Genomic DNA, 135,638 nt, shown 5'->3' with positions numbered 1-135,638 from the left:
TCTCCGAAGCCAGGAGTTGAAGCTGACTACAGTTTCAATAAACGAAAATTTCGTTTTTTGGAGCTGCAGCAGCGTCACAGGGACCAGGGCAGCCAATGAAATCATTCTTCAGAATGTTTTCATGACTGCAACCTCGATACTTACCCTGCTGTGTGTAACCCTGCCCCCTCCCCAACGCTGAAAAGTCTGCTGGGGGATAAACACAGATCGCCCAGCAAACTGCAGCACTGCCTCCCTCACGCCCTCCCTCCGAGTCCTGCAGCTGGCACCCTGAACGAGGCCTTAGACTACGGCCCGTGTCACTCCGCAAGCGCTGGGGTCGGGGTGGGATTGGGGCATGTGCACCTTGTCAAGCAGTGATCTGTGGTCTTTAGCGTTCCACAGAGCGTTCCATACACAGGAAGTGCAGGAGGACCGCTGAAAGGCTGATTGCAGACCTGAAGACAACAGATCACTGGTTGACAAGGTGCACGTGCCGCCAGGTGCCCCAACCCCAGTGCTTGCGGAGTGACTTGGGCCGTAGGTATTGGTTTTGTCATATAACAAAATAGGGTTTGAATGAGAAGATCCTTTCATGTAAGGTTGGAAACCAACAGAAGCTGCTGAGCACGACCAAAATAATAGCAATATAGGAAGCGCTCTAACAAAATAAAGGTCCAAACTTTTGGAAGAAATTTGATATGGTGCAGCTTGAAAAGTCGAAATTGTTCCCAATTCCCAGCAGTTGTAAAATGTTCAAAATATTCAGCGCTCCTCGTTGAATGGAAAGAAAAGAGAAAAAGCACAATAGTGATGTACGTTCACAACATGCAATTCACATGTAGAAATGGTGAGATAGGCACTTACCTTTACATGCCTGGTACAGGCACTACAATGTATCTTGGAAGTTTTTCACCTCCGTACAGCCGTAACAGATTCAAGAGGGACTTCTTTTTAAAGCTCAGCTTTATGTAAAATCAGGAGTAAATTTACACACAAACAGTGTAAAAAAAACACAGGGACAGACCAGTTTGTGTACTTCCGTTGATTTCTCCGGTTTCTGCGACATCCGCCGCCGGTCCAGTCGGCGTTCTACGTCACTTCCGTTTTTTGGTGTTACAACGAAACTGGCCCTCCCGGCAACCCTACGCGTTTCAAAGGTAGTCCTTCGTGAGGGGTAAGTATCTATGGTGACATCAGTGCATGCGATGCTACGTCCTGTGAAAGAGGGTAAAAATATTACAATGCGGGTTCAGAATAATCAAATTAATTTTTATTGTATACAAGTGTACACAGGGAGACAATTGGAAAAAGCGGTCTGCCAGTATAATGACTGGCAGTACTTTTTATACTTTGCACCCCTAAAAATACACCCCTTAAAGGGGCCGGCCTAGTAAATGGAAAAATACAGAAATTATACAAATAATATTAAAAAAAAAAACTTATCCCAGCTAAATTCTATATGTTATGCAAGCTAACCTTTACTCTATATATTTCTGCTGATGTCGGGGGCCTTGTGGTTTCCTGATTACACAAAACACATTACAACCTTGGGTATGCCAGCTGTTAGATAAGGGAAGTGGCACTTACCTCAACCGTATCCTGAGGGCCAGCACAGACATCTATTACTGAGAATTCATGGGGGTTGATTTCTGCTGGGAGTGACTGCGCAAACATAATTCTTGCATGCAACTCACATACTCCTTTTACTCAAAATGTGGGAACAGACAAAATGGCTGCTGTGGTTCCTGTGCCTGACATGATCCTTGTGATTTGACACATGCATTGGGTGACCCCCCCCCCACCTTCCTCACATCCAATCTTCACAGTCCTGACGTAACGTGACTTCATCAGAAGTTGACCACATAGCGGGAGTGACTCCCCTAAATAGCCAATGTTGTTGAGCAATATTACAACAACTACAATCAGTGGATAATTGTGTATTAGTTACATGTGGTGATGGCGCTAAGGGAGCGTATCTGCCGCTAGTAGGTCTGAGTAGCGTATATATATATATATTAAAAAAAAACATACAAGGACACTGATGATTCCCAATATACAGATGTTCAGTGGTCTTACTTAATAGATAAGCCAAAATTAAGTTCAAATCAACACATATGTACTCAGTATGGTGCTCAAGGGTTAAATACCACAGTCAAAGCACTAGCCCTGGTACTCAGGGACTGGAGGAAAGTACGAGAGATATTATATATATATATTAGCGCTGCCATGGAGGTCTGTCTATATATATATATATATATATATATATATATATATATATATATATATATATATATATATATATATATATATAGACAGACCTCCATGGCAGCGCTAATCGGACCCTGCATGAAGCTCCTGATACATAAAGGACTACTTATGACACTTACCTTGCAGCACTGTCTCTCCGCTATTTTTTCCACAGCACCAACACTATCTACCCGTCCCTTCATGCTCCCCATCACATACACTTGTCTCTTGTGGGTTCCCTCGCGAACCATCACTGCATTCCTCACTGTTGACCAGGAAATAACGACGCACATGCGCATCGCTCTGTGTACACCTGACTGATCTCCATAGCAACCCTAGACGCCTTGGGATGGCCTCTGGCTATGAATTTATCCACAATTTGATTTAGTCTAGTGTCAACGTTCGCAGGTTCCCTCACAATCCTCTTCACCCTATACAGTTGGCTCTTAGGGAGGGAACATATGCTATGAGAGGGATGAAAACTTCCATGTAGTAACAGTGTGTTTCGGTCAGTACATTTGGAATACAGGTCCGTCTGTAAAGCAATACCTGATATGTAAACTCTAGTGTCCAAAAAGCAGACCTCTTTCGGGTCATGATACATAGTGAAGCCGATGGTATCAAAAGCGGTATTCAGTTGTTGATGGAACAAAAGAAGAGAATCCACACTGCCTGGCCACAACATGAGAATGTCATCAATGTAACGTAGCCAAGTGATGGCAAATTCTACAAACAACGAATTGGTGTACACATAAGGTTCCTCGAAAAAGTTCATGATTATATTCGCGTATGAGGGAGCCACGTTTGAACCCGTCACGGTCCCTCGTACCCAATTGAAAAATTGATCCTCAAACAAAAAATTATTCTCAAACAACACCAACTTGAGTAATGATAGCAGAAAATCCTGTTCCTGATCAGTAAATGATTGTGTCCGTGAAAGATAGAAATGGACATCCTCCACACCTTCACCGTGTGTGATGGAAGTGTAGAGGCTGTCCACATCCATGGTGACCAGAATCATGCCTGGTGTGTTGATGTTAAGCGTTCTGAGATGTAACAAGAACTTGGTGGTGTCCTGTATATAGGAAGGACCCATGGTGACGAGCGATCTTAACATCATATCCAAGCATGTAGCAATTGTTTCAAATATTGAAATGGTGCCCGCAACTATAGTGCGTCCCGGAGGGTCCTCAAGGCTGTTATGCACTTTAGGTAGTGTATATAATACCGGAATTATAAGATCAGCCACGGTCAGGTATGACTTTTAAGATTTTTGGGCACACCACTTAAGGGAACTTTTCCATGTCTTTCTTGTGCTCAGTGCGGGAACATCCAAAAGGGCCCTACGTTTACACATCCCCAAACAGGCCAACAGTACCACATGAAACATCACACCACATGCAATAAAGATTTTATGGTGTACTTGATTGTGGCATGGCTTATGTTGGCGGGACCATCCGTAAAGTCAAGGAGAGGGTGAGCCAACACAAATCTACAATCCGGTGCCATGTACAAGACCAGTCAGTGTCCGCCCATTTTTTGTCAGCAGGGCACAGTATCAGCCAGCTACAGGTGCAAGTCATAGACCATGTCTTGAAACCAAGACATGGGGGCAATAGCTTGAGGCCTTCTTGAAACCAAGACATGGGGGTTAAAAAGCTTGAGGCCTTCTGGATACACGAGTTGGGGATGGTCTTAATCGTGATTATGACTTGACGGGTTTCTGATTATTGGACTTTGAAAATTAAAGGATGCCTGTTTTGGTTGTTTGTGGTGTGATGCTCTTTGGGAGAGTGGCCTTTTATTACGTTGCTTCCCCATTTGTGTCAACCATTACAATTATGCTCCTCTTAGTCCATGCACGTGCTATGTGCACCCGCTCTATTTCAGCAATTTCACGTGACCAAATATTTGGGTTTCCCATCTATTTTCGTGTGTGTCTGATTGGCTCTTGTTCGAACCTCTTGTCTATGACTACACCCAGGCTACTGATGTGGTGTTTGTCTGTGTGATGTTATTGTTCCAGCTCTTCTGCTTTGGACTATTTAATATTGCCTTGGAGTTTTGGAATTTTTGACGGTTCACTCGTGCTTCTTTTATTTACCTTGTCCTGTTTATTCTCCCGCAATCACATCCCCTTTATTCCCTATGTTTACTTACTATTTATGTGTATTTATTGCCCTTTTTAATTTTGTTTTTACTGTTGGTTAGGGATGTTGTATTTTTGTATATATAAGGATTATGGCATTTTGTAAGGAACACAAATTTCGAGGGTTCTGCAAAAGGTACCCTTATACTTCTAATATTCTAGTTTAGAGTACAAGGGAGTTAATTAGTTCTTTCCTTGGGCAGCGTATGATCTGTATATTAAGGGCAGCTTATGCTAATTTGTGATCAATGCACATGCTCTGTAGTGCTGTTCAGACAAGCAGCATAGGTTACACAGCGGTTTTAGGTTTTGTGATTATGACTTTAATGCTTTTTGTATGTGTGTTCCACCCTATATATTCTGTCCCTGCTTCATTGACAACACAGAGCTTGAGTTTCAGACCTTGTGGTCTGAAACGTACGTCGCTCTAGAGTTTTGGTGATTGCCTGATGATTTATTGAGATTAAACAATCCTTTTTCTATTGAGTGTGCTGTGGACGTCATGTTTTTGGATATATATATATAGTCAATAGAGAGTAGTTAGCACTCACCTGTAGGCAATAGTAAGTAGGTGCATGTCCTTTAGAAGCAGTTACAGGTATGGTTGTTCCTCGCAGCAGTGGTGCAGCAGTGGTGCAGCAGCAGCAATGCAGGAAGAATAAGACAGCACACAGAGGTAAGTCAGGAAAAAACTGTATTGGGGTACGTGGCACAAATACCAACATTTCGGTCCTCACAGGGGGACCTTTCTCAAGGCAGTGCAACATACATAGTGAAATTGGCAACTATATATTCCCAGAATCCCACGTGAAAACAATTACAAAACAATTAACAAACAATCAACTACATCACAAGACGCGCGAAACAGAGTAGCTGTGTGTAACCAGCTGGTGAGTTCAGTCCTGCTGGGTAGAGAAAGCTAATACTAAGGTAAAGCTGGGGGTGAGGGAAGGGAAGGAAGGTACCCTCGCAGCAGCTATGAATAGATTCTGTGGTGCTTCTATCCGGGGTAAATATAAACTAATACTTGTGAGAGAAAGGGACCCCAATGGAGAGCACTCAAACAGATGCACAGAGTACACTAGTGTACTCTGTGCATCTGTTTGAGTGCTCTCCATTGGGGTCCCTTTCTCTCACAAGTACCTGCTGGGTAGAGACCCAGGTGTAGCCCGGTAGTCGGAGCCTAGTACTGAGGTTGCTGCAGCTTACCCACACCGGATTATTTACTGAAGTCACCCGACACCTGGTTCCTGCGTCTGGCTGGTGATTGAGTTGTACTCAAAATTGCTCTTTATTCTGTTATGTTTGTGAGTGTGTTTTTCATATCTTTTACTCCATAAATCATTTGTTATACTTTTTTACGCTATGAGTGTGCCTGTTTTTGTTCTGTTTTTGTAGATATCTTCAAGGAAGTGGTGTTCCCTTCATTCGGGCTGCAGAGACTCTTTAGGATACCATTTGGAGTATTTTTCGGATTTCTATTTTTTATATATTTTCTGGACTTTTATCTTTTATTATCATATAGAATTTTTATTCATGTATTCATTTTTATTTATCCATTTTGTATAGTATAGGTTTTTTTCATCATTTATTGTCTTTGTATATATAGTGGGTTTAGGTTGGCGCCATTTCCCCTTTTTTTTTTTTTTTCTTTTGTGTTTTTATCTATATTACCTACAGTTGGCTGCCTCTTAATTCTATATAATTACTATTTTAATTTAGATTGATTGTTTTATTATATCTATTTTATATATACAGTATATAGAAACCACCTTATTATCAATATGATGAAAAATTGTGAAGAAAGACTAGCTAGAAGACACAAAATTACACTTAATGTGGATATTATACCTGTTGCTGAGAAAGAAAATAATGTTGATTTAAAAAACAACTGTGATATTCTTGATAAATTAACCAAAGACGAAATGCGTCATTGGCTGGACTTACTTTCTCTACAAAATTATTTAGAGAAGAATATAATTCCGAGAGGGCTTAGAATTTCAAAAAAGCCCACTTTTGAAACAGATGATGACTTTTCTAAGAATTGGAATGGGGGCACTGGAGATTTGCTCGGTCTCTCTTATTAAAATGCTGATTACTTATAGGAAGGATAAGTTAAAGATATTGAAGAAAGAGATTGAGAAGATCCAGTGCACCATTAAACCTTTTGAAAATTTAGATGAATTTGTGGAACTTGATAAGGTTGTCAATAAAAGGGTCCTGAAATTTGAAGATGAAATAGCCACCTTCATTAGCTGTAGAAGTACGTATTGTTTCTACTTATTACAATGTCCCTGTGGTCTCCAATACGTGGGGAGAACAGGGAGACCCCTCAAACATAGGCTAGCCGAGCACGTGTACAATATTAAAAGAGGGTTTGAAAATCACAGTGTCTCTAACCATTTTAAAATAGTTCACGGCCAAAACCCTGAAGGATTAACATGTAAAGGGATAGAGTGCCCTAAAATTAACTGGAGGGGAGGTGACAGACTTAGGAATTTGTCCAGAAGGGAAAGCTTCTGGATATATACACTAAGGACACTGACACCTAAAGACTTAAATATAGAGTTTGATCTAGCCTCCTTCCTAAGGGATTAGAAATCACTCTTTATCCACTATGCATTTAATATCTTTATTAACTATCTGTTTCCATTATACAAGCCATTGAATCCCAGAGTTAATCTCTTTTGACATGTAGTAATGTATAGCGTCTGTATTAATGAATTTTATTGTGTTTTAATACGTTTCTGTCATATGTATATGCAATGTAATTTGACACCAAGGGGTTAATTACTTCTTGGAGTATAAATAGGGCTTATTGGCAGTAGCTCCTTATCCTTTGAAAAAGTGACGTCCCCACATCACGAAACGCGTCAGGTGGCAGGAGTTCTAGAGGCACCGTCTGCAGAGGAGGTTCCCAGTTGTTTGAACGGCGCTCAGGCAGTGACGTCAGTGGGACCAGCGCCGGAACACACCAGGGAGGGCGAAGAGAGTCCTGGGCACTGAGTTGCTGCTGAGAGGAGCCACACAGCTGTACAGGCAGTCCTCGTTTTACAACGCTTCGCTTTACAACAAATGGCTTATCTAACGCTATGCAATGCATACCTATATTCATTTTTACAACGCCAAAATGGCTTATCCAACGCTCTTACGACGCTTTGCAACATTGTGTATGTGTGTATATATGTATATATACACATTCACATAAACAGCGTTGCAAAGCATCCTAAGAGCGTATATACAGTATATAATATTATACTATATAATATTATATTATACTATATAATATATTATTTATTATGTTATATTATATATATAATACAGTATATACACTATATAATTTATGTGTGTGCTGCATATCTTATTGCCTGCGTAAAATATTTGGTGTATTTTAGTGTTAAAAATGCCTTCAGGAACGGAACCTTTCATTTAAACAGTGTTCCTATGGGAAAACGTGTTTCGCTTTACAACGTTTCGCTTTACAACGCCATTTTGAGTAACGCATTGTGTCGGATAACCGAGGACTACCTGTACTTGATTTGTAACAAGTAAAAGGGACACCTTAGCAAGCTGCGGACGGCATCCTAGTATTGCACGTGTTACTGCATCCATATGTGAGTTTACATTTGGCTGTTTTTATATATTTTAATAAATTGTGTTGTACTTTCCACACTATCTTGCTGTATTCTCTCCTTATCAATGCCTTCCGAATATCTACTTGGGAGAGGCTAAAGAAGAGGAGGATTGAGAAGATTCGCGTGGGATTCGTGATCACAGCAAGGAAGAGGTTAAAGCACAGATCCTCTCAACTGAAAGTTGCAAGATTTATCGTGTAAGTAGTTCACTGTGGTCGTACTGTCCTGTATGCACCTGTCCAGATATACTGCGCAATTTGTGTTTTTTCTTTAACCCTTTATTAGGGGGGACTAACGAATCCAACTGCAATCGTCATTATGGTTGGGAACATCATTTGGACATTTAAAGGACTGCACTGTATGGACACTTTCTACTGTATTAAGCGCCAGGTATCCCATATGGTTTTTGTACAACTGTCTTGAATGTTTTCCACTTTTGAATAATCTTTCTCACCGTAGAATGATGGCTTTTAAATTGTTTGGAAATGGCCTTATAACCCTTCCCAGATTGATGGGCAGCAACTGCTTTCCTAAGATCATTGCTGATGTCTTTCCTCCTTGGCATTGTATTAACACACACCTGAATGCTCCAGACCAGCAAACTGCTAAAACTTCGGCTTTTATAGAGGTGGTCACACTTGCTGATGATCAATTAATCAAGGGCATTTGATTAGCAGCTTAATTCCTATGGAAGCAGTAAGGGTGTACTTAGTTTTTCACACATAGCTTCTCCATTTTGACTTTATTTTTGTTAAATAAATCATGACACGATGTAATATGTCATGTGTTGTTGTTAATCTGAGGTTGTATTTACCCGATTTTTAGACCTGCTAAGGAACAGATGATTGTTATTATGTCCTGATATGTAAAACCATAGAATTCAAAGAGTGTGTGTGTGGTGTGTGGTGTGTGTGTGTTGTATACACACACGAAAAGATATCCAAAGAGGAGCACACAGGTATATCGACAAAATAATTTATTAATTATATAAAAACAGGGGAGAATGATAAAACGGAGGGGGGCTCCAACCAGACTTCTCAAATCACAGAGGGGACAGCAACAAACAGTACGTTCTTTCATGTGCAAACTCCACTCCCAGAAGACAGTTGTCAAAATGCGTTGGAGCGGGAGTTTTGGGGGACCCCTTTCTTCTCACCATGCTTCAGGGACCGTGCTTCTGTATCAATTGATCATTTTGGTGATGTATCAAGGACTGTGTTCTATGATGGACTGTGTTCTTCGCCTGAACTGACCTTTTTTTTTTTTTTGAGCTTTCATTTTTTTTTTTTTTTTTTTTTTTTTACACTGTCACGGTATTATTAGCTTCTAGTATTTTCAGTATATTTATACTGTGTTTCCTGTGTGTGTGTGCAGCTGTATGCTCTCCCTGTAACCTTGCTCTTTGTTCGAAATATGCATATGCATTTGATACTGTGGATCACCCTCTTCTCCTTCACATTCTCCATACTCTTGGTATTCGGGAACAAAGCTCTATCCTGGATCTCATCCTACCTCTCCCATCGTACTTTCAGTGTCTCTTCTGCTAACACCTCCTCCTCTATTGATCTCTCTGTGCGGGTACCCCAGGGCTCTGTCCTGGGACCTCTTCTCTTTTCTCTGTACACACTCTCTCTAGGTGACTTAATAACATCTTTTGGGTTTAAATATCACCTCTATGCTGACGACACACAAATATACTTTTCAGCACCCGACCTTACACCTGCTATACAGACCAAAGTTTCTGAATGTCTCTCTGCTATATCATCCTGGATGGCCCTCCGTCGCCTTAAACTCAACATGGCTAAAACAGAGCTCCTCATACTTCCTCCCAAACCTGGCCCTACTACCTCCTTCCACATTACTGTTGGAACTACGATCATTCACCCAGTAGCCCAAGCACGCTGCCTAGGGGTCACACTCGACTCCTCTCTCACATTCGCCCCTCATTCAAAACATTTCTAAAACTTGTCGCTTTTTCCTCCGCAATATAACAAAGATACGCCCTTTCCTGTTGCTTGACTGCTAAAACTCTGACTCAGGCCCTCATTCTCTCCCGTCTTGATTACTGTAACCTCCTGCTGTCCGGCCTTCCTGCCTCTCACCTGTCTCCCCTACAATCTATCCTAAATGCTGCTGCCAGAATCACTCTACTCTTTCCTAGATCTGTCTCAGCATCTCCCCTCCTGAAATCCCTCTCCTGGCTTCCAATAAAATCCCGCATCTCACACTCCATTCTTCTCCTCACTTTAAAAGCTTTACACTCTTCTGCCCCTCCTTACATCTCAGCCCTAATTTCTCGTTATGCACCATCCAGACTCTTGCGTTCTGCTCAATGATGTCTTCTTTCTACCCCCTTTTTATCTAAAGCCCTCTCCCGCCTTAAACCTTTTTCACTGACTGCCCCACACCTCTGGAATGCCCTTCCCCTCAGTACCCGACTAGCACCCTCTCTATCCACCTTTAAGACCCACTTGCTTAAAGAAGCATACGAATAGCACTGTGAACATTCTGAACACATGATACATAAAGCTTGGCCCCCTGCAGATGCACTTACCAGAAGTCCCTCCTACTGTCTCTGTACATTCTCCCTACCTACCAATTAGATTGTAAGCTCCTCGGGGCAGGGACTCCTCTTCCTTAATGTTATGTTTATGTCTAAAGCACTTATTCCCATGATCTGCTATTTATATTATCTGTTATTTATTCGATTACCACATGTATTACTACTGTAAAGCACTATGTACATTAATGGCGCTATATAAATAAAGACATACAATACAACATATATATGGCTGTGATATTATCATTTAATGGGGAGGTTACATTATATCATCTTTGGATATTGATTGCCCATTTGTGCTCGCTTTTGGTCATATTAACCTGTATGGTATGTCCAGTGCTCACCTTGTTGTCCCCTCAGCGATTTGAGGAGTCTGGTTGGAGTCCCCCTCCATTTTATCATTCTCCCGTTTTTATGTAATTAATAAATTATTATTTTTTCGATATACCTGTGTGCTCCTCTTTGGAAATCTTTTCCTGTTGTTCCCATATTATTTATATCCTTGGAGCACCACTGTCTATTGATACAATATCATATATCTGATAGCTTTGGGTAACCCTATTGTGTGTGTGATACATATATATATATATATTAGTGTGTATGTGTGTATGTGTGTTGGGTGTGGTGTATACATACGTATATACGTGTATGCACGCACGTTATAAACATATTAGTGGGTTTTGGGGTTCCGAGCTTGTTGAGATTGTGCGTTTAGTACTATGCAGGCCAATTTTCTGTTAAAGGCACCAAACCAGGCGTAAGAGAAACTTAAAATGGCGAAGCTGTATGAAGTGAAACATCTTTGAAGTTTCAGCTTATGAGGACACTTAAAAAAAAAAAATGATCATTACATTGTAATAAAAACGGTGTGACATTTGTTGCTCACATAGAAAAAGAACTCACTGAACAGGGCTCGCATTGCCTTTCACTAAAGCGTTTTCCAGTGGTTGTAGATTTTTATTTATATAGCACCCACGGTGTACTCCGCATTTTACAAACACAGTACAGGCGGTCCTCGTTTATCCGCCGGACTGCGTCCCGCAAACCGCCGTCGGATAACAGACCATTGGATTGTGGGGCCATGTTAATCCGCAGCAGCGAGTGTCGGATAATGCATTCAGTGGACTGCATTATCCATATGAATAATACAATAAGTGCAAAGTCACACAATAGGAAAGGAAATCCCTACCCCAGAGGTTTTACATAAAATGGGCATCACTGTTGGACAATCAGACTACATTAGAAGTATTTCTTTTTCAAGATGCAACATAACACAAAAGGCTCTCCAGGTCGGCTCACAAAATTGCCTGAGAAATTGGTGCTTAACGACATTGCAAACAGTCTTAAATCAAAGATATGCAACAGGGTTGACACTAGGCAGAAAGGGCACAGACAATAATTATGCAGGTAGATTAGAGGATTGGGCAACCCGAGCCTGGATCATTGTTGACATGATTTTCCTTGTAGCCATGTGTTGCAACTCACCAACATTTAATTCCCCACTACAACCACAGTTACACAAAATATTTTCCTCCGTAGTTTGTGGAGAAGTTCCAGGGAGAGAGATGTACAGTAAACTAACAATTTTACTAAACGGAAACCTTATACAAGTGTCATAAAACCAGGCAATGGCATAAAAACTTGTGGAACCAGGTGGATACTGTGATTGTTTTTGATGGATTCTAGGGGAGGTGAATCATTCCCTAGAACAATGATAATCAGAAACATTTTACTTTTGTATGATTTAGTTCCACAAGTTGTTATTGCAACATCAAGAAAATTAAAACTATTCAGTTTCAGCTCCTGCCACTTTATTCATTTAGAAAATGCACTCCTTTCACCTTTTTCGTCAGACTGACATTTTTATTTTTTTGTTCATGGGAAAGAAAAAAACATTAGGTAAAACGAGTGGGGGGGGGGGGAAGGCCTAGAACATCAAAGACCAAATGGTTGTACTTCAATACTAGACCCAGTACTGGTACCTTGGTTGCTGTTAAAGGGTGTTGTGGAAGCTTCAAATACAATGAGAACGTCGCTGGTTGCGGCACACAGGGATATTAACTAAGTAGGTACTCCGTTGGAAAGGCACTGATTTCATGTGGATGTAATCGTACCTTGCCCAGTTTTGCAATAACCAACAGATAAATCAAACCATTCTCACTAGATATGTCCTAATAGTAGATAAGAAAATGAAGCAGGTGCATGGAGATAAATAGTATATCAGAGTTGATCCAAGAAGGGTCAAAAGACTCTCCATATAAAATGCACTCAATGCTAGGACTGATAATGAAGACAACAGTGGTCTACCAGAATTATTACTGTACGTAGCCCGTTATGTCAGTATAGAGTGTTTAGAGTTTATTGTACCTATTGGAGGTAATACCACTACACACTGTCACTATTACTCACTCAACTATGAGGAATTTTAATATTGTACATATGTTTTTAACTATTGATTGTGTTTAATTATATCTGATGCAATACAGTTTTATTATTTTGTTCCAATTTTCCGGTCCTCATGGGTCAATTGACCGACTTACAGTAATAATTCTGGTAGACCACTGTTGTCTTCATTATCAGTCCCAGCATTGAATGCATTTATATGGAGTCTTTTGACCCTCCATGGATCAACTCTGATATACCAGTTTTGCATTACCCTGGATTTTATTCAAGAGACCAGAGATATAGACTATAAACTAATTATGCAAGGATTAATTGATCCTATGTGCGCTCAGGTACATGATGGTTTTTTCATCCTGTGCCATTTGTTGCGTTCCTGCACCTCACTTTTTCCTGTTCCTTGCATGTGTAATTCATAATGTGATAGTTGCAGGTAAATCGCACAGCTTCTACACACAGTCTATAAGTTTTCCATGGAGGTGGCACTTCCACGCGTACAGAATATAACCAAAGCTCATCAAACATAGGAAAAAGTATGCAGACTTTGGGCCTCATGCAGAGAGCAGCGAATTTAAAAATTGGAGAGTTTAATAAAAAGTAGCTTTTTTGGAGAGTTTTATTCTCCATATGCAGAAATGTGCGAATTCTGCAATGCTTTGCATTAATGCGTGTGGCGAGTTAGAATTGGAGAGATGCGCGCTGCAGAAATGTGTTAAAAAAAAATCGCGCATTTTTTTTCCCTTTCCTATAGGCGGCGAGCTCCATGTAATTGCCAACTTTTCTTGGCGAGGCAAATAGTAGCAAATCGCGCCATTTTCTTGGCGCGAACAGCCGCTAGATGCCGTTCGCGGCTCTCTGCATTAGGATATTTTTAAAACTGGAGAGATGTAGGTTCTCGCCAGGCGCGCGGCGAGATTTTGAAAAAGAAAAAAAAAATGGCGCGTTTTCCGTAACTCGCCATTTTCGGCAGTTTTCTGCGCGAGTTTCCCCAAAAAATGGCGAGATTTGAAATAGCGCTGCTCTCTGCATGAGGCCCTTTGTCCAAAATGGAATTTTACTTTTTTTCTTTTTCTTTCGTAGAGATTTGACACAAAGTTTGTACAACATTTAAAAGGAACTAGTTAAAATGTGCTGCATTGGGAAAATGTGATGTTGTGTTGAATTTGTACCTTGAGTTACATGCTGGAAAATAGCAGTGTCACCCATGTATCAGGACACAGGCAGAACTCGGAAGAAAGTCTTTTATGCATTAACGCATTTTAAAGTGGGCTTATATACTTGGCAGAACATATGTTGCATTTTCTTTAACCCAAGTCAATCAAAACGTCAATACGATGTAAAAAAAAAAAAAAAGTAGCAACCCCCTCCCCCCCAAACACATGGGACACAAAGACAGGAGTTAAACTCTTTATTCCATTCAGAGGCATCTGGCAAGTGGAGCTGCGTTGGGGGCACATTACAGATGAAAAATGATCCATGCTTTGCAAATATTAAACTCATTTACAGTATTACTTTTACTGTATCTATTGCCAAAATACTCCAAGTTACCAAGTCTCAATTGAAAATAACATGATTTACCACACTAACAGTCTAGAAATTTAAAGAGATATGACAGTATTTAAATCAGCAGATGTAAATGCAACACCTATCTGTAAAGTAAAAATTCATGGAAAATAATCAAGTTAGGTTTGCTTCAACATGTTAAGAAAAAACAAAGCTGGGCTTGTACTTAAGCCTCAACTAAAGTTCAATATGCTATTTTAATGACTTTTTCATAGTTCAGTATTTTTTTTTTTAATCAACGTAAGAAAAGAAGTTCTAAATACTAAATGAAGTCACTCTCGTCAAGAAGAAAAAAAATGTCATGTTTCTCTCTTAAAACTACAACGTAAGTTCTGAGTTCTTTTTATTTATTATAACCAATTAGTAAAGTATAGAGAAGTATATGGAAAAAAAAAATAAAGAAAACACTTCAGACCATTTAAAAAAAAAAAAAAAAAAAAAAAAAAAAAAAGCTCTAATCTGTACAACAATGATCTTTGGGAAAATTATCTATTCTATGCAGAAATGCCTCTATTTCAATATGAATCTAAGAGGTAGATCAACAAAATGATGAAACAAATGGTTTTTGCTAGTTGTGCCCCTCAAATCAGTGCAGCATGGTGATTGTGATCATCTCATGCACAAAAACATCACAAAAAAAAAAAAAAAAGAAAAAAGGATAAGAGGTAAAAATCGCATGGCTCTGTGAAGACCACACACACAGCAGTCTTTATGCACCATGTGTCGCCACATTTTCAAAACTGAGGTAGACTGAAGTTTATTGTAGAAACTTGAATGTGTAATATTACCACAATCATTCAAATTACATTCTGAAATTAAAAGAATTTGGTAGCTTTCCTTTTATCCCTGCCTTTTGACTTTTTTTTTCTTCTCTGTAGCCTTTTGTCTGCCAGAGGGGCAAACCACACATTGCATGACTTTGCATGACATTGCATGACTGCTTTGCATGAATTTGCTTTGCATGAATTTGCATGAATTTGCTTGCATGACTTTGCTTTGCATGACATTGCATGACTGCTTTGCATGACATTGCATGGCTGCTTTGCATGACTTTGCATGAATTTATTTTGCATGACTTTGCATGACTTTGCATGAATTTGCTTTGCATGAATTTGCATGAATTTGCTTTGCATGACTTTGCATGAATTTCCTTTGCATGACTTTGCATGAATTTGCTTGCATGACTTTGCTTTGCATGACATTGCATGACTGCTTTGCATGAATTTATTTTGCATGACTTTGCATGAATTTGCATGAATTTGCTTTGCATGACTTTGCATGACTTTGCTTGCATGACTTTGCATGAATTTGCTTTGCATGACATTGCATGACTTTGCTTTGCATGAATGTGCACGACTTTGCTTTGCATGAATTTGCATGACTTTGCTTTGCATGACTTGCCCCTTTGGCAGCCAACAAGCTAATAATGGTTGGTTGCAAAAAAAATAATAATAATAAAATGTGCATAAACCCTGCTGTAGCTATTTGAAGCCACAATAGACGGTTGTACTTGGCTTTTAAACCTTCCAAGTGGCTTTGTGTGGCCCTTTACTGCGGCTGGATATGTAAACGTAGCCTGTCACCTTCCGTATGACCAAACAAAACGTTTGACCCTCCCCAGGTTCCCTCTCCCAGTCACGGTAACTGAATGTAATATGCGGTGATCTGATGGGAAGCATAGGTTGATGGCCGTGAGGGGGGGGGGGGGGAAGGGGGGAGGAAGAAAAGGGAGGGGGGGAAAGGGTGGGAAACGAAAAACAAATGAAAATTAAAACAAAAATTAAAAAAAGAAATATATATAGATATCTATATCCATATATAGATATCTATATATAGATATCGATATCTATATATCATATATGGATATATAGATATCATATATAGATATATATATATATATATATATATATATATATATCACATATATAGATATCTATATATACATATAAAGACAGATATCTATACAGATATCTATCTATATATATATGCTCCCACAGATCAAGTGTTCTACCAAACTGACGATGAAGCTTGCTCTTTGAACAGAATGGCAAAGTCCAAACCGGCTGCAAATGTTTAAATGTAGCATTATTAGGTAGTGATGGTCAAAGGCACAAAGGGTTCATTGCATTCAACCAAGCAGCACAAAATAAAAAAAAATTAAAACAAATCCAGTCTTATAGCAATCTAAAAATATTTTTTTCCCCAAACCCAGTTGGCCTCTTTCCATCACTTCCTTGTGTCCTGTGCCCAGAAAAAGTACCGTCAAACTATTTTCATCATATAATAAAAGAAAATGAAACGGCATTGCTGCTATCAGTATGTTGGTGTCTTTCAGTATCTATTGTGAACATTCACTGAATTTTATAGCAAAAATGGTGTGGAAGGCCTCAGGAAAACCGAAGCATTATCTCCCCATCTCATACTCCCATCAGCCATCAGCGAGTAGCTGCATACTGCTCTCCCCGACTAAATTATATTTTAGCGCTTCTAGCTGCTGGCTGATATTTTATTTTTTTATTAAAAAAATAAAATGCTCACGAACTATTAGCTTTATAAAGTATACAAAATACCAAAAAAAAAAAAAAAAAAAAAAAAAAAAAAGCAAAAAGGAACAATTTCTCACTGAGGTACTAGATGCCTGAGGTAGTTTAGTAAAATGCATATTTATCTTTTTATGCCCTGGCCAACACCATTCTACACTTCCCTTAGGTTATTCATGGCAGTGTTAAGTAAAAATGCAACCAAATTTAAAAAAAAAAATGCCACTTGTTCAACACTGGGACTAACACTTAAACTCATGTCAGTACCCTTCATCAACACTAACCCCTCCAATAATCCCACCCTCTACTTTTTAATTTTAATATAACTGGACATATAAGAGCAATGCCTTTTCTTTTTGAACCAGAGAACTCATAAGAGAAAGCTTCATTAAACAAAGTTCTAAAATTGTTGGGGGGTATAAGAACAATAATAAAAAAAAAATACTAACAAGGTTTATGTTAACTTGTGAGAATAGATCAAAAGGGAAGTGAAGGGGTCCTTATTTTTTTCTCTTTTGTTTTTTTTCCTCTTTTTTTCAATTTTTTTTTTTTTATTTATTTTTAAAGCTGGGTTTCAAAAGTTTGAGAGCCTAAAGTATACATTCTCACAGAGACAGTTCAATGGTTGCCTGGTCCTCAAACAGGTGACGAGCTAGGTGGCATTTTCACCACATAGCATCGACAGGTGTGGGTAACCTGTCTAATACACAGTCTGTCTTTGGTCTGGCATCTGTCTCTGTGAAAGGCCATTTCCTGAACCTTTATTTTCGTCTTGGCTGGGGCTGTCCGCTTTGCGCCGTCTTCTGCTGTTGCTGCTGCTGCCTTCTTACCTGAGCCAGTATTTCCTGAATTTTCCTCTGTGCAAGCTGCAAGATAAGAGTGTAACGTTCAGACAGCTGTGCATGAATTAGGACACCCAGGCAAGAGGTGACCATGTCCACAGGGGCTACATTTCTTCTATTTCAACAATGTTTGTGCCCATAGTGTACGACAGTGGTCTGTTGAGCGCAAGAAAATCACTTGCATACTTTGACATGGTGTATGGTGACATTTTAGTCATTTAGACATGTATTACAGATTCTGGAGTTATAGGCTGTGTGTTGCAGGCATTTAAGACACCACAAAGAGAAAGATTCCCCTTCAGCATTTGAGGAAACAAATATGAATACAATTATCACAGCATAGACGATCTTTTAAGTTTTAAGCCTCACGTACCTGGCTTGCATAAAAGTGGCCGGTTATTTTAACAACCACTTGGTCATTTTCATCGGGGGTTTGATCACGGGGTACCACAACTTCTGCACTTGTGAGATTCTGAAGCTCATTTACCTTTACAAACAGAAGGGGAAAAAAAAACACAACGCTGTAACATACTGCAATACAAAGCATAATTTCCATTATTTTATTCCTATTTAAAAAAAAATGCATGCTAAAGAGCTTATTTTTTTTTTTTTTTAAACTTTTTTTAAAATGCAATAAAAATTATGCAATAAATCATCAATTGCCTTTTACTATATTTCTGTCATCCCAGCCATGTGTTGCAGGTGTTTTTATGATGTGTATTCTGTGACCGCTTTAGACAGCTGCTTTTGTGGAAAGATTTCTAGCTGCGATTTCTCGTTGTAGTGTATGAAGTCTTTTTGTTTGTATTTCCATTTCAAAAAGCAAATAACATTTTTGGGAATAACACCCACACTGCATATATACTATTGTTTCCTACTGTAATCCCCATTTTCTCTCACATTTTGCAGTGTGGAGACAACAGATTTTATTTGTATTTATCTCTGCCATTAAAAAAAATGGATGCTGCTTCCTGTTATGGAAACAATACAGATGAGTCGTGAATAAAATCTTATTTGTATAAAAAGTTTTTTTAAAGCAAACTAAACGTGGCGTGTTTTTCTAACCCAATGATTTCAATGCCAGGGGGGCCGTCAACGCAGTGCTTTGCAATAAAAGGCTTTGCACGGCACTGGCAACAAACGAGTTAGGATCAGTGGCATAGCTAGACATGCTAGGGCCACCGGGCAAAAAAACAATAATTCAGGGCGCCATTAATATTAATACTGACTGCAATTTTTTTCTCCCCCCCCCCCCACATCCTCTCCCTGATCCTTGTTCTCATCATCCCTACTCTGCATTATCTCCCCCTCCCTATCATAATCATCTCTCCTCATCCTCCCTTCCCCTCCCCCCCACCATAATCACCTCTCCCCCCCCCACATAATCACTTCCCCATCTCTCTTCCCCACACCCCATCACCTCTCCCCCCATCACCTCTCCCCCCCCATCACCTCTCTCCCCCCCTCCATCACCTCTCTCCCCCCCTCCATCACCTCTCTCCCCCCCTCCATCACCTCTCTCCCCCCCTCCATCACCTCTCTCTCCCCCCCATCACACCTCTCTCCCCCCCATCACACCTCTCTTCCCCCCATCACACCTCTCTTCCCCCCATCACCACTACCACCTCTCTCTCTTCCCCCATCATCATCACCATCACTATCATTACCTCTCTCTTTCCACATCATCATCACCTCTCTTCCCCCATCATTATCATCACCTCTCCCTCCTCCTCCTCCCCCCATGCCTACCTGTGGGTGATCCGATTTTAAACAAAAGCCGGCAGAGGAATCAGCAGCTGTTACACAGCAGAGCAGGACAGTAGGGGAGGAGCTCGCTCTGGTGGTCTGACCCAGAAGTCTTTCTCACTTCCGATGTTTGGTGCTAGAGCGCTCCTTACCTGCTGTCCTGCTATGCTGTGTAACAGCTGATGAATCCTCTGCTGGCTTCTGTTTAATGCCGGGGCCACCACGGCATACAATCTCTCCCACTTGTCTGAAGAGAGCGATGGGCTGCCGACAGGGGGAGGGGGGAGAAAGGGCCCCCCAAGAGCGCGAGCCTCTGGGCTACAGCTACACCACTGGTTGGGATGCTCCCATATCTGCATTTTTTTCAATTTGTCTTCATCAGTGTTTAGAAAATAGGTACTTCACCACTGTAAAAGATATTCTACAGTCAGTGCAATAAAAAAGTCTGACTGGTTTTATTGCCAATACAGCCACCTTTGTACTAAAAAACATTGCTCAGTTACCGTTTTGCCTCCTTTTCCAATAACTCGTCCAGCAGCATAAGATGGCACTTTAATGTGAGCCTCAAGCTTCACCTCCTCCTTGGGTCCAAAGAAGTTTTCTTCTTTAAGTTTACCATAGATTCTTCCTTGAGCCTGCATGAGAAAATCAAACCACGTCAGGACTCCATACGTGAGGTGCAAAAAAATAAAAAAAAAAGACCATTCATTCTAAAGCAACATTGGCAGCAGCACAACTAATAGGAAAAACCACAAACTAAAGCTATAAGATTATAAATATATAGTCATTACCAATATGTACCATAACACAATAATATTATATACACACAATATATACATATATATTTACATGGGCGTCCGCAGAAATGTTTTCAGGGGGGGGCATAATTTTAACTAGACAGAGAGAGAGAGTGGGTGTGGGGGGTGTGTGGGTGACGGGGTGGGTGACTGACACTTGGGTGACTGACTGACACTTGGGTGGGTGACTGACTGTGGGTTGGTGTCTGTATTCATTCACAGACAGACAGACACAAACACACACACACCCTCCCTCTCAGACTCTCCCCCCCTCAGACACACACACACACACACACACACACACACACACACACACACACACACACACACACACACACACACACACACACACACACACACACACACACACACCTTGTCTGGTGCCACTCTAATGCAGATAGTCCCAAGGTGTAGCCCCATCTCTTTCTTACCCCCTCTCTTCTTCATTCACTCTCTCCTCACCCCTCTCTTCCTCACTTCCTCTATTACACCCCCTGTCTCCTCACTCTCCCCCCTACATCAATTATCCCTCTGTGACTCAAACACACTCCCTGAATCCGCCCTCCTCACATTCATTCCCTCCCCCCCTGATCTCAGACACACACTCAGACACACACTCAGACACACACTCAGACACACACTCAGACACACACTCAGACACACACTCAGACACACACTCAGACACACACTCAGACACACACTCAGACACACACTCAGACACACACTCAGACACACACTCAGACACACACTCAGACACTCGCAACAAGGGGGAATCGGAGCAGGGGGGGGGAAACGGAACGGGGGGGCCGGAGCAGGGGGGGAATCGAACGGGAAGGGGGGACCGGAGCAGGGGGGGGGGAAATCAGAACGGGGGGGACCAGAGCAGGGGGAAGATTTTGGAACGGGGGGGATCGGAGCAGGGGGGGGGGGGGGGAAATCAGAGCAGGAGGACAAGGGGGAAGCGAGAGTGGCATGGAGCAGTAGTCACCTGACTTGCTCCATGCAGGAAAGGGCGGGCCTCGCTATGCAAGCTCAGATAGCGCTTGCGAGGGCAAAAAAATAAAAAATCCTGGCAGCGTGCCAACACGCGCCAGCCAATCAGGAGACAAGGGAGGTTGTTTTTTTTTTTGCAGAGACGCGCGCGCTTCCTTGCACATCGTGAGCGCGCTAAATCCTGTCACGCCAGTGCCCTCTGTCCCCCGCTGATGGCGGCCCTGGATCCAAGGGGTGGCAAGCGCCCCCCCTTGCCCCCTCCTGCGGACGCCCATGTATATTTAGTACCACGAAGACAGTCAGCACACTGATGTAGAGCAAAGAGCAGATGCTAGTCCCATAGAGAAACACACAGCATAAATACCCGTCCAAGGACCAGTAAAAGAGACAGCATACAGCAGGGAGTAATCCAAAGGCAATTGTATTGAAAACAACAGTTACACGAAAGCCAACCTTTCGGTCCCACAAGGAGACCTTCCTCAGGGCCGTGCAAGGTCCTTGGACTGGTATTTATGCTACATATATATATATATACATATGTATATTTAAATATATATGTGTGTATGTGTATATATATGTGTGTGTGTGTGTGTATGTGTGTGTGTGTGTGTGTGTGTGTGTGTGTGTGTATGTGTGTGTGTGTGTGTATATGTGTGTGTGTGTATGTGTGTGTGTGTGTATGTGTGTGTGTGTGTGTGTGTGTGTGTGTGTGTGTGTGTGTGTGTGTGTGTGTGGTGGGCCGGTGTGTGAGAGTGTGTGTGTGTGGTGGGCCGGTGTGTGTGTGTGTGTGGGGGGCCGGTGTGTGTGAGTGTGTGTGGGGGGCCGGTGTGTGTGAGTGTGTGTGGGGGGCCGGTGTGTGTGAGTGTGTGTGGGGGGCCGGTGTGGGTGTGGGGGGGCCGGTGTGGGTGTGGTGGGCGCGGTTGTGTGTGTGGTGGGCGGGTGGGGGCGGTTGTGTGTGTGGTGCGCGGGTGGGGGCGGTTGTGTGTGTGGTGGTCGGGTGGTTGTGTGTGGTGGGCGGGTGGTTGTGTGTGGTGGGTGGGTGGTTGTGTGTGTGGTGGGCGGGTGGTTGTGTGTGTGGTGGGCGGGTGGTTGGGCGGGTGGTTGGGCGGGTGGATGTGGTGGGCGGGTGGATGTGCTTGTGGTGGACGGGTGTATGTGCTTGTGGTGGACGGGTGGATGTGGTGGGTGGGCGGGTGGATGTGGTGGGCAGTGTTGGTGGATGTGGTGGGATGTGTTGGTGGGTGTGAGTGTTGGTGGGTGTGTGCATAGGCAGGAGTGTGTGTATGAGCGTGTGTGTATGAGTGGGAGCGTGTGGTGGGCAGGTGGGGTCGGTTGTGTGTGTGGTGGGCGGTTGTGTGTGTGGTGGGCGGGTGGGGGCGGTTATGTGTGTGGTGGGCGGGTGGGGGCGGTTATGTGTGTGGTGGGCGGGTGGGGGCAGTTATGTGTGTGGTGGGCGGGTGGGGGCAGTTATGTGTGTGGTGGGCAAGTGGTTGTGTGTGTGTGGTGGGCGGGTGGTTGTGTGTGTGTGTGGTGGGAGGGTGGTTGTGTGTGTGTGGTGGGCGGGTGGGTTGTGTGTGTGTGGTGGGCGGGTGGGTTGTGTGTGTGTAGTGGGCGGGTGGTTGTGTGTGTGTGGTGGGCGGGTGGTTGTGTGTGTGTGGTGGGCGGGTGGTTGTGTGTGTGTGGTGGGCGGGTGGTTGTGTGTGTGTGGTGGGCGGGTGGTTGTGTGTGTGTGTGGTGGGCGGGTGGTTGTGTGTGTGTGGTGGGCGGGTGGTTGTGTGTGTGCGGTGGGCGGGTGGTTGTGTGTGTGGTGGGTGGGTGGTTGTGTGTGTGGTGGGTGGGTGGTTGTGTGTGGTGGGTGGGTGGTTGTGTGTGTGGGTTGTGTGTGGTGGACGGGTGGTTGTGTGTGTGGTGGGCGGGTGGTTGTGTGTGGTGGGCGGGTGGTTGTGTGTGTGGTGGGCGGGTGGGGGCGGTTGTGTGTGTGGTGGGTGAGTGGTGTCAGTTGTGTGTGTGGTGGGCGGTTGTGTGTGGTGGGCGGGTGGGGGCGGTTATGTGTGTGGTGGGCGGGTGGGGGCGGTTATGTGTGTGGTGGGCGAGTGGTTGTGTGTGTGTGGTGGGCGGGTGGTTGTGTGTGTGGTGGGCGGGTGGTTGTGTGTGTGTGGTGGGCGGGTGGTTGTGTGTGTGTGTGTGTGGTGGGCGGGTGGTTGTGTGTGTGTGGTGGGCGCGTGGTTGTGTGTGGGTTGGGCGGGTGGTTGTGTGTGTGTGGTGGGCAGGTGGTTGTGTGTGTGTGGTGGGTGGGTGGTTGTGTGTGTGTGGTGGGCGGGTGTGTGTGTGGTGGGCGGGTGGGGGCGGGTGTGTGTGTGGTGGGCGGGTGGGGGTGGGTGGTGTGGTGGGCGGGTGTGTGTGGTGGGCGGATGGGGGCGGGTGTGTGTGGTGGGCGGGTGTGTGTGTGGTGGGCGGTTGTGTGTGCGGTGGGTGGGTGGGGGCGGTTGTGTGTGTGTGGGGGGCGGTTGTGTGTGGTGGGCGGGTGGTTGTGTGTGGTGGGCGGGTGGTTGTGTGTGGTGGGCGGGTGGTTGTGTGTGTGGTGGGCGGGTGGTTGTGTGTGGTGGGCGGGTGGTTGTGTGTGGTGGGCGGGTGGTTGTGTGTGGTGGGCGGGTGTTTGTGTGTGGTGGGCGGGTGGTTGAGTGTGGTGGGCGGGTGGTTGTGTGTGGTGGGCGGGTGGTTGAGTGTGGTGGGCGGGTGGTTGAGTGTGGTGGGCGGGTGGTTGTGTGTGGTGGGCGGGTGGTTGAGTGTGGTGGGCGGGTGGTTGTGTGTGGTGGGCGGGTGGTTGTGTGTGGTGGGCGGGTGGTTGTGTGTGGTGGGCGGGTGGTTGTGTGTGGTGGGCGGGCGGTTGTGTGTGGTGGGCGGGCGGTTGTGTGTGGTGGGCAGGTGGTTGTGGTACAAACGTACATACACATGCACCAAGTCAAGAAAAAAAAGAGTAACATATATTACTTGGCAGAATGTACACTTAAAACACGTCAGTCAGAGGTGCCTACAGGTTATTGCTCTGTAAAAGTCATGCTGCATATAAAAATATTAAAGTACAAAAAAACCCATCTAAAAATCTCTATAAAAAACATGCTTTTCCCGTTCTTGCGCCAGGATGTTGCATGATAAGAGCAGCAGGGCTTCAGTTACATAGTGCATAAGATTCCTCTTCAGCTGGTATTTGTCCAAAGTTTGTGATGTCATGAAGTACTTTTAATCTGTCCCAGATAGTGGGATTTTTAGGTCATGTGACTGTCTAGACTGAAAGCCGGTTGCCATTCAGAGATGTCACAAATAGATATACCCACGCTGTACAAGTAAAAAAAAGGAAGCCTCCCAATAGGAAGTGAGTCAATGTTCCACGAGAAGACACACTTGTAATTATTTTCTCTTTTAGGAAGACTGCACCACAGCAATGAAGCCCAAACATGGCAAACTTCTAAAGAAACCGCTCAGAAAGACTACGATTAAAATAATAATAATAATAATAATAAATATATTAATTTTTTTATTGAAGTGTAGGTAGAGGAGTCTCCTGCCATGAAATGCTTTCCAAGTCTAATACACTATACTATTTATTCTCTTTTACTGGTTTAATACAGCAATAAACTCCAAAATGCACTTAAATCAAAACTCATGCAACCTTGTTTTCCTAATGTTGGTTTTGTACACAATTATTTATAACTTCTTTATGTTCCTTTAAAGCAGCAATACTACATCTTCCCCCCCACCCCCCGAACCCCCACTTTTTAAATATTTTTATATTTAAAGCATGTGACAAAATATAATCCTACATTCTTACATTAAGCTGGAAATCGTTTGGGGCGCCTGTTATAAATCCCGATTGACTAAAGCAGCCATGGTCAGTCACACAGTAACTCAGCAGCAACAAATTATATTACAAATGTAACTATCTATTGTTACAGGTTTGCAGCTCAAACGGCTGAGAATATTGGCAGCAAATAATCACAAACAGGAACGTGTTGCAAAGATCTTGCACTGCTTGGGAGGTTAGATGCAAATGTTCCCTGCAGTTTGAGCTATAAACTGTAACAATAAATAATGTTACCTTAGTAGCTACAATGTATCCATATATTACTGAGTTACACTAACACTTTATATATAAAAATAAGGGGGGAGGGGGAGTTGGAAAGTAGTATTGCCACTTTAAAACTCATTAAAAATGGAAGAGCTGAATTAAAAAAAACTATTATGTAATGCTACAAAACAGATAAAAAATGATTTTATGTTTTTCTGCTTTAAAGCTGCAGTTCAAGCAATATTCTACATGTATTTTTTTTTAAATAAATCAGTTATGTACTATGAGAAAATACTTGTAGCATTTTTTAACTGTATTCTTATGTAACAAGCATTTTTGTTTCTATTGCAACCATTTACAAAGTCACATCCCCTTCCTCTTCTGAGACAGGCTCTGGCTCGAGCCCTGCTCTCTCTCTAGCAGTGCACCAATTGTATCTAGTGCCTGCCTGGTCACATGATCTTCCACAGAACTTTGAATCTTGGGTCATTTTCTGCAGCCCTAACAGTGATATAAAGCAGGGGTGCGCAAACTCTTTGCCTTGCACCCCCCTCCCTTACCTAGTCTGGCATTTAATTTAAATGCCTTGGGGAAGAGAGTGGGGGGGCTTCTGTAACCGCATTTCCCCCCCCCCCTCCTCAAAAAAAAAATCTCACGACCCCAGTTTGCACACCCCTGATATAAAGAACCCCCGAGCTGAATCTTCAGCGATCGATTACAGGAGAACGGATCTATCACCAACTTAGCTAATCACTTGTCAGTGTGCAGATTGTATGGATAAACAGCAGCTTGAACTACTGCTTTAATGCCTTTGCTTTAGACCTAATACTCAAGTATGGGGCCACCTTGTGGCGATACCATGCATCCTTCCACATTACCATAGTATTTGTTGCACAGTGCACTCTAAAGGTTGTTCCGTATTTCCACCATGTTACGTTTTATATCAAATACACCACTTGCATTGAAAGGTCTGCAGAATCTGTGTTTCTTTCGTAGGTGTAGCCATGTGTCCTCTTGGCTACTAATCTGCCCTACCCAACACATAAGCCCTGGTACCAGTGCAGACAGTGTTAGGGTTAAATTTATTCCCTTGCTGCTTCAGCAGTTAACAACTTCCTTGAGTGACCGGGGGGGGGGCGAAGGCTAATGTGCTGCCCTATCAGGGGCTCAAACCAGGGACACCCCCCTTTCCCCACCCCCGCGTACAAAAGGGACTGCAGGTCCAAATGTAGAGGTTGTTGGAAGTGTGGACCCAGGGCTCTGGCCACCTTCCTTCCCCTCCCGCAATGGAGTGGGATACTACCCCTTACTCCACCAGGTGGTAGGGGAGCAAAGGATAGACCTTTGTGGCCTCAAGCCCTGGGGGTTGAGTCCAGGGACCCTAAGAAGAGCGTATCTATTGTATGCTGTGTACGGATGTACTATGAAGAATAAAGACCAGTTGCTGTTTTTATACTCCTGCCCGTGACTGCAGTTTATCAGGGGGAGTGAAAGAGAGTTTTCCTGCAGGAACTGCTCCCAACTCTGCTGGAAATGGAGGCGCTGCACCAAGAAAGAGCCGAGAATATCTTGAAAGCCTGTCCTGTCTTCCCCACTAACATCGGCGGACACTCAGCAATCCTGTAAGCCTCACAGGTACAGCACAGCGAGAGTACAGGTAGCAGTGAAATCTCCCACAGGGTGGGGGGACACAGGTGTTAACTTATTTTGCACTTGTTTCCATTTGAATTATTCTTCTTTACATTAATGTCTTGTATTTTTTATTTTTATTTTTTAGAGTAGCAAAGCTACACGGCAATATTATTATGCATTATACCTTAAACTGGGCTTCTGGCGGTCCGGTGATGATCACCATTCTCAACTTGGCATCTGGTCCCTCTGCAGGAGCAATCTGAAAAGCAACACCAACAGTGAGAAGTCAGAAACCACCAGCCACAGAAAACCTGATATTTTATTGGTTATCAACAAGTATGGCAACTTAGAATGCTAAACACAACACAGGCAATCCCAGAGCAGGGGGAGAAAACAGCACAAGAGAAGGATATCCTGGAGTTACTGGACGAGCATGCTCACGGCCCACAAAGGGGAGCCATTAGCAAGCATGAAACAGACGTATGTTCATGTTCATCCAATTAACAGTATCATTGTCTGCAAAAGAACCTAGTTTTCCCAAAGTGTTGAAGTGGCTGCAAGAGCTCGGCAGACTAATACAAATATCCATGACTGCAGAATGAGTCATTCCCACATTTACATGTGGAAAATATAGAATGTTGACCCATCATTGAGTAGCTTTGGCCAAGGTTTTAATTATAGGGTCTGCAATGGAACATAGATTTATGAAAGTGTCATGAAAAACATGCAGGATTATTGGTACGTTGCTTGCATAGACTTGTTGAGCTTGTTTAAATGTAGGAGAAAGAGAATCAAGATAATTGTACCTTAATAGAGGCTCCCGCAAATCGGGAAAGTTGTTTGATGTGTTGTCCTTGCTTGCCGATAATTGCTCCCACAGCTAAAGCCGGGATAAAGAGATGAACAGTCTCTGACTCTGGTTGTTGCTGAAAGGAAAAAAGTAATAAAAAAAACAAAAAGTTCTTAATTCATTGATTTACAACATGAAGTCCCCATCATACATTGTGAGAAATGCAAGTAAACAATTGTGGTTAACGTAACTTTACAAGTGTATGGTTTTTTTTTTCAACTTATTTTTTTCTTATTGGCAATTTTCAATTGGGATACAGAAGATAAAATTGGAGCGGTAAGGATGTCATATAGCAAAAACCATGATTCAAACAGTCCAGACCCATAGATTCATATATAACGAATATCCAAATTGTTAGGGTCCTCCTTAACGTCCTATAATAACTCTACGACCAAATAATAATGGACACAACATAATGGACAACAAAACAAGGGGAAATGAGGGGGAGGGGGGGATAAACATCATTTATAAAAGGTCCAAGATTATTTTTCTTGTATGCTACAAGTCATACCAAGTATTCAAAAGGGATCATTATTACTCAAGCTCTGTGCCAGACTAGTCCAGGAGGATCTTCGTCTCCTGTCTACACACAAGTCATTTCTCTGATATCTCTCTGGCCCCCTTCTTTAGCAAACCATGGGTCCATGGTCTGGGAGAACATGTCGCAGCGCTCTCCTCAGGAAAGTCGTAATTGTTTTTCCATCGTAGAGATATGCCATATTCTACGTTTTACCATGGCCAGAGAGGGGGCTACCTGCTCTTTCAAGGACACCGCAATACAGCATCTCGTGGCTGATATGATGTGGGAAATTAGTTTGGCTGAGGCTCTTGACACATCTTGAACTGGTCTGCCTATTAATAAGTAGATAAACCCGTCCCCAAAGGAGGGCGAGTTTCGGGCAATTCCACCATATATGTGACATTGAGCCATTTTGTCCACAACCTCTAAAACAGGCCAGCGAGTGGGAGTTGAATATTGCATGGTGACTAATTGGAGTCAAATACCAGCAAAATAATAATTTATAGGAGTTCTTTTTGACCACAGTGCAGATCGAACTTTTTACTGCAGCTTCCCAGACATCAGCCCAGTTTCATCATCCAGGACCTCACCCAGCTGCTACTCCCATTTTAGCATTAGAAATATTTATCTGAACCCGAGCTAATTAGGGAATAATACAAGGCAGAAATCATGTCCCTCTCTTGAGATCTATTCGTAAATAAAGATTCAAAATAGGTGCGTGTAGATGGATCACCTGTCTCGCAGGACTGAGTGACAAAATGTTTAACCTGTAGATATCTGAATATTTCCGAGAGTGGCGGTTTCTTTTTTTTGTAGTTCTGGAAATGGCATAATCCCAGTATCTGTGAACAGATCGCCCACTCTGGTAATATTTGCTTCCCTCCAAACTTGGGATGCCCCTATCGGTCTGCCTGGGTCAAAATCTGGGTTACCAAAAAGCGGGATCATGGGGGAGCAGACTTTTGTAAGTTTGAATTTAAATTTCAGACTGTCCCAGAGTGACAGTGAATGTCTGATCACTGGGTGAGAGATAGAGTTCGGCGGCCTGCAAGATTTGGTCAGCCATAAGAGAGTTTTAATATCTGCTGGTTTGGACACAACATTCTCTATATATCCACCCAGCCTCTCGTTTGTGGCTCCGAGTTCCAGAGCAGAATCTGACTCATCTGGGAGGCCTGATAGTATCTTAACAGGTTAGGAAAGCCTAGCCCCCGTTTTATCGTGGGTCTATATAGTACCTCTCTTGACCCTTGGGCGCTTCCTATTCCATACAAATTTTGTGATGTTGGATTGGAGGTCCTCAAGATCTCTAACCAGAATCTTAATAGGGGAGTGCGGAAAAAGTACATTATACATGGAAGGAGATTCATTTTAATAGATGCAATATTGTCTATCCATGAAATATTATTTTTACCCCATGCTTCTAGATCTTTCTTCAGGTTTTTAATTAGTTTGGTGTAGTTGAATTTGTATAGAGTTTCATATGATTTAGTGATATTGATTCCAAGATAGGGGATATAATGAGTTTGCCATGAAAAATTGAAATTAAGTTTTAAGCGATTGACTAGATCATTGGGCAAGTTGACCGCAAGTGCCACAGATTTGGTGTAATTTTGAAGCCCGACCTATTATTGGGGTTCAATCTAATGGAGGACGCCAGGGGATGGAGTGCAAACAGCAGGGGAGACAGGGGGCACCCCCTGCCTAGTGCCATTGGTTATTTGAATTTTATTAGAGATGAGGCCAGCGCATCTGACTCTAGCTGAGGGGTGCTGGTATAGACCTCTGAAACTCATATTCTTAAGTACAGAGAATAGGAAGTCCCAGTTGAGGCTATCAAAGGCCTTTTCGGCGTCTAGAGAGGCATAGGAGTGGCGTATCCCCTGCGCTCTCTGAGTGCGTCACATCTACAATGCGGCGTACAGTATCTACAGCTTGTCTAGTAGGGATAAAACCCACCTGATCGTGGTGCACCAGATACGCCATGTACTCATTCAGTCAGTTGGCTAATATCTTGGCAAATAATTTCAGGTCAGTATTAATGAGCGAGATAGGGCGATAGCTCAAACAGCTTGTAGGGTCCTTCCATTTCTTAAGAATCACCACAATATTAGCTGAGGCCATTGTGTCAGGAATAGACTCTACTTACATAAATGTATTGATTAAAACACTCAGTTGGGGGCGATAGTTTTGGAATTTATTTTGTAATACAACCCAGACAAAACCATCGGGACCAGGAGATTTAAGGTTTTTGAGGCCCCTAATTGCCAACATATTTCATCGCAGGAATTTTACGGATAAGTTTTGATAGTTGTTCAGGCGTTACAGTTGTGAGGTGACATGACTGTAGGATTTGAGGGAGACTAGTTTTAGGAGGTGGATGTGTGGCCCTGTCAGTCCTGTTATAAAGTTCCAGATAGAATTTTCTAAATTCCTCCACAATTTTGGTTGGGTCATGGGATAGGACCCCATGTTTAAGAGCTATGGCCTGGACTAGTCTATCTTTTTAAAACAACTTATTGGTGTATTACCCATACATAATTCTCGGTAACGTCGTTTAAGGAACATAGTAGACTGTATCAAACTTTACAATATTGCCTGCACAATATGCAGAATTTAAATTAATATTTATTAAGTCTCCCATAATGTCCTGCAGGTCAAGGATAACAATTGAAGGTCAAGGATAACAATTGGGTATATTTTTGTGGTGACTGATGAGATGTGCGGTAATTCTAGTAACAGTAGCACCTACATGCACAAGGCTTACCCCAAACGGTGGATAAGAAGAAGAACTTGTAGGTGAAGAAACTCCCACTGAAGGAGGTGGCATTCCTGAAGATGATGGTGGGAAGAGGCCCAATGCGTTCAGATTCAGACCAGGAATTAAATGAGCTTGGAGCTGTAACAGAATAAAACATTAAACTCTGAGTAACCACATCTACACCATTTTGTGTCACCATTTGGAAACCTTTCTGTAACCCCTCCGTTAACTACCTCAGACTAATCTGTTTCTTGCCGATGTGGGGGCCTGAGTTCGTGCTGCGTGTATTTACCAGCTGAGCACGTGTTCATATGTCAGACACTGGGCACGACACTAGGGCAGTTACAACAATTTTAAGAACAATAGAAAAAAGTATAAACAACTCTCACCATCACAGCGAGCCTCGCTGGTTTGAGGATCACACAGTACCATTGTTACACTTACAGTACAACCCGAGCGCTGCGCAATCCGAGGTATTGAAGAGTCTTAGATTACCTCTGACAACCCTGTGTCCTAGAGAACCCTGGTATATGTGCTAGCACGTAACGTTGGGGGGCTCATAGTGGTTAGTGTGGTACCGTAGCAGGCCTGTGTTTCACAAAGGCTTCAGTACCCCTTTTACTTGTCTTGGAGATGAAGATCCTCTGTAGTTACTCATTGTTTCCTTAGCTTTGAGGCTGATGATCCCCTGATATTTTGCTCAAAGAGCCTGTCTGCGGACGGCTGTTTACTGCCGCTTATAACAAACTGTTCTCTGCAGGGTTTCTCTTCTCCCTCTCTCTATGTGGGGCTCATGCAGATCCCTTTGTACAGGAGGGATCTGCACACAACCTCACTCCATTAGCTCTCAGCAGAACTCCCCAGCCCCTCTCCCACTGTCACCAACTCTCATTCCACTGACTAAGCACAGTCACATGGTCCTGTGGAATGTAATTCTTAAAGGGGCCATGTCCTGTGCTGATAGCAGACACAGGGGGTTACATTTTGTTAGGACCAATATGTCAGGCCAGAATCTGCACTCATGTTAAGCTTCCATTTTGTCTGGTCATAACTAGTTAAGATTCTGTAGTCAGCCTTTTGCTGAAATATAATTCCTAACGCACTCAGTTTCTGCTAAATTATATTTATTTTCTTCCTGCTAAGGATATTGCTAAGATACTTTTGTGTTGTCAATTTCCTGATGTTTTAGTTAGAATATAATAGAATGGTTCTCTGCAAGAAGCAAAATAGTGTTATATAGTTGCTAAAGACTCAAGGTCTCTTTTGATAACAGACAATGAATAAGCTATGTATTCAGACAATTGCTTGTATTGTAAAAGACACGTCCCAAAAGTCACGCCACTATGTCCTGCCCCTAGATCACGCCTCTAACCAATACGCCTATGTTACGCCTATGTTACGCCTCTAACCAATATCTTCTTTTTTCTGTATAAAAGTCATTACCCTATGAGTAATAAATTGAGACAAAGGATTTGAAACCTGGCATGCGTTACGTTTCATTTCGTTCGTCTTCCAGGCCTGATAGTTCATCAAAGATCGAAGATAACAGTTGCAGGGCGTGAAAGCTTCCTGTGAAGTCTGCTGCAAACGGTGCAGATGGTGTAGTATCCAGTCACAAGGCTTCAGTGTACCTGGCAGAGGAAAGGTTCCTCTCGGTTCTGAAGCGTGGGTGAAGGAATTAGGTCTTCCTTCACATTTCAAAGAGAATTTAAAACGAAGGCAAGAAATATGAAGTCATGTGCTGCACAAGCTTGTTTTGTAAGGGGCCCGTTGGGTTCATATGACAGCTGGTTGCGGTGATCGTAAAGTTGCAGTAAATTTTTTTAAACAGTCTAGTTCGTAGAAAATTAACAAGCCCTTCTTAAAGCAACAATGCTCCCTAGAACTCTACAGTGTGAGAGTTTAACTCCTACATTCGGATCTTTCTCCCTGAGCATGTCCCGCTCAACATTTAAATTAATTTTTTTAAATATGATTTACTTAAGCTCAAGTTTGAGGTTACCAGGTGCCCTTTAGACATCCATAGGCGCTGGAGAGAACTTCATTTTAACATCCCAGACACTTAACATTTAAAAACGCTCTTCCTGAACGAAGCAGATTTAAAAAAAAATACAGGCTTGGAAAGGAATCTTTGAGTAAAATAAATAGCAAAATGGCAAATCAGCATGGACACTGCTGCTTTAAGAGACTCTGCAGTTCTCTAATTTCATTTGTTAAACAAGGAATTCAGCTCCAATACAGACACTTGACTTTCCTTACAAGTTCAATTGCATGTGGCACACGGTTATATTCAGTGCATCCCATGTTTGCTTGGAACTGAGCAGGTTTACCACACAGTGTGAGCAGCTAATGATTATTTTTTTCATCATTCACATAGAGCAGCAACTTAAACCGGTCGCCCAAAGCAATGAACTGGCTGTAGGGCAGCAATCGTCCTCTTGAGGGAGTCGTGATTCACTCACCATAACTGGTCCGCGCTCTGTTAAATGAGTTACAGTGCTGCCAAGGTTGAAGAGAAATAAATAACTTCCAATGCTACTGGGGATTGTTCAATGAGATGCAGCACAGAACAGCCTCTGGATTTAGACCACAGCACAGTCCGGTGTCGCTGGTAGCGAGTGCGCTCATGAGTCATAGCATTGTTCCGGGTACATCCCACGCCAAGGACGGCACGGTAGGGCTGATATTCATTAAAGCTTCTTCCCATTCACAGGAAACGGGACTTTAATGCATTTTATTCATGCCAAATTTTAAAGCAGGAATGTTTAGGTACGGTTACCTCCTTGAGCATACCTTTGATCATGTGACAACTACTTGTGCCCCTTGGCTGTAATATATCCAAGGTTAAGACTAGGAATTCCTAACCTTTTAATCCCAGGCTTTAAAGAGGATAAAAAATATAATTTAGTAGCCTCTAAGTATTAATTTAGATATTCCTTAAAAAGCTTCCACTTTTCAGATTGTTTTAACAATGTTATTGTTCTGTTCAATTCCAGAGGTTTATGCAGATACTGAAGCTGAATATTTAGATTATGCATGTTTATAAGTGGTTTTAATAAACAAATCAAATAAATAGAAATGATAAAATACACGGTGGTGAGGTTTTCAGTTTCAGAATGTTTTTCAATTTTACTTGCATTCTTGTAGTGACTGTTGCTCAATGCTTTTCGATTAGATTAATCAATATATATATATATTAAAAAAAAAATACCTACAAGTATTTTCTTCAATTACTTATACTTGTTCTCTTTTTTTAATGTAGTTTTTCTGTGGGTCAGTGCGTGCGCACACGTGTGTGCGTATACACACGCGTGTGTGCGTGTATGCAAGTGTTTAACTGAAATAGTCAACATATTTTTTTAAGCTGCTTGCAACAAAGGGGTTAAAAAGACAATTTCTCCGATCAAGAAAGATTAACATTCTACCAAGTCCTTCGCTTTTGAAGCATCATTCCATTCAGATTTGATCATTTCCGTTCCTGCCTCATGCTAAACTCTGTACAATGTTATAGAAATACATTTCCACCTCCCACCCACCCAGAACATGAAGAACAATCACTTACATTCATAGCAGCAATATCATTTTCGTAGGACTCCCTAATTTTTTTCATGATTTCTTCCTCAGCCTTGGCACAGGCTTCAATACTGCCTTTTACAGTAATGGTCCGTTCGGGATTATACAATGTCAAGTCCTGCAATCTTCAGAAACCAAAAATAAAAACACAGATAGCTATGATTAAAGCTCAGGAGACATTGCATCAATGTAAAGGGCGCACAGAAAATAATAAAATAGACTTACGGAGATATTGTGATCTTCGTATCCGTATCCTGTTCGATTTTCTTCAGATTTCTTCCTTCTTTGCCGATGAGACGACCCACAAAATTGTTATGTGCTAATATCTTTAACGGGATTTCTTCAGTACTGGAAAAAGAAGTTCAATCAGGTCACAATCGGGTTTCTCTCAAATGCACCAGGGTGACCAGAATCTCTCACACTAGTATGAGCAAATGTGGTCATACTATTATTTTATCTCACACCCCTTGCACTGCAGAATACATTGGGGATTGATGCTAATAATTATAACCATAATAAACATTTTTTTAACACCGTTGAACTACATCAAAAAAGGTTCCATCAACAATGAAGATATATTATTACTCTCAAGGCAAAATGTCTTGTTTCCAAAAAGCTTAGAAATATCTATTTGTTTATTTTTCATTACAAACCAGCCAAATAATATAGAGAATTCCCAGGGTTCAGCATTGTCACCATGTGCTGTGCCCCAAACAATGGTGAAACCACTCTGTTAAATACAATATGAATACATTTGATTTTGTATTTTGACTTTTTGGTGGCCGCGTCGTTCGGCACTGAAAACCCAGTGCTGCCTAAAAATATTTATTTTGGTCCATGGCCAACTAACAAATGCTCTCTGAACAGATGTCTAGTTCTCTGTAACAATATCCAAATACTAGTCATAGAAGAAATTCTGCTCTACACGCAAGTGTCATGTACACAGATACCCTGCATATGCAAGTACATAGTTGACATTTTCTTTTGAAAGTGCCGTTTGAATACTGCCACAATAAGAGCAAAAGACTTTCATTCATTAAATGAGAATTTACTAAGACAACATACGCTGCTTCCATATGGTTTCATTTCCTGCCATATTTCACGTTTATGGATTCTTATTTGTTTTATGCATTGACAGATTTCAACATATGTTAATGAATAGCAAATGATTACCAATGTAAAAAAAAAATCAGCTAAAATTCCTTTTTTCCATTCTTAACAGTAACTTCATAGTTCACTTTATTTGAACTATTAACTGTAAAATACATTTCAGGTTTGTCTCGGATTCCATTGATTGCCAAATGTTCTTTTTTTTTTTTAAGCCCACAATGATTCCAGATTGATATCATCTATTGATAACTTTAATACGTAAATAAATATTTGTGGTCCACCTACCATATTATGTTCTGATCTCTAAATCAGAGTGGTTAGACTGCTGATATCAATGTTCATGATATGGACATGTAAACATTACGGTCCTACCAGTGCTAAGCCTTAGGCCGCGATTATAGTAGGAGTGCAGCGCAAACAAAATGCAGTGCCTCCATCGGTCCAGCTATGGCACGCGTGACCGAGGAAGTGCGACCGTGTTCCAGAATTTTGAGCCGACAAGCAATTGTTTTTGCACAAGACGTCCGCGTCACGCGAGTGGTTCAACCAATGAGGGCGAACCAGCCTCATGATGTCACAGCCACGCCTCCCCATCAGAGTGCAGGGACCGCTCGGGCGACAGGCACAGGCGACGCCATGCGCTCCGTCGCACGCAAACCTGTACTATAAACTATGCCGCAGGTGTACTAATTTAGAATCTGGACCAAAAAGAGTGTAATTTTTTATTTAAAATCCCATGCAACAGCAACATTGTTAAATCTGCACTAAAGAGTTAGAAGGTGCCAGTCCAATAAAAAGGGGTTTGAGGCCATCAATTCTGCATACTTTTAGACCACTGAAAATTGAGCTTTGCCATTGGAAATCAACTAATCAAAACCATACTCATCATTAAAAATGGTCAACAGGTCACTGACCGAATGCTCCAAGTGTGTCTGCTATCTTTTAAAGCAATGTATTCTAAAAGTTTTCCATCCAATCCTATAATTATTAAGGACACATTGGTAACAGACACAAAATGAGACAAGCTTGTTCAAAAATGTGGGAAACACTTCAAACAAGTCCTGGCACACAGCACTTGCGCAACCAACCATGGAGAACAACCGAAAGGGGACCACAATGCTATTTTTACTTACAATTTGGTATCTTGAGCTTCCTTCTGCATGATCTCCATAATTATTTTGCAAGCTGTTGAACAGCCTTCGGGAGTTGAGTGAATAGTAATCGGTTTCTCAGCAGCACCCGCATTTTCTTTACGATGAATATCAATTCTAGAAAGAAAATACAATAAACGCCATAATAAAATATGGTTCGCTTTTTACTATATCAGTACTTTAAAAAAAAAAAAAAACACACAGTCGAGTGTGCTGGGTGGGGTTCCCGCTGTTTGCAGAAATGTCTCCCGTGCACCTCGCATCATTCTGGTTTACATGTAACGAATACGCACACAATCTTACCAGCGCCAACCTGTACTATAGAACAGTCTCAATATACACTTGTGTGCCTGCTACAGCCTGTACCCCCCGTTATGTGAACCCTGAAAAAAAAAAAAAAAAGGACAATCCGCCCCGGCTGCTTTAATCTAAACCAATTTCCAGGATGAGAGCCGCTGCTGCAAGAAGCATTGCAGATTATAATGTCGTACGAAAAAGTCATAATGCAAATGCAGTAATGTCTGGCAAGAGCTCCATGCACAATCATTGCAGTTCCATGTGGGGCTGTGTCCCACATGGACAATCGTTTGCACAGTTAGAGCCCGAATACAGCAAATAAAGAGAGACCCACCCAACAGTGAAGGAGTCTGTCATATGCAGAACGGATCCTTACTTTGACTGGGTCTGTTTAGTGATGTTCCTGATGGTAGCTCCCTCCTTTCCAATAATCGCCCCTACAAACTGTGTGGGAACCAGCATCCGCAGCGGGACCTCCGACTGCGGTTTCGATCGTGCAGCAGCACCAGGGGACCCCTGCCTGGGGGGGCCCCTCTGCCCAAACCCGCGCCTCCCTTGAGGGTGCTGCTGCTGCTGCGGCTGCTGCTGCTGCGGCTGAGAAGGTGCTTGCTGTGTCGCCATTTCATCAGGAATATAGGTCACTTTCAGAGAATAGTTTTCAAGCTGGTAGCCGTTTAGCTTTTCAAGTCCCCTAATTTTTGAGAAGAGAAAGAATTAAAGGAGATGGACAGACAGACAAGCCATGTTATCCGGCATTTTACCAACCGGCAAGCTTTAGCATTGGTAATTTCTGATATATCCCTACACAAATCTTTAATGGAGTAACCGGAGTCCATGGTGAAGCTACATGGCACCCCGAGGTCGCCGAGTATTTTCTGAGTGCAGACGGATGTTCGCGACAGTATTAAAATAGGATAACTACTTGATTAGCGAATACCTGTATACTATTTTATAACTTATAATGTATTGTAATTCTGTGAAAAGTTTTACAACTAGTATAGTGGTAAAGTGAACACAGGCGCAAACAAATAAAAAGTGGACACTAATAATAAGTGACTAATCAAAAACTTAAATAAGTGAAAAATGTGATAAAAATTTAAGTAAATACAGTTTCACCCCCTGCTCTGGAACCCACTGGAAGGGGTAGTCTTCACTCTTCCCCCACAGTAACAGCAAAACACACAAAATCCACGGGGAGCATGGGGAGGAAACAAAAATAAATTTAAGTGCAGCAAAAATGACAATGTGAAAAAAGCCTTCAATTGACTTGGCTCTAATGAATTGACTACTTACAAGATGTAAGAGTCAAAAAGGCAGGGTTGACTCAAACGGTCAGAGGTAAGAGGATGATGCAGTTGTCATCAAAGTGGATCAGGTCCCCAGGATCACGTACCCCAATATAGAGAGAAAAACTGGCAGAGCGCAGATCACTCAAGATAAAAATAGCTTTATAACAATAAAATATTATACTCACATTCTAACAATAAAAAACGGGCATATCACACTGCATTAGTGTAGGAAGATTTTAGCCAGCTGGCTCACCGTCCCACAACGTTCCCCCACTCCTCCGCCTCAGCCTCCGGTCAGCTGTTTAGACTGCTCCGACTGGCGTGTGACGTCACTTCCGGTTTCGCCGCTCGGTGAGGGCTGGATCCTCCTGCAACTCCTCTGCTGTATGCTCCTCTCTGAATAAGACTCCCACTCTACGCGTTTCGAAAGCGACACTCCTGAGGAAGAAAGCAGTCGCTTTCGAAACGCGTAGAGTGGGAGTCTTATTCAGAGAGGAGCATACAGCAGAGGAGTTGCAGGAGGATCCAGCCCTCACCGAGCGGCGAAACCGGAAGTGACGTCACACGCCAGTCGGAGCAGTCTAAACAGCTGACCGGAGGCTGAGGCGGAGGAGTGGGGGAACGTTGTGGGACGGTGAGCCAGCTGGCTAAAATCTTCCTACACTAATGCAGTGTGATATGCCCGTTTTTTATTGTTAGAATGTGAGTATAATATTTTATTGTTATAAAGCTATTTTTATCTTGAGTGATCTGCGCTCTGCCAGTTTTTCTCTCTATATTGGGGTACGTGATCCTGGGGACCTGATCCACTTTGATGACAACTGCATCATCCTCTTACCTCTGACCGTTTGAGTCAACCCTGCCTTTTTGACTCTTACATCTTGTAAGTAGTCAATTCATTAGAGCCAAGTCAATTGAAGGCTTTTTTCACATTGTCATTTTTGCTGCACTTAAATTTATTTTTGTTTCCTCCCCATGCTCCCTGTGGATTTTGTGTGTTTTACAACTGGTACTGTATGGGATCGTATAAACTCTTCGTTAACCAGAATTTTTGCTTCTCCGGCACCTCTCAATGCACATATCGGATAACAAAGCTTTTACTGTATATATACTCATACACACATTTTATATTACCTGGGGGGGGAGAATTACACAAGTTTAGTTAATAAAGAAAAAGCCATTCAAACCGCATGGCTGCTTACAATATGTAAATCACTAATGAGTTGAATATACTTATAGTGCCAAATGTGTATCCTGTGTTTGCTCAGCATACGGTCTAGTCCAAGTACATGAAGTAGTACACTCTAGCTAGCTAGACCTTGTATGGAAGTATACAGCTGAAATGCATCCCTGCTCCGAGTAGAAACGGCAGTTTTTGGTGTGTAAATCACAAGGAGTAAAGAATATTGCCCAACATTACAAGGAGCTGGCACTGGTTCACCATCCTAAAATACAGTGTCCTTGCCACAAGGGGCCACTTACCAGAACAGGCAGCCATTTTATTTATGAATAAAATTTTAAGATTGTAAGCTCTTCGAGAGGGGATGCTCTGTAACCTGTTCTCTTCTATAGGATTCCCTTATTGTAATAAAACTTAATATATTCTAATGTCCTAATTTTGTGACGGGCAGAATGCACAGTTGGCGCTATTAAATTGACTAAAGACTACATGGGTATATGCTAAATTGCTTCGGAAGAGAGAGAGAGCAGGCAATCACACCACAAAACTTTCAACTAACTTTATGTTCAATGTATTTTTAAGTGCAGTCCTGTTTAAAGGAGAAAAAACCCACATTCAGGACACACAGCTTTCACAACAGCAACAGCCGTGTAACATACACTGGCGACACACTTTATTCGAGCTTGGCTAGTCCCACGAATTCGGGTATACCCGGGTGTATTGAGGTTTGTGACTGTTTTCTGCCCGAGTGCATTGAGTTATTTTCCAAGCAGGGATTGAAGCATTTTATTCCCGCTGGCTGCAATACTGCACAGTATATATATATAAACTGCATTACAATTCATGAATTTATGCCATCTGGTAGACACGCGAAGCATTGCAGCCTATTAAATCCTAATCATTATCATTTAACAGATCAGCCGCCCATCAGCCAGGCATGAACCCAGGCTGGGAAGGCAAATGCAACGGGGCTTGTCAGAGGTTAGGAGCGGCGCATTCCAGGTATCTGCCAGGTACATACCGGGTATTTGCTCGAATAAAGTGTGTCGGTGCAGTACCTTTAGTAAAACTACTATTTAAATCTTGGTAGACGCCTGCAACATCACATTGCAATGAGGAACCTCAAGCAGCCAAAAAAAAAAAAAAGTATCAAATTTACGTAAAGTATTTTATGGGGGGAAAAAACCCCATCTTCTGTGTTGTATATAGCCCATTTAATGCACTGATAATCAGGAGATGGGGTATGAGGGTGCACAAAATAATGCAATCAGTACCTCCAGCAGAGAGAGAAGACTGGGTTACCCCTCTCCAGGACACCGCCCCTTTCCCCGCCCTCCGTGGCTGCGGTCACCGACCCTGGCAAGCCAGCTACCATCTGTAGTGCACACTGCTGGATTGTCACCCTAGTATCTAATTCACGGCTCCGTTTCTTTAAAACCAAGGCAGCAAAGGTGTAAATAAGTCAGAAGAGGCTATCCTGGGAGATGGGGTGCTCAGGCACATCATGACAAGGACTGGTAAATATTTATTTATATTTTTAAAGTAGTGATGGAAAGCACTCAAGACGTACTATGAGTTAATTTGTGCTCCAAGTGAGGTCTCCTGGTATAAAAGAGGACATGTTGGGCTGGCTAGACCAGATCACACTGCAGGGACGTGGTGCCGTCTGCCTTACACAGAGAGAATTGATACACTATGAAGCAGACTTCTCTGAAAGCACCTATCAACTTACTACAAAGCAGCTGTCCGTTTTACTACTATTCTCTTTGAACGTCTTAAGGAAATGATTAGTGCTAGACCTCCCCTACTTCGCACAGAGGAACAGTGTCATGCAAGTCATCAGTGCAAGCCAACAACTGTATGGCAGAGGAGAGGCTGGGGGCGTGTCAGGTGTTCAAGCAATCCCATTGGCCACCACTTTGGTGGTTCATATAATATTATGCACCTGCTCAAAAATCACACAAAAATAGGACAGTGCCAATGTCGATTCGTCCCTGTGAATTAAATCTACTTTTTTTTTTTTTTATTAACTAAAACAGAAAGGCCAGGGCATTATACAAAATGACAACATATAGTGCAATACCTCAGTGCTTATCTGCTCATGAAAAAGGGTCATTTAGTTAAACCCTTTGGCCAAAAGGTTATAAGCTTGCAGCCACTTCACGGCACAACCAATCTGCAGGTCCTAACACTACCTGGCACAATTCTCATGTACCTCCTTTTCTGCTGGAGGTAGAAAGCCCATACTGGGTCTGTGATACACAGGATCATGATAAAAACTGCTAACTGGAAAGTGGGGCGGGGACTGGGGCATGTTTAAGAGTCAGGAGTTCAGGGTATATAAATCTGCACAATTAAGAGGATAAAGTAAGGGGTTTTTTTTGTTTGTTTTTTAAAAGAAAATTATTTTTATTTGGTTCTCCCCTCACTTTTCTATCCCAATGTAAAAATGGATGCTGCAATATAGAGTAATAAGTATGCACACAGCTGTTGATTATCCCCATGCTCTAGCCCTCTGATATTACTGCACACCTCTCTCCCACTGTCTCAATTAGAGCTGCGAAAGAATATTAAAAAATTCTGCACTCTCCAATTTCTTTATGCATGTCAAACAAAAAGAACCCTCCCCTCTGGGGAAAACCCTGTATGCCATTAATGTCGATCCAAGGCATCATTACACAAATCAATATGGCAGACCTTTTTAGGGACTGTGTGTTTGGTTTCAATCCGCTGCATTTTGTTTAGGTAGAACAAAGTCTTTGATGGACAGATGTCTGATATGGATACAGAGGTCCAGATAGGCCACAGTTAAGTTTAAGGGTAGCAGGTAGGTTTTAATAGTAAATACTGCTGAAAACACCTTTCATTTCATTTTACAGTACACGTGTATATCCCTTAGTCTACAAATGTCACCAGATCCTATGTCGGTGCATGTCAACCATTACATTTCTATAAAAAAAACTGTGTAAGCAACAAAAGGCAGGGGTGCCCAATGCTACATCCAATTAACAAAACATATAAAGTAAGAAGTATAAAGTTTAAATACTTCAATAATAATAATAATAATAATAATAATATTTACTTGGTTATTTAGTTAAACCCTTTGGCCAAAGCATCATAAGCCTGCATACCACGTCAAGGTATAACCAAAATGAATGCAGGTCCTACACTACATTGTGAACCCTCCCTGTACCTCTATATGAGGGGAAAGAACCATAGTAGATTCTGTTCTTAGCAGCAAAGTGAAAAGACCTCCCAAGTTAAAAAGGTATGGAGGAGTGAGCTGTATGTTAATCAAAACTGTGCAAGCCCTGATTTGTATCCCAATGTTCATACTTGGGATTCGTAGCCTTGCTTTTTGCAATTAGAACCACGTCCGGTTCAAAGTGTCCTGCTATTTGGAGCTAGCCTATACTCTAGTCTACACCAACACCATCAACGTCTTAGCTTTCAGTGTAAAGTGCAATAAAGCCAATGGTCACCATACTTGTTCTCCTCCGAGAATGGGTTTGCCCTTCCAGCCCTATTTCTGTGCATGCATTTGTCATACAAGAGGGTTCCAACCACACCATGCACAGAGACGTCATCCTTACAGGCTTCTTCTGGCTGTAATGTGCATGGGACACTGGAGGAGTTAATTCTTGCCATCTTCAGCGTGTGATCAATGTCTGTGCTAGCCACAAGGTGGCAGGAACCACCATCTAAAAGGTCTACCAGCTTTGTATTCTCTTTATCACATCGTGATTATGTAGTGGGAGTGGTAATATGGGCGTAGAATAGAAAACACATACTGTACACTAGTCAACATATTGGGTTCAAGGGAATGAAACAATTACTTTAAGGGAAGAGACATTATTTGGTGAATACAATTGGAAATTAGTGGGCAGGGGTATGAGGAAAGCAAGGGGAAAAAAATAAAAAATAGAGACTTGTTGTAAACAAACCTCTTGAGCACATATTTCATGGTCAATTAAAAACTATACATTACTGTGCAAATATAAATATCTCTCTGTATACACACACACACACACACACACACACACACACACACTACAGATTGTGTTTGGAAGTTTTGTCACAAACTTGAAGAAAAAAAAGGGGGTTGGGAAGCAGATACCCAGCTGAATGCTTTCAACCCACAAACATGAAACATTGTAATCACTTCAGTGCCCTGCATTACTAAACAAGTCACTCCAGCATTCAAAGCATTAAATAATGACAAACTTTCCTTTGACAATGGGATACACACACTTTTTACATTGTATGCTTCTTTTTAGATTTTAAGGTACCTCTTTAATATGGTCTCAGTTTCTCATAACTTACATGTACTGTGTTATCTAATGGCACCGTCTCTGATCCCACATTGTACTGCGCTGTGGAATGTGTTTGCGAGAGAAAGACCACGCACAAAAATTAACTCACAATTGTGATTGTAAAATCGCTTTAAGAGAGCAACTCTAAAAAGTTACCAGCCGTCGCATCTACATGGGGGATCCAAGAGTATCCAGAGTGGGGGGGGGGGGGGGGGGGGCGACAATACCCCTTATAATAAACACCATGCCGGTATGGCGTCCCGATCTGAGCGGTCCTCAAGGGGCTTGCGTCATGAGGGTAAGAATGTGTAACTCCGTGACGAAATACATCGGGCCACTATCCCAGCCATCTTTACATCATCACAGTCAGAGGAGAGGAAGCAGACCACTCCCTGGAAGATCGGAATGACATACCGGCCGGCATGGCGTTCACTACAAGGGGCATTAAAGGGTCTATCCCTGGAGGGGACGTGCAGGCACTGCACTGCTTTGAGGTGCATATAGAAAAAAGATGCGACGGTGGCTGGATCAGGTGCAATAAAAATAAGCTTCTTTATTGAGGAACAAGACAAACAGGGTTCACATGACGCTGTAGAGGTACCTACAAAGGGCATTACATAAACACCCTTATGCCACCCTGGAGACTACTGGATCCCTCCTTTAGATTTTACAGCTGGTAACTTTGTAAAAGCCAATCTATCCTTGTGGGTGAATTTTCACTTGTTTATTTTCATTAAAATCAAATACTTTACACTATGGAGAGTGCACTTCTTATCTTTGTACTTCAGATCTAATTTGGGATATGGCATCTCCAGGAAGAAGCTGCCGAGACTCCCTTACCATTTGAACTTCGATTTGTTTGTTGCCAGAAGCCGATTGCAATAATATTGTGGACATGGGGTCATCTTTTTGGTACTTTTTTAGAAAAATCAATTGATACAAAAAAAAAAAAAAAAAAAAGAAGAGGGGGGGGGGGGGAAAGCTTTCTGGATTTGTATGCATGTTACACATCTAGAACTATAAATGGAATGTTGATAATCAAATGTATTTAGAGCACAAACACTAGAATATTTCACACACTTTTCATTCATTGCTAAATTTGCGATGCTTTCCAGTACTCTATTTTGAAAAATATAACATCAATTAACGGGACGGTATATTTTTCAAAATAGAGTGCTGGAAAGCATCGCAAATGTCCCTGTTATTTTTGTAGGGGCAGGGGGGGGCCCTTTTGTTTCCGTGACACCATATGATTTACTGCCATTCATTGTGATGTCGTTTTACTTATGAAATTACAGTTCTATCATCGCACTGCACTATTTTACAAAATCTTTATGGAGCACAAATACTAATTTTATACAGTTTTTCATTATTGCATTATATGGATTTCCAAGCATACACATTGCTCATTTATATGACCTGTGAATACAGTTTTATATATTTCGGTAAATAAAGTGGTTTGTAAAGGTTAGTTGGCAATAGTTACTTTTTTTTGTTCTTCTCTCTCTACACACAGCATTTATGATGTGTACAAGTCATTAACTTACTGTCTAGCGTGCTCCTTATTGGCATATGTTACATTCACTACTGCAGTCTCCGTCTCGGTGTTCACTAAAAGGGTAAATAAAAGGAAAATCTACATTAAGTCACCTTTTCCGTTTCAATTGGAAATAAAGTCGATTTTATATGCATATTATACCTTGCTCACAGTTCTCCACTGTCCCATATTGTGCCAACAGGCTGTCCAGTACCTAACAAAACAAAAAAGAAAGTTAGATTTTCATGTTTTAAGGAATATGTACATTTGCATACGAGTTGTTAGACAATACCAATGAATACTTGTAATTGTCATACTATGAATTTCCTTTTATATGGCATCTTTAAACCATAAAGAGCATAGAAAAATGAAACCCAGAAACGAAGACACGTCTCAAACCATCTTAACAATTTAGCAGCAAACAAAGATAATTATCTCCGACAAGCTTGCAGTTTTAAGTTTTAATTTGATCTAATGAGAAAATGATTTGCTGTACACCCTGACGATCTAGTACAGGTCTTTGTAAACAGGTCGCTCATATCAATCCTAATGCTAGTCCTCCAGCCTGTAGGATAGTTCTACATATATATACCAAATGTATCACTAAGCATAGGTCAGCTCTAAAAAGAATACATTAAGTGATCGTGTACATCATATATATGCAATGCAGCAGGCCCCTGCTGTCAGCAAAAGACTTATCCAAGATATTTGAACCTGTAATGAATCCTGCTACTGAAAATAATGCATGTATGGCTTGAGAATGCATGCAAGTGAAATTAACTCCACCTCTCCTGCAGCCCCCATCTTCCTCCATTCATTCATTGCAGGGGGAAGGGAGATGTCTGCTTTAAATGCCACAGGCTTTCTTATTGGGCGACTAGCAAGTGCTGGCGATTTTACTACCATGTGCATTGCCACAGCTGCCCTGGTTCTTAAGAGAGGGGGCTAGTGGGAGGGCAGAGGAGGAGCAAATGCAAAAATACAAAAATTATCACATGACACAGGGGGCCTCTCTAAGCCAACAGAATGAGATTAAAGATGGGATTCCCTTCTCCCCCTCCTGAAAGAACAAAGAGCAGCCCTGGGGTGGAAGAGAGGGGGGTGGAAGAGATGGGAGAGGGTGTGGGGGGAGGGGGTGGAAGTAACTTCATATCCTCACAGGAACCGCTTCTAAAAAGATCATGAAAAATGCATTTGTTACCAGTTATTACAACCCATCCCACCCCTCCCCCCCCCCCCCCCCCCCCCCACACACACACACGCATAATTGCAGGAAAGGCCACACAACGCACAGTTAATGCAACACATTCTACGCCTGGTCTGCCTTTTTGCTGCATCTTGCAAGAAATAAAAAAAAAAATCAGGGAAAATGCATTCCCATCTATACTGTGTTTTTAAAAATAAACAGACTGTGTTTAAGAACACACACAGAAAGCACTTCTATGCCTGTGGCAGGAGCAGCCAGCATCACATTCCTTTCGCATTGTATGGCAGCAGCAGGAAGGTGCTCAACAGAAACCCAGTGCAAAGGTTACCATAAGATTTCATATGATGGAGGGGAGCCCCGCCATGGAATTTCATTTTCTACTTGAGTAAACTGGAAGTGAAAAGCCCCAGCATTTACTTACTAGGGGTGCAGCGCACAGCTCATGTGATCAAATCTCACTGCACGCAATATGTTCATACATTATTCACAAGGTAGAGCATGCAAAAATCGGCATCCCTTGTTATAGCTCATTGCTAATTCCCAGGGCTAAATATGCATCTTGGCCCTTTGAAAAAGCTCCTCCCTGATAGGAGTTTTACTACTTCCTCCTCCCCCCCTACAGTAGGAGTTTGACATTCTTCCTCACATATCCATTTTTAAATAGGTGAATTGTTTTTTGTTGTTTTTTGGTCTGTCTTACAACAGAGTTTAGATAAAGATCGCAAAACCCACCCAAAAGCCTTTATGTGCCATGAAAGCATTACATTTAAACAAGATTTAAAAACCTGACTGTCGAGTATTTGACGGTGCCCTATCTACTTAATTTAACCTTTTACACATGCTAGTGTCATTAGTTCACATTTCTCCTTTCAGCCATGCATTGCCAATACATGCTGCTCACATATATAGCCAAGATGTCTAAATATAGCTTTAAACTCTGTGCCAATATTGTGGTGGGAGCTCTGACAACAACAGTATTCCTTGGCCATTCAATGGTTTTGGTTATTTTCAGACTGAGTGGGCCTGATAAACCATTCTAGAAAAGAGGAAATGTGCATGAAATGGCTTCACTTACACTGGCATAATGACTGATTTTCCATTTGGCAAAATGCTTGATAAACCTATATGTCACCCTTCAATAAAACCAAAGTAGTTCTAACACGAGAGTGCGGCCTCGTGTTAGAATTTTGAGACACAAATTGCTTCCATATGAAATGATAGCATCACTTTTTAAGGACTCCATTTTAGCAATATTTTTAAGGAGCAGGGCAAATAAATTCTGTTTCCCAAAACAAAAACAAGAATGTCACATTACAACAGGAGTACTTCAGTATTCTCATTCACTCTGCAACTGGACTAACATGGCTATTTCTACTTAATACACTACAACATGAAATGATACATGGTTGATAAATGTGTTACATTCCAGACTAGTGTTGCAATAAAATGAAAACAAAGGGGTGCTCTGGTTAGAAGGTTATGGCTGTTTCGTATCATACAAAATATGAAGAACTATTTGAAAGATTTTTCCTCCCGTCTTCTTTGCATGTTCTTACTCTCTGTTTCCCAACCAGACTGTGATAGTTGCAAATATTTTACAACTCCCATCAACTTAGAAATTCATATTGTTATTTTGAATGGGACAGGATGAGCAAAAAGTTCTAATTTATTTAGGTACAACACGCCAGCATATTCTGCCACACAAAATATCGACATTAAAGGAGCAATCCAAGCAATATCCTACACGTGTTTTTTTTTTAAAATAAATCAGTTCTGTAATATTGGATAATACATACAATTCTTTTTTTTTTTTTTTAATTCAACTCTTAATGCCATTTTTTATGAGTTTTAATATAATGAGCATCCTTTGTTATCTGTAACAATAGATAATGATACATTGTAGCTGCCAGTTACACTGATTGAAGGATTGATTTGAAACTGAAATGTAACCATTTAGTGAACCCTGGGAAACAGGATTTTGCTGGTCGATTACGGGAGAACCAATTGATCGGCAGTTTAGGTCATTTGTTTCCAATAAAGGTAATCAAATGTTGCATATATTAAAACAAAAAACATATTTCATTTTTTTTTTTAAGATGCTTGAATTGCCTTTTTAACATACAATGAATGGGTGCAGTAGGTAAGTTCAAATATAGATATAGATTTGTTTTTTCACAAAACTATGCAACTATAGATAAATCATTTTTCCTTTATAATAAAAGACAAATTAAAATTCTGATGCAGACTTATTTTTTGTTAGGTTTCGTTTTAGGTAAAGTTTAATAGATTTTATTTTAAATATAGCATTTTAAAATGGGTGTTAATCAAAAAGTGAGCAGACTAAATCTGCATAAATCAACTAATAAGTTAGAAGCGTGAAAGGATTTGTTTTGATAGAAGTTCATGAATATTTAGGTGTTAAAACCTTTTTAACTGCAGTATGGTGTGTTTAAATAGTTTGTTCTATTTTAGGGAAGCTGGGTACAAATCATGCATATTTCGCCATAATTATTTAATGGTCTAGTACTGTACAACTTGATGGTTCAATGTCCCACATCAACAAGAGAAGAATGTGCATACAGCCTCACAAACAGAAGGCTCGTCTTATATGTTTATTTATTTTCCCCTTCTCATCTATAATCAAAGTTAAGAAATACCCCTGTCACTTCTAATTTGGGAGAAATGCTGGTTTAGAGAAAAAAAAATCCAGTGTCATGATTTTTCTAAAAACCTTTTTTACAACGGTCTATATTATTAAAAAATTGGTATACGCCTCATTATGTTCATTATCACAGGTAAAGGTTTTTGAATGGATTCAAGTAGTTATCGACCAATTAGTAGGCATCTTAAATAATAAATGTATATAAAAATAAATAAAAAAGGGACCAGTCAAATATTTCAAAAAGGGTTGCCTGCTATTTCAAATTGTGCCTTAACGGATTTAAACTAACCCACTCATTTATTTACACACGAAAAAAAGCAAAGTCCCTTCTAATGAAAATAATATTTCTGCTACATACAATAAACAGCCACAGTTATCACTGAAACCTCTAGGACTTGGTTTCTTCTCAAATGTAGTAAGGGAACAAACTAAATGGACATTTATTGACAAAATAAATGCAGGTGTTCATTTGTATTCCTGCTCTCAAAAATACTCAACTTCACATAATAAAAATAAATAATTGAAGGAAGTAATACATATGTAACGCCTCTGCCACATGTGAGTGAGGGGGGGAAATCAGTGGGTTTGCTTGAATCACTCAAACGGGTGCTCAAGGTCAATCCTAGCAATAGCCCAAATTTTCTAGATTATACCAAACACATTTAAGCAGTTCGCCTATCCTTAAATATATAAAGAGCAGCGAAAATGTACATAGGAGGCACACAGAGTCCCTGCCCTGTACAGCTTCCACACTCTCGTTTGGGTGTCCGAGGCACAAGGAGACACGACTTACCCAAGGTTACAAAGAGCAGACACTGGAATTTCAACTGGGCTCCGAATGCCCCCGCTTTACCAACACGTTTTATCCCCATTTGAATGTAGTGGTAAAGGTTGGAAACAGCGTCAATACCAGGGGTATAAATAACACATTTTTGTAAATACATGGGGTATAAATAACCTTCAATTATGTTAGCAGGACATTCCCTTGGAACACTAGAAGGCCCTCAGGCTGTGCATTGTTGTAGGCCCCTCAAACTGCAGAGTTTGAGCAAAGCACCACGGTCATTACATACAGTATGCTACAATGTGCAGCTTCATTCATAAACGAACGTATATCTCGTGTCTAATCTCCTGATGCAGAGTTTCCATTTAGGATATGTTTCTGCAGGGGGGGAGGGGTTTGAAAAGGAAACAACCCCATGCTTATCTGACATACAGAACTGTATTCCTACTTAGCCCCTGCAGTACAGGAAGGCTCAGACAGCACAAGACACACATCCAAGGAGACATCAGAGTTCTAATATGTCAAGTCAGCCACGAATGTAAACACAACATAAGCTCGGAAGCATTACCAGCATCAGCAGGATTTCCACACCCTGTATTGTTAACATGATCTCTCGTATACATGGGAATGTTGAGCCGTATGTTCCTCGGCCAACCAAATCTTAAGGGTGGTTTATTTGTGTTTTGCTTTTTAATAAATAAAAAAAATCACTGGGATTTGCTTATATTTAAACACTTTGCCACCAAAGAGGCCGGAAACTTTTCCAGGGGGGTTGGCAACAAATTGTGTAACAGTGAAGGGGTTCAAGGAAGGTACATTTTTGGGTGAGCAGTACACAGCATTTACAATATATTTAGATGGTCACTGCATGCAGCAGTCAATAAGCTTTTACAGTCTCTTATTAAAACAGTAATAAACCAGTGATATGATCAACTCATTCACTGTAGATACATTTTGTTTTATTAATCACAACCTAAATTAAGCAGTATAAAATCTGAGCTGTATTTAAATACTGAGCAAGCTCACGTTTTATATATTAGGCCAAAGCTAAAGCGTCATGAGATTATGTGCCAAATATTGGTTTCAATTAAGTTAAAACATTAAGAATATGGGCATAGTGCTTAAGATATCCATCATTACATCAATTACACAGAAATCTATCCATAAAACCATTTTAATTCCCCAATTAAAAATCAGAACCATTTACTCTCTCAAAAGAAGATTTATCTGTACGAAATCAAACCATTTAATCAATACATATAATGTTCAGATGCCCCAACTATAAAACAGGAGCACAACAATCCAACCTGATGGTTCAATGCCCTATATCACAAAGCAAGAGGAGCAGAAAGTGAAAACACACAGCTTTTTAAAAAAACACATTGTATTTATATTCTCCTTTCATGTTGCACCAAAAGTTAAGAAATGAGCCGGTAATTTTGTACGTCGTAATAAATGTTTGCGGATGGGGAGGAATCGGTGCAACAAGTGTGCGCGCGCACACGCGCGCGTTTGCTCGTAAAAGAGATATACATGTTTTCGAAAGCTATAAATTGAGGAAATTAAACTGCACTATGTAATAATAATAATTCGGTATTTGTAATCCATTGGAATGGTCCAACTTTTCAAACAATAAGCAAAATAAAACATGAACACGAAACACAATGGGTGTTTAAATTGGTCATCGTGTTTAGTGGTGTTGGTACACGCCTTACATCAGGAGCACGCTACAAATGCGCGAATGAGCAAATCTGCTGGACTGTAACATAACCAAGTCATGTGTATATTTTAAACACCTATAGCTTTCACCATATGTCAGCTTTCATCTCTATTGACTGTGATACTCATTGTATTGCTCTATCAGGAACATTTTACATTGAGCACAGTAAGACTAACCTTGTGCGACCTTACCTAGAAACGTGGGGTGGGAGGCGGGGGCTAAGTTCATCTGAGGACGAACCACCGAACTCAACTACACCGGCTCACAAATTACCTCCCATAGCCGGGCCAAACATTAGTTAACAAATAGTACTTTACGTCTTTTTCCTAGACTACCCACAAATGAATCATGAAGGGAAAACAAACAAGACTAGGGATTTTTAAATATTGCATCATACACAAGCAGAGCATTTGTTTCAAAAGCATAAGCGGGCACCAAAAGCGAAGTGTCTGTACTATGAGGCACCAGTAGTGAGAGTCACACAAAGGCATCAATATGTGTCATGATTGTGTTTATGGAAATGTTCACGTATTTTTGCTACTACACAAGAAGCACTTTTTTGTTGTTTAAACCAAGGCCCAATTCTTAATCACCGCTGCTGAAGTAATGTCATTTTACTGCGGGGGCCAAACAGAGCGGAACGGGACATTCCAAATGGCCGCCGTCGCTTTGCTGCCGACGGACGCTCCGCAGCAGCTGATCCACCACTGGAAATCCCCACTGCCGGCTGTTTCTAAGGTGAGTTTTAATACTGTTTGGGGTAGGAGTTTAATGGGGTTTTTTGTACTTTGGTAGGGGGTTAAGCGCTTAATTTAAAGTGTTTTGGGCTTAATTAAGGGGTTTTGGACTTCGGTTAGGGTAGCTTCCAATAATAATTACAGTACCAACTGATTTAAGAAAAATGTATGCAAATGTTCTGTGGGGAAACACAACAAACAAATCTAAAACCCAAACACTGGAGTTTCCTTGACATTTTTTCTTTTTTGAACAACTGCACAGAAACCATTTAGACTGTAAATTAATTAAAGTCTATGTAAAGAACAAAAGCTGGAAGTAATGGATTGAAAAATAAATAAATAAACTTTTACAAGCATCTGTAAATTGAAACAGGATTTAAAAAAAAAAATAGTAGTAGTGTGGAGAATGACTACTGAAAAGCACTTAGAAACGTCGCAACTAAAAACGCAGTGTGACATTAGTTGCACTAAGATCAATGTGAAATTCCATTTAACATTTGCATTGCTAAGGTACAAAATGCACATCGCTGTTTTTTTCCCCTAGCAGCGTTTTCATTTTTAAAACAATTCAGGCTATTTTATAGAGACCCAAAAGTCTAACTACAAAACTGCACAAGGAAAACATTGGAACAAGATGTACTAAACGGTTCTAATCCTTGGTACATCTTATGGTCCATTCAAGTGAAAGTATGACATGGTATCTCTGAAGCCTACCACAGATTTGCAAACCTGGGCCACAGCAAGTAATGATTTGGTAAGGTACAAATAAGAGGTTCAGAACGAGATAGTCTGCTATTGTATTACAGTACTAATGTTACATTATATTCTCACATTTTTAGTGCAGTTAAGCATACAATCTACACTGCTTTTCAGAAGTATGAAGCATCATTTTGTCTGCTACTACAGTACAGCCGGATGTCCAACGCCATGACGGCCATATTTAATAAACCCAGGGAACGTTCAAAATTTTAAGAAATAAAAAGATACACGTCACAAAAAAATGTTTTTTTTTTCATGCGGGCAAAAACGCAAATTCACAAACAAACCAAAAAAATAAGCCTTTAACGTCTTCTCTCGCAGCAAAGCACGAGATTTGAGCATCTGCCATAGGTTAACATTAATTTATTATGGAGTGACATTTGTGGGTGGCTCCTTACTGAAGGTCACAAGATTATAAATAACAGATTTTTAACTGCACCGCTAATCACAGAATATATCCTCATTTAGGCACGAGCGCCTCGCACACATAGCACTGGCGGGCAATGACATTTGCAATTGCGCTGTTTGGCATTCAGTTCTTACGCCTCATTTTGAAAGGCGGTTAATATTTGTGAAGTGAGCACAAGGGTTAAGTATAATAGGGAAGATGCTATATGGCCCAAGTGCTTTTACTTTATTGAAACTCCAATCTACACCCAAAGCTGTTCTGGTGGGTCAGTCTGGTAAGCAATGCATTGAGAGTCCCTTAAGCACTGAAAAGGCTAAAACAGCACCAACAGTTGGGGGGAGGGTGGGGTGGAGAACAACTGCTAGATGAAATGAATCACTTAGGTGGCCACACACAATAAACCATAAATCAGTAGGAGGGGGATGGGGGAGGGGGGAGGAGATATCTTCAGCTGTTCCACAGCAATCTCTCATTATGCTGTTCTCTGGTGTAGTCAGAGGGAAGCCAAGCCAACTTGGTGGGGCTGCAGTTGGGAGGGGGCAGCTGAAAAGAAGAGTTTATTTGTTTGCGGTCTCCTGAATGGAAGCTGGAGAGAGTCACTTGTTGTGCTAAGTTGCAGCATTTGTGCGCTCCAGCCTCCCTCACTTGTTGTGGCACAGATGTCATTCTGAACTGGAGTTTCATTCATAAAACGGGAACGTGTCAAGCCTGGTGAAGGCAAAGCAACCCAAGGAAGACTCAGAAAAATTGAACTATTCATAGCACAATGTGAGCATGGTTAACACCCTCAGCGGCATGACGGGGTCTGGAAAACCAAGCAGAGCAATGAATGGTGCCCTGGCTTGGCGGCAATGGGGTTAAGTGCCTCATGAATAAAGAGTTGCCAATTTCAGTCTTTTTATTTCTATGCATTTACAAGGTTTGCATCCCCTAGCAGCACACAGGCTGTGTAACACACAGGGGGAGGGGGTAAGACAAAGGGTAACATTAGGGCTCTGGATGCCTTAACCTTATGAACTGAAACCCAGAACTTTGTTTGAAAGGGGGGCTTTAAAAAAAAGTCTTCTTTATGGTGTGTCTTTAAATACTTCCTATACAGATGTTTAACTCTTCTATATCACAGCACAACATATATATATATATATATATATATATATATATATATATATATATATATATATATATATATATATATATATATATATATATATATATATATATATAACAGAAAACACAAAGTATACCGCATCAACACAATTCGTAGCGGTTGCCCAAAAACTGTCCTAAGTATATGATAGAATATCAATAGGCAGTGGTGCTCAAGGATAATAAATGTATAGCACAACAAAAAAGTATCCTTATAATAAAGCACACGGGCATACCATGGATATAATTATTATTACAAAATGTATTGATATAAAGATAAAAACAGGGGGAGAAATATAAAAGAGGAGGGCGACTCACAACTGACAATACACATGTACCATGAGGACAAAGGCACATAAATTGGTCAAAAAAATCACCAATGGCTGATATAATGAACAGCCAAATGTATTAAAACAAAATAATTGGTAGCTCTATAGAAGGCACTATTCTGTAAAGTAACAACATACTGCAGATCTGTGTACTATGAATAGAGGTATGTCTACAAGAGGTATGCCTATAGTATAGCCATAGATTCAAATAGAGACAATATTGCCTAGGATAATGTCAAGGAATCCAGGATAAGAGCATGTATCACCGTGGTATTAAATTATGATACATCACCAAAATCTGTATAATTGATGTGACCAAAAAACGAATTGCAGAGGCCTCCTATACTGGAAAAAGTCAGGGGTCCCCCTCCACAGTCTCCCACGCGTTTCGACAAACTGTCTTCTTAGGAGGCCTCTGCAATTCGTTTTTTGGTCATATCAATTATACAGATTTTGGTGATGTATCATAATTTAATACCACGGTGATACATGCTCTTATCCTGGATTCCTTGACATTATCCTAGGCAATAGTCTCTATTTGAATCTATGGCTATACTATAGGCATACCTCTTGTAGACATACCTCTATTCATAGTACACAGGCCTGCAGTATGTTGTTACTTTACAGAATAGTGCCTTCTATAGAGCTACCAATTATTTTGTTTTAATACATTTGGCTGTCCATTATATCAGCCATTGGTGATTTTTTTGACCAATTTATGTGCCTTTGTCCTCATGGTACATGTGTATTGTCAGTTGTGAGTCGCCCTCTTTTATATTTCTCCCCCTATTTTTACTTTATATCAATACATTTTGTAATAATAATTATATCCATGGTATAAATTGCAAATGTGATTCTAAACCTAAATTGTGCAAACAGATAATATAGAACAATCAGTGTAAATATACAAAAATAAATAATTCTGTACAGGCATACCCCGCATTAACGTACGCAATGGGACCGGAGCATGTATGCAAAGCGAAAATGTACTTAAAGTGAAGCACTACCTTTTCCCACTTACCGATGCATGTACTGTACTGCAATCGTTATATACGTGCATAACTGATGTAATAAATGCATTTGTAACAGGCTCTATAGTCTCCCCGCTTGTGCACAGCTTCAGTACAGGTAGGGAGCCGGTATTGCTGTTCAGGACGTGATGACAGGCGCATGCGTGAGCTGCCGTTTGCCTATTGGGCGATATGTACTTACTCGCGAGTGTACTTAAAGCGGGGTATGCCTGTATATTAAGTGAAAAAGTCCACAACAAATCCAAAGGATATATGCAAGAGGTTTGTGAAAGTTCACAATGGAGTCATGAGTCTGAGGCTGCTTCTCTGCAGATGAACCACATCCAGGGACATTTCTAGAACACAAAAATAAGTGCACGAGCCATAGTGTAAAATGTAACAAAAAATATGCTTATAATATAGAACATAGACAAATGCTCCCTCACGTTTTAAAACTTCATTTCACCTTGTATAATTTCGCATGGTAAGTGATTTTACCGGACATCCATCTCGTATAGGCGATGATGGCAGGTCACAGTGCTATTGGGAGTAGATCAAAGCCCCCGGCGTTTGGACTGATATCTACAGCGCATAGAAAGGAATGTTTGTACCAAGAGGAGGTTCCGGAATAAATGTTTTAGCCGAAATGAGGCCTCGCAGTGATCCCTGTAGCCGCACTGACTTGTAACTGTATCTCAGCGTGGTAGGAACAGATCCGCAAGCCCAAATTAACTACGTTTCCCTACGCATTGTCACTATCCGAGCGACTGCATCACGCCCATCAGATACAGCTACGACGAGTCAGTGCTGCTACGCAGATCACACAGAGGCCTCATTTTGGCTAAAACATTTATTCAGGAACCTTCTCTTGGTACAAACATTCCTTTCTATGCGCTGTAGATATCAGTCCAAACGCCGAGGGCTTTGATCTACTCCCGATACCCACCGATATCGCTGTGACCTGCCATCGCCTTATACGAGATGGATGTCCGGTAAAATCACTTACCATGCGAAATTATGTTTAAAACTTTGCGAGTGAGCATTTGTCAACGTTTCAGGTTAAGCATATTTGTTACATTTTACACTATGGAACCAATAACATTTTATTAGACTATTTTTATTTTACATAGATTATACCTAGTCATGCAAATTAGTTTACCGGGCTTTAGACATTTATTCTTTACATTAAAAATATATACACCATCCAAACATTAACCATACTTCCAACATGTAAATAAGCAGATCTGTCATAACCAACAGAAAAAAAATACATATTACCAGACTTCTCCTGCGAGGAGGTTGGGATGATATGAATCATTATTAAAATTGTGCACGCTATAGCAACCAAATTAAGCTTGCACGGATATGGAGCCGTTTATAGATTCATTAGCTCTTTTTCCTCTTTATTCAACCGACCAATCAGTACAAATATAGAACAAGGAGAGGCTTCACCCTAGCTACTCGGCCACATATAACCAATTGCATCCAAATCAAGTATTTAGGCACTGTAGCAGTTAAACACAAAAGGTCATTATGCAACATCATTACCTGGACATAACCCAGATAAACAAATTTTCATATTTCAAAAGCTCCGTAGCTATAATTTCATCTATGAAGTCTCACGGTCACATAGAAAAGGCATCACAACCTACAGAAAAGCTACATTACTCAAGGACCAATACAACTACTGTTAAGTACATACATTAACAGTGTGGCCAACCCGACAGATAATGAAACCGGGAAATTCTGGCCACAAAATTAAAAGGGCCACAATAAGAAAAAAAATAAATGAATAACTGTATGCATTGACAGAGCATAATCGGACCGTGCCAGTGTATACTGCCATCAGGTTACACTGTCAGTGCATAATTCGACGGCTTTATATAGACAGAGTATGTAGCCAGCGGCACTACACACTGACAGGACATAACCTGATTGCACTATACACGGACATAGGGTATAACCTGCCGTGGACTACAAGTGGGAGTGAGGTGGAAGAGGGGGTGACACGTGGGTAGGGGTGAAATTGGGTGTGACACATGGGTAGAGTGGGAGGATGAGGTGACATGGGTCAGTGGGGTGATTGGAGAGCAAAGTAGAGAGAGTCTCCACAGTCAGCACCATATCGAGCTCTCAGCAGACAGGGTGCTGTACACTGTAGTGCTTGGGAGCCCACCAGGGATCATTGGTCCATAGGAGCTCAGGAGGAGCTGGTTATGGGGCGCTCTGGCTTCTCTTCCATGTCTATAAGGTCTCTGTGCACAGCCTGCAGTCAGCCCCCGTTGGTTTTTTTTCCCTTCAAGGGCCGCACATGAAGCGCTAAAGGGCCACATTCGGCCCTTGGGTAACAGGCTGGCCACCCCTGCATTAACAAATACAACATTGGCAAACAATGACCTGAATAAAACAGATACTCTGTAGGGTTATGGTAGTTGGTAGGTTGTATCAAACCCCGGGGTAAGAATAATGCATTGGGTTAAGACGGTTCCTTCACTTTGTAACAAATAAGTGAAAACACTTATCCATGCAACGCCAGCCTCATCCGTTTCCTGATGTAGGATATGCAGAACCACAAATTAGGATTAATACAATTGTCAGTTTACATTGATAAAAGATGGTTTTAGAAACACAATTTATGAAGCAAGTTTGGCGAAAATAACTCCCGACTAGAGGACGTAACAGAAATTTGCGCAAAATGCTTTTTGGATTCCATAAGATAAACCTTAAATTTTGAACAAAACAGGAAACATATTTACCTGTATTCGGTAACACAGACCTTGTGCCCTCATTATATCCTGCCATGACTCACTTGAACTGCAGTTGACTGCTAGCAGAATCATGCTGCGACCAGCACCGTTCCTCCTGTCATTGAACACAGCACCAGCCAAAAGCTACCCGTTTGTGACTAGCAGCATATCAAACTGTGAGGACTCACTCACCAAAGGTGCATTTTGGAATATTCTCTACCCCTGCTGTGCAAACACAGAGATATTACATTTAAAACTTGCGTAATTATCTGAATATCCATACCTTCCCAGGCTGAGCATGCTAAACCTCCGGAACACCGCTTAGTAAATATTCCCCTAAATATTAGTGTAGTTCAGTCTTAAAGCAGCAAACCACCATAAAAAAAAAAAAATGTAAAAAAAAAAATCACATTTCCTGTTCGCATTGCAATATTTTTTAGCTGCTGTTTTTGGAAATCCTATCTTTTTTTGATATTCTATATTTGAATTCAGAAGATATCAGTTGCTGAAAATTTGCCTCCCTCGTAGGTTAAAATGTCAGCTGTAATTAACCCATTAACACAAGAGGTTGCCATGGTTAACAGCAGATGCCAGTGAAAACCGGTAAATACGAAGCAAAAAATAAAGATTTTTGGGGGAAAAAAAATAGATCAGCAGAACCTGAATCATAAGATTGTTATAACCACGTTTTTACGGGAGAGAGAGGGAGGGGATATGTGTGTGTATGTGTGTGTGAGTGTATGTGTGTTTGAGTGTATGTGTGTGTGTGTTTATGTATGTGTGTGTGTATGTGTATATATATATATATATATATATATATATATATATATATATATATATATATATATATATATATATATATATATATATATATATATATACACACACACACACACACACACACACACACACACACACACACACCAGTTAGCCGAGCTTTAATAATCAAAAATGAATAGACGATAACGTTCTGTGGCTAACTAAATGCTTTTATTTGTGCGAGCTTTCGAGATACACTGATCTCATCTGAAACCTAACACCCCCCTATGTAGTATGCGATTTATGACTTGAGGTGTTAAATAGTCCCTGAATATTAGTGGTGTGTGTGTGTGTGTGTGTGTGTGTGTGTGTGTGTGTGTGTGTGTGTGTGTGTGTGTGTGTGGGTGGTGTAAATATGTAAAGAGCCCACAGTGTATACAGCGCTTTACAAAAGGTGTGTGTGGAGTGGGAGTGTATATCAATGGTGTGGAAATGTAAGCGGCTGTCGCATTACTAAAAATGTGTGTAGATACTATGTGGTCCCTATTGGTATATAGGGATGGAATTACATACAGTATATGTATGTGTAAGAGACAGATTTGTGTGCATACATATAGCGCAGTATGTATATAGACATGGCCTTTAGCACATATGGGAAGAGAGTTCTCTCGTGTCAGTAGTGACTCATAACATAAATTCATACATATATAGCAACTGTAAATATTACTGTATATTCATTTGCATGTCTTAGACAGGTCTGCAACCCTGTCTTTCACCATTATCACCCAGCACACAGCACTTCCACTGCAGCAAGGGATTCTGGGAAATTACATGCAAATGAGCACACAGTGCCACCTTTTATCTCAAGCTCACATTACATGAACAACCCTTAGCCAATGCATGCTGCTTTAGACACAGCTTTTAAGCAAGGGCTCGGGAGATGCAAAGCCAGTAAACCCACTCACAGACATGTTTCAACCTTGATGGGTATCATCAGTGTGAGGTTGGTTGCTGGCATTTGCTGGTTTGAGATTAAGAGTAGGTAATCACCACACTTATTAAGGTTATGGTGGGTAAAAAAAGTGACAAAAACTACACACATACACACATACACACATACACACATACACACATGTAACCCATCGACCCCGGGGCAATCGCAGATCGGCCCCCCTACTCTGTACTAGGGTCTGGCTACATGACTGTATGTGGTGCATACCTGCTGGCAACAGGAGGGTCGGAGTCTCCCGCGATGATATGGGGGATGGCAGGAACAGGTCTCTGGGGTGGATGCCTTCGTATTCATTCAGTGGTGCAGCACCTCCATCTCTAGTAAGCCCCAGGAACGCGGGGTGGAATCCTTATAGAGAGTTCCCACAGGGATGAGAGATTCCAGTCTCACACGGTTGTCTTTCTTGATAAGCAGCAGATCTTTATTCACAGCAGCAGTAACAACAGCAGACATGTACAGGGTGTCCACTCCACTCTGATTGCTCTCCTTCAGGATGGTCCCTTCCCTGCCACCACCCTGGGTCAAGGGCACCCAGGGTGGGGCTAACTCTTCCCTCACCCCCTAAGCAGGGTGAGAGGCATTGGTCCACCTCACTAACTATAATTCTAGCAGCTCTACTCAGAGGCTGCTCCTCTCTTTCTCAAACTGTAAACTAACTAACACACTCACACTGGACCAGCCAGTGCCACACACAGACTAGACACAAGCCCTGAACTGTACTGTCACTAAATAGGAAGTGCACTGCTCTTTATGATATCAGCAGGCAGGGTCAGGTGACCTACCTCCACCTCCACCACTCAGGGCAGTGCTTGAAGTGGGGGAAACCCATAACTCCTGGCATCCTGCACTTACCAGGGCTTATACCAGGAGGAGGAAAGAACTATAGCCCTATTTCTTACCAGGGCTACATACACATACATTTTTACTCGTGAGCACATTCACATGTCTTAGACAGGTCTGCAACCCTGCTTTTCGCCATTATCAACTATGATACAGTGCTCCCACAGCAGCAAGGGGATTCTGGAAAATGACATGCAAATGAGGTGTGTGTGTGTATATGTGTGTGTGTGTATGTGTGTGTGTGTATGTGTGTGTGTGTATGTGTGTGTGTGTATGTGTGTGTATGTGTGTGTGTGTGTGTGTGTGTGTGTGTGTGTGTGTGTGTGTGTGTGTGTGTGTGTGTGTGTGTGTGTGTGTGTGTGTGTGTGTGTGTGTGTGTGTGTGTATGTATGTATGTGTGTGTGTGTGTGTGTGTGTGTGTGTGTGTGTGTGTGTGTGTGTGTGTGTGTGTGTGTGTGTGTGTATATACGAATTAGGAGAGAAGAAGAAAAAAACACAGATGTACTGTAGATAAGGTAGGGTGAGAAAGTGGTGTTTGAAGACATAGGAAAGGTAATAAAACAGTGACAAGGGGCAACATGGAGGGGGAAGGGGATGCTGTGTGGGGTGGGGGAAGGTGTGGATAAGAACATTGGCAGAGAGACAGGCAGGATAATTACAAACAATTGTGATAATGTGTGAGAAACCCCACATTAAGTCCTCTTGTTTTGGTGTCAAAGAGTCTTATTCTGAGTACAAATGTCTTCCGTTCTTGGGTGCATTTGAACATTCCATTGAGGATTTTGATTTTTAAATCCTTTATGGAATGATCTGGTTGTGAGAAATGATGTCCCACTGGTGAGCAGTATCTTCCTTCTTTGTGGTGGAGTATAGAGTGTCTGTGCATATTCATTCTGCCTTGAAGTTTTTGGCTGGTTTCGCCAATTTAGAATCCTTGGTCACATTGAATCATATATACAACATTCCTGGATGTGCAGCTGTATGATCCTTTAACATTGAGTGTTCCATAGTTGTGCCTAACAAAGGAATCTAGGATCCCACAGCCAATCAGAATCAATGACCTGAGGAAGAGAGAACTCTCGAAAGCTTGTCCTATGACAAATTGTTAGTCCAAATAAAAAAAGGTATGAAGTACTCATTTTTTCTGCATTCGCAACAGGACTAGCACGGATGTTTCCGTGATATAGATAGGATAGATAGATAGGATACATAGGGCTTCACAGCAGTAATACATGGGAAATAATGATAGAACACAATGGGAATAAGTGCTTCAGACATAAAAGTAACATTAGGAAAAGTAGTCCCTGAGATAGATAGATATAACCATGTTTAAAATGGTTTTGAAGCAAAAAGTGGCACTGTGTGCTCATTTGCATGTCATTTCCCAGAATCCCTTGCTGCAGTGGAAGCACTGTGTGCTGGGTGATAATGGTGAAAGGCAGGGTTGCAGACCTGCCTAAGACATGCAGATGAGCATACAGTTGTATTTGCATATTTGCTTTCCTGTGGAGGGTTTTTGTCACTTTTTTTACTCACCATAACTTAACTCAGTATTATGGTATATATATATATATATATATATATATATATATATATATATATATATATATATATATATATATATATATATATATATATATATATATATATATATATATATATATATATATATATATATGAAACCAGGTGTCCCACCAAGGAGACAAAAAACAGCACTCAAGGTATATTGCAAAAGTGTATTTGAAAAAAAGCAGGCACATATAAATCCAACGTTTCGGTCCTGTATAGGACCTTCCTCAGGGGCGTGCTGCCCAAGGAAAACATATATACCCATCACCCACCTGTGTGCATAATCAAGAACCAGCTGATTGTAATTAAAAACGGGAGTACTGTAGGCGCATGGGAGCCCCGTCATCACTGTGCAGCAGCCCAGCCTCACCACTCCTCTGTTTACACTTAGCTATCAATGCCAGACACACCGTACATGTGCGCCTGCGGGTGGAGCCAGTGAGCACACCACCCGCAGGCGCACATGTGCGGTGTGTCTGGCATTGATAGCCAAGTGTAAACAGAGGAGTGGTGAGGCTGAGCTGCTGCACAGTGATGACAGGGCTCCCATGCGCCTACAGTACTCCCGTTTTTAATTACAATCAGCTGGTTCTTGATTATGCACACAGGTGGGTGATGGGTATATATGTTTTCCTTGGGCAGTGTTCTCCAGCACACCCCTGAGGAAGGTCCTATACAGGACCGAAACGTTGGATTTATATGTGCCTGCTTTTTTTCAAATACACTTTTGCAATATACCTCGAGTGCTGTTTTTTGTCTCCTTGGTGGGACACCTGGTTTCCTGTTATTTTTGTTGAACAAGCACCTATTTCTTTGGAGCCTTTGAAGTGCCTGCTGTTATATATATATATATATATATATATATATATATAGTTATTTTTATGTCTGAAGCGCTTATTCCCATTATGTGTTCTATTATTATGTCCCATGTATTACTGCTGTGAAGCTCTATGTACATGGATGGCGCTTTATAAAGACATGCATACATACCAGACGAAATATAGAGATAGATACACACACACACCTTTTCCAAAGAGCAGTGCGATACAGAGTAAATGATTGCTGCATTTTACCAGTATCTACAGAACAGGAACCCTTTTAAGCTTTTTAAGTTTATATAATTAAAATGTAACAGCTGCCGTTTTTACATGGTAAATCACTGTTTTGCGGTCTATTGATCAACGGGTGTTCTATGATATCTAGGGACAGATTAAATAGTATTCGGTTTTGAATACATACAGTAAATAAATGTTTTACTCTTGTGCTCATCTCAAAAAAACCCCGACATTAATTGGTAATATGCCGCGATTTGCTGGAATTAAATAGTACTGGTACTTACTGGGTGTCTATATAATTCCATGTTCCAGGATCTTTAGTCAATGAAAAGGGTTGCAGCTACAAATGTGAATCTTTTTATTTCATGAACAATAGATTAGAAATGAGCAAAAAAAAAAAAAAAAATCCCCTTTATTTTATATGAGAAATTTAGCAAAAAGTGCAATAAATGGCAGTATATACACAGGGTGACATGATGTTGCCAACGGACTTTAAATGGCTGGGTAAATACACACATACAGACTTTGTAGGATTGCTCATTTTCAAGGCATAGAAAATGTGCAACTTTGCCGATTGCGCCAGTTTAAGGTTAAAACAGCATGTCCACTTTAAAATAACATGTATTTCCCCCATAGGTATGAAACAGGGGGTCTCTGGAGCAGAACCCTATTATTTTCAGCTCCAGGAATCCCCTGTGTCTCGAGATACCTCACAAAGTGATGCAGGTATCCAATGCAGGCTTATATGTCCTGCGGAAGTCGCAAGGGATGACGTAGCGGCTTATAATTGGCCCAGATGATCTTTATACAGCTACTATCAGCCCCTTCAGGGGAGGTATGAATGTCAGGAAGGAGGGGAACCCCCGGAGCTGAAATTAACACGGTACAGCTCCAGTGACCCCCTGCTTCCCCCCCTAGGGTAAAGTAAACAATAACGCCCCCCTTGCTACCCCCCCCCCCCCTCCCCAGCACCCAAAAGAAACACCATCTTAACACAAACAAGAAACAACTATGGGCAAAGTTTTTGGGAAACTTTGTCAAGATCTTATCAGTTTACAATTTTCAAAAGAAAAACAGAAAAGCCAGCAGCTTAATATTTTCAGATCTTTGAATTACACCCCAGGGGTATTGCATTTAAACACCAGGTCTCCACTAAGAAAAAAAAGAACTCTCCATGCAAAACACCATAGTGGTGAATCATAACATCACGTGAACCATGACTGCCTTTTAGCAGCATTTTTATTGATGAAATCATTGCAGGGAAGAGGTTATGCACAACTTTAATCCCTATGATTAGCAATGCAGCATCCTGTGCTCAATATTTAAGATCAGGCATGCCTTTTTATGATTGTTAATACCACTCCAAAAAAGGATATGCTGGTTAGTAAATTAGCTCGACAATTGTAATGTAGAATCTCCATGGTCTCGCGTCAGTCTCCGAGATTTCATAGGCTTTTGCCGCAAACCCTTCAAGCGTCAAAATGGTTAAATGAGCAGACCACATTTTCTTAGGAGATTGAGAAACACACACACACACGATCCTAGTGTGATACCAGAGTATAAAAGATTTAATATTTTGGACTTCAACAATTAAAAACTCACAATAATGCCGTGAATAAAAAGCATGGTATGAGTAAACTCATGCGTCAACTTGTGATTCCAAAACGCCGTTCTGCTTGCTCCGTCGTGGGGTAATCACCTCTGGAACTCCACTGCTGGTGTCGCTGTCTGTGTGGTCCTCTGGCAACCCGGTCATGCAGAGAAGAGTTCTTAATCTTTAGGTTCCCAGCCCACGAGGGCAGATCACACCAGCCTTACTCTCCGGAGTCAGGACTGCACTCGCACAGCCACCGTAGCTCACTCACTAGACGTGACCCGACGCGTTTCTTCCATCAAGCAGATTTCATCAGGGGATCCCTGATGGCGACACCAGCAGTGGAGTTCCAGAGGTGATTACCCCACGACGGAGCAAGCAGAACGGCGTTTTGGAATCACAAGTTGGCGCATGAGTTTACTCATAGCATGCTTTTTATTCACAGCCATATTGTGAGTTTTTAGTTGTTAAAGTACAAAATATTAAATCTTTTATACTCTGGTATCACACTAAGATCGGGCGCTTTTTGCTTTTCTCTTTTTTCTGTTTAGGTTACATACTGTAATGGGAGTTTGTTGAACCCAGGAGGAAGGCTGCCAGCATACAAAAGGACTTAAATAAGGCTAACCCATTATTGGGTCACAGTAGTACCGGATCAGTTATATTATCTATATATGGATTTTGAACTTATTTTGTCACTATTTTTTATTGTATATTTTGTTTATGTTTTTTGCTCACATGGTTACCAGCACATGAACAACACAGTTTAGAGATATTATAGATTTTTCACCGATTACAATTTGTGTTATTTTTAATTTCATTTGAATATATGATAATATTCTAGCAATGAAAACAGATATCAATCCCTTATAAAAGGATATACCTTGATATATTACAGTACACAAAAGCGCCGTCTGAGAGAGAGAGATATAGATATATATTTATATATATCCGCTTATGAGCACATTCACATCCCCGACAGGTCCACAAACCTGTCTTTCCCCAACATCTTTGCATACAATGCTTCCCTTGCAGCCAGGGATTCTGGAAAATAACATGCAAATTAGCACTCGCAGATGGGAAGCTGGAAGTGACTATGACCAGGTACACAAAGTAAGTTACGGGGAGTGTAAAAAAAAAAAAAACAGCAGCAAATTAAAAATACCACGTATAACAGGTACAATACATACAAACTTTGAAAACTTGCATACAAATAATTATTTTTCCTTGGAAAGACTAATAATTAAACATACACGTGTGTGTGTGTGTGTGTGTGTGTGTGTGTGTGTGTGTGTGTGTGTGTGTGTGTGTGTGTGTGTGTGTGTGTGTGTGTGTGTCTGTGTCTGTGTGTGTGTCTGTGTGTGTGTGTGTGTCTGTGTGTGTGTGTGTCTGTGTGTGTGTGTGTGTGTGTGTGTGTGTGTGTGTCTGTGTGTGTGTGTCTGTGTGTGTGTGTCTGTGTGTGTGTGTGTGTGTGTCTGTGTATATCTATATATATGTAACCATGCTGTAAAATGGCTGCAGTCATCTCTCCTGCTGACAGTAAGGCCTGGTAAGTTATGGGCATGCCAGCAGTAATCATGGAGGTTTGCCCTCACACCCTGGTGAGGTGCCCTATGTATGGATGGGAGTGGTCACAGGCTCTGACTCCCTGGTTGGTGATGTCAGGATTGTGTCAGCCCCCAGAGGATACATAAGGCACGGCACTGATCAAAAGTAAGGGTTCGTCTAGGTTCTTCTGAGGATTAAGAGTTCAGAGTTAGTATACTAAAAGGACTAATGAGACTGTGACCATGGACCTGGCACAGGTGAAGTATCCCTGCGGGGATAGGGAATCCCTACATTAGGAGGACATACCTTTCAAAGGGAAGTACGGTGAACAATGGAGGGCTGAATACACCCCATTGTGGAGGGCAGCTGGCCCACCGTACTAATAAAGATGATCCTGATTAAAGACACTCTCGTGTGCAAGTGTGGAGTTATTGCAGAGAGAAGCACCACAGAGGAGTTCCTCATCAGAATCATCCCCAAGCGGACGCCGGGATCCTGATGAGGTGGAGGCGCTGCACTGGATATAGGTAGGACTCAAGCACACTACCTCAGCTGAAGGTGGTCAGCGCAAAACTCAAGGACCTCACGATATAGATGAAACCGGATAAAGTTGAATTAAAAAGGAATAAAAGGAATAAAAACACAGTATTAGTGCATAACATCCACATGTGTGGGGGATGGAGGGGGGGGGGGGGTTGGAGGGGGAGGGGGGGGATAGGTGTGGATGGAGGATACGATGGAAGGGATGATGGTGAATTTCCACTATCTAATCAATGAAAACATAAACATATGGATTCAGTGACTCACACGGGCTTGTGTGGTATTTCTCCCTCAACGCAGACTGTAGTGGGTTAATGCAGACTCATATAGTGGAGTCTCAATAAACATAAAACTCACACGGCCTAATGTGAGTTCTTGCCCTCAGAGGGTGGTGTCAGCCTGTATGGGTGGTGTGTAGTCGTCTCAGCAAAATAACCCCCAATAGGTATAGATGTGTGAGTGTCTCCTCTCCCCGTTTCCCAGAAGACCAAAAGAAATGTGTGCAAACCAGGGTTAGCAATATGACAGGTCTTTATTCGGTTAACAGTTAAGACATGAGCATAAACAAGCATACATGTTGTAAAAACAAAAACGGTAATAAAACCATATATGACAAGGTGAAATAGACAATACAAAAAGCACACTCACTTGCAACTTCTGTTGCCCAGCATCAGCCGCTTGGTTTGATCCTGCACGATCTCCTCCTCCTCCGTTGTTGCTCTCACTGGCGCGTCCGGCAGTGAAACCGGAAGAGGGGATCTGTACCGGATGTCCTGCGGTCGGCTGGGTCCCTCTCTCAATGAGCTCCGGCAGGGAACAACGCGTTTCGCAATAAGGTTCGTCAGGAGACGACTACACACCACCCATACAGGCTGGCACCACCCTCTGAGGGCAAGAACTCACATTAGGCCGTGTGAGTTTTATGTTTATTGAGACTCCACTATATGAGTCTGCATTAACCCACTACAGTCTGCGTTGAGGGAGAAATACCACACAAGCCCGTGTGAGTCACTGAATCCATATGTTTATGTTTTCATTGATTAGATAGTGGAAATTCACCATCATCCCTTCCATCGTATCCTCCATCCACACCTATCCCCCCCCTCCCCCCTCCATCCCCCACACATGTGGATGTTATGCACTAATACTGTGTTTTTATTCCTTTTTAATTCAACTTTATCCGGTTTCATCGATATCGTGAGGTCCATGAGTTTTGCGCTGACCACCTTCACACTACCATTGCAACGTTAAGGACACGGGGTTCCCTTCTTCAAGGTCAAGCAGCAACCACAAAATCATCAAAAGGGCCAGTATATATTTCTATATACTCTTTTACACCACGAACACAACCTCTTATTTATATTTTTATTATTTTTAATATAGTAAAGGCGTTGTAACATTTTTTAGCCACACATCTTGGGGAGCGCCGCAGTACAAACATCCTCTGACACTACCTCAGCTGCCTGTCTGGGTTGGCAAATCCCCACACACCATCATGCGGGAGACTCAGGAGTCCTGTTGCCAACAGGTGCACCACCAGACATCACACTGTAATGGGGACTGGTTAGACCACAGGGGCCAATATGAGATTGGGTGGGTCAGGCAGTCCAGAAAACCCGTTACATATATATATACACATCATAAAAATATTACTTGTGTGCACATTCACATGTCTCAGACAGGTCTGCAACCCTGCTTTTCACCTAGAATACAGTGCTTCCACAGCAGCAAGGGATTCTGGGAAATGACAAACACACACACACACACACACACACACACACACACACACACACACACGTGTAGGAGGGCATGTAACACTGGAATCTTGGGATTGTAACTTGTTGAGCATGGCATTGGTTGTTAGAGGCAACGGGTACAAGTGGCTAGAAAATGGCAAACTCCAGCAATACCTGGTTGTTTATGCCTTAACTGTACATTGGGCTATTGCACACCATCGCTGTTAATGATCTGGTTAAGTTTTAAAAAAAAAATTAAATTTTTTTTTTTTAAAAAGGGGGGGGGGGGCTTTTTTTTACTGTAATACAATAATACAAGTTACCAGCGGAATTGTCTTCCTTAGATTCATTCATGCTCAAAAGCAACAATTTCACTTATTTGTATCCTGAAATAAAACAAAAATACATATATTTTAAAAAATCTGATTTCCGATCCTTTTTGTGTCTGCTTAATTCAAGCATATTAGTGCTATTTCGGTTTATCTGACTAAAGAAGGCTTCATAATTATTTTACAATTTGACTGTACATTTGAGGAATTACGATTTTAGAACAAAATTGGGTAACACTTGTGCTACTCAAATATTTGTTCTGCATATTATTTTTTTATTACAGTCCTCAAAAAACAAAAGGCTGACATTTGTACGTATAAACAGGACACGAGTCAGTGCAGCACCTTAGCTCAGATTTAGGTGATCCTGCAGGACAGTTGCTAAGGCGTCTCTCACACTAATTAGTATAAACTTTGATTTTAAGTATATAGAAATGAATATAGATTTTTTTTTTATTATTTTTTTTTTATTATTTTTTTTTAAATTTACTAAAGTAAACAGCAGAGTCCACATCTCTAAAGAACACACAGCAAATACAGCACCTATGTTAATCCTGTACCATTTCTACACCATATTTTGGGTGAGGCGAGAAAATGGGGTTAAATAGCAAAACTGCAGAACATCATATCTGCCTAAATTATGTTGTTGTACAGTACTGCATCAAAACCTTTGTACAAAAGTCCACACCGGGCACAGCTATCCCAGAGCAGGCACTGCAGAGCGGAACAGCACTTTATACACAGAAGTCATAGCACATTGCTACCCACTAACCCACTGTTTACTCGTTTTGCTTCTAGAGCACAAAGCCAACAAAATGAACATAATAAACCAGCACTGCTCGTATGAGGATCTTACACCCGAGCAATGGGTACTGCAGCAGTCGACAAACAATTAGGAGATGGATTTTCAGGAGGAAAATTTTGTTTTCCAACATGTTTTTTTTTTTAAATAAATACTACTTTAAAGTTACATAAGGTGCAAGAAACTACTGCAAAAGTATGTAAGCATGTTATAGGAAATTTTCTTTAGAACAGGGCTGTTTTTTGTTGCATTTTTTTGTAAATAAAACCACCACTTCGTTGCATGCTACTTATTCATAATGATAATTTAAATAACGGCAAAACCAATCTGCTTTGTGCAACGGTGTCATCTTTAGAATATGTATACATACGCACCGTAACTGCGGATGTACCCCAGTGCTACAAAGTCATTGGCTATGACTCATAAGGTTAGTCTATTAAATAATGTATTCACTATAAAAGGTTATTATATATTAAAAGGACAAAAAAATATATACACAAACAAGCTACAGTACACTGCCACTACCGTGCGCCACACCTTCCCTGCAACTGTTCAGATTCGTTGAGCAAAAAGATGAACTTAATCCAAATCGTCACAATGTCAATCCAAACCAATTTTAAATAAGTGAACCAATTCAAAATCTTAACTACCCAGAGCTCTCTCTAGGTGGCGCCTCCAGAACAGGCTTCCAAGTCCCTTAGCCTGCAATGAAGTTATGATTTTCCGTTTTAATCGAGCATTACACGATCTACAAAAACACCACGGTAAATATAGCCAAGGAGGTGTGATGTGTGGGAGTCGAGGAGAGATAAGGTCTTGTATTCTGGGCAAAGTAAAAACTAAAAATACTTAATGATCTGCCTCTCTGTATAGTGAGCCAGAATATGGAAAACCTATTGTAATGCCATGTAGAAGAGTTGAACCATGTCATCTCCGTCATAATTAACTGTTCAATTAGGTCACAAATGTTTATACAAAGCCAAATCATAATAAAACAACAGAGTAGCAACATTTCCAAGTACCGTTTCAGCAATAGAAATGAGGTAGGAGCACTCGCATCACGGTTTGGAAACTGAATCGGAGGCACGGATATACCCCGCAGGTTTAATCAATGAAGAAAATAACCCCGTCACGGAAGGCCAGCATTTCATAGGTCTTTGCAAAAATCTAAACAACTTTTATTTGTGGACTGATCGACGTTTCTGTTCAAACACGGACCTCGTCAAGATACCACAGTGGTCAAGTACAATAGTTTATATACCAGAATATATACCCCGTCTGCCAGTATATAAACTATTGTACTCCACCACTGTCGTATCTTGACAAAAGGTCCATGTTTGGAACAAAACGTCGAACCACAAATAGGTCTTTGTAAAAATATAAAAACCGTACGTGGTGGCCTTCCGTGGCAGGATTACTTTCTTCAAGCACGGTTTCAGACACTTTAGTCAAAAGACATGCCTTTCATTAAAATTATGATCATAGTTACTAAGCAGTGGTATTTCTTACTGTTAATTTACTTCAACAGGCTGTAATGTTTCTTCTGGCTGCAGAAGGTGCTTTATGAAGTACCAACTATTCATAAACATGATCTTACATCTTTATCCTATGGTCTTAGATCACTTAAGCCTCTTACTACTAATATTTACGCATAGAATTCTAATAGCAGCCACAATCGTTTCAAAAGATGTCTAGAAGTCAAATGCAGATGGGTACCTCTGGTGAAAATTATCACTAAAATATTTTCCTTAGTTTGCATTTACAAAAGGTAGCCGAGGAAAAGAAATCATAAAATTATATTCCCACTGTACCAGGTGAAGGTTGTCTAAAACCAGAACCAAAATGTGAAAGAAAGCCACAAATCAATGTACATTTAGTCTTTGTTCCAAAATAGAAATGGCTAAATTAAATTTCACTTTAGAAGGAAGAAATATTCAAGAAACTCATGACCTATTGTATTTACCCAAACATCATTAGGGTTGAATAGTTTCAGATTGTGGGAGTTTGCATGTGCCCAATTTCCACCATCATTATGGTTAAGAAATCGAGCAACTTCCTGAAACATATGCTTGTTTCCTTTCTGTGCCCTTGAAATGTCATTGATAAACTGTAACCTGAACCATATATTTTCCTCCCTAACAGTACAGATATACTGTAAAGAGAGGGCACTGATGGTCATGCAAGCTCATTCCCTAAAGCCCTAAAATCAATTCCTCTCTATAAATGTTAAGTGCACGTATGCAGATAAAATGTGTCCATACACCTCACTATCTAATGGAATCCATCCATATAACAGTGGTATTCACTTGGCGACCTGCAGCTGCTTTTGTTGCAGTTCTCCAGAAGAGGCAAATACAGATCTATTTATAATATGAACCGGATTCTGGTGTTCAGAGGAAACGGTTCAAAGTGGGTGTAGCTGCTGCATTGCATTTACATTGCGACATCATTTGGTCCATGCTGGGATGTCTTTATGTTCCTATAACATTTAGGCTTGCATTGTGATGTTGCCTGGATGTCACAAAGCCCAGGACGCGAGGTGCCCATATGACGCTCAGGAAACGTCATACTATTTTGCTAGATTTTTAGGTGGAGATTGTTTACTGCTCCCATTGGAGTGTTAAATGGAATTGAAACTGGGGGTGTTCAAATTCCATTTGCAACAGACGTGCACCGTAAAAGTTAGGAGGGGCAATCAAGACTAGAACAAAAGTAAACCAAGTAAACAAGCATATTTAACCCTTACAAGGGCCGTCAGAGGAACCATTGATATACCAAGTACGTCATAACAAAAATGCTTATTTCCCAAGGGTAAACTGAGCTAACTGATGCAACAGAATGGTCGAACCAATCAAAAGAGTAGTGAGCCTTCTCATTTTCCATCAGCCGTAGGGCGGTAGTGGTCATGTGACTGCTGCTGAGGCAATTAGGTTCAATGTCATTGATTGAGACCTTTAAAAATGTAATACCTTACAGAAAAAACGTGTACCTTTAGGGGGCCCTATAGTGACCTCCTGCCCCCCCTTTCCAGGTTATCGTGTAAAAACTGAAAAAATATAAATCATACAATAGTAATAGACTTCCACAATAAACAAAAGGGGCAGGAAAGTGTGTGCACTGTCATGGATGGATTAACCAGGAAATAAAAATTATAGTAAGCATATACATTTTCACTTTGTGGTCGTCCCATGGCAGTGGCAGTGGGCACCAATGGGAAGTGCACGAGCAGTACTAGAAAAAGGAAGGGAAGCAATAACTACACACATCTATTAAGTCACAAGAGACTGAATACATATTTGGCCAAAGCATGCATCAGCTGAGACACGAGTCTAAGCCCGCGTCCATAGTAAGCACGTCCAACTTTATGCGAGAAAGTCTTTATTTTGTCTCGCGACGGCCGGGACATGTGCACGGTTCAGCCAATGAGGACGAACCGCTCACGTGACGTCATGGGCACGACCCCAAACATTGAATTTGAGCTGCTCCTCGTCACGTGACCTCCTCCAGACCCCACAGGCCACGGATCGCCTGTGCTGCAGCAGGCGCGTGTGATGTCAAACGCTCTGTCGCGCGCCTACTATGTGCAAGCCCTAAGTCACAGTAATTTTTGAAAGTGCTGAAGGATCAGACTGCTGCCCTGCATCATTTTGTAGGCGAGGCTTGCGCTGCCCATTATGATTCTATTGATCTGGTAGAATGTGCTTACACCTTCTTGAGTCTGCCTCACATGTATGGTAAAAGCCTTAATAATACCCCTTACTATTACATATTGTTGGCTTGGAGGCAGCCTGTCCGCCTGGCTCCTGAAGAGAATAAAAAGTCGATCTGACTTTCTTAATGACGCCGATCTGTGAAGATCATGTTCCAGATATCTCACTGTGACGGTCGTGAGGGTTTGGCCCGGGATTAAAGGGGTTACACCCCCATGGGCCACCCTCTAACCTCACCAGGGAGACAAGGGGTTAACTGGGCTGAGGCCCAGACGTGTGATTTAACCCTGGTCATAACCTGAAAATGTATATTCCCTGTTCCCCCATGTTTTATTGTTAATCAGTGTCTGCATCACACACACACACACACACACTGGGATCCATCCGGGAGCACAAGGGTTAATAGTGGTATAGTGATTATAGCCCTTTGTGTAACTTTCCCGCCTTTTCAGGCACCATTTTGCAGGTTCCCATAGGCCGCCATTAGGGCTCAATGCTTTCTAATGGTGAATCTTGCTGTGGAGTCCTGTTCCTGAGAAGACCAGCAGATGGCGTCCGAGAGGGAGAGTGGCGGTTTCCCATTGAAAGTCAATGGGCTCATTGACTTCAATGGAGAAATCCTCGAGAGAGCTTTCCAGGAACGAGTTGGCAGCCGTCCAAACCGCTTAACCGCAAAGCGGATACATTTTCAATAGGAGAGCTTTGATCACTTACAAGTCAAGTTCAACGACAAGTGGCGTGGGAATAAACAGTTCTAGGGCACCTAGGAATAAAATTCTTTCTTTCTGTCCCTAGTTCCTAGACCTCCCCCCACTCGGCCACAACCGGGTCCCCGTATCCTGGACCCCCGATAAGGGTCGAACCGAGAAGAGCGGGCCGCGCCATAGGTTCCGATGGCGGCGGCAGGAACAGCTCGAGAAAACGACTAAGTGTGAAAAGCTGAATTTTGGTATTCCATAGCTCCGGTTCCGGAGGGCCCAGCGGATCGGGGTTTGGGGTGTCTGTAGCCACGGCTCCGGCATCGCTGCAGAACCATCCTTGACCCGCTTGGACCAACCCGACGGAGTATGGACCCCCTTGAAGGTTCGGGACTTTTCCCATAGACTCCAATGGCGGCCAAAACCCATTGACCGGCTACGGCGGAAAACTCCCATTGACTTCAACGGCGGCATCGCCCCGTTGAAAGTCTATGGCGGGGATTCCCATAGCCGCCAATGGCGGCGGTTTGCCATTGAAAGTCTATGGCGGCGGAACCCGTTGTTTTCAATGGGGATTTAGTGAAAAACCCGGATTTATTTTACAGCAGAGATTTGTGTATTAAAATGTAAAACGGTTTTAAGTGTATTTGTGTATCTCCGGTTTCCCAGGTCGTAGCAGGTCGCAAATTGGACCCTAGGGTGTCCCAGTTCCGGCATTGAGAACTGGGAAGTTTGGACCTGCTGGACCCAAAGGAACTGGAAATTTTACTATGTTCATGTTTTATCCAACATACTGTGTTTCAAGGTATGGGTAAAACCCAGAGGAAATTCCTTTGCATACCAGGGTAGCATATGGCCTGAAAGGCGACCCAATGTCTAGGACTTAAGTATGTTTCAAAGGATTTTGTCACCACTACTGTTTGCATGAGGGTGGAGACTACTCAAACCAGAGCAGTCTTCAAGTGTTCCATTTCACACCTCACAACAAAGGATTTCCTGCCAGGTACTCCATTTGGTAGACCAGCTGGCATTCCTGATATAGAGGAGGGGTTATAGAAATGAGACCCCAGAGCTCTACTGCGCATGTCCCAACAAGCAGGGGGGCAGGGATCAAAATGTGTTCCCAGGTTAGTGAGTGGCTGGAGGTAATTGAAAACCAATCACCTGTACTTAAGGTTAAAGATAGGACCACAAAAGGTATATAATCTGTGGTCAACCCTTTATCCAGTGTTCAGTCTGTTCTATACCATCTTGATTGCTGAGAGAAACGCTATGCACTGTCTTCCTGCCAGAGGTCTTTTCATGTCTTTGGTGTCTTGATGACTATGAAGAGTGCTGTATGAACTGCCAGTCCAGATATGACTGCTTCATCATTTCCATTTTAAGTAAGTGTCTATATTTTGCCTGTTATTTGTACATTATTGTGTGTTCACCTTTATCAAGGAATAAATTATATTTTATCATATCTAAGTCTCGTCCCAGTTCAGACCCAGTGATAAATATATATCATCTGTTATATATATTTATGTGTGACTATACAGCCTGCCATAATCTCACCGTGACACTCACCATGTCTAACATATGAAGTCTGTTCCTGGTCGCCGACTAGATTTGGACAAAACGACACTACGATAAGCTACTGGTTCAGGTTGAAAACAGATTACCGATGACAAACTGCCTTAAGGACCACCTTATCCCGATTAGGGTAAAAAGGGTTCTTTAACGAATAATACCTGCAGTTTGAAGATTTTGCGTGCTGATGTTACTGCCACCAGGAATACAATCTTTAGGGTAAGGTCCATATCCAATGGACTACAGAAGGGGCTCTAATGGGGTCCTGTGAAAGACTATAGCACAAACATCAAATACCAGAGGGGAGCGGGAAGTGGGGAGGGGCAGAATCTCAGAACTGTGGTTTGATTCCACACAAAGCTTGGAAAAAGTGCATCACTAGATCCACTGAAGTCAGCCGTCTACCCAATAGTGCAGAAAGTGTGGTTACCTGCACCAGAGAGAGCTAACAGAGTCCTCACCTCAAAATGGATTACAGGAATTCTAGAATCGAAGATATGGGTGGACTCAAGAAATCCATCTTCAACTGGTTGCACCATATTCAAAAACTTTTCCAAATTCTGTTAGATACCCACAGCGTGGTTGCTTTTCTTTCTCCCATTAGGATATGTATGACCTTCAGATGACCCTCGTCTCCGCAGCAAACTCCACTCAACTGCCGAGCCATCAAAGACCAAAAAATCTGGCTGTATCCACACTCTTAACGATATCCTTTTTCCCTTCATGGACCGTAAAGGTTCTGGTCTTTCTTTGCCGTCCTCTAAATATGCAGCCTTAATTGGGAGGTTGGCCTGGATATCCAATCTCCAGCCCTATCAAGCTCAAAACTACCTTTATCAGGGGTTTGACTTATTGAGAGCAAAAGATGCTGGATCCTCTGGTCCAACATGATCTTTGGAATAATTGGGCTGCATCAAAAAAAAATCCTGTATTGTTCTTCTTTTGACAATGGCATCAATGGTCTATCAAGACTAGTAAGGGACCTAGTCCGCTTATGACTTGCCTCTCAACTGGATAAAGGACGCAGTTGCAAAGAAATTCGTCACAGACTCCATCGTTCTCTGACCGCTACCACCTACTTTAGCAAGTCCTTACAGAGTTGAGTTTTAAGTGCTGGTCCCACGCAGAACAGTATTTGTTTTTCTTAGTGGTTTTTCGCCTCACTGCGGGCTCCATAAGTACTGGCCTCTCAACACATAAAAATGTAGGGACATGGTTATACCCCTAACTTACTTAGGTTTGAGAGATGGCACCTTCAGATTCCATTGCAGGTTAGTCAGTTTCAGAACTTCTCCTATCCGAGTTGAGCTGTCCTCAGACCGTAGGCAGGCAGAATAGCAATGAAAGCACCATGCAGACTGAATCTTATACGTCTTAGTTGTCCATGTAACCATGATGTCACGGCCACGCAACAGCCTGGTGGACCAAAGCGTGTACATCACACGGATGTGGCAAGGTTAAACAGACACTGAGCATGTCTGCGTCTATATAGCCAGGACAGAGTGGCTGGAGCAACAAGTGAATCCTCAGTAATGAAGTGTCCTGTTCGCTGAAGGGAACATATTTTCCCAGTAGTTTAAATGCGCAGCCTGTGTGGCATTGGCAGCACAGCCCGACTAGGCTTCCCCCGACCATCAACACCATAAGGCATGCAGTCAGGTCATCAGCGGGAGAGAGGCTAAGAACTCCCATGGATGACCTGCAAAAAGAGAAGTCAGGTAAGCCCAAAATAGAGAGAGAAAAAAAAAAACAACTCCGATAGCAGGACACAAAAAAAAAACTACAAATAAAATAAAACTACCTCTAAAGTATGGGTGTGGCTATTTATAGGGCCTCCTACAGGTAGAAGTTTTTCTGTCCCATGGTGGGACTTAACCCATTGGTGACCACTGCCATTGGTCGACTAGGAAAAAAATTGATTACAATAACGTTACTGGAGCTTTCTACTGATGTCAACTGCGCTGGTAAGTTTCGTTTTTTGTTTTCCTAAATTGAACTGCCTCTTTAACATACTTCCTTGGAAGTGAAACTTGCTAATTTTCTACTGACCACCACAACAAAACTCACCCGCACATGTTTTTCCTTTTGTACTCTATGTGGTACTGTAGCACATTTTCACATGTGAACTTTTTTCAATGTGTACGGTGTTAAGAATTTGTATATATTTTTTTTATGAATTGGTGTTTATTCAGGTTAATTATGGGGAAAAAATATGGCCACACTTTATTTTCGTGTTGCTAGGTACACTTTCAGTTTCCATGCTCCCTTGGTCTATCTGTGACTGGGCTGCTACCAGAGGGTGAACTCAATAGGAAATGTTTCGCTTCTGTTTTTATTTCTGTAACCCCTCCGTTAACTACCTCAGACTAATCTGTTTCTTGCTGATGCGGGGGCCTGAGTTCTACTCCCCGTTAGTGCTGCGTGTATTTACCAGCTGAGCACGTGTTCATGTCAGACAAACCGGGCACGACACCAGGGCAGTTATAACAATTTTATGAATAGAAAAGTTATAAACACAACTCTCAAACCAGCACAGCGAGCCTCGCTGGTTGAGGATCACCACAGTACCATTGTTACACTTACAGTACGAACCCAGCGCTGCACAATTCTAGGTATTGAAGAGTCTTAGATTACCCCTGACAACCCTGTGTCCTAGAGCAGGGGGGCGCAAACTTTTTTCCCTGCGCCCCCCTAACGGCGGTCCCCTCACTCCCGCACCCCCCTAACCTGCGCTCCGGCATCATGACGTTACGTTGCCACAGCAACGTGACGTCACATGACCTCGCGGCGTCATTTTGACGCCGCCTTGCCATGGCGACGCAGGAAGGAAGCCGCCGGAGCCTAGGTAAGTAAAGGTTTACAGAGGCCCTGCAGCTCCCCTGGCACTTAATTTAAGTGCCTTCAGGAAACGCATGGGGCCTCTGTAAACTACGCGCGCCCCCCCCCCCCCCCGCCCCCCAGTTTGCGCACCGCTGTCCTAGAGAACCCTGGTATATGTGCTAGCACGTAACGTTGGAGCTCATGGTGGTTAGTGTGGTACCGTGGCAGGCCTGTGTTTCACAAAGGCTTCAGTACCCCTTTTATTTGTCTTGTGATCAAGATCCTCTGTAGTTACTCATTGTTTCCTTAGCCTTGAGGCTGATGATCCCCTGATACTTTGCTCAAAGAGCCTGTCTGCGGACGGCTGTTTACTGCCGCTTATAACAAACTGTTCTCTGCAGGATTCCTCTTCTCCCTCTCTCTATGTGGGGCTCATGCAGATCCCTTTGTACAGGAGGGATCTGCACACAACCTCACTCCATTAGCTCTCAGCAGAACTCCCCAGCCCCTCTCCCACTGCCACCAACTCTCATTCCACTGACTAAGCACAGTCACATGGTCCAGTGGAATGTAATTCTTAAAAAGGGCCATGTCCTGTGCTGATAGACACAGGTGGTTACATCCTCACCCTGCTGAAATGTTGATGTCCCCATCAATCAGGATAAACCAACAATACATGTATCTAATCTAACAATTACTTCCTCTCTAGGTACATAACATCATGGGTACAGTAGATCCAACACGCAAACAGTTTTGACAGATAGCATTCTTGTTACCCCAGAATGTTCTACATTCCCCAACATCTCCCAGTTCCAGAGTCATGGGTGCTACCCATCGAACAGTACTAACCATAGGGACATCAGTTGAAACTCCCGGTAAGTCATAAGTCAGTATCATGGGGGGCTCTAGTCTAGTCTGAACTGGAAGTGTAAGATGAAGGTGGTGGGTTTTTTCTGTTAAATAAAAATAATAGAACTGGAATCCCAAATGACATGATGGGATCGAAACTTTGGCTGTGCTGAATGTTCCAATGGGAATTTTTTTTATTGCATATGATCCAAGGCACATTTTTCCCACCAATACAGAATACCACAGACCGATTAGAATATTGGGTGGCGAGGAAGGGAGAAATTACTCACCATAGTACAAGGTTTCACACTTCCTTGCGCAAAGAACAAAGGGGGGAATTTAAGACATTTTATAACCCAACACTAGCATTTCCTCAATGCAAAATGGTGATGAAAATACCCTGCAATTCTTTAGCAGCTCTGTGAGACTTCAGATATTTGAGTGCACAATCTTTTAAAGACAAACTATGTTTCACAGGGCAAAAACCTGAAGGTAACCTCTGTACTCTACAAAATATTCCAACCCACGACCGATCAGATGAGGCTTTAAGGAGATTTGACACACACGTTACAGAACTATTCCATGTTGAGAGGACATGGCAGCCATATTTAATTTCATTCTGCTCAAATAAAAATAAAAAATAGTATAATAAATATATATATATATATATATATATATATATATATATATATATATATATATATATATATATATATATCTAAGACAACTGGTCTTATTGACCTTACACCTTAAGGAGAAAAAAAATTAATTAACAGCAAGTTAAAGTAGCAATCTGAGATGCTCTTTTCCCACCTCCCCCTAAATTACTTGAACCGGGGAGACCCACAGACGATCCTCTGACGTAAATCAGGAGATGATAGTTGTGACGTTATCTTGGCCATATTTGTTTGGGGGGGGAGGGGATGTATCTCAAACCGGCACACACAAATACAAATCTCTGAAACCATTAAATAAAAAATAAAAAATTTCAAGCAACAATAAATAAAAAGGAAACATGAAAAAGAGGGGACTGACAATTTAACCTTTAGGATTCCCTGAACATCATAAAAGGACAATGTTGGTAGCCCTTAAGGCATTTGGAGCCCGTCCTGTGTATTTGTAGTGGCAATCACGTTTATGGCTCTATGCAGAGCACCTCTTCTGTGCCTGTAGTAGGGGAGCGGGTCACAATGTGTGCAGTGCAGAAACAATGAGACATCATTGCGCCCCAAGTATCGAATCACCCAGGACAACACTAAGGACAACACCAAGAACAAAAATAAATATTCCACTGATGGACCCAAATTTTAAAAAATTCAATAAATGCAGGTCTTCTGGATTTTGGTAAGCCTAGTTTATTTTTTTTATCCAAGAATCTTTAGTAAATATCCTCTACAATTTACAGCAAAACAGAGAGGAAAGGGGGGGGGATTCGTCTTTCTAACTATTAATAGGTGATTACAGATTGCAATATAAGTTTTTTTGTTTGCTTTTTGCTCTTACAGCAATAATGTACATTTTATACACCCAATGACCCCCACATTAACATTCTGAAAAAGCCATTCACACAGATACATCACATTCCTTTTCTCCCTTCTAGAACAAAATGCCAAACATCCTACAGGAAGAAAGAAGAAAGAGGAAGTCCAAATGCTACTTTTCAATGGTAAAAGAAAGTCACTTACAAGCACACTTCCTCAATTTTCATGCTACTGTAATCTTCTGGCACCTGTATTCTCATGTATCTGCCGTCTACTAACAATCATTTGTATGGGGGTGAAGGGGGGGAACAAAAACACAAAAAGATAGAAATTGCAAATTTGGAGAAGTTGGGGGAGGGGGGGGGGGAATTACAAATATTGTAACAGCTCAAAAATAAGTTGATTCACCATTTGTTTATTCTTGAAATTTAAAACTAAAATAAAAAGATACAATAGTAGCTCTAAAGACATTAGCCATGGAAAGGGATAGATTGGGACAGGTTAAATACACCTACAGCATTATCTTTAACTGTACCTGCAATATATATCTTTAACTATAATGTATAACCCTGTTCATTTAATGTAACCATGTATTTTAACTGTGCCCACAACATACTTGAAAACGAAAGGTAACTCAATGTTTTACCAGGAAGTAATGCATTTAAGAAATAAAATAAATAATGTTCTAGATCAGGGGAGCGCAAACGTTTCCTGCTGCGCCTCCCTGTCTGGCCTGCTCTGAATTCGCACCCCCCCCCCCCCCCCCAACCTTCTACCTGCAGCCGCATCAAGATGATGATCCGGGGTCACGTGACGTCAGGTCACGTGACCCACGGAGTCATTTGACACCTGTGACGCCACATGACCCCGTGGCGTCATTTGACACAGCGTTTTCGTGGAGACGCGTCACAACGTCTCAATCTCGGCAAGTTTTCTTGTTGCAGAGGCCTCACGCGATCTCCCGGCATTTCATTTAAATGCAGTGGGAAAGAGTGAGGGACCTCTGCAAGCGCCTGCGCGCCCCCCCTCACAAATCTCCCGCCCCCAGTTTGTGCACCCCTGTTCTAGATTAAAAGCAGAAGTCTAAACAGAAAACTAAAGTGGACGGATTCGTTATGCCATCAAGTAAAAGCTAGTTTCAAATAAATCTTTCCTGCTGCTACTTTAGGGCAAGTCCCCAGTGGCTGCTGCGGCGTGCGCCGCACACAAGGCACAGCCCTCAATGGGCCAGGCCCCAGTCGGCGTGTGTGCGTGCACAAGGACTGACGCGTGACCTCCTTGGCCAAAAGACAAGATTTGTCATTTGACGTGGCGACCGTGCATTGGCCACGTCACGGCGGCTGTTCAGCCAAGGAGGGCGAACGAGCTGCGCAACGTCATGGCCGCACCCCCGCCACACCTCCCCCCTCATCGCAAGCTTTTCTTTCCCCCCTGCAGCTCCAGCACAGACCGCAGATCACGGCTTGCAACCCACTGCCAGGCCGCAGCCTCAGATGGTCTAACACACACTTTACCTCCAAGTTTCTTCGAATTTTTTGTTCAGACACAGATCTGTGAGGTCACCAGACGTGACCATCTATCATTGTGGCTCTTCAAGCCAAGTTGAATGTAGGGCTCTCTCTAGAGGTCACATCCTTTGATTCAGTAAAGCTCAACACTTGTGCTCCATTTCAGTCCTTTATAAACCCCACCTCTCCTGTAACATGCAGCTTGGGGGAGGAAGAAAAAAAAAAAAGCAACAGATCGAGAGGCGAGATAACACTTCAGTTTATAACCATCTCGATTCAACGTTATTTTGATTTGCATCTTTACATTGCAGGAACTCTCCGCTTTGTATTTTTTTTATTTTTTTTTGACAAATTATAGAGACTCTTTAAAATTACATACAGGATAATGCAGACACACCACACTTAGAACATAAAATAGAAAATAGAGAGGGAAAAAAAAATGCAGTTTCTCCAATGCAAACACTCATAGATAACAACCACAAAGAAACACGTCTATTTCTTGGAAAAATTAACGGTACATACTTAATTACTAAAAAAAAATGATTAATTACTTAAAATTAAATGTACACATTTTGAAAGAAAAAAAAAACTTTTTTTTTTTAATCATTCAAGTTTAAACTGGTATGGAGGGGTGCAATAAATATGATATATTTAAGGCTACTCACGAAACAGCATGTTCCATGCTTTACTTGTGCTACATCTGATAATTGTTGCCAGCAGAACAAAATCTGAAGACAAGTAGATGTGATTTCCCATTACAAGGTACCCTGATAAAATGCTCTGTAACACAGAACTTAGAGGTGTTCTCACAAATGTCCCAATTGTACAGAGAGAAAGTCAACATTTCCAAATTGGGTTTAGGAATAAAGCTTCAATTTAATCAACAACCCCCCCCCTTAAAAAAGTAAACCACTCTACACAAATCAGAAAGCCAGGAAAACACACACACACACACACACACACACACACACACACACACACACACACACACACACACACACACACACACACACACACAGTTAAAAACCCTGTTAACTTTTTCTGTAAACCTTATTATAGGCCGTCTGTTACTTTTTTGTGATAATGACCACCATAATATTAAATCTTCTCTTCACAGGTTAGCAGGACTTTAAAGACATTAAAACGGTGAACATTCAAATATACATTTTGTACAATGTATTTAAACGTAGACAATATCAGCCAGGCACCAGGGTTGTTTCATATATGGGAGGTTGGTCAGAAAAATGTGAGAGAGCAGATTGGGGCAATATCGCAGAGAACCTCCCAATGACTTCATAAGAGTTTAATCGCAAGCAAAGCAGGTGAACAAACATTCAACCATCTCGGTAAATCCTGGCACAAGAAGAGATCTATGGTAAAGGGTCTGTTCTTTGAAGTTTTAAAAACAGTTTCTTGTAACGTGGTTAAAAAAAAAAAGTCACTTGTTACCCAATTAGAGTGGGTGTAAACAGAAACTAGACCTCAATTGACCATCACATGGACAAAAAAGGGTGGAACAAAATAAATCCCCTTCCCCCATCTGATATTCAAAGGGTCACTATTTTTTACAGAAACTGATGACTAACACAGTGAACTTTGAGTGTGTTTTAAAGCAGGGGTGCGCAAAGAGGCGGCTACAGAGGCCCCACGCTTCCCCATGGGCATTTAAATTATATGCCAGGTGATCGGGTGAAGCCTCTGTAACTTCACTTACCTTGCCTTCCAGCGACGCATTGTCATGGCTACCTGGTGTCGCCACGTGATACCGCATTCCCATGGCAACGTGATGGCACGTGACCCTGCGGCGTCATTTGACGCTGGAGCCAAATGGGGGGAGAGCAAGCAGGGGGGCTCAGTAAGAAAACACTGCGCATCCCTGTTTTAAAGTAGAGAGGCTCAGTCAGAGCACACCGAGATGGTACTTTTATATAATGTCAAGAACGCCAAAAAGGAAATACAAAAGTATATTTGCAGTTTAAAAATGTATTTGTTCATTTTTATACTCTTTGTATTTTAAACCAGCGGTGCGAAACTGGTGGGGGGAGATTTTTGTAGGTGGGCGCAGGTGGTTGCAGAGGCACCGCGCTCTTCCCAACGGCATTGAATTAAATGCCGCGGGATCGCGTGAGGCCTCTGCAACCTCAATTTACCTAGATTCAGGTGGCTACTAACGCTTTACCATGGCAACGCGGCATGACGTCACATGTCCTCGCGACGTCACATGTCCTCGCGACGTCATTTGACGCAGGGAACGGAGGCAAGGGCGAGCACCGGGGGCAGCAGGCAGGGGGGTGGGGGGGCAAAGCTGCAAAAGTTTGCGCACCCATGTTTTAAACCATGGCCATAGTTACCCCCATGGTAACCAGGAGAGTGCATTCTGAAGCAGATCCTGGCACACGTGTAGTGCATCAGGACCGGTGTGTGTCACCTAACAGGGTGGAGTTAAGCGAGAACAAATACAAGTTATAAGGCAGGGAAGAAATCATTTGGTGTCGTTAATCCAATTCATATTAAATGCACAGACTACAGAAAAGATAAGGGTAGGCCATATGAATGCTTCAAAGCCATTCAATATATTGGATCACAGTGGTTACAATTTGAGGGATCCCCGTTTTTTTTTCTTCTTGGGTATATGGGGCTGTCCCTTTATAAAGAAATGAGTGGTCAAGTGACTCACAAGAACTACATTTCAAGCCCCTCCATTTGGCTTTCTAAACTCAATGTAAAAATATTGCCATCTCAAGCAATAATTTCCCCTGCAGAATTCAGGACCTGGTCAGACAGTGCACGGACGCGCTATGCAGTGCTCTAGTTTAGTGGTCTCGAAACTTTTTAGTATGAGGAACACATCGTATATTCTACACATTTTCGTGGGCCAAAGGAAAAAAAAAATGTTTTTATATATATATTTTATAAACGAATGAATAAGTTTTATTTGGCTCTTTTTGGGGTAATCAGCATGATATGATTCAGAACAAAAGAGAAAATGTGACAAATTACAAAGAAAGGATGCCGTGCTTATCCTGGGAAATTATATATAATGAGCAAAAATATAAATTATTTCAAGTTGCTGCGGGCTGGATAAAATCTTGTGGGGGGCCCGATGTGGCCCCCGGCCGTAGTTTGGGGACCCCTGCGCTAGAGCTACAATCAGTAGTCAAGTGTACAAATAGAACTGCAATTTAACACTTTCTTGCAAAAGCCCATAATAAAAATGTTAGTCCTCCTCAGTATGTAGATGAGGCTCTGTCACAAAAGGCACCCTGTTTTGCCCAAAATTATAAATGCAGGGATCTAGCCAAAGAGAATTGACACATTCATCACCAAAATGAGACATGCGCCGAAATACGTAGTGGTCAGCCTGGGTCTACAACTGAGGAATGTTTCTTTATTTATTTTTGTATCCAAGGACCCACAAAATTACTAATTGTTCCAGTGCACTGATGGTCATTTATTTCCCCATTGTTGGAAATCATAACTCTGTATTTACAATTATGCACAAACGTATTTGAGGAGTTACTCACTTAAAGCAGCAAAAGTTAGAAAAATCCCAATTTGTTTTTGTTTTTTTAAATAAATCCGTTCTGTAGTAGGCTATTAGATAATACTGTCTGCATTTATTTATTTTAACTCCTGCTATTTTTAATGCACTAATTATCCTTTGGTTACTACAGCAACCATTTAGAAAGCCATATCCACTTCCTCTTTTGAAACAGACTCCGACATGCCTTTTTGAGCTATGCCCTTTGGCAACAAAGTATCACAAACAGATCTGTTGCTGTGTTCCAAACAGCAGACTGTCTATAACTCTGAAACCAGTAAAAATGCATTACACTTACTAATATAATGTTATATACCGTAATCAGCGGCTGCATTTCACTGATTGCAGCACAAAGTTAAAAGGCAGCCATTTTGTTAGGCCAATCAGGATTTTGGCAGATATATAACAGGAGCACCAAACCATTGCTAGGTAAGCATGTAGAATTATACATGGTCACATGATTATAAAAAAAATAAGTTTAAAAAATAAATTATGTGCTCTCTACCCAATATCTACCCTATTTCCACTGTATGGCAGAACAGGTTGATGCCTCAAACAATTGATTCACGTCGATTACAGAGCTTTGGTAGATTTGTTAGAAGAATGCATTTACGGGTGACAATGCCACTTGGAGACCACATTTCAGTCCCACTTGGCATCACAGCAGCTAGAAGGTTTTCTTGTCTGGTCTCTGGCCTTTAAAGATTGTGGTTACCCGGACACAGGCAAGGGTATGCAAGCTTTCACTTCACAAAAGGCAAGACTATTAATGCACAAACATTTGCGTGAGGAGAAGAACTACAGTTGCTAGTCCAAAAGGATGCTGGACAGCCAAAGAAACAAGTATACATTGGAGATCTAAATCGGGAATTTGTAGAAGGACTATGACGACAGTCACTACTAACAAAATCTATAATTTGTCAGATAGCTATTTTTGTTTCTTACAACAACAAAAAAAGGGAGGGCTAAAAAACATCCACCAACACAAACATGTCTGATATATTGACAATCTAAGATCATGCTAACTTTTGATTTTATTTGCAGAGAACGTTGAAATGTTTGACCTGGCAGCATATTTGACAAGATTACCCAACAGATCATTAAATGGAGCGCTGCCATAAAATAGACAATGTGCAATGCACAGTCTTAACAATAACAATTTATATTACAATTGAAACTAAAGTTCTCCAATCAAAAATATTTCAGACCATTTACGTTCTATAAATGTGCTTTAAATTTATGCAGGTGGACGGAGCACCATAAGCACGACAAAAAGTGTCTGTGTGTCTACTCTGTACTAGTCAAAGACAACATTACCCACAGCGACCACCACTGAGGTTAGGAATCATGGTTTCCATTACAAACACCTCTGGAACATCCTAAATATTGCCAGGGCCTAAAGGCAGTATTTCATATTCAGTATTCAACAGTTTATTTCAGAGTTAAACAATGACCCTCCCAGCTTTCTAAGCGCCTTTTCTACCATCTCTATTGGTTTCTAGAGACGTTACAGAGCAATGAAGCCGCACACTATTGGCTCATAGCTGGAACTATTGTTTTGTGCAAAGAAGCCACACTATATTAAGGTGTGCCAGGAAAATGTATGGAAGGAAGACATTTATAAAGGACAGGGGGACTGAAAAAAGCCATTCTAAACAACTGAAATGGAAAAACTATTTAAGAAAAAACACTTTAAAAAAAATAATAATAATAATATGTAACTACCGATATAGGTGGAATGTAATGGATTAAATTAATGCATAAATTTTATCTGCGTATAAAAAAAACCCCTGTGTCTTCATTTTAAGTATAATGTGTTGGGTGCCAGATCTGACTTGGTGTTTGTTTTCTTCTTTTCAAAGCAGGAACATTCAGATTAGCAGATAGGACACAATATTAAATAAATCTTTTCTATTGCTTTGCCACTCAACTCGTACAAATGTCCAGGGTTAAAGATGTGCAGATCGCCACCAGAGAAAGGTGGAATTGGCACATTTTATCATGAGAAGCTGTGGTAAAGGCATACCAGATGTGTACACACACACACACACACACACACACACACACACACACACACACACACACACACACACACACACACACACACACACACACACACACACACACACACACACACTATTCATATCCCGTGCTGCATTTCATCAGTGGGTTATAAATACGCATGCTTTAGATTCAATCTACACATTGTACATCACCTTCATGATAGAATGCAAAGGGAGATTACAACAAGGTACAGTAGGATGTGGAGAGAAAAAAGGAAAAACGTATCTTGGTTACCATGGGGGTCTTAAAAGTATAGCAGCGCTGAAAAAGGGTAGGCTTTATTTTCTTTTACAGAGAACATGCTTGTTTCTCCTCATTTCCATATTTTTTCTTTTAAAGCTTTCCATATTTTGACATTTCAACCATCATCACGTTACAGGCGTATTCTACATTCACAGGACACCTTGTGCCTGTGCCTCCACCACCACCACCACCACCACCACCACCACCCCCCACGCCTCCGCCGCCCCCCCCCCCCCCAGTCAACACAAATAAAGCCAACCACTCCTGCAAGATCCTGAAAGCAAACAGTTTTCCGATGAATAGTAATGTAGCAGAGTCCCCCCTCCTTAGCTCCGGTGAGGGGGGGGGGGGGTTGTTGGGTTGCTGCCGGAGCTCCGCGCAGGATCGGGAGTGTGGGGGCGGCCATCTTGGGCAGGCACGCATGTAGTGTGCAGAGCCCATCTTGAGATAGCTCCACAAGACGGAGCGCGGCACAAGTCCCAGGAACTATCCCTTTATGTGATATTGTTGCACCGGTGACCGGCCAGCCACACGGCCACGCAGTGCCTTGGAGCCTGGGACCAGGTCACAGGATTCATAGACATTCCGGTGAGACCCTCCTGCTGGAGCTCACCTCGTGAGGAGGATCAGGACCCTAAGGAGTGAGGGGATTGGTGTCGGAGGCCCAGCAGCGTGGGACTCGACTGTTCCTTACCGACAGCTGCACCTGGGTACAGGAGTGCCCAGGAAGGTGTACACGTGCACCAACGGTTCACAGGGGTAGCGCAACCTCACATTTGGGTGGGACTTCCTGGGAAGGACACCAGGGGTATTGGTGCCACCGCACCCTCAGAACTTTGGGGGAATCACCCATCACTTTGGGGTATTGGGTGTACCGTTCGGGTTACAGTTGTTATTGTATGTGTGTTTAGTAAACATTAGTTATATACATTATGTGTGTATTATTCATTACTGTGTATCGGTTCCTGTGGGGGGTTATCCCGCCAACGCTGGGATCCCTCATAGGCGGAGGCGCTGAACGCAAAGAGTAAGAGCACACCGCAGGCTCCCAGAGGTGGAGGCTTAGGCCTCCTGTGAGCAACACGCGCAGTCACCCGCGTAGTTCCCATAGGCATTGGGAAAAGGGGCTACGTTTGGAGGCGCTGCTGAGATTCAGACTTGGTGTGCCTGAGATAATAGAGCTAAATTTAGGGAACCATGTTCGTACCCTCCAAACAAGAGGTCCGTCAGTGGGCAGTGAAATTCCAAGAATCTCCCCGCCACGTGGTCGCAGTAGGGGACATTACGGCTGGCATCCCCCAACAGCAAGTCTGCGCTCCCTATGGCGGTTTCTCGGTTTAGCTGGAGCCCGGCCCCTAGGGCAAAAGTAGGACCCTACCTACCGTTGAAGTATAGTCATAGTTGCCACGGGCAACGAGTTAAGTGAACATGAGGGGCCCTGCATTTCCCAGAAGCCCTACCCACTGGTTGCCATATACCCCAACCTACCCATATAGATGGAGAATTTCAGTCCCCGACCAGTATCGGCGAGGCCAGCCTGGTCATTCCCGAGCATAGCCCCAGAAAGGACAAAGCTAATCCAGGGCCAGCTCACAATGGCCGGTTGGAGTGCCATAGTCGACGCTCGTCTGGAGGCACGGACCTAGAGGAAGTATTACAGAGATTGGCTGACAAATTTGTGAAGTTCTCCCAGGGTTATCACTATCACAAGCTAAAAGCCTTTTCTGGGGTGCGACCCACGCCACTGGGAGTAGAGGAGTTTGCAGAGTGGAGAGACCATGCGGTGCAAGTGCTGCCAGAATGGACTTGTACGGACGCCTCAAGAAACAGCAAATTGTAGAGTGTCTGCAGCCCCTGGCCGCCAACATAGTGCGATTATATCGTGAGTGCCATGCCGAAGCTGATGCTCAACCTCTGATTCGGGCATTAACCAAAGCCTATGGCACTAAGGACGGCCCTATTGCATTGCTGGCCCAGTTCCATGCTCTTAAACAAAAGGAGGGGGAAGAATTATCTGAATGTCTTCGACAGCTGCAGCTGGCACTGTTGACCCTGGTCAACAAGGTCATCTGCGCTGCGGAACTAGATGATTATCGAAGCAAGCAATTCCTGCAGGGAGCGTCGTTCAGACACCCCCTCATGGCCAGGATCTGCTGCACTGTTTCTACGGAGAACCCTCCTAATTTTGAGGATCTAATGGACGAAATACAGGATCAAGAGATCATCCTGCAGTTTCAGACTCCCAATACGTCCCGGGAATCTTACAACAGGGAGAACAAAGCGACTCCCTCCAAGAAACCTAGTGTGAAGGAGAATCCTGAGAACAATACCCCACATGGTCCTCAATGACAGACCCCCTCAATGCCTCGGAGCTCGACTCCTAAACCTGGCTTCAATGCGACCCGAAACAACCGTTGCTTTACCTGCCACCAAGAGTTACTTTGCCCGCGATTGCCCGAAGTTAGCCACTTCCACCCCCTAAGCCATGGCCCTCACCTTGCATCTGGCAGAACAGCTGTCCACATCCTCAGATAGTGCCCCCATGCCTAGTCCCGCAAAGGAGGCTCTATCGGATGCTTACAAAATACAGTAGGACCTGCGGCCATAGTAAGAGTACTAGTGGAGGGCATCTACTCTACTGAGTTGCTGGACACTGGGTCACAAGTGACCATCAACCGGCCATTCTACGACCTACATCTAAAGCATCTGCCTATGCAGTCAGCCAAAAAGATGAAATTATGGGGTCTTTGTAGTGAAGACTACCCCATCGATGGCGTAATTCAAGTGCAGTTGGATATACCGCAGCTCAATACAACCAAATCTCACCCTATGGAAGTGAAGCCTTAATATGTCCTGAGCCCTGGTACATCCAAGCTCCATCATATCGGGGTGTGCAGATGTGGTGCGAGCCCTGATCCGGGCCTATCTGCAAGAAGTCGGCGAATTACTCCTATCCTCTCTGAAGATTCACCCCGTATTCAAGGAGGATTGAATATCTGCCCAAGAAGGATTTGGACAATTCTTCAACCTAGAGAAGGGGTTGACAGAGATTCCACCAGGGGGAGTGAAGCACATGGCCGCTGTACCCAACTACCCGGGCCGTGACGAGGCCAACTGGTACATTTCATTAGAGACCACTTCCGAAGAGGACGCCAAGAGAGGGTTCAAGGTGGTAACAGAAATGAAATCGTGGAAGTCTGCACTTCCTCGCCGGTTCAAGGTGACCATACAGAATATCATGCCCCAGCCTATATGGTTTGCCTTCGGGCAAGTACTGGGTCGGATATACCCGGATACGCCAATAGAATCCTTGGCTTATGTGAACGCGGCTACCGTACAAGAAGCCCTTACCAGATTGCAGTTCGACTTCTGGGAAATCGACCTTGCCCGCGGAGTGGAAGACACGGCTAGGTAACAAATTGGCAGAGCGCCAGGAGGTGTTCTCCACCAGTGAGATGGATGTGGACTGCAGCAAGAGTGCTCAACACATAATCCAATTGAACGACGCCACACAATTTCAGGAGAGTTCCAGGCGCATTGCTCCCAGAGATGTGGAGGACGTGAGCGGCGTCCTGAAGGTGATGGAGACGGTGGTTATCTTAACGGAGTACTGTAGCCCCAATGCCTCTCCTATTGTGTTAGTACCGAAGAACGACGGGTCTGTTCGTCTATGCATGGACTACCGCACCCTGAACCGCTGCACAGTACCAGACCAATATACCTTGCTGCAGATTGAAGAGATCCTCAGCACCTCATCAGGCAGTCAGTGGTTCAGCGGGCTGGACCTGAGGTCTAGATACTACCAGGTACCCATGAGCCCCAAAGACCAGGAGAAGACAGCGTATGTCTGCCCCCTCCGGTTTTACAGTTCATCCAGATGCCCCAAGGCATTTGTGGTGAACCTGCCACATTCCAGAGGTTAAATGGAAAAGACCATTGTTGATATGAAACCCCGGTCTATCTGGACAATATCATAGTGTTCAGAAGAATGTTAGAAGAGCATGAAGAGCGCCTTCTGAATGTTCTGGACCGACTGGGAAAAGAAGGCCTGAAGTTGTACTTGGAGAAATGTCGCTTCTGCTGCACTTCGGTCACCTATGCAGTCACATAGTGGCCGCCGAAGGATTAGCTACCGACACCGCTAAGGTCGAAGCCATAGTGAACTGGCCCAGAGCAGACAATGTGATGGAGCTACAATCCTTTCTGGGGTTTTGTGGATACTACCGACGATTCGAAGAGGGGTACTCAAGCAATTCCAAGGTCCTCAACAACCTGTTGAAGATCTACCAAGAAGAGCCTCGGCAAAAAGCTTCAACCCCGCTAACATCGTTCGGGGACAAATGTACTTCCGCCTGGGAGAAGGCCTTCACGGGGCTGAAAAAGAGCCTCATTAAAGCCTGTCTTGGCCTACGCTGATCCGCAGCAGCCGTACATCCTGCATGTGGATGCCAGCTTCAACGGGCTAAGAGCCGTGTTACATCAAATATACCCTGCCAGCCTCCGCCCAGTAGCGTATGTGAGTCGCAGCTTGACGCAGAGGAAACAAAAACTATCCAGTACACAAACTGGAATTTCTAGCACTCAAATGGGCTGTAGTCTATAAACTGCACGATTATCTGTACGGGCTCTACATTGAAGTGCGAACCGACAATCCCACGACATCTCTTGACCTCCACCTAGTTGAATGCCACCGGCTACAGATGGTTGGCTGCCCTTTCTAACTATTAGTTCATGCTGAAGTACAAGCCAGGACCATTGAACATCGGAGCAGATGCTCTGTCTAGAAGGCCTGGACTGAGTGCAACGCCAGACGATGGCCCGTGGGAAGAAATTCCTGGTCCTGGGATCCAGGCAATGTGCTCAACTGCAGCAATCGTGGAGGACAAAGTGGCCTTCTCCGAACTCATTGGGGTGTCAATCCAAGGCACTTCCTGCAGCATACTGCCACTCAGAAGGCATGTCCATCACACAATATACCATAATGAGATGGAAAGAATTGGCGATACACCAGATGCGAGACCCGGGGTCTAGAGCCATACGTCGAGCCATCCAAGAAAACAATCCATCCTTTGTGAAGCGTGCTCCCGGCGATATGGTCGCTGTCATGAGGGAATGGGACAAGTTCTGCATGGACCGTGGCCTTCTCTACCGAGTTGTCCCCTATCGCAACCATCCAGGTGGGAGACAATTAGTCCTTCCCAGAAGCTTGCAATACCATGTCCTATAATCTCTACACAATTATCACGGACACTTTGGACTAGCAAGAGACTGGTTCTTCTGGCTCAAGATACACGAATCAGTGGAGCGCCATTGCCAGAGGGTTCTGCGGTGCATAAAGCAAAAAACACTGCCTACATGCGTAGCACCATTGGGCCATTTAAAAAGCTCTGGTCCCATGGACCTAGTCTGTATTAATTTCCTCTGCATCGTGGCAGACTCAAAAAAGGTATTAGGAATGTCCTGGTAGTGACAGACCATTACACCCAATACGCTCAAGTGTTCCCTACCAAAGACCAGAAAGCTCTCACAGTAGCCAAAGTACGGTGGGAGAAGTACTTCATTCATTACCGGTTACATAAATCGGATGCACTCCGATCAAGGGAGAGACTTCGGAGCAAGTTAATTAAAGAGCTTCTAAAACTGCTCAATATCGAGAAGTCTCGTACGACTCCCTATCACCCCAAAGGATGTGCCCTGCCGGAAATGTTCAACCGAACTCTACTGGATACACTAGGCAGTCTGAAGGGCTCCAAGAAGGCCAGCTGGAGCAAGCATGTTGAGAGCATCTGGAACTTCGGCACAGAGACGCAGTTCTCCTGTGAAATTTAGGAATATCAGGAAAGCATAAGTAAGCAGACCGCTGGCGAGAAGCTCCTTTCCAGGTGGAGTCACAGATGCCGGGCCTCCATGTATATCGTATCCGAGATGCAGATGTAAGGGTCTGGCATCGAAATCACCTGCTACCTATTACCCAAGTGGGGCAAAGCGAAGCTGAACCACCCTCCGTAGTGTCGGCAAGTGAACCAGAGGAGTCCAGCGAAACCCCGGATGCTGTAAAGGCAAATGATCATGATCCTTTGGAGGGAACCTCTGCCACCACAAATGGAGACTGGTGGGCACCACCAGAAAAAAGTAGCAGATAATGGGCCTGTTCCCCATGTACCCTCCCCAGTGGCTTCAACAAGCCGACCACTCGACCCAAGGAACCAGAATTTCATACCTACTAGAGAGACTATGTAGCTAAAAATTCACACTCAGAGGGTCAGGGCCTCAAGCCGATGGTAGCCTCTCCACCAAAGAAGACGTCGAATAAGAGACTCGCAGGAGTCAATGAGAATGGCGTATGATTTGTTAGGGGCACCTCACTGAGTCTCAGCAGCTGTCTTGGAGCAGGTTTGCCTCTGTAATGACCATGCTCAATGAACTGTTCAACTTGGTATAGATGTATTGTACAGTCAAGTTGTATGTGTATATAAGCATTTTTCATTATATAAACTTTGCATATGTTGTTCCCAAGCTGGAACGTTGGATTCTCCACCTGGGGGGGGAGGGGGAGAAATGTAGCAGAGCCCCGCCCTCCTTATTTCTGGTGAGGGGGGGAGCTGCTGGAGCTCCGTGCAGGATCAAGAGTGCGGGGGTGGCCATCTTGGGCAGGCGTGCATGCACAGAGTGCGGCGGCCATCTTGAGATAGCTCTGCAAGACGCAGCACAGGACTACAAGTCCCAGGATCCTCTGGGGGCAGGAAAATACCACATGGGGCTAGCCAACCAATAGGAGCCACGCAGGCAGGAAGAAATGGCTATTCTCCGTGCGCGAAAAGCCAGTGAGTCAGTCGGACGGACGGTGACAAGAAAGCAGGTAGTGTCCAGGGAGCAGAGCCCCTGGACAAGGCCTAGGCTTGCCATTCAGGCCCCACCCTAACAGGAGTGTTGTAGGGAAAGCCCCAGATATGGACTCTTCCCTTTATGTGATATTTTTGCACCGGTGATACCGGAAGACCACGTGGTGCCTGCAGCCTGGGACCAGGTCACAGGATTCATAGACATTCCAGAGAGACCCTCATGCTGGAGCTCACCTCGTGAGGAGAATCAGGACCCAAGGAGTGAGGGGATTGGTGTCGGAGACCCCACGGCGTGGGACCTGACTGTTCCTTATCCGACAGCTGAACCTAGTTACAGGAGGGCCCAGGAAGGTATACACATGCACCAATGGTTCACAGGGGTAGCGCCACCTCACATTTGGGTGGGACTTGCTGGGACGGACAACAGGGGTATTGGTGCCACCGCACCCTCTGTACTTTAGGGGAACCACCAAGTGTTGGGGCATTGGGTGTACCCTGAGGGTTACAGTATGTGTGTTTAGTAAACAGCTATATACATTGTGTGGTGTATTATTCATTACTGTGATTGGTTCCTGTGAGGGTTTATCCCGCCAACGCTGGGATCCCTCAAAGGTGGAGGCGCTGCACGCAAAGAGAAAGAGCTCACCCCAGGCTCCCAGAGGTGGAGGCTTAGACCTCCTGTGAGCAACAGGTACACTCAGCACGTGCAGTCACCCGAGTAGTTCCCACAGGCATAGGGAAAGGGGGCTACAGTAACAAACCCTATAAAAACCTTCAATTCCTTCTTATGAAGGAAATGGGGGGGGGGGGGGGAGAGGGTGGGTTCTCCTCAGAAAATAATTGACAAAAATCTCTTTACTACATTTCATTTTCACATTCTTAATAATAATAAAAAAAAAAAAACGACAAGACATTTCTATGTCCCCTTATATAACTTGCAGCAACTTAAATACTGCAAGAGAACAGGAAGGAGTCATGATTAAGACATGCATAGAAGCAAACAACACGTAGAGCTGTATGGTGTAAGCTTCTAGGTGCAGGGATAATTTTACCCATTTTACCCGAACATCTGCTTATGTAGTTGCATTCCCTGCATCGCAGCATTTCATCTCCCTTACCCTTCCTTATAGATTGTAAGCTCCTTGGGGCAGGGCCCTCCTTACCTACTGTAACAGTGTATGCTTATGTTTGTTATTTTATTGTTTTCGTCCTCCTACGCTATTGTACTGTGCAACGGAATATGTTGGACCCGTTATAAATTAATGATAATAATAAGTAGGACTGTCACAAAACATGCAGGAATATTGTAAACAGTAAAATGTGGCACACAAAAATACTTAAGTAGCATTGAAGTAGCAGATGTGCGGAGTTTTAAGCCTCTCAACCTTTTGCACATGAATCAAATATTCCGTTTATGTGGTTAAAAAAAAAAATAACAAACAAGTGGGAGTTTCACTTGCCAGGTTCAGCGTAAACCAACGCGAAAAGCAGCCAATAATGAGAGAGATCAAGAGATCGGATCCCACTGCTGTTGTTCTGGCAGGAAGCCATGTGTGTACAGAATGCTAGCACAGGGGTTTACCAGCGCCAGGAGTTTTCAAAACTCCCACATCGATGAAACAGCCCAGCCATCCACTGCAGGTAAAATAAGGGGTCTGCTTCGCCTTCCCCTGCTTCGGGACTGAATTGCATTTGGCCAGGGGTCTCACGGTCAGCTCGCCGCTACGTAAACACTTCAGAGAAAAAAAACCTGAACAAGTGCCAGCAGTCTCGCTTATTTTCTTTTTTTCGCTATAATGTGACCAAGAACTTTGAAACCAGTCCGTGCTGGAAGGGCTGCTATTTAACCAGCTATGATTGCAATATATACACAAACACTATTGCAAATAACTCTATAAAAGGTGCATAACAAAATGTATAAAAGATGGATGTTTGAAAAAAATAGCAGATCATAAAAAGAAGCATAGTTTGTGTATATACATGAACACTTCGCTTTCGATCCACTGATTCACAGCTGTAGTGTTAAATAACGTGTGGATATACTAACAGTTACGTTTTTTTTTAAGGTTTATATTTTAATATGATTAAATCTGCAATCCTGCCCTATATCGGTATATATTTATATATATCTTTATCAGAAACGAATAGACGTGTACACCTTAAGTCATAAATCGCATACTGCACAGGGGGTAGGGATAGGCTTCAGTCACAGGTACATTCCACGATGCACTGTTTTTAAGAAAAAATCTCTCTTGCTTTATTCATTGTAACATCGCCGGAAGAAGAGATCAGTGTATCTCGAAAGCTTGCACAAATAAAAGCATTTTGTGAGCCACAGAACGGTATCTTCTATTCATTTTTGATTATTAAGCTCGGCTAACACGGTACAGATACCGATCTATATCTAAATATATCTAATAAAGAATATCACTCGTGAGCACATTCACATGTCTTAGACAGGTCTGCAACCCTGTCTTTCACCATTATAACCTAGCATAGTGCTTCAACTGCAGCAAGGGATTCTGGGAAATGACATGCAAATGAGCACAATGTGTCATCTTTTGCCTGAAATCCATTTTTACATGGAACCCTTACAAGCAAATGCTCTGCTGTCCGTACAGCTTTTAAGCACAGCATGGGATTAGATGCAAAGCCAGTCAAACCACTCACATACAGCTGTTTCAACCTTGTGGGTCTCAGTGTGAGGTTGGTTGTACTGGCTTTACAATTTTCAAGGCTGGGTAGGTTTACCATACACATTTTAAAGTTATGGTGGGTAAAAAGGGCTGTTGATACCCCTGAAGCAGTCTTTTTCTAAAGACAAAACGTGTAGGGCTGAGGTTACTTGGTTAATCCAATTCCAGCCTTCATACCGACACTCCAAAATACCTCTCATTAGCTGCATATGTGCATACTGTATGCGCTAAGGTATTAGCAACTGCTTCCACGATTTCTTCTATGAAATCACCAAGTCTCACTGACGTCATCCTCACGGATATCGCGAGATTTGGAGGACTGGGAGTAAGCGACCGGAGGCAGCTGTGTGTTTGGCGTTCCTCGTGGAGACCGGACCCGCTTCAAAACGAACACTGCAGCAGAGACAGGATTGTTTATCCTAAATGCCTGAATCATCTGCTACTTTGTATGTAGCTGCCTTTCTTGCACTGTACCTCAATACAAGCAAGCATACTTCACCGTACAGGCAGTCCTCGGTTATCCAAGGGAATTAGTTCTGGAAGTAGCGTTGGGTAGTGAAACCGTTGTAAAGTGAGTCCCATGTTAATCAGTGGCGGTGAGCGTCGGATAACGCATTTCGGGAGTCGAAAAAGTGGCCCATAGGGTTGCATTGTAAAGCGTTGGATATGCCATTCGTTGTAAAGTGAAACGTTGGATAGCGAGGACTACCTGTATTTTCCAGGTTCATCTTCTACTTTGTTACTCAATCTCAATTTGTACTCATCAGCCATGTCCCTATAGTCTTATATTGATTATGTATTTGTAAGATCAATTGCGTCTGTGTTTCCCCTTATATACCTGGTTATTGTGTATAACCAATACACTGTGGCAGGAAGAGGAGGAGGAAGAAGGAAGAAGGAAAAGGAGGAAAAGAGGAAGATATACATTATTGAAGCAGGATGTTGTCCAGAACATCTGTAGCCCCCGTAAACCTGGGGACTCGCTAACCCACCTCCGGTTCACAAAATATTTATAGTTCTTGTGCCATTTAGATAACAAAAAAGACACTACAAATTATGGATACCGGGTCAGCAATAAACAGTTACATAGTAGAAAAAGTTGAAAAACAGACATGTCCATCAAGTTCAACCTATGTAAAATGTAAACAGCAGACACTTATCCTATTTGTATTTACAGTATTTTAATCCAGAGGAAAGCAAACAAAAAAACCCCAGCAAATCATCATCCAATTCTGTGTCATAAAGGGAAAAATACACCGCTTTCTACTAGCTGCCAGAGCAAGATCTGACACAGAGGCCATTTTGTGCCTGGGGAGGGCCAGGTTATCTGCCCGGGTTTGTACTGCAGAACTAAGGGGTAACCCAGATGTCTGGGGGTCCCCCTGGTTCAGGTAAGATTAAAACATACAGCAGATTGGATTGCTGCTTTAAAACATGGATTCTTTGAAAGGGACAAAAAAAATAATAATTTTTTCTCATTAAAAAATGTCATTTTTGTTTACAGGTGAAAAAAAAATGAAATGAAAGCAAAAAATAAAATTAAAAAAAAAAACACAGATCCAGCATTACAAAAAAAGCTTGGCCACACTGTGTGATGCGCTTCAAGCCACATAAAGTTTCACGAGATCAAGCTTAATAATATTCCTTTGCACACGTGTAGAGCAATAACCTTCCATTCCAATGATGTCATTGTTTCCGGGGAAGGATTGTGATCAAGTCAGATCGTGGGTCAACCTATGCCAAGAACGGCGATCAAGGACTTACTCATACGTCAAATGAGTCAGTCAGGCTCCCACAAGCGTTTCAATGCTAACAGGGAGATAACCCTTTCCCTGCCAGAGAGGCCTGCAACACATCACCTCCAAACACTGACAACGGGTTGCCAGCCCCTCCCATCAACTATGGTTAGTCTAGCACAGTGATTCCCAACCAGGGGTCCATGGAACTCTGGGGGTCCATGGAACTCTGGGGCTCCTTGAAGCCGTCTCAGGGGTTCCTCCTATGGACTACAGACCCCCCCCAGAGGGTGGGTTTTTTTTGGAATGTATTTTGTAGGGTGAATTGAGAGAGAGAGTGGTGTAATTGACGGAAGGTAGGGGCGAGTGAGAGAAGAGAGGAGGGCAGGAGGGAGTGAGGAAAAGGAGGGAGAGAGAGAGAGACGCAAGGGATAAATACATGCGAGGCGGGAGGAGTTAGTGAGATGGATGGGAGAGAAATACATGGGTAGAGGGTGGGAAATAGAGGTGGCTCGTGAGGTGTGAAATGTTGTGGCTGACCCATGTCGAACCTAATATGTGTCAGCCAGATAGGGGTTCCCCAAGATTTTTCTAAATACTTCAAGGGTTCCTCCAAACAAAAATGGTTGGAAATCACTGGTCTAGCATTTCCTGTCAAATTATCCAAGTGTATCTGCCCCTGCACAGGAGAAGCGAGTAGCACAGGTTATAAAAAGGCACTGTATTCAGCACAGGGGGCAGAGTATACAGAATAACTGTAGAGGATATAAAAGTGGTATACAATATTTTGGTTGCTGCACTAGAAAGGGTCTCCATGACAAGAGAATAGATCCTGTGGACCAAACCAATGCACTCAGGATGTACTCAAACTGTCTCTGTAAATCTCAACACACCACTTAGATTCTTCTTTCATCCATTGCTTATGTTTCGTTTAATGTTTGGACCACCTTATATAATCGGACACATTCTAGTCTCTGTATTCCAAACTTAAGACTTTAAGTAGTATCAAAACTCTATTTAATGTTTGGAATGGGGCATGCTGCTATAATACAAACACTTATTTTGTCTGGTGACCTAAGAGGATCAGCATTACACTTTTACTTGTTCACAAAATATCAATGCATTTACCTTGTACGCTGTTCCTCTGGCCCAATTATGATAACCAAGTACTTAATAGACAAAGCAGTCTTCACAATTCTGGGCAAATTACCTTTTTTTGCAGCACCAATTTATATGGGTTCCACTAAATCTAGATTAGTCAGAAATAAGTTCAGTCTAGGTTAAGAGTTAATAACCCATTCAGACACTGGTTATAAAATCTTACTAGTAAACAGTTCGCGCACAAGTAAATGAATACACAAAAAAAATAGATCTTTGCAAAGAAAAAGAAAAAAATTACAGGGACTGGTAGAGTATTGAGGATTTTACCATGTGCTCTTATCCTTCCCTTGGGCTCGCTCTTCTGCTGCTGCCTGAAACAAGCTTGTGACCCGTTTTAACAGGAATGCAAATTTGATAGGTTTGCGTGGCCAGAACAGCCATATCAAAATTGTTCCATGAAAAGTTCATGAATAACAGTGATAGAAACGTTCTATAATCTGTCTTGACAAATGTTTCTCCAGAAGTAGTCTCTCTATAAACATTGTCCATTAGAAGAATAGAATCAATTGGAGCTTTCACGGGGCAACACGAAAACAGATTTATTTATTTTTTTAAATCGTTTTAAAGAGTGCGATTCTATTAACCTACACCATCACATGTTGGCAAGGGCACCAGCTGGAAGCACAGGTTTATGCCTGCTCATCACATATAGGTGGTCAAATCAGAAAGCCTATTTCGTGGCAAATCCACAAAAACAAGGACACTGTTGCAAGAGCAATAAAAGCCAGACTCAATGGAGCCAAATGCAGGCAACAGATAATGTGTAATTAGGCCCTCATATATTCTGCCTCCACCTGACTTGCCTCCCACCACATCCTTAGATGTATGGTCCTTGGACCCCAGTGACCCATGTCATAGGGGATATAAAAGTCAAGGAGTTGGATTGAACGTAAAATTCTGTGTTAGGATATGGGATTCATTTTATAAGATGAGTTTTATTCGTATAAATGTTTTGTGGGCAGCTTTAACCATTTAGCAGGTTGTAAACAACCATGGCTGGAATTAAAGGACACATCAGTTACTTGTAGTTTCAAAACTAAAAGGACATAAGGAAATCACTGCAAAAAATGGTTTACAAACTCAAAATGGCTGACCATGCTGCAGTGAACCCGGCTTTACATACATGGAGGAAAAGCTCTACTCTGATTGGCCAACAGACAAGATCAATAGATGTTTAAGCCTGCAGCTGTGTTTACTACAGGTACAACAAGCTATAGCCATCACATAAAATTCCCCTTTGTCCATCATGTGGAAGTACTTGGAAGGGTCCAAGTAGTTTATTTTAGAATTAAAAACAGTCATTGAGAGTAGGTGAACATTTTTTTAGGATATCCTCCAACTTTAGTGTGATTTCTAACAAATGTGATACATTTTAACTTCAAGATTTACCCCCCCCCCCCCCAAAAAAAAAAAAAGCTTTATAGTCTTTCAAATATCGACCAAAAATTAATTAAATAAATGAAGTTTAAGCATACGCAACAAGTGAATTAATAAAGTCAGAAGACAACTAGTGAATGTAGACATGAAAGCCAACTACAGATGCATGGAATGGATTTATAAAAACAATGCAAAGATAAAATAGATAACGTTTACTGAATGCAGTGTCAGGGAATTAACTGTTGCTCAAGCAACAAGTGTGATGAAATAGGCATTGTAATGGTCACTGAACAAAAAACATGTATGTTCACCAAAAAGTGCATATTTAGCTGTGCATCTTATCTGAAATTTGCACTGCAATATGTTCAGGTGCACATGCTTTTGTTCTCATCGTTTATACATGTTTCCTGACCAGCCTTTTCGCACAATCTTAATTTCTGGTAATACTTTTAAAATTACCTAGTATTCAATATGCTCATTTACAAGATTAACAGAAAACATAAGTAGTTAGATATTTAATTGAGTTCAAATACTAAAAGAACCCTTTCCATACATGCCAACCAAGTTTCTCCAGCTTGTTTTGGGAGTCTTCCAATAAGAAACCTCACTGGCTGGTTAACGCCAAACAATACATTACATTTTTTTCCTTATTTTCTCAGGAATAATTTCCCAAACCTTAACTTAAAGATATCCTACGTCAACCATGCCTAACAACTAAAATGCAATATTCAATACAAAATAAAGGATTGTGACAACTACAGTGCTAAAATCGCTCGCAACTGCCCAACAATGCAAATAAAAATGGTGTTGGAACGTAGAAACATGTCCAAACTTAAAAACACTTACAATTATAATGGGGGGTGGGAAGAATGTACAAGTAACAAATTGCCCTAATCTAAAGGACTTGAGGGCCCTCAAACGCAATATTCACCTATGAAGAGGCATCAATACCTCCAATAAATCCCAACCTCAGAAATGATAAATTATGCCAAGCCTACCTCCCACTGCAGGTGTGGTGGTATATTTCGGATCTGAAGCTTCCGACTCCTGCAAATAAAGCAAAGAAAGCGCATTAAAGCAGATAATGTGCAGACACCACAAAAACGGTTCAAAGTGGCATTAATATAGTCATCACAGATATGCAGAAAAGCAAATGGTGCAAAGCAACCTGCAGAGACAGTTCCAGGAGAATCACAGATTCAAAACCAGCTACTAAAAGCTGGATGTCTAACTGGCTATGAGATAACTAATCACGTACAATTGCTGGGGAATTCCAATCATTCCTGGTCTTTGAAGTTGAAATCATTCAATTAGCTCACTGTGTTTTCGCATCCATTGTAAAAAGGGGAGGTTTTTCTTTTTGTGGCTATTCTGTGAAAAAGTTTTTGTGAAGCCTGTCAGCTTTGATGGGGCATGCAGCATATGAGAAAACAGGCACCCTAGTCCTGGTGGCAGTGAGCTGGTTAAAGCTCCTGCAAAGAAGGAGCAGATTTTTTTTTTTGCCTGGATTTACAGCCAAATCTTTGTGGTGGCGAAAAGCTTGCTGCACAGAGTGCTGAAAGGATGAGCAAGCGAATGCCTGGGATGCCACATAATCCTTGGGATTCTCAAGAATGTGTGTATATTTAAAAAAAAAAAAAATGAATGTTTTTTTATTTAAGTCCAAAAAAACGAAACAAAAAAAAATACAAAAAAAAAAAAAAACACACCCACGTTTCTTGCTTTCATTTTGCAGGCTATCAATCCTTTTTATACACACGCACAAAAAAAAGTACAACTTGTGTATGCTTAGTGAATTATGTTGCAACATATCCCTGCTTTGGTGAATAAGGTTAGGAAAGTGTGTGGGAGGGAAGAGAACCTATATCTTCTAATTCTTTTTTTTTTTATATATATATATGGTAATTTATTTTCCAAACATAATATACATATCTATATCTTTTTCCCATACCCAACAATGTGTAAGCTTATGGGTATCCAAAGTTTGAGATTTTTGTTTTGTTTTTTTGTTAAAAAAAAAAAATCAGACCAATACTGCCTGACATTACTAAAGTCTTAATCTTTTGAAGGACCTGTAGGAGTAGTCAATCCATGTGCAATGAAAAAGACATCAACATTTTACATAGTACTGTACCACAACATGGAAAATTATTACTAGAATACAACTACTTATTACACCTGAGTGCAAGGCGATCAGCAACTGCTGTGACAAAAGATAGAAATGGCATGTGTCATGACATCACCTTGTCAACTTCTTCTCCACTTCCTTGGATTTTATAGTGATACAAATGTGTATTTTTGTGGGTATATCCAGCATGTTAAAATGACGTTCAATCAAATATATTTTGGAAATAATCTTGTTCTCTGTTGTAATTGAGGAGATCTACGCTAAGCAAACAATACAGCGAGTGTGCACATGCAAGGCATATAAAAAGGGGAATGTGCGTTAGTACTTCTGACTCATGGAACTAGTCGTATACACGAGCCCTTGTGTATGATCACATACGTTTCAATTTTACAGAGCTACAACAATACAATTACGAAAGAATGGAAATTTATGTGCCATGGTGTTTACAGTTGTAAAGATTTAAAACATGAAGCAAACAATGCACAACTTCGATTACTGCCATCACAGGATCTCAAAATGAATGTGGGACCATCTTTTTAGCAAGCAAATCAATTAAACATTACAGTGTACCACTGTACTTAAAGTTAGTATTTAATCAGCAGAAAATAACTCCGTGTATTTGGTAACGGTAGCAAGTAACAAATGACGTTGCAACACTTTTTGAAGTGCTTAGACCGAGTTTTACAGACTATACACACCATAAATACTGTACTTATTACAGCAACTAGCCCTATTGATTCCAACGAAGAATCCCATGCAAACACCTATTTATTTTTTTTCCAGTACCATGGTTTGGCAAGCAGAACAGAAAATCCGAAAGAGGTTTAACCCGTTTCAGACTCGTGCAATATCACCAATACTACTTTTCAAGGTGTTCCTTACAGACATTGATATCACATACCAGTTCAGAGTTATAGCCTGTGACAGGTCTAGTTGAGTTCAGGATTGTGATGTTATTCTTGGTACATAATCATATATGCAGAAACATTTGCCTACAAAACAAACTTTTATTGCCCAGGGTTTCCCTTCTAATGTATCAGCGGTTTCCAAACTCTGGAATGTGGTCTAAAACTGTGCCTGGCGTTTTTAGAAGTGTGTAACTGTTACAGGGGGAATGTTCCTGCTACATCAGTAGACCTTTGAAAACTGTATCCAGCTCGCTGAGTGGAGGAGACCAGAGGGTTTTTTTTCTTTTTTTACAAAATGGCTGCCTTTCCATCTGCCCAATGCTGGAAATTCTTGAAATGGACTCACTGTCAGGCTGCCAAATTTGCATGGTTCACTTAAGATTTGTTGCAATAACACTGTAAACAGTTGTACATGCACACACAAAAAAATAAACACTTTATTCCCATTTGGTTTGTACACAAGAGATCATTTGCAGCCTTTGACAGCTAAAACGTCATTTCAACGAACCAGACCATTGGAGAAAACACAAATTTAATAAAATATATCAATAAACTTTTTGACAATGTTGTCATATAAACAACAGCACACATTAGGGAGTTTTAGCACATTAATATATGTGTACCAAGGTATATTGAATAAATAAAATGTATGCAATTAACAACGATGGCTTTGAAGAAACGCATTAAAAGAAGATTCAAGCTCACTCGCTCTTAATTTTCAACTGGTTTAAAAAATAAAAAAATGATATGTATAGGTTTTTGCACCTCACCCTTAGGGAAATTTTACATTACCAACACTCCATTACATGTGCAAGTTTTAATTTGCAAAACCACTGATCTGCCTCAAAAGCAACAACAAAAAATGAAGAATGGTTTTGCTTCATTTTGAAACAGCTGCATATGTGCTTTATCATTTATTGAGAAAGACAAAAAGGTCTAAACCAATAAAAGAAATATTTAAGGATTCATAAGCTTTACAAAAACAGTGCAGACATGCTGAATAATTACCAATATGGTTGTTAAAACTTATTTCTGCAAGTAGTACTTCAATATGTATCCATATGACAGTACAACTCACAAATATATATTTGTGACCGATGTTCTTTTAAGATTTACAAATCTATAACACACACACAATTTCAGAAAACTAAAAGGAATAAACTGATATAATTTTACAGTTCGATTCTGCTATTAAAGAAGTGTATTGGGTCATCGGTAAGGCAAGGAAATAAATGGAAACAAATAGGGGAGAGACTTGCTTAATGTGCATTTTCCCCCCCAATATTAAAAGTCCAATTCTAATAAAATGAAAGTACTTTTGATATATTGACTGTCAAATTCATCCAAAACACAGTAGTGTATAAGCAGCATCAGGTCAGTCCTATTTAACAGAGAGCTGTTTAGACCACCATCTCTGCAGTGAAACGGACACCATTTTGTCATTTGTGCGATAAATCTTTAAATCAATGCGCCTAGCTATTCGTCTTTTATACAGTAAACCAGCTTACAAAATGTACACTTGTTAGTGTTTTCCTTACGAGAGAAAAATTCTCTTAATGTTATATAAAACCACTCACACTTGTTAGAGAATATTTATTGAAAAGTAAGAGAATTAAGGAAATTATTTGATGCCCCTGTATAAAGAAATAATGTAGAGGTAAAAGGTTTAGGATTTTGACAGAATTTATGTCAACCTGACACTTCTTAGCAAACACCAAAGATTCATCTTGCATTTTGCTTCAGTCATCCTCCGTTGTAGACAATTCAAAATCACACCAATATAGGAACCCAATTGTACCCTTTGTGAAAGTGCACAAATTGGTTCTCAAGCAGATCAATCCATTCTAAAGCAATGCAGGGATCTACAACCTACATCTTTATTTAAACATGAAATCCATTTAAAATTTATTTTTTAACAAAAGGCAAAATACTGATTTAAAAGGTCGAGTCATTAAGTTCACAGAACTTAGCCGGTCGCATTTTATTTACTTATTTTATAGACCACCTTTGCTGGTTATTCTTCTTTACATATGTATTAGTTGTAGCTCTGGTACAGCATCTAAGGCCACGCTTATAGCGACAAAACAAATGTATTGCCGCCGTGTTGTGCGCTTATAGTAGAAGCAATGGAGCGACGGCTTGGTCGCGATCGCTGGAAGTCGAGTCAATTTGATTTTTCCAGCGACCGCAGCGTGATGTCACCGTCGCTATAAGCGCAGCCCAAGGCAACCAGTCCTCCACAATAGAAAAAGCATTTTAAATACTAAAACACAAATCACATATTTGCACAGGCTGCAAAACTGTAGTTAGATCGCTATTGTAATTTTTGTTTTGTTTTTCTCTTAAAAGGCATGTCTAAAAAAAAAAAATTTTTCAAAAGAGGACATTTCACTGGACCACGACAAAAATCTTCTGGTTTCCTGAATCCCCTCAAACTTTTTCTTTAAGATGCCTACATGTAATTCAGGTTTTGATTGAAGGCTGCTGCCATAGGAAATAAACAAAATTCCCCAATTAGCATAAAAACAGGCCACAGATAAACAGTCACGCTGCAAACTTGTTTCCCAGTGATTTGCATAACTGTACCACTCAAAGCGTTCGGAGTGTATTCCATTAACAGCACACCAAGGCTATTTCAGGGACCACAAGTCATGTTTACCACTTGACAAAGACAACCGAACATTTGAGGGAGATGATGTCGTTAAATCTCAACACATATGGTGTAGGGGATGCCATTTATTCAATTAAAAACAGTAATACTTGGTTTATGCAAAGAAGGTTATAGAACACCATGTGGTGACTTCTGAATAAAGTCCTCCATTTTTCTGTATGCTAGTCACTGCAAATAGTATGTATTGGTATAGAACTGTATAAAATGGCTGCCGATCTTTGCGGACAATAAAATCAGCCTACTCGTTACGGGCATGTTAGGATTTCTTCAAATACATTTTATGAAGACACAAATGATGGATATTTAAGTATTCATTAAAAAAAAAAATATATTGAACTGTACTGTATTTCAGATTGTTTTCACCGGGGCATTATGGCCATTTTTCCAAACATGGATATACCATGTAAGCAACATGTTGAGGAGGTCCCATTTTACAATACAGAAAAAAAAAAAAACACAACAGTTCTACTGTGTTTAAGGGGTTATACATCACCAGTGTTGTAGATTTGTAAAAATGTCACGGCAAACTAGAATAAGATTTTGTAAGATGGGAAAAGAAAATCTTGTTTTGTGATTGCCTAGCGTTACTTTGTACCTAGAAACACTAACAGGTGCTTGGATTTGACTGGCCTATTCTTTTAGACACAAGACATAACATTCAACTAGGGCAATGCACATTTTAGATACAACATCAATCATAAGAGATAGCAGCACTGAATTTAGCTTGATAACGCCAATACTTAATGGTATATCTGACAATATATTACGACAAATTATAGAGGTTCAGATGTGACCATTTTCAGTCAAACAGTGCAAACCATTTTTCCTAGTCCCCACAAACATCTCTATAGTACGGTCTAAAAGACCTGGGAAAATTGGGGGTGGGGAGAAGCATTAAGACCTGAAAACACTGTACATGTTGACACTGGAACATTTACAGAAACATGTTTAAACGAACAAGATGCCCATAGCGTGGTCTGGGACATGCTATGAAGATACAGGGAAACGTCAATAAGACACTTCATAGTAAGGAGGTTTTGCAGCCAAGAAAGATTATTTGGGAGATATTACAAAAACAACCATTACTATCTTCATGAGCATTTGAAGGGATTCCACTTTAAAGTGCTCATCCTTTCAGCCTATAAAAAAGGCTTTAAAAAAAAAAAAAAAATCAGCACTCAAGGTGGAGAGAAAGAGGGGAGATATTTTCTCCCAATATCCATACAGAAGCAAATTATTTTAACACACGCAGAAAGGCATAGAAATGTACAGTATACATATAGGAAGACATGGGGATTTGGTTTTGAACAGACACTATTAGATTATGTCATGGATACTAAATTCTACAAAATGTCTGCTTAAAAATAAGCATTGGTATTTCCAGCTTTCCAGAAACAATTTTAGGTAGCCTTCAGCTACTTACTACATTTCAATCTATATACACTTCAAATGAAAAAAAGAAATTAAAAAAAAAAACACTCCATACACACCAATTCTTATTAAGAATGGCTACTTTTCCAGCATTTAACTTAGCGAATCACTTCAAAAAGTGGCAGCTTGTAAAAAAACAACAAAAAAAACAATTATAATAATTAATAAAAAGTTGTACAGTATAGTGCAATGTCCCAGGATCTAAAACGTGGAAAATTATTGTAAGCATTAAAGCAATAGATGTTAAAAGAAAAATCTAGCTTTAAAAAATGACAGTTGCACGTTTGTAGATTGTGTGTTAAATTAACGATTCCTCAAAGACATACGTAGTAAAATTATCACTTTGTTTTAATAATAACATACATAAATGTTTCAGAAAACTTTGAGTAAAACAAAAAAGGAGTTTGCGCGGTTATGATGAAGCTCTTAAAATATACCTTATTTATTTTATTCCATCTTTTGGTGGCAGAAAAAAAAACATGCCTTTCCGTTTTGCCATAAGAAAGTGCTTTGTATGTATGATTCCTTGTAGGAGTTTAAAGGAGACATATATAAAAACCATCATAATTCATATTTTAAGAATACTGTGATTTACTGTCTCTCAAAAAACATTTTGGAGGGATGACATTATTTCCTCTGTAGAATTCCTATACAAATGTAACATGCTAACAAGGCTTTGTAAATCTGTTACTTCAAGCTGAACTTCTACAGACTCTATACCAAGGGTAGGCAACCTGCAGCTGCTGAGCCGAATGCGGCTCTTTCCGCTCCTACTTGCGTCTCTCTGCAGGTTGCCGACCCCCAGCTGCTGCCTCTCTCCCTCACTATCCTGGCGGTGGCTGCGGGGAGGGATGGCCGGCGCTGGTTGGGCCTCTTGTTGCCGCCGGGCCCAATGTCTCCCTAGCTGCTTGCCCGCCTCTCACCTGTATTGTAATGAAAATAAAACTAAATAGGACTTTTTATTGTGAGGTGCATTTTAAATCCCCCCCACATATTTTCTAGTATGTTTATACAGTATATACCTATTAGTGTGTGTACAGTATATGTAGGTGTTTGTGGGGGTGTAATATTCATGCATGTGTTGCGGCTCTCGGAATATTGTGGAGAAAGACATTTTTTATAAAATGGCTCTTCTTCCTTGAGAAGTTGCAGACCCCTGGTGTATACCAAAGCGCGCACATATATACACACATATACACATACATACATATACATACATATACATACATATACATACACACACCAAATATTTCCTCATTACCAACATATTACCCCTCCTTTTAAATAAAACACAAATTGGTAAGAAAGAAATAGATGTTCTTTATTTCCTTAAATGGGAGATTTAAAAACCTTTACAAAAAAGTTAGACAAATACTAAGAAAACTGGAATTTGAGAATTGAAGCAATTTCATGTACAAAGTGCAGCTCGCTTAGAGAAGTTGTGATCAAATAAGGCAAGGGTCATTTTAATGGTTAAGAAAATAATCTTTATGGTTGTTGTCGCTAAATTTAAAAAAAAAAAAAAAAGCATATCACAAATTTATGGGTGTTAAATCAACAGTTCTTAATTGTTGGATATTTGTTCAAGCGGAAATTTGGTAGTGTTTAATTTAACAAAAAAAAACACAACCAGATATCTACTATGGTAAAAGCATGCAGAAAGATACAAGTCACATTGAAGTACAGAAATTATAATAGATAAAAATATATAGATATATATTCTCTATGAGGACCTTCAATTCCTTTAGCGGTCACAAAAAAAAGTTTAAAATTTGTTGGGTTTTTGTTCCCCTCCCCTTTGCAAATCATAAGTATAGCTGGTTATTTTAGCATTACTGCAATAGACAATGCTCAACACTCATGAGATATTGTGTGGTTTTCCAGAAATCTGGTTGGGAGGGATTGGTGCTTTGGGGACCTAATCCATATCAGAAAGATTTGGAAGAAATCGCACAGATGAGAGCAGCGCTTTACTGCATTATCATTGAACAAAGATGCCCCAACGTTTCTATGAATGGCCACGTAGCAGAAGTATTTTTTTTCTTTTGAATGATCATTGCAAACCCAGGTTTACACTTCACAATCATGTGAATGTCAACTTCCTTTACATTAAACATCAGGATGCTGAGAGTTTCCTCTTACATTCCCTCCCCCATCACCAAGAGCGATATAATACTGCCCATTTGGAAGTGCAGCAGCTTACGTTGCCATGGGAACGGTGGGGCCCAATTTAAAAGATCAATGCTTTGGTAGCAATGCAGAGCAGCCTTGGGCTGCAAAATGGGGGTTGGAAGACCAGTGATTGAATTACTTCAAGCCCCATTTTACAGCCCAGCCCTGCTTTGTGTTGCAGTCACAAAAAAAACATATATGGTGAGAGAGTGAGAGTCGATATTTATTACATACAAATGTAAATTTAAAAAAAAAAAAAAAAAAAAAAAACCAGTGTTTCAGCTAAATAAATAAAAGAATACCTATTGGAGATGCAATTTTCGCATAGTAAGCATTTAATAATTCATTCACGATACATATCCATTATTCCGGAGCAAACACCTCAGCCATATAAAAGTCTTACTAATGGAGGTATCTTTCGAATATATATATATATAAAATACATAATATATATTTTTCTTTTTATTATTTTTCAATATAGAAAAAAAATAATTAAGCATTGTGGGGGACCATGCTTTGACCACCTCTTGGCAGTCTGTATTATGCCATCAGCCCAAAATATGGGGCAACTGGAGCCACACATCCAAACAGATTGCTTTCCCTCATCAACTAGCTGTAGTAGATAAAATACAGCACTTCTAGAAATTAAATACCAAGTTATGTAGCTAGCGTAAGAAAAAAGGGACAGTCTTAGGACATTTGTAGCTCCAACATCTCCCTTATTTTTCATGGAAATAAAGACAAGCTACATACATACTTTAATAAGAGTTGTATTACACAGATAGCAATGTGTACACCCACTATGAGAAATAAGACACCACACGATTGTAAATCTTCTGTTTAAAAGGCAACCCTTATGGCAACATTTCACAGTGAAACCTTGTTGCAGAAGTGTGGCAGGGAGAGAAAAAGCCACAAATGAGGCAGGCGCAGGCTACAAGACAGAAGAACATTGTGGATATTACATATTAGCCGTTTCTTTAGCATGAAACAATGGTATCTTGTAGACTTTTGCACACTGTAGGTGACATTACCACTAACAAAAAAAAAATTGATACATTTAGAAATGCTCTTTTGGTAACTATTATCCTCAGTGGTTTTTAAAAGTTACTTGTGCACTTGTAAACAATAAAAAAAAACTAGCCATTTTATGAATTCTCAAAAACCGAATACACCCTTTCACTATTGGGGCAGGGATTCTCTCGTGTGCTTTCATGTTCCATGCACTAAAGAGCAGAGGTGCTCAAACTTTTTTTTGCCTGCGCCCCCTGCCTGCTCTCCCCCCCCCCCCCCTGCACCTTTTCTCCAGCGTTTTCTGATGTCACTGCGTCATTTGATGCTGCGTTGCGCCGCCAGAAGCCACTGGAGACAAGATAAAGGGACTTCGATTGTAAGCTCTTTGGAGCAGGGACTCCTTTTCCTAAATGTTACTTTTATGTCAGAAGCACTTATTCCTATGATCTGCCATTTGTATTATTTGTTATTTATATGATTTTCACGTGTATTACTGCTGTGAAGCGCTATGTACATTAATGGTGCTATATAAATAAAGACAGACACACCCCATTTCATGTAATTGTTGTGGGTTAGAGCGTGGTGCCTCTAAGCTCTTTGCCCCCCCCAGAAAGTCACGCCGCAGCACCACCCTCCCCCCTCCAGTTTGTGCACACATGCACTACAGCACAATACCCTTACATGTATAATAGAGTAAGCAAATAACTCGAGGATGATGGCTGCTCTATGATCTAATAAGAACTATTGCACGGACTACAGATGAAGTTATTATTATTGGAGATGTTAACGATTACTATGGGTGTTCTTCATTAAAACGTGATCGTGCTATGAACAGCACTATCAATTAAGTCAATGCGAGTTTCTGTGGTATTGGGACCTGAACAGCACTTTCCATTTAATAAATAACACCATAAAAATAATTTGTATTTTCACCCCAAAAAGGCTACATATAAAACAGGCCAGTAAATCAACAGTGGGGGGGGAATAGGACGAAGACGAGGACAATACAACAGCAGTGTAAACCAGTTCACAGCATGCCCAAAAGTTAAAGATTTAGTAACAACAGTACTAGTAATGGTACCTATTCAAGGAAGCCTATCTGGCATGCCCCTTAACATCCAATTCCCCCATACACTATAGGGACCAGCTATTCGGCTGGACCAAATCTGCACACTACGCAACATCCCCCTCTCAAACCTTAATGGGATCAGCTGTGTGGCTGGACCATACTCCATCCCACAATGAGCAGCCACTTTACCTTCTGTTTCAATGTTGCCCCTTATTCCCTCTAGATTGTAAACTCTCAGGAGCAGGGCCCTCACTACCTTCTGTATCTGTTTGTAACTCTTTGTCACTATCAAAATATCTGTACCCACTTTGTGCTGTGCTGTAGAATAGGTCAGTGCATTATTTAAAAAACAAAACACACATACTCCCCTTCGAAAATCAATAGATTTTAGAAATTGGAGCAGAAAAAAAAAAATGTAAAACAAGTTAGGTGAACAATACTTTAAGAACACTGTTTATTTTGGATTAAGGGATTTTATTTTTACAATAATTACAAGATGCAACCCATTTTATTCAATTACATAAGCAAACAAAGACCGGTTACCTTGAAGACATACTTGAACCATGCATATTTTAAAGAAATATGTTATCTTCACAACAGTACATTTTAAACACTGATTCATAGCAGGAATTACATTATTTACACTAGTCCCCCATGTTGCAAAATGTGCTTGTGGCATAAATTTGCTGCCCATAATCTGATTATACCACAGGAGTGCATTGTTTTAAATAGAATGAAATCCATATGAAAATAAAAAAATTAAAAAAAAGTGTCCCTTTCAGATTTATATGCCATCCAATAAACTAAATAAATATTTTCTTTGGTTTTAAAGAGGAAACTAAAAACTAAAGTGGGCCATTCCCCTTCAACATTGCCGCCTAGCAAATTTCCCCAAAGTGACAAAACCAGTGGCCTCACCAAGGTGCACCTGGACATCCAAGAGTAAGTGATCTGGATGGACATAATGGATCTCGCTACATTTTGAAGATAATTTATCATTCCAACTAAATGAAGACCAGAGGGGGGGGGGGGGGAAACCTCAGAAGCCACCCCCAGTGTGGTAGTCTCATAACAAATGTATTTATACAATCAAGATATACATTTTTCAGTCCACATTATGTTCCTGGAAAATGTCTTATTTCTAATGATAATTTAGGGGGAAATATACCGCTCATGTAAATATACATTTCGGAGAGAAAGTAATTTGCCCAAATACAGAGGGCACGTGTCCCCATCTGCAACCCGACCCACAACATGTTTAGAAGGCTTTTACATGTCAGCAAACATCATTCTTTTTCAGGGTGTGATATCTGCTGGACCAACAAGAGAAACTAACACAGGAATCTGCTTCAGATATTGGATCAGAAAAGCCTTTGTGCAGATTGACCAACAAATGCATCACAATCAAACTCACACACAGTTTAGTTCGACAGAACATTTATAGCTATCAAATTCAGAGTCAGATCAAGCCCTTTACAACCAACCATTTCATCTCTGGTGTCCCAAATGTAATTCCTGGTCACTCCCATGCCTTAAGTTAATGACAGAGGGTCAAACATTTTTAAGCAATGTTCCTACTGTTTTTGCTGCAGTTGACGTAAAAAAATAATAATGTTTTCATCAGGCATTTTTTTTTTTTAAATCTTGTTCAACAGTTAAGATCTATTGGCACATGCAATGATTTTTTTAGCAGCATTAAAATGCAACCCTTGAAACTTCTAATAAAAAAAAATAATTGATCTCAACATTGAGAACAGAATATAAAAACAAAAATAGAAATGTTGAAGTTGGTTTTGCACCCTAACGTAGAAAATAAACAAATATACAGGTGTTGAAAGAAAGGTACAGATAAACTGCAACAAAAAGCGTGCAGTAAAATGCAACACGTTTCAATAGTTAGTGTCATGTACCTCTTAAAATAGACGCTTGATATTTCGCAATCTGCCTGCGATATGTTTTACAACTTTACACTAAAGACCTCAGCTGCCAAGCACATCTCCGTGCAAAGCGCTGCTCGTCCCGCTGGCACTCAATGGGTTAAGGCGCACTTAGGATGAGATTCTGATAAGGGGCATCGGTGCTCAATCCTGCGTTAAACTGCCATTGACCGGAAAGGCAGTTAACGCAGGATCACGCCGATATCCCCTATCCTCCCGTGAAGGATTGTATGCTGCCTAGTGCAGTCATATTCTGCCAATGCAAAAAACACAAAAAGTCAATAAAAATGGAATTATACATAACTAACCTAGCAAGACCAGAAATCAAATACAAATGAGGGCGATTCCTGCTCTGTTCGATGAGAAATACGCCACTCTCAAACAGAGCAAGAGGATCACGCACAGCACAAGTATAACACACATTTAGTACCATAAGGGTTAGCAACTACTGTAGGTCTGCATTAGCTGGTAACAAGTCCGTCTAGGACAGGGCACGGTGCTAAAAGATGTAGATCAAAAGCAATTCGAGCACAATAGTTGTGCACCAAATACCAAATTAGAGTCCTTATTAGGTACAATGTTCCTATGCAGAGACATTCACGTGGACAGATCATGTCATTATACATATAAAAACAATATATGTATAATATAGAATATATGTCATCCATTGCTTTCTATGACATGCCAAATAAACTAATCCTACAGTAGTAACAAAAAAATTATTATTAATAATAATAATAATAATAATAATAATAATAATAATAATAATAATAATAATAATAATAATAATAATAATAATAATAATAATAATAATAATAATAATAATAATGGTTAACCCTCCTGATCAATATTTTTGCAATTTCCCATTAAGCATAAAACGCATTTTATGCAGAAAATCCTTATTTCCTAGGAGAAAGGGCAGCCAATGTTCCTACAAACATGCCCGTCTCTTGAGTGAAACACCAAATTAAAGGTCTAGTTAAAAGCCGGCATCAACAAAGTGGGTTTTTTGTATGCTGGATTGAACCTTTAAAAAATATATTAGTTTACAAAAAAAAAATGAACCATTACTGAATTTAAGGAAACTATTTTCAGTTGTGCTGATTACAGACATAAGACTAAATGATAGCCTAGTAAACGTCAGAGTGCCCGTGGGGGGGAACCAAAAGAACACCAACACCTCACAATGGCAGGGCCATAGTAACAAGCTGTAGCCCAAATGTTGTGCCCACCACCTAGTTCCATTTGGTCAAAAAAGGCTGAATCTAAACTAAAAATTGCATCCATCAGGACGGTGACTCCTATTTCTTACAGTAGACGCGTGGCGGCGATCTGCCAATCACCTCCGCGGTTTGCATTCGCGCACCCCATAATCTCTTGCTGCGAGCCATGTGATGGGCTCTGGTGAAGGGTTTTGCCTTATTACAAATTAAAAGCCTTCGTTTAAGCAGCACAGCCATGTGTCTGTGTTATGGGCGCCTTCTGTTTAAAGCACAGATGTAGACCTGAAATAACACTTTGCTGCTCAAAAAGGGACACTGGTGCATAGCAGGGTCCCCTGGCAGTAAAGGGGTTAAATTCCTCACGTGCTCAGATTTCCCAATAAAATACTCCTCGTATGTTGCTCATATAGCTCAGTGTCTGTGTGTTCTTAAAATTATTAAAAATAAATAAAAAAAACAAATGACACTGTCCAACTTATTTTTTTTATGTAAAACAAATAAGTGAATAATAAGCGGAGATGGCAAATACAGACTATTACAATTTACACTTTGGGAGATGATAGAAAGTGGTTGGGAGAGGAAGCTGTACCACCTGCCCACACAACTGGTAGGCAATCCCCCCAAAATTATTTCAAGCACTGTACATATAGATCTTCAAAAATCAGAAAATCAATAGGATGGATATACTCAATACAAATAGAGCGAAGAATAGCAAACGAGGGGGGGGATGGAGCTGGAACAATTAGCTCACATGTAGCAAGAGGAGCCTACAATGCATTGCTCTGCAGAACTTCACTTTCACAGGCTGCTCAAGCCCAAGCTGAAAGGCTCGCACCGAGATTACTAGAAGACCGGATGGCCCCGCACGTGGGACATGCATGGCCTAGAAAAGTGAACGATCAGAGCTAAAGATGTATTTGTGGGTGGACTGATGCTTTTTAAAAGGCGTCTGGTAATCAAATATGTGGAATAAAAATACCCACCTTCATTACTACCCTTGGGCAGTTTGCTTTTGAGCTATTTTGATCTACGACTATAATTACTATTTCCCAGTAACACAGTAATTTGACCAAGATAGGATATATATAACACACACACACACACACACTTTAACTACTGCAAATTAATGAGGGGAACTTTGATTTAAACAAAAAACAAGCTTTCAGCCTCTTACTACTTAATAAGACTCCAATACACAAGACAGCAATGCATTGCAGCCAAGTGGTTGCTTCTTAAAACTCAGGCCAGTCCCCCGCTGCAGCGCCAGCAACAAGAAATGACCCTCAATGGGGCCGGGCCCGCTTGCTGCCCGCCGCGTTTTGCGAACCGATTTCCCTGAAGACAGGAAATCTGTGCTCACAACTCGCGACGGAGCACTGGCCACGCCCCCGGCAGTTCAGCCAATGAGGGCGAACCTGCTGGGTGATGCCATGGTCACGCCCCTGCAAGAGGTCACTGCAGACCGGGAATCTCTGCTGCACGTGCCGCCAGCTTGGCAGGCGCGTAGAGCCGACACCGGGGCCTCAGAGAGGCCATCAAGCAAAATAATACAAAAATAAGCCATTACAAGCAAAGAAAAGGCAATAAATAGAACTCACAATAGAGTTAGAACCAACTGAACTTGCCACATCCCAAAAATATTTTCTTACCCAGTGTGAGAAAAGCTTGTTAGATTGGGAAGTGTAAGAAATCAGCAAAATATATCCGCACACATCTAAAAATTATTAATTAATATGTGAAAATGTGTTTCCAAAGCTCGTTAGGAACTAAAACAAACTCAAAAAGTAATTCCCCCCGCAAAAAACAACGTCATAACAGAACAGTTTATATTGTGCCGAAATTTTATTGACATTTATTATATATATATATATATATACACACACACACACACACACACTTGGTTTTTGCTTAGTTTTAAGTGCTTATTTCACTCGCGTGGCAACTGCATTCTTCATGTGTGCAGGAAGCGGCCATTTTAATTTAACGGAGGAACATGGAACATGGAAATGATAACTCCAGAATGCAGCCACAGGATTGTTTAAATGGTGGCATTGCTAAATACAGCTGCAGGTGTACTTCACAAATGGTAAAAAGGAAACGTGCTCAGTAGGAGGATTGCAACTTTAAAAAGTGCAGCCCACCTGATTTTATGAATCAGTGCTTCTCACAACGCGCTTCCTAAAGCACTGGCCACTGGAAGTTGTACGTATTAAAAAATAAATAAATAAAAAAAACAAGTACCAGCACCAGATTTGCCGGCAATGGGTTTTCTTGCCCCAGGAAACTGCTGACGCAGGGTATAGGAGGAGAGAATCACTGCTTTAAAATATTTTGTTAGTGGGGTGGAGGGGGTTGGCGGTTCCTTAAAAATGTTGCTGCCAGGGGGCGGGTAGTGTGTGTGTGTAAGTGATGTGTGCAGAGGTATGCAATGGAGACCGTCTTCAAGGTGAAATTGAAATAAGGCTTTATTGCGCCTGTCCCTTTTAACACAGCAAAACATATGAAAACAACAAACGCCTATCCCTGTTTATGGGCTAACTTACTTCCCCAGTCCCTTTCTCCAGGGCTGGAGGGATAATCCCATTACCACCCTATTCCTCAAAGTCTCACGAGATACCTTAAATCAGGTGGCCCTTCATGTCAGTCTCTGGTAGGTTCCTGTGTCCCCTGTGTCCAGGAATATAGGTATTTGAGTGTCTTGATCTCAGCAGAGCCTTTCTGCTCAAGACCCCTTTCCTCTTGTCAGCACCCTTGTGTACTGAGGACAATCTCCTTCCTGTTTATGGGAACAGGCTTTTTCACAGAGCTGTGGATAGGCAGGTGGAGTGGTTGATTGCAGGTGTGCAATTAACCAGCACACTGCTGGATTAGAGGCAAGCCTGTTAACAAGGATAAGACCCTGTTACAGTGTGGCTGGCCCATTGGCAGTGAAAGGGTTAATCTGCTAGTGTTCCAGAGAGGCTTGCTTTTAAAGTTATGAAACTCTTTAAGTGGATGGCCTTTCATCTCAGAGGTACTGTAATACAGATGAACCCAGAGTAAAAATAAATAAATGTGCATCTGAATAGGTAGCTCAACACATGTACAATGGGTTCTGCTCCCCCAGGTAAGCATTACAGGCACATCTCTTCCTGGTCCTGGCCTGGTGCAGTCTGCACAATGAACGGAGTGTCCCCACCCCCCTTATTAGTACATGAAACGCCAGCACTCTAAAAGAGGTTAACGAGGCAGCACTATTGCTGTAACCATTATGTATGAACCCTGAAATGGATCAGTATATAGGTGTTTGTACAGTATGTAGCAGCCAGCTTATTAGGAGCTTGGAGAGGCCTTTAAATAATTACTAAAAACAAAAATTATTTGAGCAAAAAAAGGTAACCAAGGCCCTTTTTATTCAACATTTCAAGGGGATCAGCACTTTTCCCTTCATCATGGAGAAAGAACCCCAAAAAACTGGACTAAAAGTCTATATCAGATCTCCTATAAATGTTTTTTCACTGCTAAGAACGCAACACGTCAGTTTAGGATAAACAATTTAATTCATTTCCCTGGTGTGGGATTTTACGTTGATGGGGATTTTCATTGCATTTCCTGCATAGAAGATAGGATGCATTAACCAAATCAGCGTACCACCATGTGTAACACTGTTTCACAGTGATCATTTTATTTTGTGGCACTATCCTGTTCCCAGCTACCAATAGCAGGTCACAATGAAGGAGCCTGCAATATTTTAAAGCATCAGACAAGCTTTCACTTTCACTTTGTATCTACAACTACTTTCAAAGGCTTCCATTAAAAGGATATTACACCTAGGGTGACAAAAAAAACAAAAAAACAAGTGTGTCATATTCACAAGTCAGGAAAAGAAGGATCCAATGCTCTACGGTTTAGATTATAATGTGAATTTACAACGTTTCGACTAATAGGTCTTTCTTGACAAGGCAATTGCGAAAGACCTATTGGTCGAAACGTTGTGTGGCACAAATAAATTAGCATTATAATCTAAACCGTAGAGTGTTGCATCCTTCTTTTCCTGAGTATTGCCAAGGAATTACTCCGACAGGTACTCCTTGAACCAGCAGCACCGGTAGACTGTATGTATTTATATTTTTTCATTGTGGTGTGCAGCATACTCTTTTATTTACATTCATATTCACAAGTGCCTCGTGACGGCCATCTTCAAATATTATTCACCAAACACCGACAGCCATTACCGTGAATGCTCTTTAAAACACTCCATAAAGGCTGCTAGGGTTTAGTGAATAACCCCTCTTTGCTTCCTTCAGGATGAGCACAGCACCATTGCCTCCTGTCAACATGTAACCCACAGAAAACAACTCCCATTGGACTAAAGCTGGGGCAGTAAAGCAATTAGACCACATCATTCATCCCAAATCTTCTAGGAGGTGCAACCATGCCCAAAATAAACTCAACTAAAAACCTAAGAAGAGCACAAGTACTACAGCACATAAGCACTCAACTAAACAGGGTACGAGCCCAGAAAACTTGCCCCTGCAAGGCTGGAGATAAGCTGAAGTGACACTGCCAACACACAAAGGCAGCAGAGATCTCCACACATTACTTATCCCATTGACATAAAAGGTCCAGAGGAAATTTGGTGGGATAACTAGAAAGACTGTGGCGTACCTGATAAATATACCAATGAAAGGCTCGATGTTAGGGGGTTCAATGTATGTCATTTTTGTAGCCCTCGTTGTGCGGGCGCAGCCTCACCTTGCACCCCAACGTTTAATGCCAAGAGGGAGAAGATAAAGTTATGTGCTTTAGCAAATCTACCAAGACACAGGGACCCCAATGGATCAGAATATATGTTGTATTTCTGGAGCGATGTTTGTAACGGTACACAGCAGCAACTCACGCACCAATATCAATGCCGAATACGGACACCGGAGGAAATGCATAGAGCCTTATTAGGATTAAAACAGCCATGGTCAAAAATAAATAAATAAAAATGTTTAAACAATGGGAACTGCACCTATAGCCAATATTTAACATTTATGTATACATGTAACACACACACACACACACACACACACACACACACACACACACACACACACACACAGGAAATCTGCTCTTTCAAATTACATGGGGAGGGAAGGGAATGTAAATGTGCAAGTATATGGAATATAGATATTCCAAGCAGATGCTGCACCTCTGGAAGGGGTTAAAATTTGATACCAGTAATTAAAACATAGGTCATTCATTGACTGCATCATGCTTGGGGAAACCCTGTATAAGATTCATTGGTGCACTTGAGTGATTTTATTTCTTTTTTTTCTTTTTATGTACCATAAGTTAAGAAATGTTTACATTGCTTTTCGGCTCACATTTCCATAGCTATTTAAAACAGTGGATATATATATATATATATATATATATATATATATATATATATATATATATATATATATATATATATATATATATATATATATATATATATATATATATATATATATATATATATACACACTTTTTTTCTATTGTAAACAGTATTTTACACCCGTGTTGCTCTTAACAGTTACCTTTTTTAGTGTACTGCATTTTCCTGTGTCCCATAACCCCTGCAAAAATGTAAATCTATATATATTTATTTTTGCGAGCCCGTTTTCCACAGTGAGTCGCAAATCCTTTGTTAGTGATTTACAGGATGTTTTTGACATGTGAATCCTAATGTCTGGATTTAAAAATGGAATATGTTTAATTGGAACAACAGGTAATGAAACGTATTGCTCTGTGGCTGGTTTAGAGACACTGAAGAATTAGGTTTGTGTGTCAGTCAGCATAATATAATAAAACAATGCATCGCCTCAAGAACGTTCTAGGTAGGTATGGAAGTACCAATATGTTACTTTACAAGTCACAGAAACCCCTACGTGGGCAATATTTCAGCATGACTAACATCGCAACAAGAAAAGGCAACAGTCAATATTTACACTTTATTATTTGCAGTGTTGCCATTAGTGGGAGTATCATTTTGGGGGTTGCTGCGCTTATAATTTGTCTGTTGGCAACTATGTATCATTTTCATTTATCAAGCCCCAACAGTGTACGCAGGGCTTCACTAAATTACAATACCGGGAAAATAAAAAAAACACAGAACACAAGGTATAAGAGCAACAAGTAAATGATGAAGGCAAAGGCAGAGCCTTCCCCAAAGAGCTGACATTCTGCAAATCCTCCTTTCTTTCAGGTAAACAGATATGAAGCCTCACAAGAGAGAGCTCCCCAACAGGTACCAAGACTGTCCCATGCTCCCAAACGGCAAGAACCTGGAGCGTGGAATTGCAAAAAAAAAATAAATAAACCTACCATCATTAAGGGGGTTGCTGCCTCTTTACTTTCCTAACCAGTGTATGACCCCGAAAGCTGCTTAACAAGATTTAGAGATCTCTTAACCCCTGCGCTTTGCAAAGCGTTGCTGGTCCCTCAGGCAGGGAAGGGGTTCAAGATTACAGATGTCATGATAAACAGATCATGATTGGGGAAACCCTGTATAAGATTCATTGGTTCACTTGAGCGATTTAATGTCTTTTTTTTTTCTCATGTCCCATAAGTGATGAAATGTTAACACCTTTGCAAATGTGGGCCCAATCTTCGACCTTCTGTGCTGAAGCAGGGATATCCTGAAAACCTGACCTGTTGGTAGCTCTTGAGGGCTGGAGTTGGCTACACCTGGGCTATACAATATCCCCTTATATAAAACACTTATAGGGATATATATATAAAGTTCCCCCACTGAAAATAGTATTTTGTAGCATAGTTCTCAATTGAAAGGTCACTACATATTTATTTGTTTACATTTTTGGATTTGAAAGAATAAAAATGAGCAGTTTTAATTTAAAAAAAATTTTTTAAAATAAAGACAGAGGCCCAAGTTGAAGTTATTCTTCTGTTCGTAAAGTACAGGTGCCATTTAACCCACCAGATACACGTACGTGTGTGTGTGTGTGTGTGTGTGTGTGTGTGTGTGTGTGTGTGTGTGTCTCACATTTGCCATGCTGTGGTAGATAAAAGGGCCAGGACTGGCCCCCATACCTTGAAGATCATACAATGAAATTAGAATATCTAGGGCAGGGGTGGTCAACTCCAATACTCAAGGGCCACCAACAGAGATACAATTCTGACAGCCATCTATGCTGAAGCAGGAATATCCTGAAAACCTGACCCGTTCGTTGGTGGCCCCTGAGGACTGGAGTTGGCCACCCCTTACCTAGAGTGTTGCTGTAAAAGTATTTGCTGACACAGAGCTGACAGTGGATTATGAACACTAGCCTCATGCTTCAAGATCACTGCTGGCAGTGGTGCAGACAATGCTCCAACAACCAGCATAGGGATGTTTTCCGGTCTTTCTTCTCTGTGCTGCAATTCATGGAATCAAAGAGGAACTGCGGAAATTCAATAAAATGTGAACGCATTGCTAACTATCAACAATAGAGGTCGGACAGGAGGCAAAGATCAGCGACATGTTGCACTTCCAGCCATATTTATTGCAACCTGCATTCATAACCAATTACTTTGTTTTATGGTTTATAAATCAAATCTGACCGATTCCGCTAGTTTGTTTGTACACTGTCCTTAATGTTATACTAACCATTAGGTTAGAAAGCAGCTTATTCAGAAATGTTGCTGAAAGACCAATAATAAAGTGCAGACATTAATTAAATATGACTTGATGGGAGTTGTATCCATCTTTTATATATTTGATGTGCATATTATATTCATTCTTATAGATGTAATCTTTTGTTACCAGCGAATAAAAAGGTAAAAAGGCATGTCAATATGTGTTGCATGTAAAAAAAATAAAGTTGAAAATTAAGCCTTAGAAAATGAAACATTTATTTTTTTTCTGTCTCTATACAGCAGTAAGAAATAAAAAAAATCCTCCACGGGGAGCCCTGTATATATTTGATTGTTTTCACTTCACATGTAAACCAGAATAAATTCTTACCCCAAATAGTACAGACTTGTATGATCAGCTACAGTCAAATACCTAAAACTACCAAGAGTAGTGAGAAGGACTAGTATGTAGGCTAAGAAAATAGCATTAAAAAGAGCTCTCACTACAGAAAGGACAGGGATAGGGGGAACTAGACAAAAACTTCAATACATTTAAACTTCAACCCAGCATTTCTAGTAGAGGAGACAGCCAATCAGAAGGGTACCTGCAATGTATGAATTATTCCCGTTACCCGATTTGAAAGCAATAAGCTTTTTTTGGAGGGTGGATTGGGTGGTAAACACATGTAAATAGGAACTGTATAAAAAGAAATCCATCTCCAACAAGACTTCCCCAATGCAAGAATATACAAGAACAAGATTGGCCTGAATTGCTACATTAAAAGTTTGTTTACGCACACTGGGGCAATATCTAAGGAACGAGTTGTCGTTTTGAAAGGTTACGAAGAGGTCCAGTACACAATATTTTACATGAAATTAAAAACGTTACACTTTCCCCAAGTTACCAAAAAAATATAACGCAAAAGGCAGTGTCATTTTCAATTTGTGCTCAATATGTATTGAAGCGGATAAATGTAAATTACAAGTAAACAAAATGTAGCTATGTTCTGCACAACTTCCAATCTGTTAAAAATAAAAAAACATCTAACATGAATAGGTGCAGTTACACTTTCTAAAATATACTGAAGTTGCAAGGAAGTAAAAGCAGGAAACACTGGTGCAATTTAACATTTGATTCACATCAGTGGCCATTTTTTTTTTATTATTATTTTACAGCAACACTTTTCTGAAACAGAAAGACTTCCTGAATTAAATTAAATGGCAAATGGGACAAAATATTTAAGTGGTGTTAAAGGACATTTTCCCTCAAGCAACAACTACTCAGCTTGTATTATCAATGTTTGTAGAGAGACTAATCTTTGTAGCCTTTCTAAAAGTTTGCATACCATTTTAGGAGGGGATTTAGGTTTTAGTGTCACTGGTTATTAAATATGCATAGGATGCAAAGTAATTAAGATGTATACATAGATTTATTTGCCAATCACAGTATTAAGCAGCACGTTGAACAAAATATTTAAGAGGGAAAAAATGAATAGTATTGAGGCTTTAATCATACTTTAAAAACAAAACAGGGAAAACTAATAATGTTTCCTGTGCTCATATTTTTCTAATATATATTTCATCTACCAATGTGGGAATTTCCACAACAACAAAACCTCAAACCTTACAAAGCATATATCTAGTAAATATATTTCCCACCAAAACAGCTGAATTGGCCATTTACTCACTAAGAGCTGGAGAGGCCTGTGAGACACAAATATATAAAACAGGGGAGAGGGGGAGGGGGAAAAGGCACATTTAATCGTTATTCAAACACTAGATGAATGCAAGTTGAATATTTAACCTCACTTACATATGAAAGCGCATATTAACTTGTAGCTACACCTCACTGTTTTTGTCACAAAGGAGAGAGAAAGAAGAAGGTGTCAGGTAGCAAGATTTACTCACCAGAAATATTTGACAATTGAGTAACAGGAGTTAGATCACTGTGGTAGGAAAATGATCTCAGAAAGCTTTCAGAAAGGCATGTACAACGTGCAACCCTCAGGTGGGCCGTGCCTGCTACCCACCAACCCCCCCAACCACGCTAAAGTGCCCATCACACAAGTGACATCAATTCGATTTGCATAATCAGATTGCAGCATGTACATTGCCCTACAGGATACCAGCTGCTTTGGTATCATAGCACAAAAGTACTTGAGCAAATGAAATGGGCCAACATATTGCTTGTATATATGTATACATCTAACAAATGACAAGGGTAAAGAGATATAGATATATAAAATATATATAATATAGATAGATATACATACACAAACACACACACACACACACACACTATATCTATATCTAAAAATAAACAAAATATGTATGGTAAACCTACCCAGCCTTGAAAATTGCAAAGCCAGAACAACCAACCTCACACTGATGAGACCCATTATGGTTGAAAACATGTCTGTGAGTGGTTTGACTGGCTTTGCATCTAATCGCATGCTGTGCTTAAAAGCTGTGTGAACAGCAGAGCATTTGCTTATATGGGTTCCATGTAAAAATGGGATTTCAAGCAAAAGATGACGCAGTGTGTGCTCATTTGCATGTCATGTCCTAGAATCCCTTGCTGCATTGGAAGCACTGTATGCAAGGTGATAATGATTGAAAGGCAGGGTTGCAGACCTGTCCAAGGCCTCAGCCATGGTTTCTGCTGGCGAGCGGAGGCGCGCTGAGGCTGAGGGAAAGCGGATGCTTTCCCTGGCCTTAGAGCGCACCGTCCGTGAGCGTGTCGGCGGGTGGGCCAGTGACGTCACGGAGCTGGTTCGCCCTCATTGGGCGAACCGCTCACGTGACCGGCCCTGCGCTCCGGCAAGCGGGGAAAATGTAAGATTTTCCTAGGACCTATGCTTCTGCGCGCCCCTACGCTCTCATTGCGGCTGTAGGGGCTCAGTGCCGAGCGGAAGCGCGCCTCCGCCCGCAAGCACTATCCATGGACGCGGCCTAAGACATGTAAATGTGCTCACAAGTCAAATTCTTTATTGGCTATATGCTAACCGCAGAGGTTTTTTGTCACCCACCATAACGTAAAATGTGTATGGAAAACACACACCACACACACTCTCTAAAAAAAAAAAAAAAAAATTTAAAGTGTGGCTGAAACAAAAGAATGTTTCCAGTTATATCTGAACAGCTTTCTGTGAACACTTAGGAGGAACTGAAATAATATGCTGGGCTGTAATGGTCTCCATGATTCATCCAGGCCTAAAAATCTGAGAGAGAAATAAAACTGCATTCCTATGACATTCTCTGGAGCCTTCAGCAGTGTAATCAGGAACCAACACTGGACTTGAGTCATGTTCCACTGCACGCCCCTCCCCCGTCCAGCCACCTTCCTTCCTCTATCAGGGAAACCTTGACCAGGCCCCCTTTTCAATAGCAAATGTTCTTTGATGCTTCAATAAGCCTTCCACAAAACCATATTCCCAACCTGCCTTTCACAGCAGGTATAAAAGGTCATTCGAGCAATGTGGGAGTGCACACATCAGATCTCCAAAGTCCCAACATGGGTTGGAATGCAGTGACTGCTGGGCCTAAGAATTTTACTTTGCATAACAAATCAAGCACACTTTACAATGATTGGTCTCCTGGACTCCGCTCAACTTTATGGCAACCCTAACTGACACCACCTCTTGACCTTCCTTTACGTGAGGAGGATATGGATTACTATTTCCCATCCCCCTCCCCCAGCCCCATAATGCATAGCTTGAACAGTCTGTGAAAGAATCAAACTAATGAGGGGAAGGGGGAGGGGACATTGGTGCATTCACAAACACTCATGGTATGAGACTGTTTCAAAAACGCTCAAATCTACACAAACACACAAAAAAAAATAGATATATATCTATATACACACACTTCATTCATTCATTAAGTTTTAACCAACCATGACTTCATCAAGAAGCAAAACCACCATGCCCTCCTAAGTAAAAAAAAAAACAAAACAAAAAAAAACCACATACTAAAAACGGAAGATGTCGCCGAGGAGGCCCCATTGAAAAATGAACCTTAGGTTTTCAACATACCAAAAGACTGGGTGGGCTCTGACTGGGTACACATTTACCCTACAAGCCCTGAACAAAGACCTTACCTACCACCCACACCTGGGTTACCTCCACCAGCAAAGAAGCTGTTTGGAGAACTTATAGGAACAAAGACAATATCATGAATGGACTCTTACCAACAAAAAAAAATCCACCCTCCTAAATAATGTGTCACCTAAAAATACGCAACTCAAAGAGTTCAATCCCGTGCATTTTTGCATCTTGAATTTAAAAAGCCAACCCCAAACTACAAAGGCTACCCTTGCAGGGGTAAACGGAGTAAGAAGAATGCATACTTAAGGCTTTAAAAGTCCCACTTAAAATTGACAGTTTACTTTATAAAACCAAAAACCATGTTCTGCTTAAAATGTAAAGCAGCGCAAGTCAATTCTACTAATGTTAGCAAATTTATCATTTTAAACAAGCTACAAAATATGAACTGTCCTCTGCTTTTGCATATAAAAGTTTCTCACTTACAGGTTTAGAGAGTGCGAAAAAGTATATATATATATATATATATATATAAATATATATATATATATATATATATATATATATATATATATATATATATATATATATATATATATATATATATATATATATATATACACACACACACACACACACACACACACACACACACACACACATACATATATATATTTTCACACACACACACAGCATTTTCTCCTCATTATTGCTACACAAAAATCACTGCAGAAACTTTCATTTTTAGTTTATCCTGCCTTTTTGTTTTGCATTTCTAGATACACACCCTTATGAATGACTAGTTTGTAACTTTGATGCTTCCACTCTACACAAATGTAGAAAAACTATTGCCTTCTAAAATGAATCATGCAAAAGTATAACTAAAATGAATGAACATTTTTAGGTCACCAGAAATGGTCTTAAAAAGACAACTGCAATAAGCATGTTGTGTACTTACCACCCGAACATTTATTTAAAATTGGGGTTCAGTGGCAAATACGTGCAATTATTTTTTCTGATAAAAACCTGTTCTTTTTTTAATCCTAATTCACAGAATTAGTAAAACACATGTAATGTGAAGGTGGGAGGTAAATATGGAACAAGTCTGTCACGATTCTTCATTGTAAAAGAATCAAGTTTAACACAGAAAAAGCATGTATATGGAACTTTATAGGGAATATACTGCAGCCACCCACCATATATACAAACATTTGTTTAATAACAAACACAAAATGAAACTATGTCCTCTAATTGATCTCCAATGTAACAAATGTTTCTCAGTTCTTACACTCCCATAAAAACGGTTAAAAAAAAACAAAACAGGGATGATACCAGCAACACTGCAAACAAAGTATTTATTTTTGATACTGTTCCCATTTCATTTGTGTCCTTTCATGTATTTAAAACAAACAAAAAAAAAAACAATTGTAATGATTTGTGTGTCAGTCTTTTTACATGGGATATTTGGGAAAATGCTATAGAATGCTATGCTGCGGGGGAAGGGGGTGGATTGAAAAGAAAACTCATGGGAAGAAAAGCCTTCCCCAGTTGGGCCTCAAAATGGCAGCACGTTGTACGTGAGGCCCAGGGCCCAGCAGAGCAGGCCGCCGCGAAGCAGCACGCACAGCATGGGGGCAGGGGGGCGGAAACCACCGTGTATCTGCTGCTGGGGCTGCAACTTTTGAATTGCAAAAACACCGCACATTTGCATTTAAAGTAAATGATCATGCATTTAGATTTAAAATTCCTTAGTCACAGTTAAATCTGGCACTGGGGGGAGGGGGCAACAACAACAGCATGGGATTCAACCGGCCAGTGGCGAGAGAAACGTGCATTCAAAGAGCATGTGCAGAAGGAAGATTGAGCGGGTCACGTGTTTGACCTTTACCCCACAAGGGGCCGCAACGCATTGTTATAGGGAGGCGCAGAATGCCAGCGCAACAACATGCACCATCTTATTCATCCCAAGTACCGACCACATTATTTAAGTGTGTATAATAATAATAATTATATACACACACACACACACACACACATATATATATATATACACACATATATACACACACACACACACACACACACACATACATATATACATACATACACATATACATACGCACAGTCACTTTGCCACTGTATCCGCGTTTAAAACCAAAAAAACGTGAGTCTGCCCATGTAATCTTTGCAACAGTGTCGACTCGGGATTTGTTGCACAACATACACTGGTTTTCAGAACCATTTAGATCAAACCATTAAAAAATAAAAACAAATCCACGAAAGAATAAAAAAATAAAACCTGTCAAATGGGCTGCAACACTTACTGGGCAAAGAGTTGTAGGCCCCTGTGACAGAGAGAGGGATTTATTGGGGGGGGGGGGGGGAGAATAAGCCATTGTTGACTGCACCCCATTCGTGAACTTTCAAAATGAAATTAAATGGTTTGTTTACCTCTGCCTTTTGGGCACTGAATGTTCAACTTCTATAACTTTGCCATGCAGTTCCACTTTCCCTGCAAATAAAACACAGATACAAGCAGGGTTAGAGATGGGAGTATATTCCAAGCTGGGTATTTAGGGAGGCCCGGTGACACCCACCACCCCCGCTGTGTGGCAAGAGGAAGATGCAGAGATGCAACATGTTTCCATTCAACAGGGAGGGTGTAACTACAATGTGCATCGACCCCCACAACCTGAATAATGTATCAGAGAAATTACAAATACATACAATGTGCGAGTGATGAGCTCAGGGATATTGAATGGGGGGGGGGGGGGGGGGGGGGGGGGGGGAGAGAGAGAACATAGTTTCATTTTGAGGAGGAAGTGGTATGTAGTGTGAGATCAGCGGGGCAATAATAAATCATGGATACCAGAAAGGGGCGATCATTGGTTATAAGGAGGAGGAATGAGAGGTCGGATAGTGTGCAGCTCAGGCAGGCTCAGCGTGGAGCTCAGGGCGCTGCTCCTCCGCTGCTCCCGGGCAGTGTAGTGTATACATTACACAAACCCAAGCACCAAGACGTGAGCTGGTGAGCTAGTGGATCCTCGTGATCCAGTCATGTGTGTTCACACGAGCTGCGTGGCCACACCGTTTTATGAATGAGCCCCACACTTTGCAGGATGTGCATCACTTTGCTGCTGCTGCTGCTCCCACCACCACCAGCCCTCTGCTGCTCCCACCACCACCAGCCCTCTGCTGCTCCCACCACCACCAGCCCTCTGCTGCTCCCACCCTCAGCAGCCCCTACACGCACACTGCACAAACATGCTGCTCAGGGTAACCAGCGCAGGTTTGGCTGCACATATACAGTTTTCTGGCCTGTGATCTGTAGGATCCACGTTAGGACGAAGTGTGTGTTTAAAGGGACGCAAACGCTGCCTGCACGCCTTCCCTTCACATGGGGTGCTAGGAGTTGATGTCACTTGGCATGGTGGGTACAGATAAGGGACACACACAAAGGGGAAGCTGAAGGCGTCGTAGTTGTGTAACCCGCTTAAAAAGAAGGAGCAGCCCACCCTACAGAGAGATGGAGAGCACAACAAGCTTCTTCAGTACGGGGGCAAGAAGCAGCAGCGCGGTTTTATTTATAAGCTGTACTTTTAACACAGTGCCACTAATATGAGCCACTACCCACGCCAGTTTAACATATTCGGAGGGGTGGTGGGGATAATGGCAAAAGGAAATGGCATTGGATAATTTGGTGTCCCTTTCCAGGTCTCTGTATCCCACGGGGCTACGCTCCTTCTAGAGGGGATCGTGGAAAGCCCCTGTGCACCATGCCGATATATCGCCAAAAACCCACTGAGGGTGTGTGCCAGGGGGCAGCGATACACAAGAGGCCAGGAGGTGGAAAGGGTCAGGGGCACCAAAATAAAGATACATGCAAACACCCCACACCACCAGTCCCCCACTTCCACGTTCATATCCGCTAGCGTGTGGTCCATTAAACACGGGGAGGCTACGGCCAGAAAACACAAGAGGGACTGCAGGGAGGGGGGGGGGGGTGGACACCCATCTCCTACATTTTATTTATGGGGGCGTGGGGGGTAGAAGGTCAATTGTTTATTTCCTTATGAATATCAATCAACGTGGGTTTATTTCCTTATGATCAAACAACGGGGGTGGGGGGGGGGTGCAGTGCAAGCAAGGGCCGAAATGCTTGCCCATTGTGCTGTGATCTTTAAATGCCCCTCTCCTGCAAGTCACCAAAGTTGGGCGCCAGGGTTCCATAGACAGGAGCAGCTGGTGCAGAGCCCGGGACTCCCCGCGCCCTCACTCCCCCCTCAATGCATTACCTGAGAGGGTGTCGATGGCCTTCATAGCCCAGTTCTCATCTGGACAGTCCACAAACGCGTATCCAGTCTTGACCAGAAACTGGCCGGTGAAGGGGATCTTGGACTCCTTGAAGAGACTTTCCAAATCCGGGGGGCTCACGTTTTCGCTGAGGTTTCCAATATACAGCTTGTTCATTTTAAAATAAAAAAAAAAAATTAAAAATTAAATTAAAAAAAAAAAACAATAATAAAAAAAAAAAATCCCCCAACCTTGGTACTGTTTGCAAAGAAAAAAAAAAAAGGGAAGATGGCAAACGTGGTAAGAGAAACCAGTCAATCAGATCTGTAGTCGCTGCTGGACTAACAAGATAGAGCTGGAAGGGGGGTGGGGGAAATGAGAGATATTTGGGTTGTTATCCGGATGTGCAGGGAAAACCCCCCCCACCCCAGCTTTTTTGAGTAAGGATGGCGGGCTCAGAAAGAAAAAGGAGGCGGAAAAAAAAAAACTACTTTTTGTCTTCCCCCCAAATGCCTTTGGCAGGCAGACTGTGAAAATGTCACACTACGTTAATGCAGGCGCCGCCTCTCAATAAAAACCCAGAGCAAGAGAAGAGGGGGGGGGGAAATAAAAAAAATAAAAAAAAACACTTTAATATTCCGGTTTTTTCAATGAGCCACGTGTTCAAACTACAAATCAACTTCTCACGTGAGGAATCCCAGCTCCTCAATTAGATAGTATATATTTTTTGGGGGGGGGAAGAGAAGGTTAAGGAAAAAAAAAAAAAAAGTGAGGGAGGAGGGGGTGGGGGAGAGAGATTGGGTAGAGAGAGATTGGGTAGAGGAACAAGGGAAAAGAGGGGAGGAGAATATAAGAAGGAAAAAAAAAAAAGACGACAGGGCAAGTTTGGATGGGGGTGGGTTGGTGAGTGCTTGTGGGAGTGAGGGGTGATGCGCTTATGGGAGCGGTGCTCTGCAGGAAGAAAGTGTGTTACTCTATCTAATAATATTATAAGTGGCAAGCTGAATGCAAAGCTCCTGTTACCCCGGGTAGGATTTCCGTTTAATGGAAACAGCCAAGCTTATGACACATCTGCAGGGAAGTTTATTTTATTTATATATCTATATATAGATATATATAATTTCTATACTCTATAGGACATCACATAAGGGGAGGGTGGGTAGTCCATGTAAAAGCTCCCCTCTTTTCCTCCCCTCCCACGCCCTCTGCTTCCCCTCCTCCCCCTTTGAGTGATGCGTAAAACCTCTTTGGGGAGGGGAGAGGGGAGGGCTTTGTAGGGTCGTGCAGTTCTTCTTGCTGTTTGCCAATATGGCTTGAGGACTTTGAATAGGTAGATCGCTTTCAAGAGAGTGAATATGGGGGAGGGGGAGGAGGTATGGTATGGTTCAAGGCCATTTTATGGTGATCGTATATACCACACAGCCCCAGCCGACATGTCTGTATGCGTTGCAGCAAAGCCTGCGAGTTCGTGTTTGATGGCTTTCTGGCATCCTGCTTGCAATTGGTTGCTCATCGATGAATGACAAGGGGGGGGGGGATGGGGGTGTATACAAGGGGCTCTCCATCGTCGGGGTCCACATATGGTAATTTTTTTTTCTCTTTTTTTCTTCTTAGTCATATCTTTGCAGTGCCTGCAACACTGAAGGTATAGGAAGAAGATGCCCGTGATCATCAGGAGTCGTCGGATTTGTAAATAAATGAAAGGAGGGATATGACTGGGGGGAGGGGGGGTTCTTCCCTCAATACTTTTAATAAGAGTTTTTTTGTAGCAATATGAACATCTTGGGAATTTGTGAATAAATGACTAATGCTCTGGATATTCTGTAGCTCTCACATACCA

At 41.6% G+C, this 135,638-nt stretch overlaps 1 protein-coding gene across 1 annotated transcript; it reads right to left on the bottom strand.

Moving 5' to 3' along the window:
* Positions 1 to 16,492: 16,492 nt before the first annotated feature.
* On the bottom strand, positions 16,493 to 134,396 carry IGF2BP3 (insulin like growth factor 2 mRNA binding protein 3). Its single transcript, XM_075587128.1, has 15 exons — positions 133,801 to 134,396; positions 131,957 to 132,017; positions 104,324 to 104,372; positions 45,896 to 45,947; positions 45,744 to 45,807; positions 37,791 to 38,105; positions 37,100 to 37,234; positions 35,082 to 35,204; positions 34,846 to 34,981; positions 31,290 to 31,421; positions 27,959 to 28,078; positions 27,337 to 27,411; positions 20,168 to 20,299; positions 18,292 to 18,405; positions 16,493 to 17,942 (listed from the first exon to the last, which is right to left on the bottom strand). Exons 1-15 carry the CDS (start codon positions 133,973 to 133,975, stop codon positions 17,838 to 17,840), a joined length of 1,788 nt encoding a protein of 595 aa, XP_075443243.1. The 5' UTR covers positions 133,976 to 134,396; the 3' UTR covers positions 16,493 to 17,837.
* Between the last annotated feature and the right edge of the window lie 1,242 nt (positions 134,397 to 135,638).

The sequence above is a fragment of the Ascaphus truei genome, chromosome 2, assembly GCF_040206685.1.
Source record: "Ascaphus truei isolate aAscTru1 chromosome 2, aAscTru1.hap1, whole genome shotgun sequence".
In the NCBI taxonomy this organism is placed as follows: domain Eukaryota; kingdom Metazoa; phylum Chordata; class Amphibia; order Anura; family Ascaphidae; genus Ascaphus; species Ascaphus truei.
Note: the sequence above shows the minus strand (reverse complement) of the source record. Positions and strands in the feature narration are given on the sequence as shown.

What these genes read in the sequence shown, in the direction of transcription:
- IGF2BP3 (XM_075587128.1), bottom strand. Translation starts at nt 133,975, where the DNA reads ATGAACAAGCTGTATATTGGAAACCTCAGCGAAAACGTGAGCCCCCCG. An exon ending in CTTCTTATCCACCGTTTGGG is followed by an intron (nt 28,079 to 31,289) that starts GTAAGCCTTGTG and finishes TTTTCCTTTCAG; the next exon opens with CAACAACCAGAGTCAGAGAC. An exon ending in TTGGAAAAGGAGGCAAAACG is followed by an intron (nt 18,406 to 20,167) that starts GTAACTGAGCAA and finishes CTGTTTGTAAAG; the next exon opens with GTAAATGAGCTTCAGAATCT.